This window comes from Caloenas nicobarica, chromosome 3 (assembly GCF_036013445.1).
Source record: "Caloenas nicobarica isolate bCalNic1 chromosome 3, bCalNic1.hap1, whole genome shotgun sequence".
Lineage (NCBI taxonomy): Eukaryota > Metazoa > Chordata > Aves > Columbiformes > Columbidae > Caloenas > Caloenas nicobarica.
The window spans coordinates 120429513-120551495 of record NC_088247.1 but is presented as its reverse complement, the minus strand read 5'-3'; the positions used below and the strand labels follow the sequence as shown (position 1 = coordinate 120551495).

Below are 121983 nucleotides of genomic sequence, written 5' to 3'. Positions count from 1 at the left end.
AGTAAGCACATAACCAACTTCTGTAGCAAGAGACAGCACCATTTTGTGTACACTTTTCCACTGGATGGCATCTCAGGGCTCTGCTTTCTCCTGAGCTTAAGTTTATATGCTACTTTATGCTCTAAGATTAAATTGAATTCATTATATAGATTTGACATTAAATTATATGCTTTTTTTTAAACTTTGTTCTCTAAGTAGCACTCATTACACAAACCTGGCTATATAAAAGCTACTTCTAGGGAACAACAAAGATAGCACTTACTTTAAAATTAAAAAAATATCATGACAATGATTTCTTTCCCCCACTTTTTGCTATTATTGCAGAAAAGGCCAATGCTGGTAAGAAATTGTGCCTGTTACTATTCCAGTGGAGTTTCCCAGTAGAGCTCCCGCCACATCACCACACCCAGGAAGAACATCTATGGAGAACAATTACAGAATGTGACAGACCAGCATTAAATAGCCCCAGGAGCCTGTTCATATGCCACACCTGAGCAAGTAACTATTCTTGAACTAGTAAACGTGTGTTAGCTCTCATTCTAACTTTCTAAAGAAGCATTAGGAGGCTACATTGAAATAGCATTATTTTAAAGCAAATTATGTTATCTTTTACTTCATTCTCTCCCCCCTATTCATGTCACTATTAGCTATATTTTAATTCCCTACCGTATCTCTTGTGATAGCTTTCAGATGCTGCACCATTTCCTTAGCTTGTATCAGCTGTAATGATTACTTGAGTAAATCTTCCTGTTTTTACCAGAAAACTCATTTGGATTAACTTAATAATCAAACCTTCTGTGGCAGGTGGATGTAATCTTTTATTTGAATGGGGCATTTCAGAGCAAAAGTAGGAAGGTGGGCTGATTGCATTAGACAAACTACCCAGCCACACCCATCTGACTCCTGTTTGGCATTAGCTTGGCATGGCACCTGCATGTCATCCTATTTTAGGGCAGCATCATTTCTCCTTCCTTTCTTTCCTGGGTACCTGGGGATTATGTGCTGCTCTGCTCCTTGAGCAGGAGGGAGCTGGGTGATTAGTGAATTTGTGTCTTCTTTTTAATGGAATGGAAGGTAGATACAAGCAGAGGGTGTTGTATCTAAATTTAAGTCTGTTGCTGGCTTATTGAGTTGGAGACATCTACAACCAAGTACTTCTCAGGTGAGTGCTTGAACCCACAAGAAACACTTGCAGTTGCAAATCTTCTTTTCCCAAACCAGTGCTGTGATTTCTGAAGTAAGTTTGGCATATTTCTTTTCACTGAGTCCTGAGTTCTCTATAAAGTGCAAGCAAGGCAGAGGATGGAATGATTGTCAGAAGAAATTTTTTAAAAATTTTTTCTTCAGGAAAGCTATTTAGTTGTGGGAGTAATCAAACTGTGTTTGTGTGTGTAGATATATATAGCCTATATGTTTGCATACAGTAGAGTCTACCATACTTACAGTATAATAAATATATACAGCCTATCATAATTTTTCTCTTGAGTAATGAGGTTCCAAGACATTTGAGTTATGACTTGTATTACTGTGAAATCTAAAATTAGTGAAATACTTCAGAAAAAACAGTTATTTTTTTCCAGTTGTGGTAGAAAACAAAACAGACAAAACAACTAAGAAAAAAAAAAGGGTCCTCGCTTGAACAAGTGGAGTGCAACTCCATGTTTGCCTGGGCTCTCTTTTGTCCTATGTATCTATTGTTTTAAGTTGAGAATAAAATGGTCTTATGTTCAGCAACTTATTTTCAACCAAGGCATGTATGGGATGTGATGTCTTCAACAAGACAGCTTGAAGTTATGCTTTACGCAACAAATACCTGGGTAACTGTGTCTTTTGTGGCCTTACTTACAGATGTAAATGTGTATATGTGTGTATTTACTTACTAAATACATAGGCCTGTTTGATGTAGCATTTGAGATTTTGCAAATATTTATTTTAAGTATTTGTATAGTGTCTTTGAAGTAAATGTCTTTTTTTGAAGTGGTAAATATGCTTTGGAGGTGGGTATTAAGCTGAAGTTTGTGCTGGGCAGCCGGAGGACATTCATGGGGTCAGACAGTGGAAAGGAATGAGTAGGTGGACCTGAAACACTTGTTCTTCATTTCTCGTGTTGTCACAAATGAGAAAACAAAAAAGAGGAATGCCATAAAATGAGGGGAAATTAAAAAATGTAACTTGTAAAAGCTGGGTGAGTACCAGTAGGTGTGAGTGTGGGAAAGCGGTTGCCTTGAGCTGAGGTGGTAGCTGGTGAGGTTGGAGAAACAACATTGCCCTGACCTTGCCATAGTGAAGACACTGAGAATACTCTGCCTACATTTGCAGCAAGCTACCTGGACAGAAAACCCTAAAATGAGTTATTTTGTGCACCTTTCTCTATTTCACCTTCTGCCATACGGTGGCACTGGTTAGCTGACCAAGGCATGTGCTGCTCCTGTTGCAGCCTAGGCTGGGTTCAGGCTGGTTTTTAGTGATGCCTGCAGACAGCACAACTCCACCTTGGCTTGCTTGGAAACTTCAGAAAATAGGCTGAGTATTTGTGGAATAATAAAAATCAACAGTTTGTTTTCCATTATATGTTACTTCATAGCTCTCTAATCCTTGAGATAAATCCCCAGTTTGGCTTCTCAGTGCAATCAGCTGAAATATGGGCAATTTTTTCTTTGCAGGGATGAATAAGTGGCACAGACTTTTTTTTTTAATTTGAAGTGAAGAGGCAAATCTACACAAATGGTAAATTTTACAAAATTTACAAGAAACAGTTGGCTGAAGAGCCACCAAGTCCATGGTTTAAAAAGCAGGCCCTAGATTCAGGCATTCACCTGATATCTGAGCATTCAATGCTGTATTCTTAACAAAACAGCCAGAGTTCAACAAAAATAAACACAAAAGCACTCCATAGGATAATTTTAGATACCTATTTTCAAAAGTGAATTAGCACCACTTCTAACACTCTAAATGGCTTTTGTGACCTGTACTTTTAGTTAGTTTATGAAGAAAAGTAAGCAACCATCACGTGAAATGCACAAAGCTTCCAGATGTGTGTGCTCGTTTACTGTCAATTCAGTTTTTGGGTGCCTGAGTTAAAATGATTTATAGTCTGGCAACCTTTCCTGAAAAATCCCATCTGAGGGCTGAGCGTTGCTGGGGCTGCTCTCTGTACCAGCCTACGAGGCCATGGAGACCTTGGTTAGCTGTGAAGAGCTAAAACTCTAATTTTAAATGGTTATGATAGGAATTATGGTAAATACCAAGGAATACAAATAGGTCTGAAATGACCCAAGGCCCTGAATTACTTGCCCAGGGCTGAAAACTGAGCAAATGGCAGTGGCAGACTGAGGGTGGACATGCCTTCGGGAAGGTGGTTTTTAAAACAAAGACCTTTGTTTGATGGGCAAGTAGCTGTCTGAGCCAGTGTGTAATGCATAGAAAATGAGTGCAAAGTAAGATAAATCTATTTTTCTATACATTTTAAAAATCAAAGCTAGTTATTGTCTGGGATTTTCCTGTGTGGTACCCCATAAGCTAGTGTTACCTAAAGTCTTTGACAAATTTTAAAGTAATTATAATGTTAAGGCCTGATATATTTCCTCTACTGCTTTCCTATTTCTGTTGGGCAGAAACATGAGCTGGTGGGGATTAGTGCAGCAAATGGGTGAGTAAGAAAGGTGGTAATTAAACAAGATGATGAGATGAAGGCAGCAATAAGGATTGATGACATGGCTCAAGTTGGCAGGGGAGCTTGGGGTGAAGATGAGTGATTTGAAGGTGAAATATTAGTGATTTGTTGCATCAGGTGATGGCATGAAAACAATCCAAAAGGTAAATTTGGAACTTTTCCAATCTTTTGTTGGAAAGCTAGTCATGATTATTTAGCTGTGGATGTGACATTTTGAAATAGCTATTTAATGATTACTTAGCGTGTTGGACATGCTTTCTTTTAACTTAGTGTTTTAATAAAAAAAAATTCAAGTAAGAGAAGAAAAAGACAAGGCAGTAATTAATAGGGCCTCTTTAACCAAGAGCAAAGCTCTTGAAGCTTCAAAATTGCTAGTGGTACCATCCAGAAAGGCCCCATAGTTTCTGAGAAGGCCAGGAGCATATAATGTAAAAATTGGAGGGGAAAAAAATATCACTTGCCTACAACTTGCCAATAATTAAAACCTCTTAGCCATTGAATGCTTTTTATTTTTGCTGTCTATAAAATTCAAACAAAAAGTCTTTGAGACTTTGTGAAAAGCTGGCCATTATCAAAACCTGACCTTGTGGCAGAGCCGAGGATGGTGGGCAGCACACTGGAAATAAAGCAGCAGCTCACAGTCCTACAGATGGTCTGTTCCTTCTCTTTCCCCCTTGGCATGATTATTTGCATTTTTCTCTTCAATTTCAAAGTAAAACTATAAATAGGAGTTGGAAGCTGTGTGGATGTGGTGATTGATGTGGGTTTTGTTTGCTGTTCTCACCCACTCGCCTTATAAAGGAGGTCTAAGCTTAAATTAAGAGCTAATGATCGAGCAGTTTGTCAGACGGGGCTGTGTCCTTGATTGTCTTCCAGCATGTTGGCTCCATCTTCTTGCTGTGACAAATGTCATTGATTTCAGCATGGTGAGGTCAAGCCCTTTGTATGGAGTTTTCAAATTTTAGCACAAACACAAATATGAAAGAGTCAAACTTTGCTTCAAAATGACTCTTTGGAGTCCTTAAATGTTTACTCTTTTTTTTAGGAGAGAAAAAAATTAAATCTGTGTTATCTTTTGGGGCATGTGGTAAGAGCTATACCTTAATATAGGTCTTCCTGATCTGAGGAGATAGTGCATATTCCTGTAAAATGAAGTATGAAAAAAGTAATAAAAAATTTCTAAGGCTGATAAAAATGGTTTATAGTCAGGATCCAGTTATAAATCCCATCAGCACTCACTATAGTTAACTTGAATGTTGCTGTGTTGTTGAAAGGTTAGTAAAGAAATTATGTGGTGCTTAATACATATGGTTACTTACACAAGTCGCAACTGGCTTGAAAAATGGCAGCATTGCTAGTAAAATGGTAAGAGTGATAAATGTTAATAGTCATAAAGGTATCTGCCATTTAAAATTCAGTGTAGTGAAACATGTTTTGGGATCTGAAATGTGTGAATAACATATAAAAATTTTAATAGGGTAATAGCAGCTGCAGAAGTCAAAGCAGCAGAGGAAGGCGAAATGCTTCAGCTTGTGGTGGAGGCGTTTGCTCCACAGCTGGTAACACTTCAGTGATTCAACCTCAAACTTGGATTCATCTCATTTAAGTGCACACTGCAAGTTTGGCCTTGAGCTTTGTTCAGGTGTTGCCCTGTCCTAAGAGCATCCCAAACATCCCAATTTAACCTCCAAATTTAATAACTTTATAAGTTATTCATAACTCTTTGTATACTGGGTGTAAAGAGCATCTGAAGGAAAACCAGAAGTTTCTCTGTGGTACGCTCTGATTTCTAACTGCATCACTGGACTGATCTTTATCAACAATTCTCAGCATATTATTCCCAGGATGGGTGATACTCTATTCTTCCACCTTTGGCTTCAGAGGTTACACTCCAGTTCTGAGAGAGAAATAAAAAAACCAACCCTATTATTAAATGATTTTGAATTGTTACTGCTGTTTTCAGGATACTTAAAGTGATTGTGGGTGTACAGGCATGTATAAACATACAAACTCAGGGCAGCAATATCCTGTGTATCATGTTAGCTATGTACTCTTGTTTACCTAATCTCTCAGTGATTTTTTTTTTCTCTGTTTAGAGTTGTGCCTATTTTTTCCAATTCCAAGCAGTTGTTGGGTAGTTTCTACTTGCAAAATCCTCAAACAGATGTAATTCTGCCCCTGCCATGACTGACAAACAAGCTGTTGTCTGGGAATCTCTGGTTTCTTCTTGAACCTGCTTTGGTCTAATACTTGTACTTGAGAAAGAGTAGTTGTAAAAGTGTGCTAATGAAAACTTTATTGTGCTATATCAGAAGCTCATGCCATGAAGACCCATCTCTTGGTTGTGCAGTCTGTGGCCTGGCTGTCACTGTAAACCCCTCGCGTCAACACACATATGAGTGTCCCTGCAGGGGTGACACTGGCAGCTTTGGCTTTTGTGGCCAAGTGTGCAAAAGGAAATGTTGAAAATCTAGGTTACCTCTGTAATCTTGCCTTTGTGGGTGTGTGGTGTGTCCTAGGCTTTAATTGCCCAGCTGCAAAAATGTTTCTCAAATGCACTATAATCAACACTCTCTAAAACCTTAGTCGCATGAGTTTTGTCTCTCTTTTTGGGCTATTTTGCTTTCTGCAGACTGTGCTGAGGCCATGATGCCTGCCTGACAGTGGCATGTGAGCAGCTGTACTTGCACAGCAGTTTCTACACTAACAGTGGTACAGTGCAAGATGCTGATGGGCACCAGCACAAACATAAATATGAAGGACTCAAAGGAGGCTGTGCAGAAAATAAACAATGCAAAGAAAAGCCTCTCTTCCCTCTGCTTTGTGCTTGGAAAAGGGGTTTGACTTGCCATGTAGTGGAACGTAGTGGAAGATTTGGCGAGCAGGTTAGTTAAATGTAAATACGCTCAAGTGACTTCTACCTGTCTGTAGAAAAAGCACATACATCACACTAGTTGTTTTACTGACCTTGTGTGCTTGATGAGTAGAACCTCTGTGTTAGATAACATAGGCCTGTGAGAAACTCCAGGCACCTTATCGCTATGTCTGAGATTCCTGCTTTGTTGTGAGAAAGAGCGGAAGGCTGTGCCTGCCTGAAGCCTTGAAATACAGGTGAGCTCAGCAGGCCCAGTGATCTTCCAGCAGGGCTGAACTCACCAGCGTCTGCGTCCCCGCTTGTGTCACCTCTGCCTGGGAGCTCAGGTGCAACTTCGGAGATCCCCCAGTAGAGAGGTAACTAAAATAAAACTTGGTCTTTGCAATGCGTTCGTGGCCTCTGGCTCTTCTTGCGACGTGCCTGCATATGTGTACGCACCATGCCACAAAATGTTGCGGCTGGGTCTGATTTTTTTTTTTTGATCCTGGGAAGGATTTAAAGCCTCTCTGAGGTTGTGAGCCTCTCACCCTGAGTGGCTGAGCTGGAATAAAACAGATTTTCTTGGCTGACTCTGCAAGGTTTGGGGATTGTTGGCCCTCACAGTGGGATCCCTGGCCAAGACTGGCCCTGAGCACTAGTGGTTCCTGTGCCTTGCTTTACATGCAGGAGGGAATATGCTTTTGGGAACTGTGGTGAAATACGGCAAAGGGGGCATCTGTGATACCCTGGGGGCTCTGTGCAACACCTGCCTTTACTGGGTAATACTTAATGCTTCCTTGAGGGGATTTCTGGTGATGGCACCAAACAGCCTGATTTTGTCCTGGCAGGACACTTGCTGCCATCCCCAAATGCTCAAGGGGACCAGGGGCTGGTAGAACCCTACCTGTGCGTCCCCTGCTTGTGTGGCTGATGGCAGAAGGGTGGAATGGGGCAGCCTGTGTGCCCGGTTGTGCTGGTTTTGGCTGGGATGGGGTTTTGTTTCAATGCTGAGCAAGTGTCAGGGCAAAGGCTTGCAGAGATTTATTCTTGTTCAGGGAAATGTGCAAATTGTGGTTACAAAATTAAGAGCACAAATGGTTGTGAGAGAAGGAAAATGAAGTATTGGTGTACATGCTTGTACCATAACTGTGCCTCCAAATTGAATTAATTGTGGATGCGCTTCCACAGCCCTCCTGTTCCCCCCCATGCTAAATGAAAACTTGCATCCCATTCCTGTTGTCTGAGTGAGATGGAGTGAAACCTGCCCTAAATTATACCGTGGAGGAAAGCTTCAGTTGCAATTTGTTATGATGAGCTTTCCCGTATAACATCAAACTCAGTTATTACAATTAAGTTTGCTTTAGATTTTTGTGCTTTTATTGGATATTTCATTCAGTTGATTTCCTTAAGTGGAGTTCCTGAATGTAGAGTTTTAGTGTTCCTGTATTTGCCAACTTGCTAAAAAAAACTTCAGGTGTCTTGATTTTCTGAGAGCTTCACAAATGCAAGGAAGAGCACTCTGTATTTCATGATAAAGACACTGGGGATGTTAGTAAGTAAACTAATGATCTGTATAATTATAGTGCAGGTTGACATGCCACCGTTTTGCAAACTATTCGTCAGCAGTTGCTGTAAAGCCAGTGCTTCCTGCCTCGCTGGTCCAGAGACTTCAGCACGGACTCTTTTCATGGAGGAATTGATTACAGTTGCAAAATTGTCTTGTAAATTTTTTTGCCTTGTAAGTATATATTCTTTCTACCAGTCCAATGCTGATTCAGTTAAATGCTTTTGTATTTAGAGGAAACTTTTCCCCTGTTAGAGCCTTTCTTGCAAATCTTAGATGTGGTCTGATACAGACTGACTGTATAGGCAAAATCCATGTAGAACTGTTGCCATCTCCATGATTTCTGGTCTCCAATCTTTCTCTGGATCATGGCAAACAGACAGTGTTCGGGTTTTATTTGAATATCTGACTACACTGGAAATTGGGCAAAATGAATTCAGCCATCACTAATAAGAACAGTGCCAAACCCTCAGGAAGTTTCTTTCCTCCCCTGCTTTTCCATAGTCTTGTTTATAACTTATTTTGTTACACAATTGGGGTTTTGTCTGAATCATTTAACCAGTGGCTTTGGAGATGCACCTGTGAAATTGTTTTGGTGTTTTCGTGAGCTGAATTACAATGATCACAGTTACTGTGCACACAAGTGTCCCTTTAGATCTGTCCATCTTGTTGGTGCAGACAGAAATGTACAGAAATTGGATTTAATGCAGAAACACACCTCCATAAAATAGAGTTGCTGTTCTGGCTAGGTAAATGCAGCACTTTAATTGAGTTTATAATTTAAGCCCAACCAGCTGTGTATTAGTAACCATTTTCCTCACAGCACTAACCAGCAACAGCCACAGACATTGAGCTTTATGTTTGATCTAACTTTTGGAAAAATTGTTTAGCAATTAGCGCTAATAGCTGGCTGATACTTGCATAGCATTCAAGTTCAACTGTGCATTTGCCTTTCCCAGAGCAGACATGCAAACAAGATCTGGCACCTGAACAGGTCTGCACTAGACTGAAATTATTCGTGTGTAGTTGGACAAATAAGGAATTTGGAGACTTTTTAGATTATTGAGGTGTTGGGTTTTTTTATTAGATATCTGCCTTTTTAACTTTGAGCCATCCAGCATGGTCTTGAAACTAAGCTTTTAGGCTTAAAAGCTCATTTATTTATTTCTAGGATATTTTATCGGTACTTGTAATAAACTTATGGGATTTAATAAACCCAGAATACCCTCAAAAAGGGGAAACTATTCTTTGGTGTGATGGATGTATGTAAGCAAACAGGTCCAATGTGCTTTGCTCTCAGGTTGATGCCCTTGCAGTGTTGAGCTGTGTGGCACTGGTGGCTCAGCCCCGCTCTTCAGTGAAACCTTATTTCCCTGAATCATCCCTTTGATGTTTTGAAGTCCCAGAAAAGGTGTGTGAGCACTTAAATGGGAACGAACATCTTTACAAGGGTGACACGAGGTGAACAGTGGAAGTGGCAGTACATGGGCTGTGATGATTCCTGAGCTGCCAAGCATAGAAAATGCTCAAAATATCAGATGTGTAAGTTGAAATTGCCTCAAGGCAGCTTAATCTTGTATGGGAGGAATTGGCATAGTGCATAAACCAGCAGAAATGGGCCTTGGCAGCGGCGGAGGAGCAGCAGCCTCTCCGGGACAAGTTGTTCTGAACAGTTTATCGCTCGTGTGAGCTTACGCTTGCTGCGCTGCTGACCTGAGGAACGCATCTCCCAGTTTGATCTCAGCCCGATATTGCCCTCGGCGGAGCAATCCTGTGCTTTATACAAAACCAAGCCAGCCTTTGAGGGAAATCCTCGACGGCTGCTTTGTGCCTGGGTTTTGCGGTGGCTGGGAGGGCTGTACCACTGACCCCGGGTTCTGCAGAAGCAGTGTTAGAGCTGGAAGGGGCAAAAACCCCAGTTTAATGAAAATAATCCATTCTCAAATGTACGTCATCTCCTGCTTTTTGTCTTTTTTTTTTTGCCCCTGATCAGGTTTTGTGGCGGTCTGTGCATCCCAATGTTCAAATCAACTTGGACGGTTTGGTGCCTCAGGGCTCACTTCTGCTTTGTGATTGCTTCGTGCTGGGACATTGCGGTGGGGTTATTTGGGAGAGAATTAAAAGCTTTTTTTGTTGTTCTTCTGGATGATTTTTGGCCCTGAGAAAACCTGTAGCTCTTGCAAAAACATTCAGCATCTCTGAGCTTAAACACTGTTGTAGCATCAGACCTCACTGGATTTTGGCTTGAGGCTTGCATCCGGAAGTATTAAAGTGCTTGTGTTAGACAGGAATGTTACCCTCGATATAAATTTCCATATAAAAACCTCTACTTGTCGTTTCTCCATATATTCCCCCTGTTTGTCTCGCTCTTATTTCTTTTTATTGCTCTTTCTGCTTGGCAAACACCACTGCAGTCCTAGCTGCGTGTCAGCCTTCAAAGGTGCTTCTGCAGGGCAGTGAGGTTTTAAAATAACAATAAAAATGTGTTTAGGCTTCCTATGGGCTCTGTGGGGCTTCTTGCCCCCTGGTCTCTGCCTGGTGAAGGAAATGTGTGAGCAGCGGGATGGGGCTTTGGGTTGGGGGTGACATGAAGGGCAGCCCCCCAGGCTTCTCCCAGGCCCTGGGTGGCCCCGACTGTGGTTTTTCCCTCTCCCATGGGACACCCTGTCCCTGCCTGGTGTCCCTGTGCTCTCCCAGTCCTGCTGTGGCAGGCGGAATGGCATTTACACCTTTAAAACCTCCTCGGCCCGGCCCTGGAGAAGGGCTGTGTGGTTGTTGGCTCCGGCCTCAGCGCTTCAGGGCATGATTTCAACCATGTCTATGGAGACCAATTTTCAACATCAAAACAAACCAGTGTAAGTGGAATTTATATTACCTTTTAAAAACGCAAGTCAACAGAGTTGAGGACTCTGCTTCGAGGAAGCCTCTTGGGTTTGTTCAGGGAATTACTACAAATATTTTACATCCCTTCGGAGACTTCAGGCAACCTCAGGAAGTGTCTGCTGAGGACAGCTGTTGAAATATGCCAGGTTGCATAGCTGATTAGGGGGGTTGTGGGGCCTGGGGTGTGAGAAAGCACCCCTCTGTCACCAAATATCGCACACAGCCTGAAAGCACCATCTAATTTTCACAGCCAAGCTGATCTTTCTAACCAACTAGATAGTATTTTCCCCCTCTGAAGCACAGTGTTTTCAGTTTGGGTGATGGTGGTCAAGAGCAATCAGAGCAAAAGCCTTGATCCTAAGTGCCTGAGTGTGTGTGAATTTGGGTAACCCTAAAGGCAAAGCACTATTGTACTGTCCAGAGATGGAAAATACCCCTGCGGCAATGTCACAGCAGTGTGAAGGGTTGGAGAGAAGAAGGCTGTGGTAGAGGATTTGTCCGGATGCTGCCCAAAGCCCATGGGAGAGGCAGGTTAAAGATTGACAGTGTGCTGGGGGTGCTCCAATGCCTCCAAAATGTGCCTTGAGCTCTCTGTGCTCAGACTGAATAACTTGGAAACTAATAGATTCTTAAAGCCAGAATCTGGAAATTTTACAAACGTGTTTTGTGTGGTTTTTGGATGGGTTGGTTGGTTTGTGTTGTGTGGTGTTTTGTTTTGTGTTTTTTTTTCCCCAAGCTGGTTAGAGCTTATGCCATCTCCCACACTATGGGGAAAAGAAAGACATACTAAACTACTGGACTTAACACTTGAAAATAGCCTGGTTTAGGGGTTTTGGCCAGGGTACAAGTGTCAAACTGTGTCAAGATGAATAGAACTTAACTGTTAACTTTAAATTAGAAGGTGGTGCCAACAAGCTGCTGGCTTAGAGATGTGTTTTAATGATCTTGGTACCTTGCAGGCAGGTGGGTTTGAGTGGGATGTTGGTACCAGCTGAATCCTTGCTTTCTTTATGTAGCAGCACTGCATGTATCTATCATACACAGGTAATGTGTGTGTGCATAATTTTTCAGGAGAGCTTTGTTTTCATTTTTGCCATGATGTGAATGCATTGCCCCTCTAGCTTTTCATTATGCTGGTGTACAAACAGCCGTTCTGCAAAGCACAAATTGAAGCTTCAGAAAAAACATCACTGCAGCTTCCTTTTAATTTTTGCCAGCTCTAGAAATGGAGGAAAAAAATCTTTAAACTGAGCAAAGAAACATATTCCTGAAAAATATTTGTGATGGAACTGGCAGCTTTCAAGCTAGTCTGATGGAAATTGTAACAGCCAGCAATGCCTTGGCTGTATAGCGGTGGGGGGGAAAGGGTTGTTGGAGAGGAGAGTACTTTATTGGAGATGTTCACTGTATAATTTAGGTCTTCCCTCTTCAGCATACCAGAGCAAAGGCAGAAATTTTCAGACCCCCATTACAGTTTCATGTTACTGTTTTGATCCTCGTGATTTGGTTTTTAGTGCAAAATCACTGGCCTCGCGGTGAGCACTTGGCATGTTGCTTCATGTCTTCCACTGTCTACCCACCTTTGCCAGTTTTTAAAGCTCCTGTGAAACAAACCAGCCCTACTAAATATTGGGGGGTAGTCTTCAGACCAGCCCGAGTTGCAAGACTACCTGGAACCTGGTTCATTACAGGAGGAGGAAGCTGCAAAAGCAAACTTTAGCCTCAGGCTTTGAATCACTTCAAGGGTTGATTCACCTTGCGATGTAGCATCAAAATGATCCATGCAGGCTTCCTCCTGTTTTCTTTTGGGTGTGATTTTCAGTTTTTAGGCATTTGACATCGTGACATACTGCTGATGGTGGAGCTTCTGGCCAGGGTAACAGCTTCAGAGCTGCTAATAGCCAGCTGCAAATGTTTTCCCCTGCGCCCATGGGTGCTGGGGAAGAGCTCCTGCTCAGGACAGCCACATATTTAATGGGTCTTGGGAGGCTTTGCTGTCAATTTGTGCAGTAATTTTTCAAATTGATCTGAGCTTTAATCCTGCCATGAGAAGGGGTAAGGGGGGGATGGGACCCAAACTGCATTATGTGTTTGAGATGCAGTGGATTTAAACAACTGTGTAGATGCTCAGCTTTGTTCCCTGCTCCATCTCCAATTATTCCCCATGCTGGATTTGCTTTCTGGAGCTGTGGTTCCCTATGAATGCGCTGTCATAACCACAACACCATCCTTCTGAGAGGTGGTGGTCAGTTCAAGGGCCTTCACTGTTCAAATAAATCTGGGATAACTTTTACCCCATGTGCATCACATTACATTTATCTCCTTTGGTTTTATTTGGCATTTTTCCTCACTATTTGGAGGCCTTCCCCAGAGGGAGAAAGGCTCTGTTGTCCAGGGGATACCCACTTTTACCTGAACAATTGGATATCATTACCAAGCTTTGCTGTTCCCCCTCTTCTATCCCCTTCTTGATTTGAGGCAGGTCCTTTGATATGGTGCCTGTAAGAACAGCTCTGGCACGGTGGTATTGCCAAATTCCTCCTCCAGGAACAGGATAGGAACTTTCACTTCATTTTGCTGCCATTGCATTATTTTATTTTCCTTGTTCCCCTCTTGTGTGGGTCACCCTGCGGCCCCATCAGCCTCCTGGGACTTTGCTTCTGCTGTGATTGCAAGAGGCCCGATTTGCTGGTCTGGACTTTTGCAAGTTGCTCCTTTGGCCTGCCTTGTTTGTTTTTGTGTGCGACCTTCCAGATCTCAGGAACATTTCTATTTTCCTCATTCGTATACAACTTCAGCTTCTCAGAGGATGACTTATTGATTTTAATAATGCCTTTTACCCTGCTGTTTTGGTATGTTGGCTTCCCCTCTGCAGCCCTTACTCTGAGCTTCCAAAATCTGTTTGTTTTCCTAGTTTCCATGCCGCCTGCAAGAATTTTGCTCTTTTGACTTCCCACTTGGGTGTTTGTTGTATATATTCTGTATAGGAAACATTCCTATATATTGCACATAGATACTCCAGAAACACTCAAACTGCAAGAAGAAAATGTGATCCTCAAGAGGAGGTGCTCACAGGTTCAGATGTTTCTGGAGTGGCATCTGCAGGATTTAGACCTCAAGGTGTCTGTGTAACTTTCATGATTGTGGTTTCAGAGTTTAACAGCATAAATATGTTACTTTTGTCAACCCAGCTGGCAGGCTGCTAAATTTGAAAGCCTTTCTGTGTGCTTGTTTGGGTGTATGGATGGGGATGGTGCATGCCTTTGCACAGGGAGTTTTAGTAGATTGTAACTGCAGAGGCTTTATGGGGTGTCTTCTGGGGGAGGGAGGAGAAAAAAAAAAATCAATGTTTTACTAAAGCTATGCAATAAAATGCACTAGAGTGTGTGTTTGTGGGGCAGGAGCTGCTGAAGTGCTCAGCTGAGAGCTGTAGCTTTTTTTTTTTTCCCCCCCGCCTCATTTTCAAAGGTCTGAGCTGAAGCAATTTAGTGGGAATGTTTCCCCCATTTGAGGACATATCTACTGTGTGATTATGTAGAAATTACGAAAATATTAAAATTAAATAGAAATTATCCCAACATATTTCTGGGGGGGAGCAGCAATGCAGGGTGCTGATGTCCCTTCTGGAACTGTTGGGATTGGGGATCAGAAAGTGAAATAATTTCTCTCAAGCGAGAGCAGAAGCAGAATGTGATAGACCTGGTGTGACTGTGTGTACAAAGCAAACCTGGAGCTCACCTTGGTCCAGAATTCTGATCTGCAGGAAGCATTGACATGGGGCTTGGCCACACAGCCCCTGGTCCAGCACCAAGGTGTTTTCTGATACACCAGAGAACAAATCTGGGGAAGCCTTTAATACTGCTTTGTAATATTGTTCTGACACAATGTTTGCAACTTCTTCTGCTGAGCAAATACACAAAATAAATGGGAGGCTTTTAAAAGAGCTAACAAAAAAAAAACCTGATTGAATGTCCATAATCTATATCAATATGAAATTGGACTATATTTTTTCCCATGCAAAAATGACAAAAGCTGTTGTACTGTCCTTCAAATTTGCTTTGGCAACTGTAAGCTAGCTCCATTTTATTAAACAGCTCTCTTTCCTCCTAATATATACAGAAATGTTTGCAGTATAAACATCTCAACTAGACATCTGCTTTTCTCCAGATACAAAACACAGTTAACTTTTTGCCCTGTTTCTGTTCACTGGGGCTGATAACTTTTTCTGCTGGCCAGATGAAATAAAATTGGTTTTTGTAGCAGATGCAGCGCAGTTCAGTTTTGCATTACGCAGGTGTTCCCCCAGCTGGGGAGTGTGGAAACGTGCCATTTCGCTGAGATGATGGTGAGGTTTAGAAATGTGAGGGCGTTAAAAATAATTCTTGGTGTTAACAGTGGGCTTTGTCCCTGGTGGGCTCCATATGCCGAACAGCTGACTGGGGCAGCAGCTGTTCTATATTTTAATAGGAGAGTTATAAAGTTAGAAACATGGATGATCATTCAAAACATAAGCAACGCTTTGCAGTCATGGAAACGAGATTCAACAATAAACTTGCATTTGTGAGCCTTCCAAACAAAATAATCCCACTGCACTGCATTCAGGTGGTCTCAGGGAAGTGAATGAACTTGTGTTTCTATTTCATCAAGTTCTGTTTACTCAAAGTCCAATTTTTTTATTTACTTGTTTCTGTTTTGTGTTTTTGAGAAGATATTAAATTTTGCATGTGATCCTGATTTAGATTCTCCTCCAACAGTGACAGAGATTTATATGAGAATCTTTCCTGGAGTGTGTTATTGATCGTGCTGGTAGAGTACAGCGAAGGCTGAGCAAACACTTTGTGCTCATATAATTTCTGGGGATTTCAGTGTCCTTTCTAACCCAGGTAGCTATTCAAACTCTTGTTGAACGTTTGCTGCAGCTCCGTATCCTTTGCAAGAAGCACACAAAGTTCTGCTTTCCTGGAGAAATGGATGAACCTGCAGGTTTTCCTTCTAACACCACACAGATTTTTCTGGCGTAGTGCGGAGTACAAAAGCTCTTCTTTTTCAGGCGCTGAACCATATTTTCATTTTGATTATGGGCTTCTTTGGGACACTCTCATGCTTGATCACGTACCGCACCCCTATCCAAAACACCAACCACCCCCTTCTAAATTCTATAGTGCCTGGCTCGCTCTGCTCGTATTTTGGTTTGGAGGGGCTGTTATTTCAGCTCCCCGCTTCCATTGAAGCGCTGTGATTCATGTCGTGTGTGGAGAGTGGTGCCCGTGACTGGATTTAGGTCTCAACCAACCTGTAGTAATATAAGGGCAAGTGTCTGGATCTGCACTCCTGAGCTGTGTGGTGAGCTCTGACTTGGCTGGTATGGGTCGTGTCTCACACAGACTGGAATATTGCAAACAGATGTGCAGCGGGGTGGGTGGCAGGATAGTTTGTGCGAAAATAAAATGGGTTAAGCCAGGTGTATGAGCACAATGTGATGTAGAGGGACGAGTGGGCTGAATATAGCTTGGGCACATGTGTGAGCTGCAACTGTCTCTGGTCACACCACTGCAGAAGTATAGAGATATTGTTTTTCTGTAGATATAGTGATCAATTTTGAGTCATTGTCAGACAAGCAGAGATTTAAAATGAAGATTTAAAGTGCTGGTGATGAACCTGGTGTACATATTGGCAGAATATGAATGTAGAGTGAATCCTCGGGGCAGAGCCTGGTGTCCTGTGGATGCTCAGGGCTGAGTTGTGGATTCCCAGCAGGGACCAGGCTGGTGCTTCGCAATCCCAGGACTGATGGAGGCAAAGCCACTTCAGCCCCATCTGGGCAGCTATCGAGAGAGAACTGCCCATTTTAAACCCAGAAACAACAACAAAATCGATTGTTTCTTGCAATGGACAGTGCTGAATTACAGGATTTGGGAAGTTAAAAGTTAGTGTAAGAGGATTTGTAATGATGATGAATGGGGAGGAATCCCTCTGGGGAGAGGACAGAGCTTCCTACAACCCCAACTCTGTATAATCAGAGGGTTTTCACCATGGAAAACACCAGTTAAATCCCTCTACAAAGCAACTGGGCTTGTACTGGTGAGCTCCTCTCTGCAGAGAGAGATGACGGCTGCATGGGGTCTCACCCCCAGCTCTGGGGCCCCAGGCGCAGAAAACGCAGCCCAAAGCCAGCGCTGTCTTCTGGACTGGGCCACAACCATGTGCTCTGACCCTCTTGGCAGCTGAACTATTTGTTTAAAGCCACAAATGACTGTCTGAAGGAACAATCATTGGGGAATGGGGTCCTGCTCTGCAATTTGCCTGAGCGTGGAGGATGTGTCACCCTAAAGCAGAGTGGTTGTGGCCTATTCTGAGTGATACTCTGGAGCGTGTTTTAGCTGTTCTGCCATGTGGGACCTCTGGATGCCAAGTTCTCCAGCCAGGCTTGTTGCTGCTTTGGGCACATCCCCTGAAAGCAAGCACTGAGGGTGATTGATATACTAAATAAATATGAATCCGTGGGTCTATGCCACAAGAGGATTTTTTTTTTGTCTATAATGTATGCACTAATTCACAAATTCTCTATAGGAAATGAATTTTAAGTAGAAAAGATGCTCCTTCCTGTAGACTGGCAACTAGCAATGTGTGTATTTTGGTTTTTTTTTTTTTAATGTCAGTAAAACAAAAACTCGGTAGTACGTTTGTCCCTCTACAAAGGAATCCTGTTTTCAGTTCTCCATGAGCTAATACTGTAGGGACTGAGATCTGGGTCATTCTGACTCTGCAGAACTTGGTGGGGCTTTGACTCTCACACTAGTGGATAATTCGGCCCTCAACGTGGCCAAGAAACTACCTCGAAAAAGAGTAAGGACACTATGGTAAGAGATCTTTATTAAAAATTTTGTACATCAAAGGATTAATGACTACATTTTAAACAAGAAATAAGATTTTACATATTACAAAAGATGTTATTAGTTCTTGAATTAGAAATAAATTTTATGAACACTGTACATGATACATCCGAGTTGTAAGAGCAGGAATAGGGACTGAGTGCCTCAAAACATGATATAACTTAATATGTAAATGCACTCAATTCTTAGTATAAAACATAATATTTCTGGAGAAAAAACATGTTAACGTCTGTCTGAAAATGCTGTAGCCTTCTAACCAGTAACTGCCAACAGTGTTCTCAGGAGTGAGCACGGACATGTGTGCCCAGCGTGGTGATTTTTCCATTCGGAGTTTCTTTCATTGTTGGAGAATTTTCTTCCTATGGTCTATTTTTCCTGGAGAGAGCAGAATGTTATTCCTTGGGATGGTTAACACAATCTGCATATAAAAACCCAATGCAAAACATTTCTCACAATGTAGCTTTACCTCCAACCCAGATTAGAAAAACCAACTGTGATAGCACATAAATGTCTACAGAAATAGATTTTTTTATTGACTGTTATCTTTTGTTACAAAGGAGTTAAAAAGAAGAAATATATTTTAGCTTATCACATAACCATTACTTTGTGTATCATTCATACTATATAATTTTTTTTCTTTTTGAGATTGTCAGTGTAGCTGCATTAGAATTTAAAATAAAACCAACACAGAATATCACCTTTTAGTTGCATGACCTATTTGGCTAGGAAGGGTGTGTGAGGTTTTACAGGATAGTATGAACATATAGTTCTCATACAAAAGCACGTAGTATGTATCTAATCCAAGAAAGGTAATAAAAAAGATTTAAATCTTTATACAGAAAGTGACAATGCCCATGTTATATTATGGAACACATCTACTAATTTTGAATTACAGGTGTAATGCGTGGATTAAAGATATCAACTTACTAAACAAATCTTAAAAAAAAAAAAGGAGCAAAATCTATAAATAAAATAGTAAGTGCTTTCTTTAAGATAATATTCTTTGGCTGCTTTAAGTGCCAGTGAAGGGTTATTGCAAACCACTAAAATGCGTAAGGTCCCACTATTATTGTTAATCTTAACACGGAGCTTGTACGATAATTCAAGCTGTTGACTGTGAGCATCTCCAGATCCACGATGTGTTCTCTTGGTCCCGATAGCGATTTCACCAGCACAAGCATCGCACTTACAGCGCTTGTTTGCTGAAAAAACAACAAAAGTGTTTAAGTCAGTCAAATTTTAAAACAATTCCCTAGCTGTGTCAAGAGAGTGCTTGTGTGTTACTATGCTGTAAAAACGCCCTGTCTCAGCAGACATACACAATGCAAGTATTATTTTAATGTTTTTACGTGGCCATGACTAATCTCACACCTGGCTTTGCCGTGGGGAAAACTTTACCTGACTGAGGCTCAGAGGAATAAACTGCGCTGCAAAATCTGTTCCTGGTTATGCTGACTCTCCTAAAGGATGTGAAAAGTGGTAATCTGTCCCAAGATGGCCTTTGTTTTTATCCCCATCTATCAGCTTCTAAAATATATGAAGAAAAAATAAACCAAGACAGACCTAATGTCTTTAACAGTGCTGTAGCTTGTTCAGCAGAGGGAAACTAAGTCTGTCTCATGGCTCATATGTCAGAAGAAGTCGTGCTCCCCTTGTAAACACTGGGAATTTTTGCAACTGGGGTGCCTGTTGCCATCCCCATCTCGCACTGCTCCGCTGCTGGTTTGTACAACAGCCTCCTCATCTACAGATAACAATAAAAGGGTCAACTGCACCTCTCCCTTCACCTACTACAAATAATTTCTCACCATGCAGATGAATCCAAGCCATCTGCTGTATCTGAGACCCAGCTCAGAGTTTCACTAAAACAACAGGAATAACTCCTGAGGAAGCCTCTGTTTACTGCTGTCCCTTAGCAGGAATAAACACGCGCTTCCTTATTTAAGGCCTGCAATTTCTTGGTGGTGGCAACAGAAGTTTGGAATTGTTAGTCTAAAAAAGGTCAGTCCGAAGGCCAGACTGGGGTCTGACCCAAACTAGAGCTGGAGTGATCTTGTTCTTTTTTTTAAGCAAATAACTGTTTGTACTTTGGGGGGGTCGGTGTGGGCTTTTGATGTGTAATAAATCCACGGAAAGGCACTGGATTATGGGTTATACCAGAACAAGTGAGATACAGATGAGCAGTTCCGTGTTCCCATCTTGGGGAAACATGGCGTAAACGGGCGATGGCACTTTTTGGTACACGTTTTGGATGTACTATCAAACCCCCTCATCTTCAGACTTGAAGAAAAATAAACCCGAAAACCTTCCAATTAATATTTCTGACTGAAGCTTTTTGTACTGATTCTGTTTTACTGCATGTAAAACCACAGACGAAGCAAAAAGGATTTCCCAGGAATTTGTAAATATAAGTGTCCAAGAAAATAAGATTTCTTAAATCTTAAGCAGATGTTATAGACACTTTCATTCCTATTTATCTACTTGAATGCATGATACCAACAGGAAATACTGCCATCCTAAGTCATTTGAGCTTTCATGGTTTGCTGGAATAGTTGCAGCACTATGGGAAAACGAAGGCTTACGTATGTGTCCACACAAAACCTTTAAGTTGGCCTGAACTGAGGGCTTTAGAAATCAGTGCCTGATCCCCAGCTATTATTGATTTTTTTTTTTTTACTTTTTTCCAAGAATTAGAAATTTGAAGTAATTGTACAAGAATCTTTCTATAATCCTCTCCTAAATATTAATACATTACATAGTGTTGGTACAGAGTGTGAAAAGCATAGAGGCATCTCATTTGAACTTGACATGGGTGTCACAGGATTGCTAAACATTCCTGATTGTTATTAGTGGTGCAGTCATTTAAAATAAACAGATGGATTCTCCGTGTAGAGTTTTCAGGCAGAAAAGTAAAAGGCTCTTCAAAATCTGGAAACCAAAGCACATTTAAGAAGGAAGCAGCAAAGCTGATAAACTTTGGGATGCCGTGATGAGCTCACAGGGACATTTGCTGGGTTTGTGGTGGCACCAGTGCTGCTTATGGCCCGCTCAGGGCCCAGCTCCCACCGATACTCACTCTCAGGTAAAACTCTCCGTTCTCGTTTCCAGACTTGATCCGGAATGTGTTGATGGTATTAGGGTAAATAGTGGTTGCCTGAATCTGGAAGATGTCGGAGGGCACCGTTCTGTCGGAGCGGATGCTCATGTACTTGTGTACCACAGAGTAAGGCAGCTCTCGGCAGATGGCATTGGACACGGGGCAGACGCAGCGGCTGGAAAACAAAAATGGATGAAACTGTCATGGTTGCAAACAAAAATGGTACTTGCTTTCTGTTGTGTTTGATCATTTTGCTGGTTGAGGATGATCCTAAAAAACAAAAACCAAACTAGCATTTCTTACTTCTCAGATGTAAGGACATAGGGCTCTTGACAAGGATTTCTTGGGTAACAACGAAATCCTCCGTGGTAATTCCAGCAAATTTCATCCTCTCTGCATTCATTAGTGGTCTCGCACTCATTTATATCTAGGAGGAAGCAACAGGGACTGTGTCAAAGCAGATGTTTGCTACGGACACAATGTCTTCAAAACAACAACCACAAAAAGCCACCTGTTTGTTGAAACCCAACAGGTTTCCTTGTTCTTCTGTCTGCTTCTTCTGGGGCCTGGCTATAAAGCATTTCTCGGTGCAGAAATGGAATAAACTTGTTTATCAAGTGGTAATTAAGTTTGAAGGCTTTTCTTAGTTGACTGAAGAAACACATTAATTATACTATACATAATACAACTGTAGCCATATGGTAAAGTTCCTAATTAGTAAAGAATGAATCTGTAGAAGAAGATATCTTGTAGACAGAGGAAAGACTTTTGAGGGAGAATTGTGATTTTTCTGCCCTTTGCAGGTTCTCATAGCCTAACTAAAAGGCTTAATTAACAGTGACACTTTAACTAAAATAGCTTCGAAAGAAATAATGAAAATTGGTTTATTTTTGTGTGAAGTAGAGCTTTCTTTTTTATTTTCTCTGGGGAAAATAACCATGGTGGGGACTGTCAGACTTGCGCTGTATTAATGCTCTACGATCCTGTCAGTGCCAGAACCCGACTACTGTCTACCTGTACAGTCTCCCAAAATAGTCACAGAAAGGGTTTATTCAAATATAATCGCTGGGAAGGCACAAACAGATCCTTAGCTGGTCAAACTGCCTACCCTGGAATGTTCAGAATCAGCTGCTATCCTTAAGGGAAGGCAATTTGAATTTTATAAAAATATTAATAAACAATTTATTTCCTTGTCCTTTTCTGCCAATAATTAATATGCCTATTTATTTCTAAAAATAATGACTGTTAAATTGGGTTCTGTATTACAGAAGCAATGGTTCTTGCTCTTAATATGATGTTCTGCAGTATTCTGTAAGAAGATGCAAAGAGACATTTAGCACCACTGAAGAGAAAAACACAAACTGTAAAACTCTGGCATTTGGTGGCACTTGACCAGAATATTTATTTTCTAAACACAAATTAAATAAGCTGCTCAAGTCTTGCATTTTTCTCCTGTTATCAGAAGAAACATATCTTTCATTTCTACTGTGCCTGGATTTAGGAACCTCCATAAATAAGATGCTATAAAGCCTTGCAGTGTCTGGAACAAATGGCCTGATTTTTTTTTTTTTTTCCAGAGATATTTCTCTCTGAAACCTACTCATTGCCCAGACACCCAAGACAAGTTGTTCTTGGTTGCAAAAACTGAAATTTTGTTCTAGGAATCTGAAGGATTTAGAGTTTGAGATGAAGGATTCAAATAAAAAGAACTAATAGGAGATATGCAATTAATCATCAAATCCTTTATCAACATATCTTTTGCTAACATAATGAAACATAATGTAATTAAAGATAAACATTTAGATAGCAAGCACTCTAAATGGTGTTATTAATGCTGGGATATTGAGATGAGGGCACTTACCTTGACACGTTCTGCCTCCTACAACCTGGTATCCTTCAGGGCACACACATGAGAACTTCCCTGGTTCGTTGACACACTGATACTGACATATATAGCTTGAAGTTCTGCATTCATCTGTGTCTGCAGAGAGCAAAAGAGCTTAAAGTTATTGTAGTTTAACATCTACCTCGGCACAGAACTAAATATAATAGTTAAATGTGGGTTCTGACAGGGGAAAAAATGAATTCTGTCTAAAGAGTAAGTTATCAGAAATCTGAAATGTATTGCTTAAGGCCTCAAAGTTGCAAACGGAAGGGCTGGTTCCACTTGTTTTTTTTTATCTTCCAAAAAGAGGATTTTTTTGGATTTGAGAAAGCAGAAGCTAAATTAGGTTTCAGAACAGGCTTGGGAAAATAACTCCCGAAAGAATTTATTCTTGTAGTATTCCAAAATGTGATTACTTTCACAAAACACACAGATGTGAGATTAGTTAGGAAGGCAAAAGTATTGCCTTTGTACTTGTGCCCTGCGCTAATGGAGCTGCTCTTTGGGAAGGAGGGGAAGGAAGGTCTCTGTTTGGTCTTCAAATAAGTGTATGCCATTCTCTTGTTTTTTTATTCTTGTGCAACCACCAGTTCCTTGCCAGAGAAGTGCGGTGTGAAACAGAATTTATCAGTACATGCCATTAGCTGGAAATTAAAGAAAACCTATCAAAGCGAAGGAATATTTTTGGAAAAGAGCAGAACTCCTTCCTGCTCCCTCTGAGGCCTGAGCCCCATTCTTGGTTTTGGTTCAGGGGTGTCCTTGGAGGCTGCAGATTTGCTGCTCCCTGTTCCGTTTGCTTGCGAGTAGGAGCAGCTTAAGGAACTTGGAGAGGGAGCGTCTGTAATAGCTCTGCTGGCTGGGTGAGGAGGGCAGTGGTGAACCAAAAGAGCTCTTTGGCTGCAAGGCTGGTAGGAAGGACATGGCTTTAGGGGTGAGATCATCGGGTGTCCAAAAGGAGATTAGAGGCCCCCCGTGGAGACTCTGGCAGGGGAAATAAAGTGGTGATTGTCTGATCATCAGGAGGCGAGCTGTTTGTGTACACAGCCCTGAGAGCACCTCAAAAGCACAATTGTCACTTCCTTAAAATCAATGTTGAGGTTTTACTTTCAGAGGAGCCCAACAACACACAAAATTGCACTTGTTTTTTGGTTTGCTTTCCTTTCCAATTCGTTTAATGGTCATCAGCGTTAGACCACACACAATTCGAGTGAGTTTGTGAAACAAGTATTCAGAAGCCTTATTCTTCCCAGCTGTGATCCGAACTGCAGTGATGTCTGCCCTGTTTTGCACTTACTGTTCAAGAGAGACACCCATATCTGCATGTACCTGAATGCAGCTGCACCTGCTAAGGTCTGCATTAGCAAACACATTTGCAACATGAAAAATAAATGTCTTAACGGTTTTGGTTACTAATTGCACCCACCGCATGGCTCCACTTGAATGATATCCCTTAGTTCACGTAAAGACTTCTGGTAAAATAATTTTTTAAAAAAACTTGCTCATCCAAGACAAAAAACTTTCTTACCTTCACAGTTGATTCTGTCACTGCTTAACTCAAATCCTGGATTGCACTGACAGATGAAAGAACCCAGGATATTGTAACACTGTTGCGCACATGGGTTATTGGCATCACATTCGTTTATGTCTGAAATCAAAAAATTACTGATCTTTATCTTGTGTAGCTGGTAATTAGACTGATTAAGTGGATTAGTCCTTAGTCTGGCTCTATTGCTTAGCAGAAGCTCAGTTGACTCTATCAATATAGATCTGCAGTCCTTGGAACAACATCAGATCTGTGCTTTACACTCCATGTAGAAAGAGTGTTTTTCCAGGAATGAGAGTTATTCTAATGTGTGATGAATTCTTCCAAAAATGTTTAGTGTGGCTATTAAACTCCACATTCCAGCATCTTTTTTCAGGTATGAAATGCCAAGTCTCTATAAATAATTGATATAAGGAACACATACTGATAAGACCTCTCAGCATGCAGCGGTTAAGATTTATTTGAGCTATTTATTACCATTAAAATTTGTTCTTTAAATTCCATTACAATTATAACATGAGCCTTTGAGGCCAGTGGAGTTTTGCGGTGCTCTAAGGCCTAGACCATATTGGGGGAAGGTATGTTTCCGTGCTAGATTTTTTCCATGATGTGCCCATCCTAAGAACATATGTGAGAACACTGTGGTATGAGAAGAGAAGCAATCTTTAATGGGAAGTTTATTTAATTGCAATCACCTCTGGAATCTGTAACACTTGTTTTTCATGGGCTGTTGACTGACTGCTGCTCACTCTGTAAATTTTAGCGTATTTTTCCTTGTTTTAATCCCCCGTATGTTGTACATTCGTATGTCTTTAACAGATAAAACCATTTGTACTGAGTTGCACTTGGGAAAAAATCTTGAGTTCATAGCTTTTGCAAATGCTTATAAGTGTCAGCAGCACTCAGACATTTACAGATACAGCTAAAAACTGACAAAGATGACTAAGATCAGGCATTCACAAAAAATAAACCCATGAGGAGGCTGTTAATTTTATACATGATGAACCTCATAGTCCTGAAAATGGATGGTAATAGGAGAAAACTGATTACAAAGTTTTTTTTCTTCCTCCTTTTAGCTGATTTCTGGCAAGAGTGCAAAGACTGTACATCATGACAATGCTACCAGAAGGAATAAATAAGCTAGCCAAAGCCATAATTCTCTTTGTTTGCTTTCCGAGAAGTATTGACCCACTTTCAATATATGCAAAAGTTGTAACACAAATGCAACCGGTACAGCTGTCAAGTAACACTTCTGCCAGATGAGTCCTGCAGATGTGAGAGTCTGTCTGGAGGCAGCGACCGTTCAGTTAGACATTGTCTTCTGAAGATTTCCGTCACCTTTCCTGGTGGGAGTGTGTCTGACCAGGCTAGGATGCCAGCAAGTCAGGGGAGGGTGAAGCCCCTGGCAAACTTGGAGCTGTCACACAGATTTGTGAGTATAACTGAAAGAATATACCTTGCATTTGAGCTCTGGAAAGGGTCAAATAAGCAACAACTCATCATGTGGTTATGTTGTGCCCATGTGCAATTTTTTTATCCTATCATTTGGTGGAAAACAGGAAATTCCTCCCCCACTTCAGTGTTGTGCAGCGTGCCAGGGTACGTGAGAAGATATGGCAATGTTTGGAAGTCGGGGGAGAAGCTGGAAAAGCCAGATTGATTTTTTTATATATTTAAAAATATGTATAAAATATAGATTATACATACGTTATATCCATAAAGTACTTTTGACCATCTCCATCATCAACCTTTTATGGCCATTCTCTTTGCACTTCAGCAGGCAGTTACCTTTTTATTATTAGTCTATCCAATTCCTCTAGAACAGAGCCTATGATCTCAAGCTTAACAGCAGCCTATAAGTTTTACTGCAAGGACTCCCTTAGTGTTTTACTTTTGAAGGGAGAATCACTTCTGAAGGGTCACTCTTCCTTAGTGGTCCTCGTTCTCATTTTTAACATTATTTTCTAGATATTAAAATGTGACACTTGTAGATACTTTCTTTCATCACTAAGTTTATCATGTGCTGAGGATAATTACACTGAACTGCAGAGGAATAGTCTTGCTTCTCCTGGTTTCCAGTTCCAGCCTTTGTGTTGCATGAACTGGGAATAATAGCATGAAAGCCAATGACAATGCAAAGCGATCCACCAGAATGGAAAGAATAATTAAATCTAAGACTAAAAAATGAATATAAAGCTGCCAAACTAGATGCTTCTCAGAAACCTGCTACACGAAGGCAATAACAGTTTTTCAATAAGGCTCCAATTTTTCCTCTAACCCTCCTGTACTTCAGATCACTTGCAGGAGAGCTGCTCAATGTAGCACCTGGTACAGCTTCTTAGCTGGTATTTATTCCCTTTAGGTTGGGATGAAGATGCTGAAATTTCAGCTGTGGCAAGTCATGAGTCTCTACACGGGGTGCGCTCGTGTGCGAGTCCCTGCAGAGGTTCTTACCTACACAGGTGTGGTTGTTGGATGCCAGCTGGAACCCCGCGTTGCACTGGCAGTAGTAAGAGCCGGGCGTGTTGACGCAGCGGTGGTGGCAGTACGGAGGCAGCGTGCATTCGTCCACGTCTGAGTTGGCAAAAAACACAAATTAGTTCAGATGGAGTCATGGCAGCTCACTGTTGCTGTTTTGCGTCCAAAGAAACTGTGAAGTTAATTGCACTTGATTAAATGCAGGGGGGAAAAAAGGTGATGTGAGCTAGGTACTGCTTCTATGGATATTAATGGGAATACTATTTTACTTTAACTTCTGTAAAAATCTGTTTCATACTGATTGTCTTCCAGCCTCTGAGATCACTAGACATTCGAAATTTATTTTTTTATTCAGTTCCACAGTACTGCTTAGCTGTGTTTATTTTGCACAGGTAAAACCAAGAATGTTTTGTCGTGCTTTTCAACCAAGATTACTCATGATGCAGACATAATGCCGACTGATCCAGTGAATGGAGCTTGTAGCTCATTTTTCCCAAAAATTAGCATGCGGCACACTTAGCATACACTGTATCTTTTCAGCTCCGTTAGGAAGAGTCCAAATTTTCTGTGTGAGTACAGTGAGGACAGATGATTAATGGGCGTGCAAAGGCAGCAGGTGGCTGTGCTTCTGCAGGGACCCCCCCGAAAGCGGCTGGGGGTCCTGAGGGCTGCTGTCGCTGCCCTGCTCTCCTGCAGCCCTTGCCACGCAGCAGCACTGGCACCTCCTGCCCTGCTCGGCCTGGCTGAAGCTGGTGCTGTTCTGGGCAGGATTAACTCTGCACAGGCTCTCGGTGCAGCCTGGCTCCCGTTTGCAAGTGGAGCAGGCTGTGCCTTTCTAAGTTTCGGCATTCCTCCTGTGCATCAGAGCAAGCTTTGCACCTGCGAACCATACAAAATATGCCTCAGCCCCTTCTTTTACCTCCCTGCGTTTTAAAAGGTCTTCTTGCATTCTGGAGGAGATACTGCCTCTGCCTGAAAAACATTTTTTTTTTAAATTATGCCACAGTACTGGTTGTGCATGTGTGTGCAGCAAGTGTCTTTAGCTGTGGTCTGCTGCAGGAGAAATCCGTGCCGTGTTCTGTATGCGTACACAAAGTGAGATTTCAAAGGCTCAACGTTCACACAAATGAGACCAGTTTTCGCTGGAACAAAGAAAGGCACTTCCCATATCCATGCCAGATCTTGAGTTTCCTACCTCCAGCTGTTTCCACCATAGATGTGTTTAAAAAGAGGCCAAGGCTTTTTTTTTTTTTTAATAATGGGGAAAAGTGTTTGTTTTAATATCAAGTGAAAAAATAATCTTGAAGTTAACCCTTTCTTTGTCAAATTTGCAGTCACTGTTTGGGTCTAAACTTAAAAGTGGAGTGTTTTGGACGGTTCTGAATGAAAAGGCTTATGCTGGAAAATTCCTGGCTATCCGTACGGTAGCGATTGCTGCTGGAACTCTTTTTTTTTTTTTTTTTCAGAGAGAAATTCAGAAGTAGAAACAGAATAAATTAGGAGACACAGTAGATCTTTTCCAGCCTTGACTTTTACAGGACTAAGCTCTTACAAACTGCTGTTTAAAGACCTGATTATACAATATAGACATAGCTTTGTGTAGGCACTGCATTTATGCACAGAAATGCTTCCAGGATCTGACTCTAATTCAGTGGGAGTTTTCCTTGTGGAATTAGGCACATCAGCTCCATGCAAATCTCAGGGCTGAGCATCATCTAAATAATTCGGCCAAATCTTCTGTTTGAAGTGTTGCTGGAAAACCATTCGTTTTATCTGTGGTCTCTTTTGTTAAGAAAAGACTAATTTTGCAATATGTGAACAAGCAAATTTAAAAAAAATCTCAAAAAAAGACAGAAACGATTAGTGAATTTAGATTTAAATCAATCAATTGTTAGAAATGAGTCCTTTTCTCCCTCTACCTTAAAGCCAAAATAGTCTGGAAAAATTTCTTTCAAATTTGCGAAACATTTCCGCCCATATGGAGAACCTCTATCAAGATCTGGCCCCAAGAACATTTTCTGGCTAAGTTGTTACAAAATCCCCAAAGACGGGCTTTATTCTGAAATGCTGACAGTACGAAGCGTAGGGATGTACTTATAATTTAGGTCAGTGTGTAATATGTAACACAGGTGTTATTCTTGGTTTTGACCTAAATAGGAGAGGGGAAACTTCACTTTCCAGACATGTTCACGTAGAGATTTAGGGGCTTAAATGTATTTGCATGTAGATATAAGGTTGTTTCCTTCCGCTGCTTTTCTTTTGAGTGCTGTAAATGTGTCCTGCGAGACTTTCAGGTAGTACCATAGGTCTTGACATTGAGTGCTATTGCACAGCAGTAATATACTTTGCCTTCTCTAAAACCAAATCTAGATTTAAAAAAAAAAAAAAATCAATGACCTGTCAAAACTATTCTTCTACCTACATTCCAAACGACTTATCCTACTCTTGCACAGAGAACTGAGAAACATCAAATACATTTGTGTTTATATTCATTTGTCAGTGCAGGGCCTGATCAACACCTCTTGAGAAAGAGGTAAGAAATTTGGGTTGATTTCCACAGCCTTGACTCAGAACCCCGAAGAGCGAGCCATGCCCAGAAATGTAAGTTAGTCTAGATACGTACCCAAATTGCCCCAGTTTCCCTCCTGCAGCTCTCGGTAGGCGCTGACTACCGATAGCCTTTGCAAGGCTTTTGAAAGAGATGAAAAATGACAAAAATTCTTAAACAGATCCCTAATACCAAATGCTTTTATCCCAGGCTGCATAAAACCCATCATGTGTCTTATTCAAGACCACCCCTTATACCAGCTCACGATGTGTATATTTGATTCTCTTGTTTCGTAGTAGTTTTTATTATCTCGGACAAAGCTAAGGCTTACGGCTGGAGTGCCTATAAAAGCAATTCATCCGTTGAAATCCTGATTGACGAGGTGTTAAATAAAGGCAGGAGGAGGGCTGCAGGAACAGAGAAATGGCACTTCTGCGTAACGCCCACAGTGAGGATGGAGCAGGAAAGATGCAGCGTTTACGCTGCACTTGGATTTAATTTAATGCTGTACTTGTATAGGTCCCAAGGGTGCTGATAGTTTATCTTGGCACGAAGAAGAAAGCGTAGTGGTTCGTACGTTGCAAATCTCGTATACCTGCATTCAGAGTTTCCATCTCCCTCATTTGTGCTCGTAAAACTGAGAACTGAACCCGAGTGTGCAGGGGGGCTCTGCAGGGCCGGGCTGAGGGCTGCGTGAAGGCAGAGCTTTGTCCTGCAGCTCTGGGGTCGGCTCTCGCTGAGGTCAGTGGAAAGACACGCTGTAGTTTGCTGCTACAGTAGATGTATGACTGGATCTGGGACATCGGGCAACACCCCAACACAAACAATAAACACAATGGTAACTATTAGGAAAATCAATCTTGTGAAGTTCAACTCCAAGTGTTGATTATACATAAAACAGTTTCTAGTTCCACGGTTTAGTGATTAATTATTGTGATGAAGTGGTTATTCCTTTGCATTTCAAAGTGATACAGCTATTTTACAGTACACATACCTATAGACTTTATAATCAATACAAAGATTGCAACTGATAATGAACGAAAATAGTCTAGAGTGACACTTACCCACGCATTGGTCCCCCCGTTTCTGATAGCCTGGAGGACACTGGCAGCTGAAGGAGCCTCTTAAATTCACACATACTTGATCAGCTCTGCAATTATGGGCTCCAGTTGCACATTCATCTATATCTTTATTAAAAAAAAAAGCAAATGTAGTATTGGTCATAAAGTTTGCTTAAATATGTAGCCCATTGAAATGCTTTCCCCAAAGTCCATACTCCAAAGATGTCACCTCAATGCTTATTCCATTTGCAGGACATAAAATGTTATCAGATCTCTCATAGCTTTTAATTCTGATATACTGCATTTGGAAATATTTTCAGATATGGTTATGTTAAACAGATACTTTATTTGTTAAATACCATTACTGTTTTGTACTTATCACTAAATATTTCTGTAAACTTCTCAAAACTTTATAATATTTTTATAATATTTTAATAATTTGACTTTGTTTTTCTTCCACGCTGGTTGTTTGTTGCATGCTGAATTACTCTGGAAGATTTCAGCAAACATAGTTCAGCCCTCTCTGAAGAATGAGATGAGTTAGAAACATGTTTTGCTACCACTAAGAAGCCTCTGGTGATCTCTGCATGGTTCCTGTGCCGCATGCTCTGAACAGGGACCTGGAACTTGGTTGGTGGTGGCCTTCCCATCAGGAAGAGATCTGCCTCTTGTCATTTCCATGGAACTTCCCCTAATTCGATCAATCTGTTAAAGTCATGGCAACAGTTTCTGTATGCTTGGATTTGAACAGCACAGCTAAAAATGCAAATACTAGACCAATACTTTTCAGGGTAATTCAGGCAGCTTTTAGTTTGCACTAAATGCAAGTTTATACAAGTATAAACCCAACAATTTGATTTTTGCCTATTCATTATAACTGCTGGAGGTACTTTAATTATAATTAAACTGCATGTGCTGACAAATAGGTTGCTTAAAATGGAATTACAATTTGCTTTCTCATCTGAACATCCAAAATGCTGGAGAGCTTTTTATTGTAACCTGACACAGTACAGTGAAAGGACTTTTTAATTTTGGCATTGTACACAATTTGGAGACTCGAGGCTGAATAAACAAATTCCTTAAAACTTATGATCTCTAGTTTACAAATCTCAGCTGACCTCTCTATTTGTATAGGCACTGGGGACGTTAGAACATCACCAGTGGCAGATTCTGGGTGGTGCTTCGGAAAAAATGATGGATTCTTTCTCATAGCAAATGAAAACAATTTCGACCACAAGATTCAATAAAAAAATAAACCATCAACAGTTTGAATTAATTCTCAATGTTTGCCCTTTCCCCAAATGTCCAAATATTTTACATCTATCTTCTCTTTATCTGACAGGCAAAAAAAGCCCTTTGACGTGAGGCTGCTCTTTGCATTTCTGCACAGTGTCGGCCCCGAGGCTGCCGTGTCGGTGCAGGACGTGCTGACGGCGTTGCTCTGTCCTCACAGCTGAAAAGCACATTCTCAGGTGTAAAGGCTTTCAGGGACTGGAGCTGGCTGGCTCGTACCAACCTGACACATCGTTAACTGCTGGAGCCAGAGCACGGCCCAGCTCACAGCAAGTCTTTGCAGAGACTTTGCCTGGCTTCGCGTGTACTCCTGCTTTCTACAAAAGCTGAAAAGAAGATGGCTCTAGTTCTCATACAGCTCAAGTCCTTTTTCTTGCAGAGTAAACTGGAACAAAGGTTTTATTTGCTCTGTAGGAGCTTCATACATGAGTAACTTTAACATGAGTTACCTTTTAAGATGAATTAGTCAAAATGCCATTTGTATCCGTGGCTTGATTTCTGTTTAGCTTAATTTCTATGGAATAAGCAGCTACTCCAGCTAAAATGAAGCAGACTGGATTGACTTATGCACTCAGGGTCTTTGATTTTTCCCAATGGTAATTTCAGTTTGAAAAAAAAGAACAATTATTCAGAAGCAGTGTTTGATTGCTAGCTGCCTCCTCTCTTGGAAACTCTTGGAGGATTCGATGTTGTGGCCGCACAAGATCTATGTTTAGAAGAACAACTTTTCCTTGAGACTTGTTTCAAGGAGTCCTTTAGAGCTTCCCTAAGCTTACTGCAGTTGGGATCCCAACCTGGGTTGCGTATTAACTCTGACTGTATGTCCTGTCTGGCTGCTACGTGGCATGAAAATGCATCTTGGTATGTGGCGTACTGTGGGTGGACTTCAGGAGAGCTACGTCAGTGGTGTCGCTGCATTGTCATGGTGCTTTTCGCTATTTCAGCTGGTTTTCCTGGATGGCTTTTGTTGAGATGCAAGTCCCTAGGCAAGCTAGGGAAACAGTTTTATGGAATGAAGTGTTGATGGGAATTCTTTGAAAACTCCGATCTTTTTTTTTTTTCTTTAACTGAACTGCCTAAGGTGGGAAGTGAAGGTGGAGAGGAGAGCAGGCTCCGCTGGGGAATGGCAGTAGGTTGCTGTGCTTGCAGCAGTTCTGCTCGTATCCACGCAAAGAAATTGGTAACACTAGAGGAAGACTGATGGCCTGAAGATCATGTTTAAGTGCTTCAAGGAAAACTTTGTGGGAGGAGAACAGCAGGCGGCTAGAAAGGTTTCCGTGCTGCAACATTCAGTTCTGAAATCTCTAGTATTGCAATAATTACAGCTATGTCTACTGTTGTGACTGATACAAGGGTGATGAAGTGAGGGGAAGATTTCAGTGCGGAAAGTGGTGCCAAATATGAATTGTATTGGTGTGATACCAGAAGCAGCCCAGCCCTCATGGAGTGCGGAAAGAAGCACTGGTGGATTTTGCAATGTGATGTTGCTGCACAGATCTCTCTATCTGTGCCTTTGGTGAGTGAGGCCCAGACCGAAGTCTTCAGCTTCTTGGCACTCGATGTGACCTGAATCATCCTCCATTAGAGAAACACTATTTTTTCTAACTGTCCTGAGAGTTACTGGAGCACTAGAGGAGTGGAAGTTGTAGGAAGGAGCAACATCGATGCTGGAGGTCTCCTCGGGATGAGGCACATCAGCTCCACTTTTCTCTGGGGTGGCAGAGAGGTAGTTATCTACTAATACACACACGTACGTGCTTCTCTCATATAAACCAGTATAATCTTACACTGGGGGTGCCAGTGTTGATCTGGGACTCCCACTTAGGTGTTCACGGTTCTTGACTGGGTAGACTGTCTGCAATTGTTTGGGGTCTGACTGCAAAGCTTCCAGCTTGTTTTCTCAGTTATGTCCCTTCTGTATGGAAATCAGTAACTGCCAGGTCTTCATTCCCTTATTCTAAGAACTTCTTTTTCCCCACTTAAATCGAACTTTTGCAATCCATTATATCCCTAGCTTGTTTATTGTAACTCGCACGGTGCCCTCTGGTTCTGTGGCAGTGACGTGGAAGCTGCATCAATTCCTGCTGTTGGTCTGTTATCGGGTGCAGTAATATTAGGATGAGAGGATGGTTATGCAAAGCATGTGATTTTCTTTAAGTCCTGCCATCTCGTTCCATTTGATCTTTCTTGACAAAATCCCTAGACTTAAGTGGGACCGGTAAATTAGGATATTGGAAATCCAAACTTTTGGTTCCTGCTTATTGCAGCCACCCCTTCCCACAGGGATGTGGCATCTGTGGGGCTGGGCTGTGACAAAAACTCCTGCAGGAACATCACCCAGCGCACCAGCTCGAATCCTAAGAGCAAGATACGTTTGTCTGACCTTCCCTCTCTAGCACGAATGTTTAACAATGTGTGTTACGTGCATGTGTATTTATAATAATTAAAAAAATTAAAACAAGACACTCCACTGCACACACTTGTCTCTCTGGGGAGAGGGTGAGAGAACAAACATGTGACAGATGTTTGTCATGTTGCTTAATGCACTACTGGAAAGCGCTCAAGATACCACAGTGATGAGTGCAGTATAAGAAACAGATCTAGAAAGGAAATAATGGGCTTTTACAAGCTCATTCTTGAGCATCTTGCCTCTGCATCCTCTTTTCCAAATGTAGTGTCATCATGAGATAAAGTTTGTTTCCCTCAATGTTTCAGCAACTGATGCCATAACTGAAGCTTCTACCTTGAGCAAGTATCTTGTAAACTATACCCGAACACACTCTCAACTCATTCCTCATCAGCTTTGTTTAAACTTCATTTCTAGATGTTAAACATATATTTGTTCACCCAGGTAGCTAACTTAAATTAGTTTGGTAACCAGTAATGAAAATGATCTTTTAACATTACCCTTTCTTTTTTCTTTGTATTTTCTAATCTCAGCTAACACTTGAAAAGGATGTGCTGTTCACTATAGATAAACAGGAGCTGTAAGTTTGTATTAAGTTGTTGAAAAACCTGAATTGTATTTGATTATTGGTGCATGCAGCCTGTGAAATATAGGTTAATTCTTAAACTCACTGTATGTCTGAGTCTGATCTAAGATGTTGCTCAGATTTTTATTCCCAGACAGTTATTCTCTGGACAGTTACAGTCTATGTAGTTGGAAAATTTCCTTTGAAATAGCCTGGGTGTCTCCAACTATCCTTTTGCAGATCGATCTGAGTTGAAAATGGACCTGAGTTACCTTCAGTGCGTTCAGTGCATACCTTCAGAGCATTGTAACAACTGAACTCAGATGATAGTGTAGTCTTTCAATAGGCGACTCAAAAGCAAACTTACTATGGGATTTATTATTTGTACGTTAAATTATTACAGATTTTTTTTTTAAATGTGAAATATGATTGGATTGAGTAGTTCAATTTCAATATGTTGTTTATAGGTGTTATATCCAGAATACTGCACTGAAAGAATGTGACTGTGTCAAAGTCAAGTACTTGGGGGATCGCAAACCACAGAATTCAGGTTCTCTGAACGGTCTGAATTCAGATCCATTGAACATCGTGACCCAGTCTTGAATTATCTGAACCTCATATTCTGTTTTCTTCTGCAGGCTTGTGCTCAGTCAAGCCTCAGTACTCCCTAAATGGGTTAGGTGGTACGGTCCTCTGTCAAGTTACAGTAATGACTACTATAAAAACCTTCAATTGATGTAAAGAGTCAGGGTCAATAGAGAAGGGGGGAGGAACACTACAATTAAGGACATGGGTCTCTCCATTAAATTACATGTAAGCCACACTGTTCTTGCAGAAATGTTTCTGGAAGTCCTCGACCATGCTATGGTACATGTGGCCATCAGACCCTAGTGACTCATCCTAATATGATTGCGGCCTTTTGCAGTGACCTCCAGGGCTGCTCTGGAGGGGAACTGGGGAGCCTTTCCTATCACTCGCTACCTGCAGGTGAAGATAATGCTGCGATTCGCACAGGCTGCCGCGGGAGCTTTGCAGGGCGCTACAAAAACAATGGGAGAACCGTGGAGGGCAGCAGAACTTGCTCCTGTATTCTTTCAAAATATAAATCAACTTGCATTTCATAGTTCTAATTCCACAAGCCTCACTAATAGCTATACCCAGTGATTCCCTCATTTTCCAAAAATGTACCCGCACTCCCTCTTGAAGTGATTTACACAATTATGTCCTTCCATTGCTGACTTTGGCAGCCTGCTCTATATTTCAACCACTAGTTGTGTACAAAAATTTTGCCTGACCTGCTTTTTAGCTATAGCTTTCTCTAAATCTAGTGTACGGTACCTTGTTTTAGAGCTAGTTAGTTTTTCTACTTCCCTACTGCAAATCCATTCTGTCAGGCTCTTATCTACATCCATAAAATTCTTTCCTAGTCTTTCTTTCTGAGCTACAAACCTGGCTCTGTTCCCTTCATGCTGTGACTCATTTTTCCCAAACCCCCTGACTCATGCTCACTTATGCAACAGCTTAATCTCTGCAATTTTCTTTGTATCATTATGAGAACTATATAAATTCACAAGATGCATTTTGCCAGTGCTTCAGATTTTTGTAGAAGAAAATGCAACACACATCTATCCTTCATCTTATTTAAGCCACTTAAACCTTTCCTCCTCTAGCTCATACCTGCATGTTGTGCTCAGAGCTGGAGGACTGTGTTCTTAACTAACTTCAGTAAGTTTTACTCCTGGGACTAAAGTGCTCGGCTTCTTGCTGCTCACTGCATTCTGTGATTTACTACAGCATCTTTGTGCTCTCCTTTGCGTATACGTTCATCTGCTCAAACACCTCACAAAATGTTTGTAGGTTGCTCTCTATTCTGGTCTGTAGCAATCTTGTTAGCAGAATATTCCACCAGATCATAAAGAGAGCTCTTCAAATGACCTTGTGGGATTCAAATTCTTATTGCTGCCCCCACTGAGCAGCACCAATGGACCAGCTTCTGAATGGTTTTCACAAGTCTAAACCTGGAACGATTCCACTGATGTCAGGGTTGCACTTGTCACTGACTCCAGCCAAGCTGTTCTCCATTTGTTTTGAATGTAAACAATAAATATTTTAGTTAATCAGCTTAAATTTTTTGAGTTCTCAGTATGAGTGAGACCAGCAAATGACTTGGTGTATTTTTCTAGGAGATTCATCTGAACTGCAAACACTGCCTCCCACGTAAGCAGCGGCACCAGTGAGTCTGATACCAGACGTACCATCATCTGCACAGTACTGCAGGTATCGAACTTCAAGGTCCTGTAAAACCTCTCACTCTGTCCGCTTCATTAGCTTCCCTTCTGTCTAGAAGACACTTTTTTAGTAGTATTTTTCAGAAATAACCAGCTGAAGGTAAAATACTTGAAGAAATTAGAACGCTCTAGTTCTCCCATGAGCGTGGGCTTACTTTATTTTACCAAATTAACGATTCTGTCCCTTATTTATGTTTCTTATATTGTTCTTGCAACTGAAGCCAAGCGCACTGCTCTGTCGTTTCCTGGATCCTCCCTGATCCTTTCTTACACATAGGAACAACATTAGCAACCTCCAAATTCCCTGGTTCCCTCCCCAGCCTTCGCAAGCTATCAACAATTTCTGTCAAAGGCTTTTCTATTTCCCTTGCTACTTCCTTCAACATTTGGGATGTTATTCATCTGGGCTGGATGCCCAGACAACTTTTAACTCATTGGCGTTGGGAGGCTGCGCTTTGCGGTGGTAAATACCAGCAGAAAATCTGTTACATAACATCAGGTCAGTAGGTACCAACAGACCGAGTATTTGGAGAAACTTCTCACTTCTGGAGTGGCAAAACCTGTTAATATGGAGAGCTGCACTCCAACAGTGCAGTCACTATCCAGTAGCGTCATGAGGTAGCGTCTATAATTCTGTACAACTCCGTAGCAGCCCATAAACTCCCTCTTTATTGCTGGTTTTTCTCTTTCCCTTTTAAAATTTTCCTTTGGTCCTTTCATGCTAAGTACATTGGACTGATTGCCCTGGTAACAAGTATTCATAGTTGAGCGAAGGTAACCTGCACAAATACTTGTTTGCACAGGAAAAATATATGTAAGAGCCAAGACCTACATTTAAGCAAATATGTGAGGTAGAATGTTTAAATTAATGAGATTTTCATGAAAAACGGCACGACTTCTTTTGGTGTGCCGAAACATTTCCCCTCTCAAAGTCAGAGAGCACAGCAAAGCAAACTCCTTGTAGATTCATCTTTTAGTACTCCTGGACATCATGGCACAACAAAATAGAAGTAATGCAAAGTATAAATGTAGGAAATGTTAAAAAAAATACCTAAAATTTAGTGTTCCTTGTGCAATTTCTGTATTTGGGTTCCAAAAGTGTTAGCAACTACCACGAATTTGGGCAAGTTCCCTGATTACAGTGACTTAATGAATCTGAAGGTCCAGGAAAAGCATCCTTCCTCGATTTACTCAACAGAGTTAACAAGGGACCAAGCTGTAATAATCAGGTCTGGACTGCAGTACTTTGTCACAATTATCTATTATCTTTGGTATGTCCAAACTGAATTAACTTATCACACAGAATAGCTAAATAAAGGAGTGAGCCATAGCTTTCAGCACCAGAACATCTCCCACATGTTTGTTTGGGAGTGGCAGGCAGCTGAAAAGGGGGGAAAAAAATGAATGAATCTCTGAATTGCTGCATTACTCCTTTCTCCTCCACTTTGCCTCCATCTGTGATGCCACCTTCCTTCTCCAGTGTATGCCACGCAGCCTAGAATTACACTGCAAAGGGAAAGAGCTTTTAATTCTGTGACTTTTTTCTTTTCTTGACTTTGAAGACTGAGATGCCACCTGCGACTGAACACGCTTTTTCTATCCTGTATCTTAACATAAGACAATAGTTGGACTCGTCCCGTTTGGAACAGCGTTTCAGTGGCCACAGGGCCATGGCGCTCAACCGGGATCGGTGCCCAAACACGGATTCTGCTCCTGTCCATGCTGGGGATGGGCTGGCGAGTTACAAAGCCTTGTGCTCTATTCCAGCTCTCTCTTGGTGCTTTTCCAGGCCCCTACCAGCACAAGCCATGGTTCAACACAGCTTGTAGGAATGCACTCTGATAAAAAGATACACTTCGTTAGCGATTCGCAGCCAGGGGGAGTGAAATTAATGTGACCCATGAAACACTGTTCAAGTAATACAGTAATTAAAATGATTATTACAAATAAGAGTGGTATGGCTAATATGACAACAGTGTTAGTCTGATATAAAGCCACAAAATGACTCCCAAAAGACATCTAACAATAGTATTTTTATCCAATGTTACTTCAATGTGTATTCTTAAAACAAGAACACTGGTATTAATATGAACATCTTTGTGTTTCAAATTTCTCAAAGGGAAGAGAACTCTGTCCCCCAACAGAAGACCACAAGGTTAACTATTAGTCTTCCTGCTCATCAAAAAGAAACGTATGCCATGTTTGTGATTGATCTATATTAATTTAAAATTTGTATTTTTGGCTTTATTTCTGCTGGGGCCACAAATGGAACCATAGTGGCTTTCAAGTTACATTGCAGTGAATTATTGGAATGTATATGCAAGTCTCGGAGTGCTTCAAAATGTGAGTTGTCATGATGGTAAATTTCTGATTTACATTGCAATAGCTTATTTTTCCTTCCAGTAGAGTATTTCCTGCTGTTGCTTTCTTGTGACTTTATGCTAGAGGTCTAACAACTTGTGCTTTTTGGTTCATGCCTGCCCAAGCAAGGATCACCCACCCATGATGACCAATACACTTGGACTATACTCAAAAACAACAAGGGTGGATTAAACTATTCCGTTATTGCAGATGAAAGCGTTCCCCCCGACATCTGGCATATCATCTTCAAAACTGATATGGAACATTTCCATAAATTCAGCTTAACGTTGTTTTTGTGAGTGTTCCAAAGCATTTTTACATGAAGAAATAGCATGCAAACTAATTTCCTATTTGAAAGTAAATGTCTTGTTCTTATTTCTAATTCACCAAGTTATTAAAAAAGAAGAGGGGAAAAAAAGAAAAAGAGATGTTCACTTAACTTGAAGCATACTGTTTTGTTTATTTAAGTTAATGGAAAAGCTAGTCAGTGTTTGATGTAAAGCTGCCCCCTTGCTTGAAAGAAAACCAAACAACTGGTTATGAATTATGAATATCTCCTAATAGTTTCCAGAATTATCTGAAGGATGTATTTTTTTTTTCTTAATTACATACACTTAAAAGTTCCAAGTTCCCTATTCATTTCCATTTTGTTTATTTCTCTCCTTGGAAACCTCATAAGCATTTTCCTTTAGCTAGGCTTGACTGAACAAAATATTACTGCTACAACCTGTAATACTGGGGAAATAAAGGCCTGAAAGCTCATTGTGGTTTTTAATTAGGAAGTTGAAGAATCGCTCATTAAATCTTTGCAAGCCTTTTCACAGCGCTTAAACCGGCAGCTGCTGGGTCCCTGCGAAGGAAAACACGAACTGCTACCTAAAAATCCTGCTGCAGAGCACACTTTAAGGACCAGCTTTTATTCTGAGGCAACTCAGAAAACAGCTCCTACAAGAAAAGTGAGGTGGTTTTTTTTTTTTTTTTTTTTTTTTTTTTGCATGTTGGCACATCTTCAGCTGGTTTAGGTGTCCTGCAGGCAGAGGTTCTGCGTGAGGGATGCGGCTGCTGGAACCTGCCCTGGCGGCACCACCGTCTGCATCCTGCAGGTAGTTATCTGCCCAACAAACGCTAATTAACACAGCAAGCAAACCCATGCATGGAGGGTAAACGATGTCATATCCAACCCTAGTCTGAAAGGCAAGAGGCAAATTTTTATTTTTTGGGGTGGTGAATGCACAGCGCAGCAGTGTGCACTTCGCTAGCTTGAGAAACAATAACTTGGAGACGTAAGGGACTTCAGGTATAAGCAAGAGACTTTAAATATTTGATATAGGCACCCATTTTATCAATCAAATCTTATTCTCCTTCAGTCTTTGCGGCTGTTTCAGGAGTTCTAACTGTGGTTCCCAAGCCGAGAGCATTTAAGTTCAAGTTGAGTTCAATAGCAGCTATCAGAAGGAGCAGGCTTATCTAAATGATGATATTGTTTTTAGCACTAATCATCCTATCTGTTGGCAGTACCAACATGCTGCAATCTCCCCAGCTCCCTACGTAAACAAGCAGATTCCTGATGCCGTTCCAATTCCAGAAATGCCTTTGAAGGCACTAGTTAGTTATGAATTTTTCTTACATGGCTATGTGATACTTCCAGCCTGTTGCTGTATGTACCCACACATGCCTTGTTTTGAAGAAATGTATCTGAAACTTATTTACTTGCAAAGTGTCATTGGCAGGCACTCTTCTGTGTTTTACCACCTTGTGAGATAAAAAATGGTTAAAAGAAATTCACTTGCATGCCTTCTACAACTGTTGAATGATAGAACAATAAAAGCAAATTATGGAAATAGTACTTAAAAAAAGACACATCAGTTGATTTGGTCCAAAATATACTCCAGGGATGGGAGGGGATTGGAAGAGCTGGGATAGAAAAACACAATGTTCAGGTTGCACAGTTCAAGTGAAGTGAAATGGATGTGCAAAACTAAAGATTCCTGTGGCAATATCGATTTATCTCTGCTACAAACAAGCAGTGTTATGTGGTACAAACAAAACCATCAGGAACAATATCTGGTAAATTCTTCTTTGTCTGTCTTGCCTTAGGAATTCACATTAGCCGGCCCTCCAATGGAACTTAAGTGGAAAATCCAATTTTCCATGTAATTCTTAACATGAAGAGGGCTTAAAAGGAAGTTTTAAACATTCTTTGTTTGAAAGAGAATAGATACAAGAGGTGAAGCCAGGCAGGATCGAAAGAGGCAGAGGCACCAGGAAAAAAAAAATATCTGTTCTTTGAAGGTAAAAGGAAAAAAAAAGGCAGTTTGAATATTTCTGAAGGAAGAAAAATGCACATCAAAGTTAAAGATGTTTCATGATAGAGGTGACTAAGTGGAGGCTAAAGAAAAGAATGGGCAAAAAAGCAAAGGACATGCATAAGATCCCTACTAACAGAGCTGCTCTTCACTTATAGAAATCATGTTTCTGGAACACTTTATGATAATTCCAGACTAGCGGTGTGATCTGAGCGGATCACCAAGGTGTCTCCAGTGCTCGCGGGTTGCCCAGAGAGCTGGTGAGTACCTGCCAACGGCTGGATTTTGTTGCCGATTTTCGGATGTCAAGTGTAACCGCGTGGCTGGAGGTGGCGAGGGCAGAACGTGAGCCCGGGGGAGGGACGGACAAGAACCGGGACCGAGATGAGCTGAGGGTGTGCAGTCCACCCAACATTGGAAGCTGGAGTGCTGCTTGGGTAGTATTTGTCGTTCTTTCAAAAACCTGACAAAAAAAAATCTTAAAACTGAAAATTATTATTATTATTTTTGGCCCCAAACTAAGATTTTTCTGGGGTTTAGCCGCATTTTTTTTTCTTTCTGTGTTTGGGAACAAAAAAGCAAAAAGACACCAAAAAATACTTTGTTCTTTCAATGAGCCAGTAATAAATAAAAACTAACATTTTAAAAACCAGAAGTTTCCTTGGGAAGAGAGCACTATTTTTCCTTCCAAAACTACTTTGCCTTAAAATTGTGATGGACTCTGCTCTCTGAGTAAGGATCCTGCCTTCCCAGCTGCCCTGCAGCAATCAAGTGGAGTAGCAATTGGGACAGCTTTGCTATTTTTTTTTTCCCTGGCCTTTGGCTGGGAAGTGACATGGGTTTGCCTCGGAAAAGATGCTGCGCTACCATAATCCTGGCGCTTTTTCACTGAAAATGAGATTTCGGCAGCGTTTCCTTGAGCAAGCGGCGTGTTCTGCAGCCTGCTTTTGCTGCCGGGATGCTGAAATGCAGCAACCTGCTTTTGTTTGCCTGAGCATGTGATTTTATTTTATTTCTTTTTTTTTTTTTTTTATACCTGGTGATCTTCACAGGCATTTGGCGAAGCTTAAAAGGTTAGTTTGAGAAGGGAGTGGCTAGCATTTGTTTAGAAAATAAACAGAAAAAAGTAGGCCAAATACCAGTAAAGTTCCAGTTTTAAAGTATTAAAGTAAGAGGCAGCGTTGCTGCCCTGGAAAGGTCACCCGAAGTGGGAGAAAGGATGTATTTAGTGTGATTGCCAGGCAGGACGTGGGATCTCTCACTGACTTGGCAGCAGATACTTCAGCTCTATTTGCCATTAGTGCCGTTTCTAATGCTCCCTATTTGCTCAGTTCTTAAGTTTGACAAGATCCATGCTTTATTTCCCAGTATTTACATGGTATTAAGCAAGCGTGTAAATCCATTCAGTGAGCAACCGAGGCCTTCCCCGCCCCCTTTTTTTCTGCTCTGGCTTTGGTTGGTGGGCAGGATGCTCGGAAACCTGGGAAAATGCAAGTTTTGAGGGCTTTTCCTTTGGGGTGTGCTATCAGATAACAAGGTTATTTGTAACATGTTTCAACTTGCTAAATACGGTGGAATTAGGGTCCTTCACTTCCAAATTTGTCAGTGAGAGTGAAGAAAGAAACAACTACTTAAACTACAATAAAGCTGTTACCATTTCTTCGGAAGAAATGAGATGATTTAACGAAAATGTAAGCATCCCTTTCTATAATTGGACTTTAGGGTACTTGGCTAGCATAAAGCAGAAGACCTAAGGCAGCAGATAAATAATTGCTGCCACATCATCTAAGCACATCATTATCGCTGCTGGATGAGATGAAAGGTATTTACAAACGCGAGGCTGCCAGGAGAACACAGTCATCCTCAGCTTGATCTAGCTCCAGCTGTAATCAATAGGAGCCTTCAACTAAACTACAGCTTGAAGCACACAATAACTTATCTTGGAAATGTATTACACTTTGAATTTTGCAAAATTAAAGCTGGAGCTGATCAGAAGTGAGGTGCAGAGGGATTCGGTGCCTAACAAAGCCCCTTGTTTTACTCCACGCATTGCTTGGTGCTCTTCAAAATTATACTTTCCACTCACAATTCAAGCCCACATTTTTCTTCCCCCTCCGCGTAAATCTCCCACTTTTACTTTCCTTCTGTTTTTCTTTCCCTGTTCCTCTGGGTTCTGCCCTTCCGATTTTTCAAGGCACAGAATGCGCCTTTATTTGTGAAGAGCAAAGCGAGTTTATGGCACCATATTCATTATATTTATGAGTCATATCTAACCGAATTTTTCCCATAGCCCAAAGGTAGCTGTTTGTCCAAAGGCACTGCTCTCAGTGCCTGTATTTTCTATTTATAAGGTGTATTTTAGTTTACATCAGAAGCTGAGGGAAAGACTTCTGCTTGATATCACTTCTGCCAAGTGAAACCCACAGAGAAGCTGCGGCCGAAGGAATTCTGTACAAAAGTTGTCTGGGCCCTGTAATTTTGTTCACGTGGGTTGCATGGTAGTATACGTTAGTTGCCAAGAAAAACAATCTAAAATAGATATGGCCCTGTGCAAGTCTCGAGATGATCTTAAAACGTACAGAACACAGGTAAGTGAGCCCCGGGAGAGAACATGGTCAGAATACAGTTTGCTGAGAAAATCAACTTTTGCAAGATGGTTGTGAAAGGGCAAGAAGCTCCTCTGACAAACCCTTTTACTCTGTGCAGGCTGACGAAATCCCTGGAAGAGTAGTTTACAACTGAACTAAAGAAAATGGTTGTTTTTGAAACTCTTTGTGGTTGTGACAAAGTGTGGGCACTCCCCGGAACATGTTGCTGTTCAGTAGGCAGCAGAGCCAAGGACATTGAGGAATTAACCATTTCGGTCCCCAAAGGGGAACGCTCCGAGCAGCAATTGCTCCATCCAGACAAGTCTTTGGCTCTGGGTCTCTGGTGGGCGTTGAAAAGCCGCAGCAGAACGGAGCCCAGCACGCGTGTAGGAGGAGATCTACTGGGACAACTGGTACTAGAGATGCCCAGCCAAGCCAGGCTTGTTGGGTCCAGAGAGCCGCAGGAATAAAGAGGAATTGCCTCCCTGTTTCGCTGTGGGGAAGGGAAGGAAAGGAACAGGCCCTGGTGGATTCACTGGACAAGGGTTTTTTTAATGCTTTGTGGCTTCCTCTCGCTCCTGGTTCCAGGAAGAGAGATGCGTGGGAAGCTTTAGCCGTCCTTCCTGAAAAGGCAGCGGGAGGCCTTTCCTTCTTTTTCAGAAGGTATTTTGCCTGGTTTGCAGTGTATTCCATCCCCTCCTTAAAAGGCGCGAGGTCCCAGGTTTTGATTTTCTTGCAAACTGAGTGGATGAGCTAATTCCAAGGATGTGCAGCCTGTCTGCATCTCAACATTTCTGAGGGATGCCCACAACTTCATCAGTGCAGCGCTCAGCATGGCTTGTTCATTGTCTCTAGTAGACAGCTATAAATGTTTGATTAAAATCTAATTTAGCCTTTCTGTGACCATTGCAGAGGTTAACTAATGAGCACAAGCCTACGGGGAACATAAGGGCCTCATATGCTGTTGAACGCAGGCCAGTATTGGTTGGTCAAAATACATTTGGCTCATAAATTCTTGCAAGATGGGGGAAGAGATTTCTCAATTTAGACTTCCATCAAAGCTATTGGAAAAAGCTGTCAATCACACTCAAGGCTTTCGGAGATGTCCTGCTGCCTCAAATGCCTTCCAGATGGATTTAATTCCAGTACGACTGCTTGTCCACTGGGCTTTGCAGCTGTGCACTTCAGGGGGAAAGTCCAGGCTGTGCTCAGGCAGCTGCTGGATGGCCAAAAAAATGACCAGTGGCTCTTTCTTCATGGAAGTGCCATCTTCCAAGAACTGATGACGCAAGAGATGAACTGACAAAAGTGAATCTAGAGGAGCCTAATTAATGCCAAGAGCAAAAAATAAAAGGTAAAGCAAGGAGATACATACCTAAGTATTAGAAAGATGGTCTATTTATAGCAGAGGAAAAATAAACAAGCACGTTAATTTCTTACCAACAGCATAAGGGGGAGAATTGTTTAAAATTCTGAAGCTAAAGTGTTTTAAAGTAAGTTTTTTGATAATTTTACCAATCCTATTATTATTTAATCTACTATGCTTTTTCTTAGCTTGAATAACCCGAACCCTGGTTTGCAACATTCAGCCTTCTCCAAGGCTAATCAAATCCCTTGTGTAAGCTCAAGAGATCTAACACGACACTTGTTCTTCCCTGTGCTGTTAGACGCAGAAGCCCTCGTCGTGGAGAAGGATTCCGCCGTTCTGCTCATTTGCGAACCCTGAACCAAGAGACAGCGACACTTTCAAGCAACCCACAGTCTCAGAGAGCAGAGAGCGGAGGATTTCAAAGGATAGCAAGAACCAGTCGGGTAGGTGATGTTATTCGTGGCCTGTATTTTTTTAAAAGCTTTTGCAAAATACAAGATTTCCAGATAGAGACTACTGAAGAGGAGGGCACGTTTTTTCATAGACTGTAAACATGTAGGCTTAAGTACCTGGAAAACTTTTGTATATATCACCTAAATGACTCCATTGATTTAGGAGCTGGTTTTAATTAATCAGGTGCTACCAATAAATAACGCAAAACACTGGTGGGAGACGAATGACAAGATGGGTTTCTAGCAGTTAGTTGAATGTCCTCTGTTGGTAGATCTGTAGCTAAACTTATTTAGGATCTCACAGACGACTCGTATGCTTTGGAGATTGCACGGACAGGCAAGCAGATCAATATGAGAGAAAAGAAATACACTGCCTCAGATAATAACAAGAAAGGATCTTCCGTACTGATTTCAAAGTTTCAAAAACACCTCAGAGAAATGAAAACTAAGTCATGAAAGCTCTTGTACTCTGTTATTTTCAAAAGGACTGGGAAGTGTTCAGTGTGTTTTAGGATCAAGTCCAAATGATTTTTAAGGAGTTAGGTCTCATTTTCAATGAAAGGAAAATAAAAAGGAAGGAAAGCATAATAGATAAGTAATGACTGAGTACATATTAAAAACATAATTCTTTTCAAAGCAAAGAACAATGATCTCTTATCTACAGAACATTCAGTAAATAGGTTAATTCTGCAGTGTACTAAAACTCTTGGGCTTGATTTATTATTAGTCTTATTTGTGCAGTAATTTTTATTTACCCCATAAGGCTTCATACGTATTACATGCTTGCCTGAAGGGTCCAGTGGTAAGACAGCAAAGCCTCTTGAGGCAGAAAATGACTCTGAGAAGTTAATGGAAAGAACTTTTCACGAACATACAGCTACGTGTCATTCTGTCCCGAACCAGCCATGTCCGCTGCAGCATTCTGCTCCTCATCATGAAGAAAATGCATCTGATTTTCAGACCATAACCATTTTGCAATTCAGTTTCTAAAAGGGATAAGATCTTGCAGAGAGGATACTGAGGAGATGATTATTTTAGTCAAGCCAGGCATCACTTCTTTCAGAAGCGGCACGAAGTATCTTGCTAGTACAAGTGACAATATTTTTTCAGCTGGCACTGTAAACTGTTCACAATCCTATTTAGAGTCACCATAAATCACTAACTGTAAAGTATCTAGTTTCCTAAAGGAGCAGCTTTATTTCATTAACATTTTGAAACTCACATTGCGATGTTGCTAATTGTATAGTAATTTATCCAGGATCACAGCGTGAATTGCTGTTTTCAGTCAGTTTTTGGCACTCACTGCCCGTTTAAGTAAAGAGGAAGAGAGAATAAAGAATTAAATACACACAAAAACGATATGAAGAGTCTCTAAAAGGGACAGCACTGCTAGATGGGAGACAAGCTGGGGTTCTCAGCAGAATTATCTGAAAACTGTGTCCCAGCAACGTAAGTGGAGGCTGAGTAAACAGCACGGTTCCTTCAGAGCAAGGCTACTCCCTCCTTTACTCTCAGGCATTTCCTACCCACCCGTCAATAGGATTGGGCCGCACTTGGTATTGCAGGCTTGCTCTGGCAAGTTTTTTCATGAGGGTTTTAAAAATAAAAGTTCCTAGCAACAAGGTGAAGGACTAATTCAGGACAGCATTCCTATTCAGGACAGCATTAAGTAATTGTGTAAATTTAGGCATGTGCAAAGATGTCAGTGAAATTGCTGGGATCCAAGCATGTGCTTTAAATGCTGGAACGCAACTAAATGTGTCTTAAGGTGACACCTCAAAGTATAAACCGTGGTTCTGTTTATTAAAATCAGTCAATATACTTTCAGTACCTTAAGAAGTTAGGTGGGCACTAGCTATAAATAAATCTTTGCGTTTATTCAGAGCTTTGCAAGTTAAGTAATATAAACACTGATCAGTGAAACTTTACTTTGTTTTCCTGGTTTGTGGATACTCATTGATTATTTCTATTTTTTTTTTCCCCCAAACTGAAAAAGCTGCAGAGATGCAGTTGTAGGAGGAGTTGGGTCGTGGGAGGCTGGGAATGCCCTTCATGTTCTCACCAGCTCGCCTGCTTCCCATGAACATGTTTTCATCCAGACTCAGGGCTGCCCCAGAACTGTGTTACTTTCCCTTATGGAAAGCACTTCCTCACCTCCACCTTTTGTGAAACCCAAGAAGGTGTATTTTTTTAATCTCGTTGAAGAAAATAGAGTATAGAAGGAATGCAAGCCAAATGTTTAAAGTGTGAAGACAGGTTTTCTCAGGACTTTGGACTAGAGACCTCCCAAGGTTCCTTCTCACCTGAATTATTCTCTGCTGTAAATCTACTCTCAGCTGTTACCCAGAACGGAGAACTGTGCAACCTTTCTTTCCTCTGACTTTTCACAGATAGTGTTCTTCAGGCAGTACTTAAGTGAGCTTTCTGATTAAAATGTTCATGGAGGCTGAGTCACACAACCTTGTTTTTTTTAATGCAACCTAAGCACCAAACTAAATAAATTCAGGACAGCTGTGAACAGAGAGAAAAAAAACCTGTAAGGAAGCCATGTGGTCCTCACTGGGCTAAACTGTGAAATTAGCACTAAGAATAGTTAACGATGGGACATAAGCATTTAATTTTCAAATTAAGGACAAATGATAGGAATGGAAAAACCTGCATATTATCATTCCAGTTTTTAAGGGCTGTTGTCTACCCAGCCCATCCCAATTGCCTCCCAACGGGACAGTAATGCTGTCTTGAACGTGAATTTGTGTGACAGAGATGGTTCTGCAACTTTCTGCCATAAAGCTGGAGTGCGTGTTAGCTGGTGCGTTGCGTGAGCTTCTGCGGAGTTCTGCAAAGACGGGCTTGAGCTGATCCAGGCAGATCCCACGGCCGTCCCGCTTGGAACGGTACGGCCAAATTAAAAGAACATTTTCCTGTTGCCTTTTTGCTATTTTTTTTGGTATTTTTAGACACTTAGGATCGTTCTTTCTGGCTGAACCCACCGAGCGGCCATTCAGTCTGTGCAAATCCCACCTGGTCCCTTTGGTCTCTTTAATATTTTGCTTTCGGGCTCTTTTTGCGCTCCCCGGAGGGCGACGGGAGCTGTGGGAGGAGTGTGACTCCACCCTGAGGACAAGGCTCTGCGCAATGGCTTTGGTCACAGATGAGGCATGTGTACGGAGCCCCCGGGGCTCCCGCAGCCGCCACGAGCCAGCATTTGCTGAGGCCAGTTTTTGGCTAGGCTGGACGTGACAGATACTAAAGCAAGGAACCAAATGCAGAGGAGGATTTTGAGCTGCCGCTGCTTTTCTCCCAAATACAACGCTAAACACAGCAATGGTGATGCGTAAAGCGTGTGCTTGTTAAGGTGTGCAAGTGCGTGCATCGCTCAGCTGCTCGGAGCAGGACAGATTTCCTTCTCCGTGCATATGTTGTCCGGAGGAACGGAGCCTAAGTGAGGCCCTGGAAGCTGTGGCAGCACAAAACGACGTCACTGAATTTCACTATTGCATGCTCTTCCCCACCGTGACAAGCTATGATTCCTGTCATGAAAATGTTCTGATATTAATACCTGATTTCCTTTTGATACAAAAAAAGTTTTAAATGGTATTTGACTGCTAACAATCAGATCAGATTACTTATACATCACTTTGTCAGAATTGCAGAAACTTTTGTCTCCATTTCCTCACGGTTTTAATTTTCAACAAAACTATCCTGGTTTGTGCTCTCTCAACCTTTTGCAGCTTGTAGGGCAGGGAAAGGTTCCATTATGATACTGTTTATCTGATGTCCACCAGGCCGATTAATCAAAGCTTTGGGGAAAAAGCTTTACGCTCAACCCATGGGTAGCAGTCACTAAACGCAGAAAAAAGGAAAATTTAACGCACTACGCTTTCTCAAGTTGGGCAGCACGAGATGCCTCAGAAGGGTACAGAAATTGCCAATCTACTTTCCACCAATTAACCTCATCCTGACGTTCTTAATAATTAAAGATTGCCTTAAACATATAAACTATGTTTGTTAGCCCTTTCAAAAGTGGTTCTTTTTTAACTTCTGGTGTCACAGTATGAAATATGCAGACCTCTGTTTAATGAGGTTCTCAAACTGTTGGCTTCACTCACAGCCTACAGCAGGGAGTTCAGGAAGAGTTGCCTTTGCTGGGCTCCTCTGTCACCTTTCAGCATCATAAAGGAATTTTTGAATTGTTGTGTTTCAAAGTGGGAAACAGCAGTTGTAAGTCTGCTCTCTCCGACCCCTTTGTTATTTTTGTACGGACGCTTTTTCTCAGTTGCTAAAATCTCTCCTCATCCCCTAACCGTTGCTTTCTCCTGCTGTGAGCTGCTCCTATTTTGCAATATTCCCCTTGCAATGGGCTGAGCAGTGTTGCAAACGAGCTGTTTGAAAGGTACAGAAACGGAGCGAGCAAAGCGTTTCTGCGTTGGGAACGGCCCTGCGCGGAGCTGCGGCTCCTCTGCCAGCTGGGGAATCCCCCAGGAAGCTTTCGCCGGGGTGGAGAACGCCGAGCCAAGCTCAGGACTAGTGCTCTAAAGCTGCGCTTAGGGGAAGAGGGTGTTCGAGGGTGTTGCTGGGTGGATCTCCTTGGCTAGTGTCTGGGTTTGGCTTTATTACATGGCTGTGCTTTCAATTTATTTCAAAGGTGCCTGGAGCCTTATAAATCTGCATACATAGTAAGGAAGAGATTCTCTTAGCGGTGAATGCTGAAATTTGAGTGCAATCATAATGGAGAGAGCATTTGGATTTAAATACATAACGAAGCCACCTTTTCATAAAGACATCTTCTAGAAATGGAAAGTTTTCCCTTTTAGAAGCATATAGAGCCTTCTGATAGAGGAATACTTTATCTTGGAACACACACACACACAAAAGCAGCCACCTCCCCAAAATAATCATTTGCCACATGCTGAATAACAGTTTCAAAACTATGAATGCATTTTCTGAATTGTTTAAATAATGGCCAAATGGTGTTTATGATGGGAAAAATGTGTGGTTTTCTCCTGCACCCAAGTGTTGCAGTGCACAAACCGGACCAGGCGGATGGTTGGAACTCTCTTCCACCTCAGGCTCATCTGAGCTGTAACGCTCTCCTGCTTCTGCAAACCCCAGCAGCCCAAGAGGTGCTCGACCCAGACAATGTCCTTGACTTGTGCCTATCATTTTAATCTGCTTGTACACTGCTTTCTGCACTGGGTAAAAAAATACTGAGCCTAGAAGTGCTGGCAGTATCTTAAGGTCTTGCAACCATCCTGAACTTCTTTTCTACTCAACATACAAGGAGCGAGCTGGAAAGAAAATCTGTCAAGCCAGATAAGACTGAGGAAGATCTAGATGCAAAGTAAATACAAGCGGGACGACTTCTGATAAAGTGTTTTTTCTTTACCCCTGGGAAATGGGAATGGCTTTTGGATTCTGCACACTTTCCTGATGTGGTTTCCAACAACTTCTGGGAGGAATAAGGTGAGGAATCTTCCCTGGCCCCCGGGGCAGGTCCATGGGTGCTCCAAAGCAGTGCTGATTTCTGACAAGACTCTGCACTAACTGCAATGCCACCTATTGCAATATTACTGCTTTTAACGAGCCCTCAGTGTGACAGGCAACACGTTGTTTTATCGGGCTCACCTTTAGCATCTAAAAGTTATGCGGAGAACTTGTTCCTGATAAGAAAGTCCCTTAAGTACAAATCAATCCACTAAGAAAGTGCTTTAAATACTACAAGGTATAAGATCTGGTAAAGCAGGTGCGAAACAAAATGGTTTCAAAAGTGACATAGAACTCACTAATTATTTTTTTAAGGCACTTGACAAAGGAATCTATGTCTTGAAATGATGCTATCTTTATCAATTATGATGAACCTTCTCCAAATACTAAGCTGTATTTGTTGCTTCTAAATGTGTATTTGATTCCGCCTCTTTTCTAATGCAGCCAGGATACCCAAGATTCTTCACGGAATAAGTCTGGTCAAGAAAGGCATTGCTTTTTCCATCTTTCTGATCAGGATAGTTTTATAAGTGAGGTCCAGTTAGCTAAAACCACACTTAAGTTTCTGCTCACTTTGCCATGTTTTATTCCTTTCCTCTGTCTGTTATTAAATGTTAGCTTACTGGCAACCTCTTGAAATCCATACAGAAAATTTTTACCTGTGAAAAGTCCTTGCATTTTTCCCATTCTAACTACTTCTGTTAGATCAGGCAGCTGTTCCAGTATTGATAAGGATTTCTTTTTAAATTGTTAATACTAAGAGATTGTCCATATTACTGTTTTTCTGGCATCATGGTATTTTTTTCATCCCATAAGATATCTTCCTTCCCCCTGCCTGGATTTCTTTAACTTCTGTGCATTTTAATTATTGAAAAACAAACTTCCAAATCTTTGTATAAACGGCAGATTTCCACAGCAATCTGACTTATCTGAGTTTTTCTTTTGGTGTAAGTCACAGCCGGTCTGGAATTTAGGTGTCCAAGCAGAAGAGATGATTTACCGGGAGGCCAGCAGAAGGCCCGTTCTCATCACAAAGACCATCTTTTTGAAAGGGAAGATTCATAGGTAGACAGTGACCAATTATTTTGAAAACTTGAGCTGAAGATTTTACTGATGTTGATGGCCAAAAAAAACATTCCCGGAGCCCTCTGGGCTTGAAACTTTAAAATCCCCGTACTCTCCGTTGCCTTCACTGTCTGAGGTTTGACTGCACACATTATGCCCTGTTACCTGTTAACAGAAATCCCACCCATGCAGGCATTTACATATAAAAACCCTTGAAATCAAGTTCTCAGGCATGGACTAAACACGCTCCAGTGCAACCGCAGATTTGCCTAATTCATATCATAGTGGGTCATGCATTAGACTAGAAGTTACTTCAGATTAAATTCAGCTCATAAAAGAAACCTCAGCTGTGTCTTCTCCTTTTTAGAACTGATTTAAATAGGCTTAAATGATGCCTAGATATGTCCACGCAAAGGCATGAATTTTTTTTATCAGGTGTTAATAAAGACAGATTCAGAGCTTCCCAAAGTCAACATGTGTTCCCAGGAGATGCACCTTTGTACACGGAATCTGCAATCATCCTACTTAAGATTGTACTTATTAGCCCTCTGTGGTCATCACCACCAGCCTTGGCCAAACAAGTGCCATTTGTATTCTCACCTCCACAAAATTAGTGTGTTGACAGTAAGAAATGAAAATATGAAAGCCATGTAAAAAACAAACAAGGAAAAAACAACAAAACCCCTCAAAACCACAACCAGCCATCAAAACCCAACCAACAAGAACCAAACCAAACCAACAAGAACCTGAAACAACAAAACGCCCCAGTTACGTGAAGTTACTTATTCTGGTGTTCAGTAACAGATAAAGATCCACTGAATATCTAGTTCTAAAAATGCCTAATTAAGAGATTGGGATACATTGTGCCAGGAAAGGTGTAATTCATTTCTGGGCCTCAAGAGCTTTTCCTTAGCACTGTAGCTCACGAAAGCATGCGTGACACATGTTTTCTTAGGAACTTTTTTCAGCTTCAAAGCTACAGGTTTTACCACATAATTATACATAACAAAGACTAGACATTTCTCCACTATACTTAAAACAGAACCAACTTTTAACCTGATTTCAGATCAACAAATAAAAGACAAATGTGAATGAGCATAAAAGGTATTTGATGATAACTACGTATATGCTAAACTACTTCATAGCTCTGTAATTTGCAAATCCCTCCTGCATGTTTAGTAAAGCTAAAATGTAAAAGAAAGGAGGTACAAGCAGGATTCTTGTGCATTTAGTATGTTCTTTCAGGTTAAATTTTGCTCTATATTGAATGAGGGCAAATAGCTTTCTCTCCAAAACTATTGCTTTCTGGCTGCTATGAAAACAAAACTAAGCAAATTAAAGATGAAAACAGATACAATATTTGTGACATTTCATGCTTGTTATCTATGAACTTTATATGGGTGATTGCTTATTCCATATATTCTCATCACATACAGAGAGAAGAGATCTTACCAGTCAAGTTCCCATCTTTCAGCTGTGTGGATGGAAGCAATTCAACTTTCTGACAGGTATGTGGCAAACTTCCCTTTGATAAGAACCCTTCAGCTGAAAGGATGCCTTAATCTTGAGTGAATTATTACAGAACGTGCATAAATGAAGATAGTCCAGAAAAAATAGCTTAAAAAGCATCGCAGAGGGAAAACGGGGCTAGGCTAGAGTGCAGCAGAAATTCTTCCGTAGGAAGGGACGTGCAAAGGCATCGCCAGGTGGTGTGGAGAAGAATCAAAGCGACCACTTCTGTCTTTGTGGGAAGCTTTGTTCCTCCTGTAGGACTATTTTGGCACACACAGAAAGGCAAACACAAAACCTAGCTATCATCTTTCTTTGCCAGCATGAAAAACAAACGAAGAAAATAATTTGGAAAGAGAATAAAATAAGGAAAAGAAGAGTTTCAAACTTCAGCTCTTGAGCTAGTTTTCCAGCTTGCTAAATTAGCATCCCATCATTGGAGATGCTCAAGAAATGTCTTGGACCTTTAAAAGCTGTGTGTCTGGGATGCTGAGGTCCTTTAGAAATGTTCTAGGGCTAGAAAAGGTGACACGGTAACCCAAACTTCAAAAATAAAAATAAAACACAGATAAGAGCATTTCCATTATTTATTAAGTAATCTGAAGCAGGAATTGCTTTTGAAAACAGAAAAAAGTGTTGGGAGAAAACTACCCTAAGCAAATAACTGGAGCAAGGAAGAACACATCTTTTCTCGGCAGGCGAAACAACTAGAATGTTGTAGTCTGGGATGAAATGACTGCAGACCTGCTTAAAGCAAACACATTGAAAACATCGCTGTAATTCTTTCACGGAAGCATGGGAGAAAGAATCTATCCCCAAAGTGGCAATGGGATCACTATAAAATGAGCCAGGCCGGGTGCTAAAAGCAGCTGGCGGGATGCTCTCACGCTGCTGCTGGGGAAACTTTCTGTATCGCTGCACAACACGATTCAGGTCTTGGAACGGGGAACAAAAGGCAGCCCGTGCTCTCACAAACCGCATTTGATGCTGTTGGATGCAACAGCTGACAGCTTGTAGGGCTTACTGACTTTTAGGATGCTTGTGTCTGAGTATTTGCAGCAGATACAGGGAGTCCCTTGAAGAGATAAAGAAATACTTTGTGCCTTTTAATGGGGCACCAAGTGTACTGGGCTGCCCAGTCAGGATCAGGCATGAGCGCATTCTTCCCCTTTGCGATTCCCAGTCACGTTATGGGACAGACCTCCGGCTTCGAGAGTGCAATTCTGAAGGAGGACAGATGGCTGGAGGTTCAGACTCCTTCAGGCCATGTGCCTTCGCAATACATTTGCTATGTTTTGCCTGTCAAAACATCAGCCTCCTCAGAGCTACTAAGCAAACAGGCTTTACAATCAACAAATCAAACCCGAAAGCACGACGGTCGATGCGACTACTGTACAACCCCATTTTTCTTGAATAAGGAACCATGAGAACTGCTAATGAGTTTACTCAAAGTCTAGCGCTTGCCTGCGCAATCACAATTCAAGAAGCTAAGGTAAATACAGCTTTCGGAAGCTTGCCTGACTCTAGGCCGCTTAGCGTGATTAGCACATGGGACGAATCTTTAGCTGCACCGTACTGAGTGTATTCCTGCAGGGCTGAGGAGAATGGAAAAGCAGTAAGTAACTAAAGGAAGTGAAGCAGCTGTGAGTATTTATGCTTGTGATGGATGTTCACAGTAAAATGGTCAGACAGAACAGAGAAAATCCATCCAAGGTCTTGACATGACACTCGCAGCTGTGCAAACAGCACAGATGGGAAGATGATTCAGAGTGGCCATATTTTGAAAATGTCCCAAAATAGGCCCTCAGGCCCTCAAAACAAGAGTGTTGGGGTTTTTTTTTTTCTTTTTTTTTTGGTGACCTCCCCTCTGGTCCCTCAAGGCTATTAAAGAGATGCTCCAGAAAGGGCTCTTTGCAGCAAAATGCCGTGGTTTCACAGATTAACGGCTTGAACAATTGGTTTGGGATGGGCCAATGAAAGATGATCCCTGCATGATGTACCCAAATGTACAAGAAATTAATTGGCCTCTGCGAACACTCCATACGAAGAGCTGTGAAAACGTCAGCTTGTATCCTTCTGTGGATTCTCTTAGACCTGCAAAATTCCTACGGTTTCTCCAAGCGATTAGCATTCAAATGGCATGTGGAACCAGGTCGGTCTCTTAGGGTGGCTACTGCTGGCAACGAGCAGTCTGCAGCAAACGTACGTGCATACGAACTGTGCCTGAGTAAGCACTTCCATTAATTAATGCCATTCTAAACCAGATAACTAGACCTTATTTTTCCTACCACAGCCTCTCTCCTCATGTGATCCTCAAACTAAACAGGTCTTGTGTTGAGAGGAACAACTCTGGAACTAAACTTGTCCCAACTCAGGCTCTTTTTCCAAGTAGTCCCAAAAGCACATTGTAAAGTACTCCTTAAATACAGGGAGTGGAAAAACGGGATGATGCGGTATTTTACAAAAAGCTGTCTAATATATTTCTGGGGCCAGCCTAAGAAACTGTTGTAGGTGTATTTTAGGTTATGTCTATATTAGCAAACAGTGCACCTGCACTTACCCTGTTTTTATGTCCTTTCTATGCTGGTTGTACATCCCTGATATAGACACACACATATATAAAACATACAGCAATTTCTGCATGGAACACATCATTAACTGTTCCCCATTGTCCCTCCCTTCTTAAAGAAGGTTTTAAAAAAAAAAGAGCAAATTAGACATGCAAAATTTAGGCTTATTTGACTGATTTACAGTAAGTTAACTTCTTGAAGTAAAAGCTTAAATTGAGTACCATAAATTACTTTGAAAAGTACCAGAAAACTTAACAAAATCCCCGCTAACCCCTACCACTAAAGGGTGCCCTAAAATGATTTGACAGGGGAAAAATAACCCCAGCACAGAAAAGTTCTTCTCTTTCCTCCCCCAGAGAACTACAAAAGCAACTGATGTCCACCAAAGTCAAGGCAGAACTATCTGCAAAAATGGGTCCTTCTCTTCCACCAATATCTTTTCTTACAATCTCTCTCTCCTCCTGTCTTTTACAGCCACAGGAGCACAAAGGGTTATAAAGAGACTGGAGAAATACAAGAAACTAATCTAGGTGAGAAGCAAAAAAGTTTGCTTACTTTATTGCTTGTATTGCTAGCATGATAGGAAGGCAAAAGAAAAGTTATTTTCCCTTCTCAAGTTTACAGGTTATTTGGTACCTTGGCTTGGTCTTTTTTTTCATTCAAGTGTCATTAACGTTCTAGGAAAAGTTTCTTGCAGACTAAATCTGACAAAATTGAATTAATTGGGTGATTTTGTTTTAACTTAATAGGAGCAGACTCAAATCACCAAGCACCTAACACCACAGTAGAAACACAATTCAGTCTTGCACGCAGACAGAGCGCAGCTATTTATGTCTTTTATCAGGCAAAAAAAGCATCTGTGAATAGTAGCTCAGTAATTTGCTTTAAAATATTTCTTGTTGTTGGCTTTTCCCAGTTGGAGTGATGCTCTCCCAGTGACAGGTCAGAACATCGTGTGGCAGGGGCCACGTACGGGACTCTACCATAGCGACCAACGCAGCCGCCCTTCCACTTAAAGGCAAATTTGGAAGTGCCAGCAAAGTGTGAACTGACAACACAGAGACGGGGAGCGGGGATTAGTTAAGGTCATAAACTCAGAATTTAAGATGCAGTTAAAGTGTTCTAGGCTGACGTGCAAAACTCAGTGCTCTGTACGTATTCTACATAAGCGATCGTCCTTCAGAATAACCTCTCCTCATCTTTTTCTCAGTTTTGTGGGTTCCTAGTTCTTTCTACTCGCATAAAGCATCTTCGGAATTTCCCAGGAAATTTTCGCTACCCACGCTTCTAATGTCAACACAATCATACGTGCTTCTGGTCACTAGTGGTTATAAAAACGATGTGTATCATAGGCAACTGCAGTCATTTCCGTGGCACTGTCTTCTGCAGGGCCGTGAGCTTTGCTACCAACTGGCCACCTGTGCCGTCCGTGGTCTCTGATAAATCACAGCCATGGACAGAAAACCCTCAACACCAATAAATATCAGAGTTGTCACTTGTTTTCTTCAGGTCAGAAGTTAAGAAGGTATTAGGTATCTTGTGTAACTCGAGCATCTGGCTGTGTTTTGGTAGATTAAGAATCACGCACCTCTGAACATTTCTCACTTGTCTCAACAGAAACAGGATCACGCTTTACCTAATGATGACACTCGTCACTGAAGCCTCAAAGTCCAACAGGACTAGTGTCATTTCTGCGTCTTTATTCCAAGCACAGACACCAACATGAGTGTGTTTGGCCTGTCGTACCCTGACTAGTCAATGCTTAAAAAGGGAGTGGACGCTTGTATTAAAACAGAAGGCCCCTCATGCTCGGGTATGATGTCAGTAATGCAGCTCCTCCGAGCATGTTATTGTTTTAAACAGAGGTCTCCACACTTTCACATTGGTTATAAAATACTTAGTGCTGCTGGACTGGAAGGAAAATGTCATACATCTGCAAACAATTAGAAGGAGCTGGACTTCATATTTGATTTACTAAACAATAAAACAAGTCTAAGTGTGACTATGTGTGTAAGTTACACTCCCTAGGAGCCTCAAGCAGTTATCATAGCAAACTCTTTTAACCATAATTAAATAAATCCACACTGGGACCATTGCTGATCGAGATTATCTTTTATAAGATATTTTCAGCAGTGAAAAGCATGAAGATCATGAAGTTGGATACATGCTTTAAGTGCTCCAAAAGTCTTTTATCCTTTCTTTCAAGCACAGTGTCCATTACCCTTTTTCCAGCTGGAATTCATTCAGTACAGCACATTTCAGCTTTTAAACACTAATATTTCCGTGCTTTCTGCGTTTAGATTTAAATTTTGGCATGAGGAAATTAGTAGCAAAACTCTGATTCAGGCAAGCCCAAGATTTCACCATAGTTTGTGTATCTACTAGTTAAAGAGTTCTGGTACTGTAACAACAGTTAGTTGTTGTTATAAATTAACCAAAGATTTGTTAATTGTCTATAAATATTTAGTTGCAAGTTTCAGGAAGCCAGAGCGTGGAGTAAAATAATAGTAATGGATCACCACCAATCTTCTCCTCAACAAAACAAAAACCTCAGCCAGTTGTCAGTCTCTAAGTCAACCCTAACTCTCAGCCTTTCTTTGGAATATAAGATATTGGTGCTACACGCTGTTAGACTTCCCTATGCTCTCCATGATTTATACACCTACAGCCATTTTAGCAAAAGTGATGTTCATGTTTGAAAGCTTTCCAGCATTACCTGCATTTTTAAAATCAAACATAAATGTTGCTACACGCTTGAGCTGAAGCAGTTGATGGAAAAATCAGCAGCAAAGATGAGTGTCAGCCACGGTACTGCAGCATCGCCGGGTCAAATGCAGGAGTCCGGAATTCTGGGCCTGCTGCTACTTTGCCAAGTTAAATGGAGGAAAACATCATTTGCCATCCCTGGCATTGATTTTCTCTCAATAACCCTAAGTGAGCGCTCAGCATTAAGGGGTCACGGTGCTGACCGCCTGCAGTAGGTTCTTTTCTTTACATCCCTGAATTAGAGTGACAGAAATGTTGAAGATTAGCAGAAAAGCCAGAAATGCAACCCTGAGGCTTTGTCTACAAAAATAACTTATCCAGCCTCCATGATGATTACTGTGCTTCAGAATGACAGGGAATTTACTTACTAGTGATAAATAATGTTCTGTATACATAAATGCCAGGGAGAAAGGAACTACCACTGTATATTACAGCTTGCCCTGATTATAGTCACTCAAGTACTATTTTATATGATTATACTGTTATGGGCCACAAAGTGGAAAAGATGAACCATGGGGTCAAGTTTTGCCCTCGGTTTGCACGGGTATCCTACTAATGTGCTTGAAAACCCAGCTGCTGAGCAAGGAGGAGAATATTTTTTTCATGAAAGAAAACAAAACAGTGGACGAAACATTTGTTACTTCAGCAAGTATAAGAGTAAACTATTTATATAAAATAATAAATGAAACAGTCTTAGTTTACAGTAGTGCTTGTGAGTCTGGTTCCTGAACGCATACAATTAGCATTGCTAATACCCCGAGAATTTTGGCGCTGCGTGTGGTGTACGTACAGGCAGATGAAAGCCCCTCATTGCCATAGTTTCAGAGACTGGCGGGACTATGACTGGAGTGTGCTGGCAGCACCGCTGCCACAGAGAGCAGAGGAGCACGAGCTGCTCAGCTGTGCGGTTCCTACTCCTTCAGAAATATTCCTCATACATAGTACAAACGCTGTGCTCTTCTGCATTACAATCTAGTCTAAGCAAGTGTTCATACAGTGGTTATTTCTTCTTCCACTCAGCATCCTCTTACTGAAACATACAGATAGTTTTGCAAATCTTTAGAAATCGTCTGTAATGTGACTTGCTACTTTGCCTACTTTTTTTTCAAAGTAGTGCCTCTCCTGGACACACTGAACACAAAAATGTTTGACTAAAGCTGCTCACTTGCATTAAGGTTTTCTGTGAGGATCTACAGACAACAGAAATTATTCTACTTGTTAGCCTGAAATAGATGGAATGGACCATAAGGAACAAGCTGCAAGTTCTGTTACCTTGACCAACAACAACATGCATGTATTTTATTTACGCATCTTAAGGAAGTGTGTACGTGTCCCATTTAACGGTTCAATGATATACGCTGTTAAATGCAAGAGTTACAGGCTTTCATTTCCCAGGCATCACATTTGTTCTCGCGTACGCTCCCGTCCTACCGAAAGCGAAGCACTTGGCAGCACTTACCTTGGCACACATTGTGGTCGCTTTGCTCATACCCAGCTGCACACTGGATTTGATGAGTGGGGTTTGGAGGGGCGCGCTGAGGATCAGCTGGAGTCCGTCGAATGACGTTGTTTCGACCACTAGTGGATTCAGCTGCTGCTTCGTCTCGCTCATTTACAATAATTTGCGCTGTTCTGGGTAGACAGAGGTATCCTCCATAGTGGTTAACACATTTCATCCCACCTTTACATGCATCTGGGACTATTTCACATTCATCAATATCTGTGGTTAGCAACAACACAAGTCATGCTTTTAACAGTCGAACCGTCTGCAACAGCCATTAATACAAATAACACAATGAGACATGCAGGCACAACCCCCTGTCCAAAACAGGGGTGTGGAGAGAAATACTCAAAGAATGCCAATGGCAAGTCTGTCTTTGAAAATTATTTACTGTACCTTTGCACCGTTGCCTAATGGGATCCCATTCATAGCCATCTGTGCATTGCTATAGAGCGGGAAAAAAAAAAAAAAAAAATTAGGCTACTCAGGATTCTTTATTTCGGAAAAGCATATTTCAATGAACTGAAAGTTTGACACTAAGGGAAATGCAATGTTTGCGTACCTTGGCAAGCTAGAAAAATGGCTATTGGTACAGCACTGCTGTGCAAGAACAAAACCAGGTACATACAGAGAGAGCCTCTATCTCAGAAGTTCCCAAGATATTGTTTGTTGTGAGTATGTAGGTTTTACTGGGGCTGAGGAACAAAGCGAGAGAAGCATCACTTTCTCCTTGCCTTGCTCCTATGAGCTGTTTTAAAGCATCTGTCATTGGCTGAATCCTGGAATAAATGACCCTCTGGACTGGCCCAACTGACCAGTATGAAAACCTTCTTATGAAAAAGCAGCAAGTTTTTCTGAATTTTGCTCTTGTTCGCTCCCTTCCAACAGGCGAACAACTTCCATTCCCAGGGCTGGTTTCTCAGCAGGACTGCCGGGCTCTACCCCCCTGCGCTCCATCCTCTCTCCCATCCGCGCTCGCGCGATGGGGAGGGATCTCCTGACAGCTGGAAATTCATTCACATGCTTTTGAATCACACGACTCCAGGAATTACAGTCTAGGAAGAACAATTTATATTGCGGGACATACAATAAACGCTTAGAGTTTATAACAGCAGGACTGCTTATGTAAATAAGACTTTGCAAAATTCAAACAAGACTGCAACTATTCATATCAACTCAGACTAGTAACTTCAGGAAGAATTGTAACTATTCTGCCCTGCGGTTAGGTAGGCATCTTCATTATTCCTCTGCCCAAGAGCACTAAATTGTCTACAGTGCAGTAATTTTAATTGCAGGTGACAGAGACCGATTAGTGAAGTATCACGATGCTACATTTAAAATATCAATGACCCAACTGAGCTGCACTATGTGGGTGCATGTGTGTCCTGTGCTGCTTAGGATATTACTTTAATGGCCCTATAGAAAAAAAGAATTGAGTCGGCTAACGTAATTAGTCACGGCCAAGCAAGCCAAACCTTGTTGCGACTCCTCTGCTGCAGAGGAACTCTACGAGTCACAAACTCGACCTTCTGATGCCAAGATCCGCTTGTTCAATGTACTGTCCTCAAGTTACTTTGAGGAACTTGTTACTAACAGACACTGACTCAGCAATAGGACTGAAAATATTTTTTTCCTTTGCAGGTGACACCAGCGACCTGGCAAACCTGGCTGCGAGTTGTAACTTTGGAGGCTTTTTCTTCCAGAGGGGTAAGTGGAGAGCAACTTGTATTACAATTCTCAATCTCTGAAGGAATGACTCCATGCTGAGTTGACAACACCGAAGTTACTGTAGCTATGAAAACGCAAACCCAAAGGGAAACAGCTAATTCATGCATGTACTGAATCACCCGGTTCCTGTTAACGCACAACAGAAATACTGTCTATCTAACTGGAAGGAGCCAAGTCCATCTACTACTGCAGCTGAAGGGACTTTATTGTGGATTTGGCCCTAAATTAATACAATGTACGCATGAGGACAGTAGCATCCTAAGAGTAAAATTTCCAAAAGCAAAGATTTTTGTTAAGTAGTTTTACATCATTAGAGTCTAATGATCGCTGGAGCACCCAAGTGCTCAGACCTCTTTGAAAATGGAGCATAAAGACCCAAGTTCTATATGCACGGAGGAACCCAAGTTCTATATGCATACTAGAAATTTGCCATTGGTATAAACAGAACTATGTAGGCTTGTCAGGAAATGCTACTTCATTTCTTTAAAAACAACGTGTAATTAATGCAGAAAAGAAAGGGGGTGAGATCCCTGTATTAGTGTAGATTTTCAAAAGGTACTTAGATCTTCAGTTTCCCCTTATATAGAGGGACTTGGGAAAAAAAAAAGAAAAAAAAAAAAAAATCGGAGAAGCCTCTAAATAGAAGTACTCTCAACCTCCAAAAAAAGTCTAATCCTTCTAAAGACCGATGCTAAAGTACTTTAAGACTGACTTCCTCTTGTTCACTTGAGGCTTCTTTGAGCCTCATCTTCTACAATAATGTCCAACTCTGCACTATTTACTCGCTCGAGCCATCCCACTGACTTCAGTGGGATTACTTGTATAAGTCACAATCTGAGTCCTTGGCTGTGGTTCTCTAACTTTTTGCATGTGTGCAGAATTTTCTGCTTGTGTGGCATTGCGCTGATGTCTGTACACATTTGCGGAGGTCCACCCATATGAAGCAAGTTGCAGGGATTACAACTGTAATCAGATGTGAAAACGCGGGTTTTTCCCCAGCCCAAGCCGATGTAATTGCCACTCCTTCTATGACATGCATTATGCAAGCCAAAGACTGAACACAAGCAGATTATTAAAAAAAAAAAGCCTTACAAAAAGGCCTTTAAATCTCTTACCCTGTCACTTGGTTACAAGCAGAACCTACTTCCCGTATTCTTGTACAGTTTTATCGAGCCATGCAAAACCACTGCTCAAAACCAGCGCAGAAACTCACAGCCCTATGAGCACCGCACGACTTAGGTGCTTCACTAAGAGCACTGAATTTTGAAGTACTTACATTTCGTTAAAAACAGCTTGAAATACCCAAAAGAAAACACAAGAGAATGTTTGACATAATTATCTGTCAAATTCCATATATTTCAAATGAAGGTCCTAAGGACCCTGTCTTCATGAGAGTGGATTAAAAGAATATTAAAACCTCATAATTTTGCTCAGTTCATCAAACTCAGCCCGTAGACAAGCTCCTCAGAACAGGCAGTTGCAGCCTATTCTGCTCAATCTTGTCGGCTTCAGCTGTAAAACAGTTCCAGCGCAGGAACAGCTTATTTTATGGTTAACATTCGAACTCAAAAGAACTTTGCATTGCATGCTATACATCGGCAAGAGATTTGGTTTTTCTTAAGGGTCACTTAGAAAAGAATCCCTGCAGAGCAGTAATTACCTCGAACTCTATTAAACCTTACCGTGTACGTTATGGTTTCCTCAGTTTCCTGCGAGTGTACTGTAATAAGAATGAGAGCAGCCAAGAACATAGCTGTCAACATCGTGAACCTTGAAAGAAAGAAAAACAAATCAAAGGGGGATATTTTCAGCCAGCGCCCCCAGTCCCGGTCCGTACCTGGGGGGAGCGGCCCCGGTGCCCCGGCCCGGGGAGGGTGAGCGGGGCTGCGCTTGCAGCCCCCGCTGCTGGATCCAGCCCGGGGAGCGGGGGGGAATAAAAATAAGAAAACGGAGTTCAAAAGATCACAGCGCTTAATGGCGAGCGGTGCGCTCCGCAGCGGCGCCGGGCAGGGAGCCGGCGCTGTGACCGCCCGGCCAGCGCACGGTTTGGGGCGGCTAAGCGATTTCTTTTTTTTTTTTCGGGTAAAAACTCGCCGGGACGGACGCGCCGCGGCGCCCAGCTCCCTCCCCGCGGGGAGAAGGTGCCGAGCTGCGCCGGGCACCTGCCCTGCCCTGCCCCGGGGAGCCGGGGGGCAGCGGGACGCGCAGCCCCGCGCTGCCCGCTCCTACCTGCGGCGGGGCCGGCGGCGCTGCTCCCGGCGGCGCTGCTCCCGGCGGCGCTGCTCCCGGCGGCGCTGCTCCCGGCGGCGCTGCTCCCGGCGCGGCTCGGGCCCGTCCGTGCGCTGGCTCCGCTGCGCTGCCGGCGCCCGCTCGCTCTCCTTTTCCCCGCGCCGCGGGCCTTGGGCTAAATAGAAACGGTCCCGGCTCCTAGCGGAGCCCCCGGACGCCCCCTACCGATCCCGCGGCGGCCGGAGCCCTGCGGCGGGGCGGGGCGCGGCCCTTCGCCGCTCCCCGCGGTGCCCTGAGGCGGGGCAGGTGCGGGGCCCGGCCCGGCCGCCATGTTGCGGCGGTGAGGGGAAGGGCTCGGCGGGCCCCGGGGGCGAAGGCGCCGCACGTCCCGCCAGCCCTGCCCGGGGAGGCGGCGAGGGGAGGCAGCCGAGCCCCGGAGGAGCCGCTCCATCCCCGGCCGGGGGCTGTGGGAGGCGGCCGTGCCCGGTTGGGCGTCCCGGCGGTGGCGGCCGGCGCTGTGGCAGGTGGTGTCGCCAGGAGCGCGCGGGGCAGCCATCTTCCCTCAGGCGGTGCTTCGAGGCTCGGCGGCTAACGAAGGAGCCGCACAAGGCAGAGGTGGGAAGGAGGGGAGCAACGCGCCGCTCATTTATTTTCTATAGGTTATGGTAGGCCTCTCGTGACCCTGCTGTATATGGTGTAGGGGATGGTTTGCCCCGCGGCACGAAGCGGGGCTGGCACCCCAGGAGCAGCGACCTGCCTCGCTCTGTCACAAAGCCGCTGGTGTTACCCGAGCTCTTGGTGAACCAGCTCGCGCCAGGCATGCTCCTCGTTGAACACTGATGAACACCTCTCTATAAACACAAGGTTCTTAAAAGTTTAAGCTGAGCCGCGACTTCGCAAGCGTTAGTAGTGTTTGTCCACCTAGGCGAGCTATTTGAAATCTAACATGGCAAGAGTGATGTGTTTTCCTGCCCGTTCTGAATTCGGTGAATAAAAAAAGCAAGGAGTGCTTCATAGAGGAATGCCCGTTCCTTCCTACGCCCCGTCAGTTAAGCAGTATTATTTTTTTAGGACTGTTTCTGTATACGAAATGCTGTTATTTCCCTACCCAGCGGGAGGGTGGCCGGACTGCAGGGAGGATGAGCAGGCGTTGCAGAGACTTAAAAGCTCCCATAGGTGTGATGGTTACGATGGGGACCAGCGTGCCAGGGAGCTCTTTCTGCAGGGGGGTAAGCTGGATCGTTATTTAGGTCCCCAGTTTTGCTTCTGGGCCACTATGCCATAGTAGTGCAGCTGTATTCTGTTCCTCTAGTTGAACACAAGGTCTTTAATTAAAAAAAAAGAAGTTTTTATCTCCTTAATGTTGACTGTGAAGAGCCTGGAGAGCTTGAGATCTCCCGAAAAAAAGCCATACTAGGTGGCAGACCTCTGCCACTGTTGCCCTAGAGAGCAGCTTTCCTATATAATCCTTGAAATTCTTAACATTAAGTTACATTTGATCTTGTGAAAAACATAAATTCTTTTTTTGCAAGGCCATACATTGCACATTAATTTTGTCTCTGAACTAAATTGCTTCTTACCTGTTTTAGAAAGAGCCAAGTTGGGTAGTTGCAAAATACCTCTAGCTCTAACAGTATGTTGCCTGTCTTTTTTACTTTTTTTTAGGTGGTTACAAGAGAAGACAGGATTTTGCCTCTCTCAGTGCAGTTTCTGTGCTTACAGGTAAGTGGAACTCCTAAAACTGTAGGACTTACAGTCCATACACCTCATTGGTAATAATGTACAGAAGCGACAACGTAGTGTAATAGAGAAAATTTAGATTGAATAAATTTTTAGGAGATTTTGCATGTATTTTCGTATGCAGACACATTTAACGAGCGATCTTTCGACACCCACTCTCCCACTCCAAAAAAGATTCCCTTAAAGCCTGTATGACATTTTTTAGAAATTCAGCGTTTTGTTTTGGCTCTAAGTTATTGACTCCTGTTAGTGTAAACTGGATTCATACTTGTGACGTGCCCCCTAATATATTTTGAAATTTTACTGTTTCATGCTTACAGAAAACAGTACAGACGTTTCTAATAATCTAATCAATGCAAAATGGTACCATCCATTCCTTTTATCTCCTGGCAACAACACTTAGTGAATTTTGAATGCATTGTCTTATCTGCCATGCAAGGAGAACAGAATTCAACTTCTTTGATTCTGGATTAAGTCAAAATTGAAAAACGTTTGTCTTAATCTGCCCCCTAGGGAAACATTACCTGTTTCACGGAACAGCAATTGGTTGTTTTCACTCTACAAAAGTGAAGCAGAGAACAGGAGAAACATAATTTTGGGGGATGTGTGAATGCCAGCAGAGCATAGATCCTATACTTGGCTTCAGACAGTGTTATCCATTTGCTGAAATACCGTATTCTGCCAAGGATGGTTCTCGATCCTTTAAATGGAGGTAGTAGACTCGGTTCATGGTTTTGTAGTTCAGATATTTCCTACTGAGGCAACTGGAAATTTGCCTGACGTAGGACAGCAGGATTTAGACCCTTGGAAATGTTGAGGAGTGTGTGAGGTATGTGACTGAGCTGCTCAGCAGCAGAACAACTTATTTACATCTCTGAAATGTCTGAAGGCGTCGTGTCATGAGCAGTGACACCATCTCCTCTCGCTTGCTGCCTGTAGGACGTGGCATTGCTGGGGCCATCCCCTCACGGCCGCCGCTGACAGCGCTTCCTTTCGAATCAGCCCCGCGAGGCTGGCCCCTAATTATTAATATTTGCTTTTGGCTCCTTCAGGAAATGGTGCATTCAGTTCCCTGCCGCTTTAGTGAACTCTTTTTCACATCTCAGTTCTTTGCTTGCTTTAAACCCCACAGTTTTCATGCATTCTTTAACTCAAACGTGTTTATGACTTAAACGTTCACGTCTTTTCTTCCTGGCGGGACTTGTTGCCGCCCCCCGTTGTCCTCAAAAAGCCAAGGATAGGTAGGTTGAAGGAAGACTGTGTGTGGTCAAAATGCCACTGCACTTGCAGCTAATTCTGGCTGCTACAATTGTCCCTGGGGGCAAGAGACAGCTGGACATAATTTAGAGCAGGCTGAGATTGATACTAGAGGCTAGCCCGAAAACGAGGAAAACAAAATTGCAGTTTAATCTCTTCTCCTCCCAGATCTGACCCCCTTTTCCTGTTTCAAACATAGCTCGCTAGAACAGAAAATTAAGCACACAGCAAATTTAAGCAACTTGTATTTGTCGGCTCAGGGGACTATCAGTGTCAATTTGAGATGATTTGTTTCCCGAGCGTGTCATATCAAGTAACACTGGAGTTGTCTAAACTAAGAGCTGGAATGGCGAAGATGTTGTTTTCGTGTTGGACTCACAGGAATTTTAGACCATAAATTATTTTGATAAGGTGGCAGGCTGCCTTTCTGCCACACTGCTTGCAAATGTCAAAATTTTTTCCATGTTTCAACTTGGAAATGACATAGTGTTGGTGAAGGATAAATTGTGAAGAATCATATGTCTGACTTTATTGCTGATTAAATATGACAAATGTTGAACTTTTATTTGAGGTAAGATTTTACAAGTTTATTTATCTTCTAGGGAGGTATCATGAACATATTGCATGTGGCGTGAGGTGTTACTCTAAACTTAATTTGAAAGGAGAACTGTGCTAGCAAATTACTCTCACTTTTCATAGAAAGTTAACAGTGAGAGGTAAAAATGTGTCGTATCAGTTTCTGGTCATAGATGTTGAAATTACAAAAAGTTAATAAAGACCAAAATGTTGGTAGCAAAGGACAGAGGACAGATTCTCTCCTTTTTCTTAAGCCTCTCATTAAAAGTAAGCATATATGTATTGTTATGACTTGTTTGCTGATTTGTGTTGCAGTAGAGCACGTAGGTGACGAATGATATAAACATATAATTAGAGAAAAGTCCTGCCTGTAATTCTTGCAACTTAGCGAGCAAAAAAGCATGAGAGTTGGATTGGAAAATCTAGTAGCCTACAATTTCAGCCTTTATTATGCTAAAATTGTCTCCTGTATGAGAGATCTTGCAAGAGTTTTGTTGTGCTGAGGCCTTTGGCTAACTTAGACTAAGCTGTGATTTCATCTCTAAATGTCTAAAAATGCTCTGAGGATATTAAAGTATAACATTGTTGCTGTTTTTTAATTTTAACTTCTACTAAAGATCAAGCATGTGGTTTGCATGCGTTTTATCAAGCATGTAATCTGAGGGGTTTTTTCTGCAATTTATAGGGATGTTATCTTCTATTTTGTATGTTTCTGTAAATTCTGGCAGAAATTTGAATGCCCAGAGAATGTGATAATTGTATTCTCACCAGAATCCTTTGACAGTAAAAGAAGATTTGCTGTGAAGATTTTATTTTGCTAAGCAATTTTATCTGGAATTTGATCAGTCTTCCCGTCTTTTGCTTGTATGGGTATTTCTAACTCGTGCAATCATTTTATTCTTTCTAGCAACTCTTTTCCATTGCTCTCTCTACCAGTGGTTTTCCATCTTTTTCTCATGCCAGGTAGGAGAACCAGCAGAGTAGGAGACATGCACGGGTGTTGATCCATGGCTTTTGTCATTGCTCCTTTCCCTTCTCTGGAAAAGCAGCGTTGCTGCACACAGGGGTTTAAGCCTGATGCTGTACCAGGTTTCAACCAGTTTAGTTAAAATGAGAACTGTCTAGAACCTTCTCAGAGGTGGGACTTGCCATTGACCCAACGCGAAGTGCAATCGGGCAGAACTTCGTTCACTGCAACGTTCATGTTTCAGAGAGAAAAATGAGGGTGGATGAGTAAAAACTCTGTGTCCTCTTTGTCTCCCCTCCCTTTTCCCCTTCCTCTGAGCAGCAGGTGTCTCTCGGTCCTCTGGGCTTTTTCGTTTCTGAGGAAGGTAGATGCGAGCTGGCGGGACTGAAATCTGTGTGACTTGCATGGATCACTAACTGGCAGGTCAGCTACAGCAGACTGTCCAAGCTGTTAATATGCCCCATTTTTAGTTTTTGCAGTTTTCCAGTATTGTATTTAGCTCCGGATTTCTTTGCATTATTTTGAATAATTCAGCGTTTTCGTCCTCAGTCAAGAGGACATAGAGTATTCCTGATTTTCAGAAAGTGCTAAACACCGTCAGTGCAGACACCTGTATTTGAATACCTTCAGCTAATGCTTTCTGCTGAACCCCATGGACCTACATTGGAGCGTGACAGTGTTGTGGTCTTTCAACAAAACAAACTTGAGACATTTCAGAAATGCTGCGGTGGAAGAGGACCTTGGAAGAACAGATTTGTGGGGCAGAGCTCTTGCTAATGACTGTTCGGCTTTTTAGAATTCATAAACATCAGGATCAGTAGCTACGTTAAACAAGAATTTGGTTTCATAAGCATCTTTTGAATTTTCTGGGTTTGCTTTTCTTTCCCTTTTGAGAAAAAGCTGTTAATACCGGAAAAGCAGCAGCATTTTGTATTTATATTGCGTGGGGGTGAACTTGGCAAACAACCTGCCCAGTTAACCTGTTAATTATAGTCTGGAGACACAACTTTTTTGCTGCCCATCTGCATGTTAATACTGAAGGACAAATGTCAGAGCATTTGAATTCCCTGGAATATTGAACCTCCATAGTGCTAGTCTGTATGCTGCCATACAGAAAGCAAAAGAAAAATAACAGTGGGGATTTTCCTTGTGGTGAGATTAAAGGGGTTATCCTCTCACCCCTCTTTGCAGTTACATGCCGTTGAAAGGCATCAAAGTTCTGGAAAAGGTGGGAAGATGCTGCAACTGAAAGCTGGCACAGAAAATCCATATCCCTGCATGCTCCCCCGATACGCTCCGTAGGAGTTTGAGCACGTCAGGGAAGAACTCGGTGCTGGGAGCGAGACAGAGGGAGCACCGCTGCTCTCAGTCTTGGAGGGATCGCTTGCAAGTGGCTGTGGAACAATACCCAACATTTTGTAATAAACTAGCACATAACTTACAATATACGCCCATTTAAAATTATGTGTAACAGGGGAATTCTTTTTTTATTAATCAGTTCAAGTTCTCGTTCCTTGGAAGCCTGAGGCCCTGAGGAATGAATTCCTGCTCGTTCACACCTTACCGTGCTTCAAAGGCTGTTAGAATTTAGAAGACCGCTAACGCCAAAAGTGATAAAGACCCCAAATAAACTGATCAATACGAAGAAAAACAAATACCCCTCTCCACCCCCACCCCAAGCAGCTTCCTGTAGTTGGGTTAACTTGCTCATGTCGCTCAAGAAACCTCCGAGCTCTGTTTTGCCAACAAAAGGCTCTGTGTGTGGACCTGGGGGCCTCTTTGGCACCACAGCTGCAGGTTGTAAATACAGTTCTGGAGATTAAGATGTTAAAGTGTCCCCTATTTGGAGAACAACGCCTGCCGTATCGTCCGTGCCTGCGGGGCAGCCTGGGAGCTCCGGGGGCTGCCAGGTGACTGGAGGGAGCACACGCCGAGCTTCCCACACGGGGATTAATTCTTCTCAGAAATGACATTTCTGCCATTTCCTTGGTTAGCCGGGGAGTGTTGTGTACACTGGGCTTCCTTTGCCGGCCGAATGCCCCTTCAAGCTGGTTAAAGTGGTTTGCAGGACGTGAATTCGGTGTGCGTAAGATAAAGGGTAGGTGCGTGCTTCAAAAAAAGCGCTGGCTGCTTCGTGCACACGAAGTTGTGCTGGGAGCACCAGTCTCTCCTCCTGTCTTTCCATGTATTTATAAAACAGTAACAAAAAGAGAAGAGGGCATGAGGAACTTTGCATCGTTGCAAAGGAGGGGAATATATTTACCTGATCCTACTCAGTGTCTCGCTAGTACTGACTTCCAGACTCCTTTATTAGCTTTTATTGCATTTTATGGAGAAAAATTTTTTGCTTTCCAGCTCCCTTAGTCTTGAAAAAATGTGCCTTTCTCACTGTAATGTTTGACAGCACTTTAAACAGTGAATCATGGTTGCAGAAATTTTCACTTCCAGAAGCAATAATTAGAACGTGTCAGAATTTCAGGCCTTGGTCATTTATGCTGATGTTCATCAATCATTTTTCAAATTAGTATCTCTGAGAGAGAACAGATTTTTATACTATAAATTCAGCCTCTGCAAGAAAACACAAGAGCAGGAAAAGCATAATGGATTGAGCTTTTCTCAAAGCAAAGGAGAGCTCTTGGTTCAACATTTGTCAGCAAATTGCGGCTGAGTTATTAATTATCTGTCTCAGTTATTAAGTACCTGGAATGTCTAAATCTTTCAGGAAGGCGTTTAATATACAAATCTCTGACTCTTAGTGGAGCTCCTGGCTGGTATCTCAAAGTAAGCTGTGGACACTAGAAACCATGTCGTCTTGAAGAGGAATTAATTAAGCCTGTCGAAGTAGATTGTTTGATTGCATGACTGTAAAATAGCTTTTTTTGGCACTTGTTGCTTTAGGACCAGCGGTCAGATTCTTTGTCTCCCTTGTGCTGGAGATGTCTTGGAACTCGTGTGGTCCGGCTGCAGTGGGTTTGGAGCCTCTTGCAGTTCTGTGGGTAACTGTGCGTAGTGGCTTTTGGGGACGGGTCTTGTTGGTGCTGTTACCTGGGTTCAAATTCCTTGCTGCTTTTAAGGGAAGGGCACAAAAATGACGGAGGTGACTTGGGCCTTAAGACTGTGGCACTGCAGTTATTAGGAAAGAGCTTTCCTTATTTTTCCCATGCCTTTTTTTCAGTCCCCTTTGTTATGCTCATTCAAAAGATTAGCTAAAAGCAAAAATAGAAAAAACCCCTGACTACTAGACCACGATGTCGTTCAGTGGACTCATTGCTTAACGCTGTTTTCAGCATTTTCACTGGGCTTGAGATAGCCACGCAAGTTAACATTCACACACACTAGCTACATTCTGTTTCCACACAGAGTGAGCCGATTCTGAATTAATGCTAATTTCAGTAATTATTACAGTTTCCTGAAAACAGGCAATATACTCTGAAGCCTGAAAGTCCTGGTCTGAGTCCTGAGGACGGCTCTGCCACCGCGTCCCACCTCAGCTACAGGGACACGTCATCCTATCGAGAAGGGAGTTCCTGGTGCTTAATACAGCCTGGTCACTTGGAAAGCCCGCAGAGACAAGATTGAATTCTGTCGGCTTTAATGGTGGTTTTGTGATGACAGCACCGAAGTTGTATGAGTAGAGCTATATGAAAGTGAGAAGTTTTCTCAAAAAAATATAATCCTGCGAATGGGTGAAATTTTTCTAATGACAGTTCTAAGGAAAAGATTAGAAAACAGTCTTATGAGCTATTCTTGCTGTAGCTTCCTGCCTTCCATCAAAGATTTTCCTTTCCTCTTTAATTAGCAGGAAGTTTTGGAAGAGGATGTTTAATTCTGTTTCTCTGAAGGTAGAGGGTTGAGTGGTTTCACAACATTCCTTTAGAGCTAATAATGATTCAAAGCAGCATTTCCATTCATTTCAGAATAAACATGTATAAAACTGCTTCTCTGTAGAAAATCACAGCTTACGGCTGTGGCACAAGGCATTACTTTGGATGGAATTACTCCAGATTCTTGACACACTTCATCCAATTAACTTCAGTTTTCATCTCCAACATGACTGCTATTATGTAGTAAAAGCCTTCTATAACGCAGGAAATGCAGCTCTAGGGTGGGCCTGAAGTGTAGCAAGTTGGGATGGTTAAAAGTCAGCCCTTGTGGGCTGGGTTTAAATGGCTAAAACACACTTTGTTGTGTAATTCATATTTAGAATAGTTAGGTGAAGTGGTAAGGGTGGTATCTTCTCTAGAGCAGAACAAATATTTACTTGGCATGGATTAACAGTTTCTCAGGTTTAGGAGATTTTTTTTTTTTTTTAAGTGTGCATTTTGGGAAGATAAATAGGAGCTATTACAATACTTCGTTTGGGGTCAGAAGATCTTTTTTCGCTGCACCGCTGCCTTTTCAGAATTATTCTCCAGTGTCATGCAAAGAATATCATGGAGGCATGGAAGAAAGTGGAATGGATTTCTTTGCAGCTGTCTTTATTAGAGAAAAGCTCTGGACTTCGCCTCCTTCATTTTCCAGGAGGAAATGAAGATCAAACATACATTTCCTTCACAAAGGAGCAAGTTTGGTTTTTGTCCACCTTGAGATGTGGATGAAGTCTTTATTCCCAGTTGGCAGTGTCACACAGCATACCTTTGTGACAGGCTGTGGGAGGGATTGATCACCTTGTGAATTTGTTAACAGCAGTAAGAAATTATTTCGCAACTATTAGGGGTCCTCAGTATTTTTACTAATTTGTATTGAAAAGTTTGTGAGCAGCATAAGTGAATTACGAGATAATACTAAACAGAAATGTTTGCTCCCAATTTAACTTGTAGTTCTCAAGCTGTCAGTTGTTTACTGGTCTGGACCAATGACGTGCTAAAAGCTAAATACTGTGAAATGTTAAACTTTGATGAAAGATATGAGGAAAGAAACTGTTTCTTTTGCCAACACTGTGGTCAAGAGCAGTGCCCTGACCTGATTACTTAAGCTGATGTTTTTCCTAAATCTGTCATGAATCAGTAATTATCAAGTTTTGCAATACTCAATGATCCTCTTGTGAATAGCAAAAAGATTTGTTATTGTAGGTTGGTATTTTCTAAAAAGAAGTGTTCAACTCTTGCATCTGCAAGCTCTTTACAGTATGTTTTGCGTTTTTGCCTGGAGAGCTGTGGAATGCCACAACAAATCTCCCGAAGAGTTTCACAAAATGTGAGGAAAATTCAATCTGGCCTAATCTGGAAGTGACCCCTCCGGTGTCTTTTAAAATAAACTTCAGAGTCAGTGTGTTTTTCCATTCTTGGTTGGCAGATAGCCAGTGCAAGTGTTCGGTTGTAGGGCTTCTAATAGGAAAAGGAACTTGTATAACATATTATTAGTATTAGTGGGGTGTTCTCAGAGTAATTTAATATGGCGGTCTCAGAAAAATTTCCCTTTTCTGTTGCACCGTCCCTGAATGATGCTGGAAATGCAATCCATGCTTCCCTTGATTATGGCGGCATAATAGTAATCCTTACAGCTCCTGGCCGAGTTTTCTGAGAAATCAGGGATCAAAATTACGGGAATTTTGCAAGTAAAGGGAATGAGAGATGTGGTAACATGAGGCATGGGCTGTTTAGTCATTTAAAAAGAAAAGGATGGGATGGCAAAACCTCTGTGGGGCTTATTTGAAGGATGCTTTTGGTTTTTGTCCGTGCAGGTCTGTGGCCAGAGCCCCGTGGCAATTTGAATTCGCCTCAAGCTGCATGTGAAGGTGCCGTGGGGGCTGCCACCGCCCCCCGAAACTCGGGTAAGGAACGCGGCCGAGCACGGGGTGAGTGGGATCGAGGCAATTTGTTGTGAGCCTCAAAGGGGAGAACGTACAAACAAGCGAAGCTAAATCCCAATGTTGATCTGAGGGCATGGTCTAACATTGGTGGCGATTTATCCAGATGATAGGGTACTTGATAGCACAAAAAAAAAAAAAAAAAAAAAAAAAGGAAAAAAATGAGGAAACTTGAACCAGCCAGTTCTTTTCTGGTGAAAATTACTTAACACAGATTTGTGGTTTTACGTAAATGTGCATATTAAAAGAATGCTGATGTTTAAAAACATGGTTTTCGATAAATTGCTATTGTTGCTGTTTAAAGCATATGGATTTAAAGCAGCAGAAAATGCCATAAGCGTGTGAGATCAGGAGTGCACTGTGGAAACAACAGCACCCTGGCAAAGTAAAGAGATGTTTCCTCAATGGTTCTCTCCATTAAAGAGTCAGCTCAGCATAGTTCCTCCTGAAATCTGCACACAGGATACTGCGTACCTCTCAAAGATAAACGCACGGTAAAACGGTGAATTAAATGGTAACCGCTGTGTTTTACTTTGAAACAAAGAAGGCTTTTGTAAGATTCTCGAGCCGAAGTTATATGGTGTGGATTCTTCGTTAAGGAATGCAATGAAATTAATCCGTCCCTGAGATAATGAAGATCTCAAAACGTAGAGGTGCTCTCTCGTGGCCCACTGGCAATATGAGGGATTGAAAAGCAAAGTGGAAGGCAAACAAAAATGTGCAGATATTTTCAAAGGGATGCTATAGTTATGGTTCAAGTGTCAGAGCAGCAGTGAAGATGGGATGTTAGGCGTGGAGCACAGGCATGGTACCCTCTGGGCTGGCCGTCATTCACAGTTTTCATACCCTGTGATGTACAGAAGAGCTGCGCAGACTTTGTATCCAGAGGTTGTTCCTAAAATTCTCAGAGTATTAAAGAGATTTAGATTTGGACATTTGCTTCAGGTCATTTTGGGAAGAGAGATAATCAGTGAAACTGGGATGTAGCTTCATAGCTGAACTTGCCCTAGTCTTGAGCTGTTGAAATTGGTGGCTTTGCCCAAGCTTATTCTCTGCTAGATGAAAGAACTCTTTCCTGAATCTACGTTAATGCTCTCCACTTCTAGTTTGCATAGTCTGCTGCTCTGGTTCATGAAGAAAGGAACCTTCATGGATGAAACGAGCCAAAATTACGAATCCTCTGAACAGACCCACCTTAAAAAGGAAGATAATGTCTTTATGGAGAGTGCCAGCATATTCTAACATAATATATGCAATTAAACTAATTTTCCTCTTGTTTAAACTGTGGTAATAACTACCTCCCATCCCCCTTAAGTCAATTTACTTCTTTAAAATTGCACGAAAGAGAAAAGAATCAGAGTAAGTTATATGTGATGTTGCAAGCGGTTACATACAAACACTATGTCCTTTGTGAGGCTTCATTTGTTGCTTTGTGAAAGCAAGTAACTTGCCCTCTGTGGTACAGTTGTTTGGAAAAACGTGAGTTTCTGTCCTGGCTACAAAGGTGTCGTTAGGAAGAGCTGGACTGGTCAGCGAGGGTTGGACTTTTCTGTCCTGGCATGGTATTTTCTGGAGCGACATGGGATGGAAACTTCCAGGGATAACAAAGTCCAGTTAAACTCTGTGGTAATGGCCAGAGAGCAGAATATCTGTTAATTCATATGCACTATACTGGTATATATGTAATTTTCTTATAATAACAGCCTGAGACTTTAAAACTTACCAGACTTCTGTGCTTAGAAGGTTAGGCGCAAGCACAGGACAGCTGAAACTAGTACATATGCTTCATTTGAAGCAACAATGGAATAATAATTTGATTACATTTTGTTACGTCTGTGTCTTCATGTGATATATGCATCTTGCAGTGCAACATATCCAGGAGTAGGTGTTGTTTTCCTTGTTTTTCCCGTCTGTCCCACCAGCCATACCCACCTACCCCGCCAGGGATCTGTGTTCCCCCTCTGTTATTGCAGTTCAGTGCTTCTCAGCCATGGTAGTTAAGAACATGGTTTGGGATATCTCAAACAGAATAAACCAGTCTCCAGCGGAGCAAACAACTGCTTTGTGGTTAGGAACCTCTTCACTTTTCATCAAGCCTTCCAGAACTGCTCTGAGGCTGGAAACTGAGGTAGTTGCTGACTCCTCTGGTGCCTTTTATTTTGTGTGAGGTACTTGAAACAGATTATATCTTCACCAGACTACCTGTTAATTTGCATGAGAACAACATTTACAGTATCCTTCAGGCACACGGTAGAAGCTGCAGCCATTGAATCTCTAGGGAAGTTCGTGTCCTGTAGATACACAGCCAAGAATATACCTTGGGTTCCCAGCAAAGACACATTCTGGTTCAGGCATTCAGTGGGGAGCGAAACCTCTGCAGCAGACCTGTTTGTTAGTTCCAGCAGTGCAAAAACTCCTCCGCGTCATGAGCTGTGATTAGTTTTCCGAAAAGTCTTGGCAAAGTTCCACAAACACTAGGTATCTGTCTAACTGAATTTGTGAGTTCCTCCAGCTGCCCCGGGGAGCTTGTGAGTTCCTTGAAGCTCATTCCTGCGCGCGTGGAAGTTACAAGACATGAGTGCTTTGCCAGGAGGGCTGCTAAATTCCAAGAACCCCACATACTGGATTCACAGAAATTACAGCCCTGCTGGCCACACCGGTCAACTGGAAATGGTTTGGAGTTTCACGAGCCTTAGCTGTTTCTCCATGTGATGTACAAGTTCCAGTCGTGCATCTACGTAAAGGACTTTGGCACAAACAGCTGGAGCTTTTGGTGGTTACAGGCTCAGCCAGCACAGCGCACAAGCAGGGCTTGCAGAAATCGTAGTGCTGATGGTTTCCCAGCAGAGCTGGTCAGCCTGGGGGGCTCTGGGCAGGATGGTTTGGAGATTGTCCCTCCTGTTGATTTAGCAGAGGAGACGCTGCTCTCATGATCCTCAGACTTCAGGGGTGGGATATAATCTATCACATTGTTTAAAAACCCTGTACTTTTATTTGAGCTGAAAATTAACGATCGTGGAGATGATAAATTCTGCCTCTAACTGGCAAGTTTGGAAACCTCTATAATGTCTTGATGTGAAGGGAGGTTGGAAATACAGAAGTCAAGTTATCGATGAATATGAATTCTGTGAGTTTTCTACAGAAGGATTTAGATGACAAAATTTTCTAGATTTTTTCAGAAATTTTTCCTCTGTTGCGATACTAGGCATGCTGTATTCAGATGACAAAGAGGAGGATTTTTAGTTTTATAAAATTAGGATAAATTGAGTAAAACCAGGTCACACCCTCGTGGTTTGTCTCACAGGATGCAGAAGGTCCCTAGCAATGGTAGTACTGCATTTAGAAGGGAGTAACACTCCAGTTGTCTTCTCATATCTGACTTTTGAAGAATCTCTAGCAAAAGAAATATAAAGATGCTGAACTTTTCATACATTGCGTTACAACGACTGTTTGGATCAAAGGATCCTACATAACCTTGATGTCTTTTCCCTTCATATTCTGTAGACACCATTAAGGGGTAGAAACAACTTTTTAAAAATGTCTACAAATGTGCAAGTTGAATCTTGCCACTTCATGACATTTGGAGTCTGGACTTTGCAGCTTTAATATTCTTTCAACATTATTTTAACGTCTGTAATATTTACGTAAGTGTTCATATATAATATAAATTGATGTGAACCAGTAGAATGTGTTAACTACATAGGAATAATAGATTGGAAAAGGGCAGGAGAAAAAAAGAAGTTTAAAGACCGAGTAAGAAAACTTGATCAAAATGGGATATTATTGATATTTGAAAAAAAACCTTCTAGAGGCCAAGGCTTTTGAGCTAGTAACTATCTCTTTTGTGACAGGGAATAACATTCCCGAACCTGCTATTTAAAACAAAAGACTGCTGCGTCGTGTGTCTCTCTCCATGTGTCAGCACCTGCTGTGCCCAAGAAAAATTTGTGTCCTATGTTATACAAATTTATTTCCTTTGTCTTTCTAAATATTGTAGAGAAATGTAGTCCTGTTTCCTAATATGTGCTTACTGGGCAAATGATGCTCTCTGAATATAGGTATGTGCCCGAGAAAAGGCAGTTGCAGAGCTGGAGTCTAAATGTACAGTTTTATAGTTATTGTTGACTACATGAAGCGTGCGTATCCCACAACGTGTTTACCCTTCTCATTGCCAGCTGTGCACAGGGGCTATCGGAGTTCCATGCTTCCACATAACACACATTTTTCTACCTACATTATTACCTAAAACTGTGCCTGTGTCACCAGGCAAACAGCGGGAAAGGGAGAAAAGGAGATTGCTAATTGGATCTGGATTTCCAGTGTCTTCCCCCGTGTGCTGAGCTGTGTGCCACTGTCACCTGCGGCATCTTCCACCTTCTGATGGAACTCCTGCTGCCAAGCGTGCTGGGCAGTCACCTCCTGGGGGGCTGCTCTGCACACGTTTTTTTCCATTATATCAGTAGTAAAGTGAGCTGGCAGTTGTGAATCTGCACCCCCCGCGCCCCCCACTTTGATTGGCAACTCTTCCCCTCTTTCATAATTAGTGATGGAAGAGAATTTGCTGGAAGGAGCGAGAGGGCAGATCTCCAGTGATTTGAAAATTGGACTTGATGTGCATGACACTAGAGTTAATTTTGTCAAAGTTATTGATGAATAAAACTTTCCTTATGTTTTCCTTTTTTGATTAAAGTTAACTCCTACTTTACAAGCTTATTGTTCAGCTTGTATGTATCTCAAGTATAATGGTTGCAACTGTTAAGAGAGTAATTAAACTTCAAAGCTATGTTATTAAAGACTCAGCAAGAACACCCAAAAGCAGAAGAATTTGCAGTTAAGACTGTACAAATCTGTCCTTAACTAGTCCGCGGTGAGTAGGGATTACAGAGCACAGTAACAGCATCTGCTGCACAGAGGATCTCTGCAAAATCTCGACATAATGGACCGCACGGAGTCCAGTAAACAGCTCGGTGTTCCAGGGTTATGGTTCTGGGATTTGCTTGATTTCTTTTAATAGACATGGCTTTGCCTTAAAGGGTGTAGCTGAAAATCACTGTAGATAAGCAGGACTCTTCCGTCCAGGATTTTGCCTTGACAGTCATCTGTAAAAAATGTTAGCCGATGTTTCATTCCAAAATAACGAACAAAAGGCTCGATTCTGCTGTTAGATCTGGGCTTGTGAATCATCAAAAAGCGCATTAAGCGATGTGGGTGGGTGGCTGCAGCGTGTGCCCCGAGCTCTCGCTCATCAGGGCTGGGGAGTCACCCCGAGGCGGGGACAGCTTGGGGCACCCGCCCCGGCTGGGCTGAGGTCCGGCCAAGTGGGAGGGAGATTAACCAAAACCAGGGAGGCCGCGGACCTCCGTGCGAGCTGCTCAGACCCTACTGTCTGAAATGGGCATCTCTGGAGCACATTTCTTGGGTGTAACGTATTTCATGAGCCTGATGGAATAAATATGGCATCCAAACATCTCTAAGTATGCAGTCAGGAGAGAGGGGGGTCTGTCATTTAAAACAGCTTTCTACTTGCTGAGATACTTGGGCAGAAATTCAAATTATGTGTAAACTTCTCTGGAAGGCTTCTTTGTGTCCTTAACCAAGGAATTACAGATTTTTTTTTTTTTTTGATGCAGTGACCTGTTTCACCATAGTCACCTCATTGCTTAGGTTCTTTTTCCCCCTCCCTTTTTGTTTCTTGTTTCTTTGTTTTTTCTCCCATTTACAGCAGGAGTTGTGGAAAAATGTGGTAAAATTTACCCAGGGTTTTAGGAACAACTACTGTTTTTCAAACGCATACTCAGCTGCCAGATTTTCAAACAAGGCAAAGCTCGAAGGAAGCTCTGCTGAGCAGAGGTACAAAAAGAAGTGATTCTTCGTTACTATGTGTAATTAAACTGTGGAGCTCCTTGCCTCAAGTATTACGGATACTGCAGCTTATGTGAGTTTGAGGGGATACAAGGACAGGTTCATGAAAAATAATTTGTTAGGAATACTAAATGTGTGGGGACGTATGTCTCAGGGAGTTCTTGAGCCACAAATAGTTGGAGCCTGGCAGAGCATGTGGGAAGTACCAGCGTATTTACCTTGTTCCTGCACCTTGTTTTAGTTACTGGCAGGTGAATGAGTTGGATCTTTGGTCTGACACCATTATGATTGTTTTTATTACAGGGAACGGCTCCCTCAGATCAGTTTTGGTGTGTATAGAGATTCCTGGGAAATACCAGTCTGGATTTTGTTGCCTTCAAAAGCAGTGAGAGCAGAGTGGGCGATTCAACACGTTGATATTTAATTACTGCCTGATCAAATGCTTCCTCCTTCTCTCTTTGTTCTTCTCCCCGGTCCCACCTGTCACAAATGAATGCGGTGCTCTGTGATTAACAAACCTGGGCGAGCATCTCACGTGCACACTGTCATGTGGCAGAGGCTGAACCGGGGAGCGGGGGCAAGTGATGGAAAGGTCGCTTTCCCTCGGAGATGACAAGGGTTTCCCAGGGCAAGAATTACTGGATATTCTCTTGGCAATGAGAAAAAGGTGAGGAGAAATACAGTTAATGCCATTTTTTTGTGACTGTTGCTGCAAGCTAATGAGACTGTGTCTGAACTGAGATAGAACTGTGAAAGGGGAAGGAAAAAAATTGTGGCGGAAGAGAAAATGGTCCCTTTTTGCCTCCTTACCTGTTTCCAGCGAGGGAGCTCAGAGCTGGCCATGGGCATTCAGCATGGAGGAGGGAGGCAAAGAAGTTACGAAAAAGCAAAACGAGAGGAACCCATCGCTGCCGGCTGGTGAGGACGTGGAGCAAGACCTTCTTGAGCCCTCTGCCCTGTGTTTGCACTGGGAAATGTCACGTTCAAGTGATGTTTCCAACTACGCCTCTTTCTGTTGGAGTACGTTTGTTCCTGTCTTTCTGCAAATCCTCTCTGGAGAGCGTGCAGACATTGTTGGGGTTCTGGGAAGCTCAGTGGTTTGTTTCCACTGAAAAGCTGCTCCCCTCCCTCCCTGAATGAGCCGAATTCCCAGGGGGGAGGACCTTCCTTCCTCAGAGGAGCTGATGTCCGTAGGCTGGGGATGCTCTGAGCCTGATGCCATGAGCTGCAGCAGCAGCCGTGGCTTTTCGCCGCCGCAGCCTCCCCTGAGGGATCACCAGCAGGGTGGAGGCTTTTTGCTTTCCTACAAACAGGAAGAGAAGAAGAGGATGAGACATGGGAGGCCTGAACAACCTCGAGTTAGGCTGTGGCGTGAGCTGGGTGACATCAGCTCCCTTCAGTCTTCCCACCCAGTTGCTCTCTCACGGCATTTGTGTGTGGGCTGCCGGGGATCTGACGACATCTCTAATGCCATGGCAATTCCTCTGGGCTTTGTTGGGTCCAAAGGAAAAACCCACATCCGCCCGTCTGGAAAGTCTATAGGTAACTGCACCTTGCACTGCACAGGGAACTTGATGTCACTAACAGGCCCAAAAGCACTGAGTTTCAGGGCGCTTCAGAACTACTGTCAAGGGATGTCGTCACCTTGAAGTCCAGGAAATGAAAATAAAACCTAAACGGAGTAATAAGTTTTGCAGCTTCTGTTGTTGAGAGCTCTCTCTTTCTCTGTCCTCCTTATTCCCTTCTTTGTGGCCATATGGCTGCAAAGTTATTAAGCTCATGGAGTGCATTCTTCTCTTCTTCTTCTCAACTATTAAATCTTACTAATAATTATTTCATCCTTTTATTGCTAGCTCTTTTCTACAGCAGTTATTCCTCAAATTTTGAGTATGCTTGGCCTGTGGAACTACGCCGTTCACTCATGCGTGATGCACTGGCTAAATTTTTGGCACTAGAAAAGGTCAAAACAAAGTAATAAATAAAAATGTTTGGTGTATTCAAGATACAAGTGCTTTTAAAAAGATAGGAAAAACATAAGTGAGAGGCCGGTGTTTCTAAGTCTTGGTAGGCTTGAATTATTTTACCAGGAAAGGGAAAAAAAGGAGCTAAGAAACTTCTATGGTTTCACGGTTGCGAAACCGGCACTTACCTTTCCGACCTTGCAGCCAACATCTGCTTACTCAGGCTTCTTGTCTTACTCCTGAGTTACTCTTGCCGTGTTTCCTGCCTTTCCGACGTGCTCCGTGTTTCTGCATGCTGCTTTTGTGCTGTGCAAATTCCCTTCTCGGTGGAATGGTTCGCTCGGAGGATTTCACCTGCGTGCCTGCGCCAGTGCCTCTCATCTCCAAATACATGGGACTGGATTGAGGATCTGAACACGGATCTTGTTTCCTGCCAGTGTAATGTCGTGAAACACGCCTTTGGTTAAAAAAATGCCTATAATTTGTGGGATGGAGATGTGTTCCAAATCCCCGTTCTTACTCAAAGTTTGTGGCCAGACCAATCTCTATGTAGAAGAAATGGGTAAAACTCATGAGGAGATAGCCAGGAGGTTGTCTTTAAAGTTTTTGAGCCTCATGTCTTAATAAGAATTACGAATAAAACAATGTCAGTTGACTCTGTAATATCATAATGAAGTTCTTAGCCATCGCCTTTCCCCTGGTGAGCATGGAGGTGATATTCGTTCTGTCAGAGTGCAGATCACATTTGCCAGGTTATCCTTCTGAGCCATTAATACAAGTAAGTTCCCTGATAGTTTTGCTGGCCTGCCGTACACCTTCCTGCTTCAGTTTATCCAGATTGCTGCTGGAGATTGGCGACCACAAATTCACGTGGGATGAGAGATGCTCAGAATAGAGATATATCCAACATACCCACGGACAGACTGGAGGGTCAGAGGCTTTGCTTTGAGCAATACTCAGCTGAGAATTTGTGCTCTTAATAGAAATTGTGTTGGTGAGGGCTGTGTTCTTCAGGTGAGCTCTGAATCAAGGCTGAAATAACTGTTGAAGATGCAAGAACCTGAAGAGATGCAAAGATCTGTCAAATTAATATTTTATAAGTGGCTTTTTACTTACCTAGGTGTCATACGCTATTAAAATTGGATATATTTCCCTCAGTTCCTGAGCTGTGCATCAGTGCTATATGCTGTTCTTTGCTGCGTTCCAGTCCAGTGTGGCTTCTGTTACATCAGCAAAGGAAAGATTTGCTTCCTTTGCTCTCATAGATACGTACATAGGAATCAGTATGCATACTTTTGTGCACATGTTATAATACTACTAAACAGATTGTAAATAATTTTGCAATACTTTGCAGTAAGGCAGAATATAAGTGACGACTGTCACCAGCAGTGTCTTTTTATTTTAGGCATGTCTTGCAAATCTTTTATAAGGAGAAATAGGTTGTCCTCTTTTCCTTCCATTTGTTCTCCCCGTGCAGCTCTAATCGCACTGCTCTAATCTGGGAGGTGTTCCCAGACCAGCACTAATACCGTTAGATTTCTCTCTAAAGTAGTTCTGTGTTTTTGTGAGAGATCTGTCAAGTTTTCGGTGGGTAGACACTTAACAGATATGGAAACATTACAATATTGCAGCTATTCACGTTAGAAACTCATAGATGCTTGTTTAGATGCTGAAGGCAATGCATTAGGAACTGATGGTGACTGATTATTATCCAATCAGTTCCTGATGCAGTATCTGCGACATCAAAAACTCTGCAGTGGCTCCGGTTACATCCTGATTTTTTCAGTTGCAGTGTCTCGATTTAATATTTTAGAAAAAAACCAAAAAACCTTCAACTATTGAGGCTTGACAAGGCCAGTGTACTAGGGAGAAAAGAAAACCGCTTAATTGTACCACTCAGTCTTTTAGGAAATGTACCCCTTTCTTTTATCTGAGAATAAATAAATTACTAAGAATAAATATTACCAAGAATGACTGTAGGTAGCATTGCTAGAGGGTATTATGCATCCTATACGAGTTTTACTTTATCCAAAACTGCTGTTTGTTGGGTGAATAGTTTAACACACGTTAGTCAGCAGCTGTTGCGCTTCTGGAACCTGCAGGGAATGGTGTGGGCTCGCAGTGGGGCCAGCCTGCAAGTTCTGGAAGTGTTCGAGCTGTGAAATCCATGAGAAACCGGCACCCCGTGCCAGCGCGTGGGCTTTCTGTACGCAGCTTTTTGGCAACGATAGACCTAATGTTGTTATTCTGTTTCTCACATGTTTTCTGCATCTAGAAAAAACCACTACATTTGAAAGGAATAATCTGGTTTCAGCCCCAAGTCTTGATAGCAAGCCTCTGTATTTCCACTGGATGTGTGTGTGCCAGGTCCGTTTGCTGGAGATCTTTACTGAGAGCAAATAACACCCGACAGAAGCAGAAGATGGTCATCAGAGCCCTCAGACATCCAGGCTTGTGCTTTCACCCGCTGCTGTTCCCACTCCGACAGTTCGGGGTGCGCCTGATGCTCAGTCACACCAGAGACCAGTTCTAGGTGGTTTTATTTTTTTAAATTAAAATCAGCGTCTCCTGAGTTTCAAGGGTGAAAATCAGGCCTCATTGAACAGTATTCAAACATTTCACCAAAACCTGTGTTTAACCAGTGAATGTTTTGTTATTTTTTTCTAATACCTCCAAATACATTATTTGTAAGAATCAGCAAAATTGAACCTGAAATGAATCTTTGGATTACAATCTGGTCACGTCAGCTGTCAAGAGGGTCGGTCCATAGGCGCAGGTGTATGACCGGAGCACACGCTGATCTTTAGGAATTCTGCAACGTGTTTTGCAAGCCGTACATAAGCGGGTAACTCATTTTATTATTGCTTCAGTGTCACAAAAGCCATGCAGTCTGACTAGGTCTCTCTGTTAAAATGTTCTGCGATCTGTGTCCCACTGTCATCTAGATATTTTCGTTAACTTGAACTTTGGGTGTACAAGAAAAATGCTTACAGTGAATAGAGGAATTAAAGAACATTTTCCAGGGGAAAACAGACCATGCCAGGTGACATGTGGGGACTAAGGAGAGTGATAATTAAGTTTTGCTGCACTTTCACATCAGAGGTAATTTTCTTAGCAGTTACTGAGGTAGAAGTAGCATCACTTCACCAGGGCTGTTCCAGAGAGTGCACTTTTATCTCAAAACGATTGTCTTCTAAAATGTTGCAAGGCTGAAGAGAACTTGTGTCATACTGTGTTGTTTGTTTGTTTTCTGAGCACCGACTTCTGTCCATCAGAGCGAGTCATCTTTTATCAGGTTCCTTTGGTCCTTAGTGTGACATGAATAGTTTTTTTGGCAGATGCTCCCTGGAACCTCACAAGTGAATAAAACTTGGGGAGATATCTCTGAGGATTGGCCATCTGGAGCTTTCAGCCATAAAACTGTGGCGAAACGAATATAAGTATTTAATGTGCGCGGGCTGTATATAATCCTCCTTTTTGCTGGGTATCCACAGGCTGATCTAAAGCCATCAGATGTTAATGGGAATCTTGCCTTGATTTCTGCATCTTTGGATGGGGCTGTGAGTGACAAAGTTGCAAGCACTGCAAATGTCAATAACAATATTGTAACTGTGGCTAAGGGGCTGGCATATTTGTTTGAGAGTTTAGGAAAATGATATGTGAGTGACATTTGATAGCGAGGAGGGTCTTTGCTTTCCACAATACTGAACATACGCTTCAGCATATATTCAGTATTTGCGTTTGATGACTTGGAGCTGGCTAATGGTTTTTAATATCCAACCAGAGTCACTGGTGACTTTCTTGTGAAACTGTGATGAGTTCTTAAATTAATGTGGTTGTGTTAGAGACAGAAGATACTGTTTTAATTTGCTTATGCATAATGGTGTCTCTAACCTATATTTTAAAGGTAAATAAGAGCTAAATGAGAACTACATGAAGGTAGATTGTACACTTCATTTTCCAAACATTGCGCTGATGCTTGGTACCATAAAGGGGCACATAGATACGGTAGCTATGTGTCTCGCAATGCTCTGTAATCGTTTGTTCCTCTTCAGCATGTGAACTTCAGCTTTTAAAAAGTTACAAGAATCCTGACTGGTCTGCGCTGGGACGTTACCAAGGTCATAAATGCTTGAAAAAGTGATTGCAATTGTTTTGGGTGACGGAAAACTCAGCGTAGCTGGTGGTTATGGTAGAACACTGATCTTGGAACTTGTGACGAGACAGGGATGAAGTGAAAGGTCTGGGCATAGAACTTTGTTTATCTTAAAAAACTCAGATGTGACGGATTAAACACAGAACCCCCACCATCTGCCCTACAGTTGTGTGCTAGACCAAGGTTTCCAGGAGGTATTTTTACAAGTGACGTTTTCAGTGGGCTTGAAATGAGATGTGATGTCAGAACAAAATGTGAACCCAGGTAACGCAGAGATGATTCTTTTGCTCCCCAGGTTAATCTTGTGCCAGTGGGGTGCTGGGGTGTTGTGTAGCACAGCAGGATCTCTCGGTTCTGTAATTCAGGTGCCGGGCAGGTCTGCTAATCCCGCAGAGCACAGAAATCGCTGTGTTTAGCATAATCCCAGGTACCACTGTGAGAGAGTTATTAGCGGCTCACAGTTGCCAGCTGAGATTAAGCCAATTCACAGCCGTCCAGGTCAGGCCTGCAAGTGGATTCATGTCAGCTACGTTTCTGCCCTGAATGTCCTACACAGGAAAAAATGGCATCATTCCACAGACAGCACCTGGTACCGCAAAGATCTGTCATTAAAGCATTCAGGCTCTCCGTGCGTCTCCTCTGAGAGAAGTGTTATTAAGCAACTCCATTTGTTGAACTGAGACCTCGGTTATTCCGTGATCTTCGGCGTGCCCCAATCTGCAGGTAAGCTGATAAAGCAAACTTGTTCCTTCTGGCTCAGCCTCTGCTTAGTTGGCTTCTCTTGTTTAATAGGGAACACAATAACATAGAAATTCGAGGGAACTCTCTGACTGCGGAACAAAAACCATTTATGTGAAGCATCTAAAAATGATGTGCGTGTTTCTTCCACTCCTCACACTTACCTCCTTTTCTGCTCTGTACTGATCAGAGCAGAGAACCATAACCAAATCCCGCTTTTGTGTTTCGTCATTATGGAGCTCTGTCAGTAAGTCTTGTGTGTTTAGAAATAAAATGCACACAGAACTGCACACGAGAACATCCAAGAATCAAAGAAGTTGGGTTGGACTAGATGGTCTCCAGAGGCACCTTCCAACCCCAACCATTCTGTGACTCTGTGAAGAAGTTGGGTGTAATGGAGATATTTGAAGAAGAAAAGTAGATATTGAGAAATAATTCTGAAAAAAAGCTGTAAGAAAGTTTTATGAAGGGTGCAATAAAAGTTAAGCTTGTTTCATAGAGCTGATTACCTATAGAAGATGGTAAGCAAGATCATTCAGTTTACATTTCATCGTAATTTGCTGTAACAGCAGAACATGGTCGCAAGGAGAGCCAGCTGCTCTTTGCCCTGCAGGTTCTGTGGGCAATGTTCTGCTCACAGTATCTTAAAGAAAAACTAGCGTTACCAGCTGGTTTCCTGGTGACATCTTGACCCTGCGCAACCCCTTGAGTGTGTGTTGGGATCAGACATTCTTGCAAGGCTGGGCTGCTTTCCTTACCCCGCATATTAAAACCATGAGGGCCACAGAATACAGCCCGTCCCATCACTGCTGTGAAGCTGTTGGTTTTTCTCTGGTGCAGCCTTGGAGGAGACTGGCAGGGGAGCCGCTCAGGAAATCCTCGGAAAATCCAGTGTTCTACTGGAACAAACCAGAGGCAGACTTGGCAGGTGGGCTGATTTCGTTTGCTCAGCCAGTCCCACAGTATTTGCTGGACTAAAGAAGGCATCAGGTGATACAGAAATTCCCAAAGAAAGCTCCAGACGAATATGGACACGACCAGACTTTCTCATCTGTTGCATATCTGTAGAACTTCTGTGGAAGGAGCCGCTCCAAAGGAGCAGGAGGAGGCCATTTCTAGGTAGGAGTTGAGGCAGGTATTACTACGACATGGTGTATATTGATATAGATGAATATTACGCACAGAAGGCACCCGTGTAGGTTAGATGTATTCCGTTGGGTAAGCACGCATTTCCTATTTTCTCCCTCCTAGCTTCTCTCTGGGTGAGAAGATATTCCAGCTTTCTGAAAGATTTGGACTACCTTTCACTTTTTTAATGGTACATAAAAACCCTCCCGGTAAAAGAACGTTAATCTTGCTCTAACACATGTGATCCTGTAATTTAAAATCTATTTCACGCTGCAAAGGCACAGGGGGGACAGAAGAGTCCCACACAGGCAACCTGTGTTCCCGCCCTTCCTAATTTTTCATTGCTTGACTCATCAACCTTTGTCATCTTGTGATATATTTTTTAACGTGGATGTAATAAGATTATTAGATGACTGTAAGACTGATTAAAAGAAGAGTTCAGAACTTCCAGCTAAAAAATCAAACAATCAAGCCTCAATATTTTTCACACTGTAATTTGTAGTGACAATGTCTGCTGGGAAGTTCAAACATAATGAAGGTTTTGCTTACGTCGTGCATTGGATAAATGGTGGTGCTTCGGTTCTACATGTTGCAAAAAGTAAAGAATCAAACTTAAAAAAAATAGATAACTAATAGTCTTATGTCAGTGCTATAGGAACAGAAAGCTGTGGTGGTTGGTGCTCAGTGCAGCTGCAGAAGTTGTGTTCCCAGTTTGGGTGGTACCCTCACCTGTAGCAAATGTTTAAGAACTTTCTTCCTTTTTTTGCAAAAAGGGATTTTTCTATTATGTGCTATTTAATTTTCCACTCTTCCAGTACGGTGGATTCAAACTAACTCCCAAGCTTTAGTGTTGGCGACAATTTTTTTTGTCTTCTTAAAAAATGCTTGCTAATGAATGGGTTGGTGGAAATAGGTCCTTAGAGTATGGACTAAGGCTACTGGAGGAATGCCACAGAGAATAATACAAAAGCTTGTATTGATTTCACTGGGGCCCAGATTTTATCAAAAAAATAATAAGCGCATGTTGTTGGCATTGGCGTAGTTACTCCAGGTTTATGATAAGATCTTGAAACTTGCAGAAAAAAATTGTGTTTCTCTTTCACGCGCGGCATTTTAGTTCATACAATGGCGGCATTCTGAAGATACGGGTATGAAAGCTTAGGTAATTCTGGCACTACGACAAGATAAGAAATATTTAGAATGATGTCAGCAACTTAAAACGTACAAGATGAACTGAAAGAGCCTCCTAATCAGAAGAAAGAACTTCATATAAAAATAATCCAGGGAGTAAAATTTTAGATTAGCCCAGCGTGATTCTAGCATCGATCTGAGTCGGTTCTCGGAATGAGGCTTGGATTTCTTTCCCAGGGCTGGATTTGCCAGCATAGCTTCTCTTTGATGCATTTCTTTATGAATCTAAATGGATGGGCAGGTTGCGTATTCTTCATCAACAGCATTTTTGGAAATGTTTGACACCGTATTGATATCTTTGCAGGGCTTGGGCTGACTGAGTAATTGAAGGTGGATTTAAAATATTAGAGGGGAATAGTCAGATAAATTTTTAAAAAATCGTACAAGGTAACCGATGTTTTTATTGCACAGCACATTTTATGGCTGATTAAAACAGTCTCTGGGAAGACACAGGAGACAAGAACATGTTGGTTTTAATAAAAGTCAGGGTAATTTATTAGGGTCTAATTGGGGAAAATGTGTTGGTTCCAACTGCAGTTCTGCCTCCAGTCCCAGAAGTAATATTTAAGGCTTGTGTTGAAACAATCATGATATTGAAATGGATGGGGCTTTGCCATTGTTTTGAGTTGTTGCAGGATATCACCACTGTTTATTTGCAGATGCTGACATGCCGATTGTACCTGCATGCACAGTTATCAGCCAGAATCTTGGTAGTTGTACATGCTTGCCCTCATCATTTGTCAGTTAACACTTGTTTGAGAATAACAGATTAAACTCATACCTTTATTTCAGTCTGTATGTAAATTCAAATCTAGAATAAAGGTGGAGACTGCTGGAGGAATCGTGGTTTGCTGGGAACTGGAGGGTCACACAGCAAGGCAGTTGTGCAGGCTGAGTTTATGTCTCTTGTAAACAGGGAGAACCAAGGAGACGTAAAACGAGGAAGTAATAGAAAAAGTGTGGGCATCGCTTTGGAATGACGAACCATCCCGCTGGTCCTTCTCAGTCAGGGATGGAGCACAGCTGCTGGCTCTGGGGGAGCTTTGCAACAAGACCTCGACCCATTCCTTTGCTCTGCCTCCATGGTGTGCTCTTGCCTCTTCTCCTACCTAAGCAGTATTAATATTTGCCTTTTGTGCCCTCCTTCTGGAGTAGTGACCCTGTGCTTGGTGTGTTCTCCTGCCCCAGGAGCTGAGGTGAAAGCGAAGGGACCTCCCGACAGCCCAGCCACATGGTGACTTCTCAGCAGGATTGCAAGTGGATGTGATGGGTCCTCAAAGTGACAAACGTAATGATGGGTCTTGGAAGTGACAAGTGTTGTGTAAGAGTCCTCTAGCAGAGCATTAACTGAGCAGATCAGTCTTTATCTGACTCGCAACCCAGATAAACGTTGTGATCCTGCTTGCCTCTGTCTTCTCGCATGAGCAGCTCAGCATCACCGTTGATGTCCTTTCATGCCACATTGTCCTCCTATACGGCTTCTCTGTAAGTTGTGTTCAGGTGAATTTTCCAGAGGTCAGTCTTCTGGGGTACATAGGCAGGAATTTGGGGACACGGTCAGTTTCTGAGGGGGATCGATGCCTCAGTGTTTCAAGAACATTCAAGACTTTCTGCCTTCCTATGCCCTAATAAATATTTCTCCAACTAGAATCTGTTGAATGTCATTCAAGTTAAATGAGCTAGAACTTCCCTAATATCAGATAAATCTAGGAATATTTTAAGTGAGAAAAAAGTTACTTTTTCCCATTCATGAAGGCCTGCATTGCTAGATATATTCTTATCTGAAAAAGACGTTTCTTTCAAAGTGATATACTCTTGCTGCTGTGTCCAAAACTTGGTCAACCAAATAGCTCTTCACAGCATCCTCATGTAAAAACGAGCTGAACTCATCCCTCGCGGTGTGGAAACCCAGTTGTGATTCAGGTTCAGTTAACAGTAGGTGTAGCCTATTAATGGAGCCCTCATAGTTGAGATATAACCTAGAATAACTTTATCCCTTAGTATACAGACATCAGCAGTAGTTTTCCAGTGTCCAGTAGGTTAATTTGTGTAGTTTTTATGCTTTTATTTTCAACTTTTGGCTCGTGAAAATTATTAAGGAGGAAAGCTTGCCATCAGCTCCGTGCTACTCAGGCAATTTGGACGGAATTCAGCCCAGCTCAGCAGAGGTGCAGAAGATGAAGAACTGGATACTTTATAATTACTGTGTCTGAAGATGCCAGATTGTAGAATCTCTACAGGTAATTGTGAGATTGCTATAAAGACATCACATTTGCCTGCAGAGATTTCCCAGTCTGCGACTTTTATCCAGGTTGAAGAAGAGAGAGAAATATTTTCTTGCTGCCAGCCCATATAATATTTTAAACTGAATTTCCAATAAGGTGTTGAAGAAGGTTCTGTTGTTCAAAGACCAAATGTAGCTCCTTAGGAGTTTTCACGAGGACTAGATAACGATATTGATAATGATTAAACTGACCTTCTCTCCCCTTCAGTCGCTGTAATTCTCGCCTCATTTATGACTCTCCCACTTGTTACGTCTTGTTGTGCATTTTTACATTTAAATAGTGCATTCTTTGAGGCACAGATTATGAATAGGCTTATACCGTGTGGGCGTTTAAAAAAAAGAAAAAGGAAAAACACCAGCGGAGATTAATCGTGGACTGTATAGTTTCTATGATTCTGTGCTAATTCCAAACAGTAAGCACAAGAAATAAAAAAGAAAAAAACCCAGCCCTACTTTAACCTACTTTAATACTCTTTTTGTGAGCAGTAAAGGAGGCTGTAAAAACCTCAGATTAATTTACTCAGTTCTGGTGCAGAGCTTTCATTTTCAGAGATTTGTTTTTGCCAATGCTCAGTGATCCAAAGAAAGTGAAGGATGAGGAACAGATCTTTGGTGTCTTTTGCTGTGAAAAATCTTTAATGTGCTTTAAAAGGAGACTAAAGACCACTATATATTTCCCTTTGTCTCTTGGAAGTGAAAGGATGTTTTGTACCTAATTCTTGAAAAATCCATGGCAAAAATGTCTCCCTAAGGTGCGAGTCCCAGGGACTGCTTTTCCAGTATAAACAAGTGGAAAACAGCTTGTGTCCTTGCTAAGCAGATTAGCAGGAGAGGTTGAAAAGGTTCTTTCTAGAGAACAACTCATTCTCCTAATTGTTTGCAATGCCCGTGGAGCCCCAGGAAAGTGGAAACGAGCACAGAGAGCCGCATTTCCCCCCTGCACCCTGCAGGATCAGAGGAATCGGCTTGTATTTGTAAAAAGACATGGAGGTTCTGGGCCGTCTGGGTTTCCCTGCCGCTTTTCTGTGTTTATTCTTGGCGTCCAGCCTCTTGGGTTCGCCTGTCCTGCCCGTTCTGACCCCGGGGGCTTTTGCACCCTTGGGCTTTGCACAATTCATGCAGGTGTGTGCTACCTGCTCCGGGCTTCCTTTCGGCACAGCAGCGTCTCGCCGCCACTTCGAATGGAACCAGCAAGCAGTTTTGTAAAGGGAGGGAATGAATAAATGGAGAAGAGGGGAAAACTCTCCTAAATACCAGAATGAAACGTGGCTTCTGTCGCCATCGCTGAGAGCTCCGCACTGACTGCCCGGGCTCTAGGATGTGACTCTGCTTAAAACGGGCAGACAAAACCCACTTGAGAAAACCTGCAAAACACCCCGTTAAGTTGTTCAGTCTCTTCTACAAAGTAAGGAGTACAGTCAGCCAAATTCCTTTTTAAGGGGAAATGAAAATTTGGATACAGAACTGCGATGCCGTGCTTCAAGACAATGAAATTAACTGTTGTGCATCCCAGAAAAAAATTATAATGAGCCGGGAGACCAATCTGTTGCTGCCTCCCTTTGATGTGAGAGAAAAAAATGGGCTTTGTTTGCTGCTTTGCTTGTAAGCACAAAGAATAACTTCATCCTCGGGCTCTGAAACTTTCTGATGTTGCAGTTAATTAATAATGTTAGTATTTGCCACCTAGTGACTTGAGGCTATTGCACGAGAAAAATCATCGGCCTAAAAGTGCAAAAGGCGATAGACTTGTGTGCATTTAATGATGAGTTGCTATGGATGGGTTGTTTTTAGCATCTTCGCTGTTATTATGTTTCGGTTTATGTTGTAAAATGCCTGTTCTTCTGTCATTTTACCCAGGTGTAGCTCTGGTGGCGAGGGAAACAGCCCCTTCCCTTGGGCTTGGCTGGCGCACGGGCTGTTGTTTCCCCGCGATCTCCAACAACGGTGGTTGGGGAACAGCTGGGCCGTGGCTGTGCAGACAAAGCACCGCGGGGCCGGACCCTCCCGCTGCTCAAGCATAACTGTTGTCCTGGTAACGCTTAACTAGCACGTGTTTTATTGTCTCAAACTGCCTTCCTGGGGTATTTGCAGGTGGTAGAAGATGCTTTCTTAAAGAGGGGTCATAACCTCGTGAACTTTCAGATGTCGCAACAAATTGGGGGACAAAAACATTTTTTTTTTGCGTTCAAATGGATTAAGTAAATCTTATTATATAGCCTTTACAAGACAGATGTAACTCACAGTTTGATTTTTAGCATTGCATCCAGATGCTGACACAAGCATTTCTGCTGTCAAAATTTTGTTTTCGGAATGTGAATTAAGACCATATTCCAATACGAAGATTTCAAATAAACACAGTGAGAGCATGCAGATATTAACATTACCGTGACTTTCTTTTGTCCGTGGTTTGTTTACGTGTAAGTATTTCTTTTGAATTTGATATTTCAGTGATTTATCTTAAAAATGCACTTGGATTTACCAGAATTCCTAGGCTGGTCTGACAGATGTCAGGATAAATACAAAATTATCTGTGAACACCTAAAGGATGGTGACAATGGAAAAATCACTTGCTTGGTATTTTAAGTTGGAAAGTAACTTCTGATGCACACATGCGTGCAGAGGGTGCGTTTGTATGTGTGTCAGTAAGTAGGGAAGCAGAATTGTGTAAATAAGAATTACATCCCCATTTTTTCCTATACCAAAATTCAAAGCGCCTTTATAATGTACTTATCGCGTATATCAAATTTTTTTTCTGCGGTATGCAGGGATTTTTTTGCGTTAGAGTTGTTTGTTAAGAGGAGACAGTCCCAGGACAAAAGAATGACAAGAAGTAACATGTGACTTAGAGTAAAAATGTGGTTATGTTTTAATAGGTTCAGCAAAATCCATTCATAACCTAGTGGGATGAAGAGAGAGCTCCCTCTCCTGTTGGTTTGAGAACATTTGTAGAAGGCGTTTGCATGTTTACTTTTATGAAGGTATAAATAAGAATAATGTTTAAATGACGTTCTGGGAAGCTTGTAATAAAAGGCTTGTATTCATCTCTTTGAAAAGAGTGAGTGGTGGTTGAATCGTTTTTTTGAGACATTCTGAATGTATTGTGTAGCGTTGGCAGTGTGAAGTCGGTTTTGCTACAGGTGCATTTTGTGAGACCGATAGTGTTTGCTGCTCTTTATTAAAACACCGATTTTTCAGTTTGTAAAGGATTTTTTCAGAGAAATTTGGGCATTCATGTTTAGATAAAGTAGCCAATGCTACTTGGTTGCTAGCTCTTGTTTTATTTGTGGACTTAACCCAGTTTCCCTCCTGCATCTGTCCATGGAAGTGTCTTCACTTGCCTGCTCTGGGGTGCCAGAAGGAGAATTGCGTTCCCCGCAACGGCCGGGTAGGGACACCCCGGCTGCGCCCTGAACCCAGGCCTGAGAACACTGCCCAGATTTTTACACCTCTTCCACAAACACATTGCTCAATTATTGCCTTCACTCGGGCTCCTGACTGAACTGCACGAAAACGAAACCAAAGTGAATTTTTGGACAGATACGTTTCCTGTTGCGATCTCTATACAGTGTGTTAGCAGACGTTTGAGGTGGGGAATGGAATCTGAGGTGAGATACTGTAGGGAGAAAAGCAACAGGTTGGACACTCAGCCTATTCCTCCCTCCCTTTTTTGGGAGTGGGGGCACTTAAATAAATTAGCACCTAAATAAATTAGCTACATTTCGGGCCAGAATTTTTGCTTTACGGTGAAGACTGAAAGAAGAATTGTCTTCATTGTTCGGTGTTTAATATACAAACCAGGTGAAAACATTCTGAAACACAGGCTGCCTCGTACAAAATTCCCTGAGCTCTATTCTTCAGGAGCATCACTTTGGTTATGGCTTAACCTTAAGATCAACGTGATATTAATTAATAGGTAATTATAATGAGAGAAGTTTTTGACCACACGCTTGTTCTGCTGCAGGTTATCTGGCACCCAGGGTCGATTCCTCCCCCTTCCCCATTTAGTACCAAACTGGGTTTAAGTCTTTTGTAAAACATCTTTGAATGCAGACATAGCAATGGATCCACATTGAATTAATTATATTCTGTAAACTCCAAAACTCAGTTAGTTAGTTTCATTTTTCATAGTTCTGAATAAAAAGCAAACAAGGCAATGACAGAAGGCTGAGTGTTGGCAATAAAAAGCTTGTATTTTGCTGTATAATTACTCTCTCGTTAATTCTGACTGTTGAAGAGCAGCTGCTGACTGTTGGTACCAGTTTACGACTAAAACAACGTTCTTGTGTGACGAATGAATTGACATGATTTTGGGGAAGAAAGCACGAAGAATATTTCCAGTGCTAGAGCAATGATTAATAGCAGTGCCTGCCACATATTCACAGCAACGCTCCGTTTCCCAGCGAGCTCCCCCCGCCCCCGAATTTCAAAGTCCAGACTTACCAGTAAACGTGGCTACAAGCTCTTCACCTCTTATTTCTGTTTCTCCAGACTTCAATATTGCTTTCAGGTCTGCTCGCTAACATTTGTAGTCACTTTAGAGACTTCTGTACTGGGATGGAGATGCTGAGCGGTGCGAGCTTGGAAACGGCTTGAAAAGAGGAGCCTGGTAAATGCCGCTTTATGCTCAGACCTTCCTGCCTTTGCTCACAGTTTACTGCCGTTCCTTTGCTAAAGCGATCCTCAGAGAAGGGGAATTTTTCACAGACTGCCAAAGAAGAGTTCTCTCCTTGCTCTCGAACCCCCTGCGAGCTCCTCAAACTGACAGCAGCACGGGGGCACGATTCCTGAAGTCAGGCCTACGGTGCCGCTGGCTGCTCGTGGGACGTCGCCTTCCAAGTTGTTCCTTCAACAGAAAAGCACGCATCTGCTCCTCCAAAGTTTCGGAAGCGCCAGAAAGATAGCCGAGAATTACAAGTAAAAGACAAGTTTTCTATAGGAAACAGCCTGGCAGTCCGCACTTTGTTATTCACTTGATAAGCAGAGTCTTTTTGACAGTCCTAACCTTCTAAACTATAGGTCCTGCTGAGCCCAGCATGAGTCAAACGCTGGGTACCATCTGTCAGAGCTTTAGTGTGGGGGTTTTTTTCCCTCTCTCCTCTTTTACTACAATATGCTAAGAGGGGTGCGAAATAGAAGTTGGTTTTCTATCCTTAAATGAGAAAGTAGGGAAATTCAATAAGAAGCATTAAAGAAATCCTGCTGTTCCCAAAAAACTCAGTAGGCACCGGGCAGGAGAACAGATTGTTCTGTGTTCCTAAAGATTTTAAAAGCAAGTATGTAACATGTCTCAGGAAGTGGGGGGAACAAAAATCTGAAAGCAAAACTGAAAAGATGATTTTGAAAAACTAAGTTATAAGAACCGTGGTATTCGCAAGAGTTTTGAAGTGATGCACATTTCAGAGTTTTCAGCCGTTTTTCCAAAGAAACGCTCTGAAAGGATATTCCAAATTTCGTATTGATGGACATTTAATAAGAGGAGCTGGCAGAGAAGAGTTGCCCCCCTGCTGCATTGTGAAAGAATTACCAACGGGGCATTTTTATGTCTCATTAGTTTATATTCAGCCCTAAATTGGCACCTGTCCTGAACTTGGCCAAAATTCACTGGAACTTTAGAGACACAAATGAATATTTCTCTTTAACACGTTACTAGCAATTTATCAAAACAGAGGAGTTTGTGGACTATTACAGACGTACACGCACACATGGAAAGAAGAATATAACAAGAAATATCGTGATTTTCCGGTGCCGAGGGCCGTGTGAGAAGGTGCATCTGCAGTTCCCCGTGTGCCGTGGTCGCCACGTCTGCGAGCGCAGCCGGGTATCGCACCTCCCACCTGCACAAACCGCCCTTTAGAGTCAAACTCCTGCAAACCACAGCACTTGCTGATACTTAAGAGAAAGGAATGGAAAACTGTTCCTGGCAGTTGATTTTTGAACTGGTTCTCTACCAGCCTGTGCCTTTCAGAGTCGCCGTGGGACTAAGGTAGTTTTGTATTAGGCGCAGTGTCAGCTGTATCAGCTCCACAGCAGAAACGCAGCCCCGTATGTCACAGCCACTCCTAATGGGGACATTTGGTGGCTTTCTTGTCTTTTCTCCCGCCCCCGCATGAACCGCAGGAGATGTTTTGCCTCCGCAACGCTGGCGCGCTGACTCCAGCTGGACATTTGTGTCGACGGCGCTCGGTTTTCACATGAAACAATTGTAATCGACAGTACAAAGTGGGTGTATAATTGTGCACGAGTTTTTGTTCAAGGTCTGAATTTTAGAAGGCAGAAACATTTAAATATCTTAAACAACATGCCTGGGTCTCCTTTTACTGTATTATGTTGTTCTGCCTCTGCTGCCTGGCATCACATTATTTCAATTTGTGTGTATTTAGCGGAAGAGATCTGTGGCTGTGAGCAGAGATTGAAAAAGTTCTAGTGCAATTTTATTGTCCTCTTACAGTTCCTTCAGTCACAGCGATTCTAAATTGCCATTTTAAAAGGTCAGCAGTGCGATTTTAACGAGCGTTTAATTCTAGTCTCATTGCAATTTTATACTCATGCGATTTTGCTTAATACACTGGCAAGTGCCCGGGCCGGCACGGGGAGCGGGGAGGTGATCAGCACCGTTCAGAACTCCGACATTCACTTTGTCTCTTCTTGTGATAAGGGCCGTTAAAACATCCTTAGAACGTCCCCTTTGGGCACCAGCAGGTGTTCTACAAACCATTGCTATGGCGTGTCGGGCAGTTTACATGAAGAGCTGACTTTATGGGCGTATGTCTGGGCAGTTGTACCTATAGATGTTGTTGTCTTTGGACGCCAGCTCTTACATAGGGTTTGAACAACATCTCCTGGTGGTGTCATGACTTGCCTAATATTAGGAAGCTATCGCAATTGCGTGTAAAGTATGTATTTTTACAGATTCCTTCCCACAATTATTATCATCCTCCTTGCGTATGTTCGGTGTGGTCACACGCAGGGATGAACCAGAGCTGAACCCCTGGCAGGGGACAGGGAAAGCAGAAAGAAAATGAAGGAGAGAGGAGACGATACAGTGAGCAGGGTGGTACCAAAAACGTCCGGTGAAAGCTGATGTTGTTACTAATCACCATGAGTCGGTATTGTTTGCGGAGCACCTGGGCTTTGCGTTCTCCTGCTGGGTTCTGCCCTTGGATCTGCGGCCGGGGGGGCCCAGGGGACACCCAGGAGCTTTTAATGGAACCAGGAGAGCTGGGAGCGCGTAGGACGTGCACTTGCGCAGCGCTCATCTCTCTCTTCTTAAAATGACCACACTGATGAGGTCAGATCGCATTCCTTTGATGCAATTAATAAAACTGCATGAGAATTAGTTACACTTTAGCATGCCAGGCTGCATTTGTGAGACAGGAGAGCTTTTCTGGTTCGGTTACTGTGCTTTGTGAGTACCATGTTATTCAATTTGTATAAATTTGCGTTAGCATTTTGAGGCATTTAAACCGGTGTAGCAGTCACTCTGGGATATCTAGTATTTTGTGGATATTTAGTAAGTGGCATTTTCTTTAATAAGCTAACATTTCTATTCCATCAGGATTACCAGAGGGTGCGTATGAAGTACTGTTCATTTTCCTCTCTTGGCAGACCAACGAGACTTTAATTGAAAATAGTGATTTAAAACAGTGGCTTGGGTTGGTAAAAAGGATGACATGCAAAACACAGAATACTTTTATTCCACGTTGTATCTTGGGTGATACAAATACTATAACACCTAATGTTCTGTCTGAACTAACTAAAAATTGGTGAATAGATATGATTTTAAAACCAGTTTTTTCTCTCCTTTGTTACACGAGGAAAATTCCTATACTGCTGTTGCTGCATAACATCTGTCAAACTTGTCAGCTCAGATGATTAGTTCAACTCAGTCACTTTTGGTTTAATATAGAGCGAGTCAGTGTACAAATGTAAGATCAAAACACATGATTTCTACTCAAAGTCTGGACTCTGAAAACTCTAAGTTCATAGCAAAACAAAGCAAGCATCTGCATCAAAACGGTTGCACTTTGTGCAGATGTCGGGATGTTTAAGGGAGAGAAGCACCCCACTTATATGTTTCCAGTGTCATAAAATGTAATCAAGTGATCGAAATGAGGAGACAGATGAAACAGAACCCTTAACAAACAGTTGGGTATTGTAACTGGGGTATGAAAGTAGCTCCACGGACTGTCACCCTCACGGACTCTTTCTTCACCAGTTCTCGCCTGTTCTTACCTTGCCCTGCCATTTAAAGCAACCTAAAGAAATCTTTCTTTCCTTGTAGGCCTGTCAACATGTGACCTTCATGCTGGCCAGAAATCCACGGACCGTAACATGGGTGTATCTACAACAACAACAACAGGAGAGCAAAGGTAGTTTGGGACTTTAGGTTTTCTCCTGTACCCTGGGGCGGTGACATGTGCCTGTAATTTTGGGGTGGATGGGGGCGTTCCTGGGAAGCTCTCGTATCCTGCGAACCCCTAGGCTGCTGAATGAATCATTTCCTAGGGGTTGTGGACTGGGGAAAGTCCCCACAAAAGTCACTGTTTGTGTCGTCAGTTTTCCTTGAAGGACAGTGGAGTTTGCAGCACGGATTCCAGTAGGTGCCAGTGTATTGTTTGCCATCAGTCTTTTTTTCCCCACCTTCATAAAAAAGGACAGCAAAGGAGATGATGGTAATGGAAAAATTATGAATCAGGGCAGGTTCTTGGTACCTGAGCTGCAGAAGAACAGGGCTGGAAAGCACCAGGATTTCTTATAAAACCCTGAGGAGCTGCTGAGGGATAGGATGTCACATTGTTAGTATTTATTACTATTCTATTAGAATTGTGGAGGTCTCTTAGGCTTCTCTTTAAATTTTAAATACTCTAGGAAAACCTAACTAAGTCCTGATCTGATAGCCGTTAATTTTAGTGCCATAACTGCCCTCAATGGATTGAGCCTTGAGGCCTCATGCTATAGATATCAAGTGGTGTTTTTAGAAGACACAAAGTGAAAATATCTTTTCTGGAAAAATACACTAATATGTCTTTCTCTTTTTAAAGCTAAAATCACACCTCAAAGTTGATTTAGAAACTGGTCGAGTCAATTTTTGTTTAAATATTAAAATGAATTTTAAAAATCCTTTTAGATTGCAGTCTGCATAAATCCCAACAAATATTTCTGAAGTTCACTAGAAAAGGAGAGTTCATCTCCATTTGTAAAATCTTTTAATGAGGAGTTAACAGGACATTAAAATTTGCTGTCAGGGTAAATCATGTTTTCATGGCATTTATAAAGCACATAAGATAGATGTTTGTCATGCAGTATCTTCTGTTGTGTGTATCCCTTAGCCCGGCGTCCTTTATGGGATTGTGCTCTCCGTTTTTCCTGCCAGATGCCGTAAGGTTGCTGGTAGAGGTATGGGGTGATTACATTTACATACGACAGGGGGAATTTACACTGGTATTTGACTCCCAGTCTCATGCAAATTACTGGCATCCAATTTGGCAGAAGTAAAATTACTGACTTTTCAAATGTTCATTTGCCTACAAGAGTCCAGGGGGATCGATATAGAGATCGCTGTCTGGATTTTATACCCCTGCACGGTGCTTTGGAGTCGTCGGAGTTCCTCAGTTCCTTCCCATGGATACTGGCACATATAATTTGCTGCATGTGAGGAGTTACTTACTTCTGATAGACTTTTACATTTTTTCGTGCTTTGTCTTCCATAAGTTGCTTATTCCCTTTTAGGAAGACTCTCTCTTTTACTCAAAAATGTCCTTAATTAAATAATGGTGAGATAATTTACTTTGCATTTAACTTTAAATCTTGCAATCTTCTCTGGAAGGGTCTGAAAAAATCGGAATAGTTTTGAGAAGAGACTTCTTCAGGTGGCCTCTTTCCACCAGCCTGAAATTCTCCTTAATATTTTTCTTTTTAGAAAAAACTGAAAATAGGAGCCTGTTCTACTTCACCGGTAAATCAGAGGTAGATTCAAGACCACAACCGTTCAATATAGAGTCAGTGACATACTTGGCACTTACATGCTGCCTATTGGAATTTTGTGAATAAGATGGAAAAGAAGTTTTAACAATTTGAAAAAAATATTAGTTGTCTCATCTCAGGTAGTCATAAAATTGAATGAGTGTAGTTTTCATAACAAAGTATGGTTCACATGACGTTTAGTGCAGCCCTACTAATATCGTATTGAATGGGATGGGCTGGAGATAATAGTGTCTTCTAAATGATTCCCTAAGTCCTTCTTCCATATCCACTGTTCTGACCCGATGAACTTTTAATTCAAATTTAGTCAATCTTGACTGCCAATTGTACATTTTCAATTCCAAACTTGCATTTTATTGCGTTGAGTGGTCAGTATGTGACAGCAAGGCATGATTTTCCCAGGAAAAGGAGGACTAACTTCTAAAGTAGCCGTAGTTATTAAATGCTGTTTTCAGCAGACAGAAATGCTGAACATAATGGTCATACCGTTATTTACTTCAAAAAGAGAAGAAAAGGGATCTCCCTTCTGTAAAACACCCGTCTGGGAAGGATGCTCGTTTCTATATCTGACCTTCCACAACCACCGAGACAAACTGCCCCAGTTCCGTCACAGCAGTTTTGGCAGAACACACCAGCTGAATATCTGCTTCAACATGCTTAGTTTTCATGTAATGCACCAATTTCTTACAATTCTTAACTCAAACAAGGCTGTTTGGTTTTGACAGTTACTGTTTAATAAAAGCCCAGGCATTAAGAACAAGGTTGAAAAGAAAAAACCTGCAGAGAGCGAGAGGAAGAGTGTGCCCTGTCCAGCAACTACGTTCAATTAGAAATAGTAAACCTGTCTTTTATGACATTTTATATGTTTTTCCTTGTGTTAGCAGAGCTAAATCCTTTCAAAACTTTTTGTTTCAATAATCTCTCATGCTCAGTTTTACTTCTGTGAATCTGTGGGTGTTAATTTGCTATTAAGAGCAATGTTCCCTGATAGAACACACAATGTGCCCGAGCAAAATAATAGGGGCAAGTTATTAACACTTCAAGGGTGACCCGCCCTTTGTCCCAGAATTCGTTCCGTGTGTCTTCTTATTGATCTGGCTCATGCAGCTTTTTGTCACCTGGGAATTAACAATTCAATGTTTTATTTGACCATTTATCTCTTTAGCAAAATTGTTGCGATCTCTTTGACCTTTTAAAATGTTTATGACAAAGTGTTTGCAGTTAATTGTGCTCATAAACGAGTAAAGCCCAGATCAGGTCTAATATATGCAAGGAGCCAACCAAGACTTCCTTACAAAAACATTCTAAGATATAATGTGAGAATTTCATTTATTTGCACTATAAATAAAAGAAATAAAAGCTTCCCTTGCCAGGAAGGCTGATACTAGGGACAGCAACTTGTCCTAAGACACAAAATTCACACCGCTGTATTCTCACTTCCTACCTCTTTTGTGGGTGGAAGCATCAAGCGAGGGTAGATATTATCTAAAAATAGAATTGTGTATTAAAACTGCAGTTTGTAAGTAGGTGCATATATGTTTCTTGTCGTTTGCTATTGATGCCTGCTGGGGCAACACCCATGTTTGCATTACCTGAGCAGTAATTTTGCTGTTGCTGTGTGCTGTTGAGGTCTGTATGATGGGGAGAGCGCAGTATATTGGGCCGAGATGGACGGGTCAAGCCTGTCAAGGTTGTGGCTTCTGGCAAAGTCACTGTCAAAAGGTGTCTAACCCTCTGTCCAGCTGCTCTGTCCTGCACCACCAACCCGTGTCCTTAGCCACCACACATCTCCAACACCTTCTCTTTACCACCAACCCTTGTCATGAGCCATCACACATCTCCAACACCTTCTCTGTACCACCAACCCTTGTCATGAGCCATCACACATCTCCAACACTTTCTCTGTACCACCAACCCATGTCCTTAGCCACCATACATCTCCAACACCTTCTCTGTACCACCAACCCTTGTTGTGAGCTATCACACATCTCCAACACCTTCCCTGTACCACCAACCCATGTCCTCAGCTGTCACACATCTCCAACACCTTCTCTGTACCACCAACCCTTGCCATGAGCCATCACACGTCTCCAACACCTTCTCTGTACCACCAACCCATGTCCTCAGCCACCACACATCTCCAACACCTTCTCTGTACCACCAACCCTTGTCGTGAGCCATCACACATCTCCAACACCTTCTCTGTACCACCAACCCATGTCCTCAGCTGTCACACATCTCCAGCACCTTCTCTGTACCACCAACCCTTGTTGTGAGCCATCACACATCTCCAACACCTTCCCTGTACCACCAACCCATGTGCTCAGCCGTCACACATGTGGCAATCTGGAAGTAACTGCGCTCTCAAAGAATTAGAGTTATGTAGTAAGAGACTGAAAAAAGAGAGTTCAGTGGCACAGCTGGGTGAAATTTATGAAACAAGATAAACCGCTAATCCTGACACTGGGAAAGCAAACCCAGGCACTCAAGAACTGCCGAGTTATTTTTTTAACTAGTAAAACATTTTTATGTCGCGTCCCCAAGTGAGTGACTCTGAGTCTATTTTTGCCGTGCGTGTCCCGCCGCTCCCCGCTGTGGGAGGAAAAGGCGTTTTTGCGGCCGCTCCAGCTGTGCGTTTCCCACAGCTCACCGAGCACATGTTCAGGGGACTCCCCTCTCATTTTCAAGGCCTGACTTTAAACGATAAGGCCTGAGGTGCTTGGCTTATTCACATCTGCTGCTTTCCTGGAGGTCAATCAAACAGTTCTTCATTCAAGAAGTAATGGGGTCTTACAAAGGAAAACAATTATTTCGCTTGAAATCTATTGATCTGGTTTCTGTGGTTCATGTGGTGTTTTGGGTGCAGAACAGTTGCTTGAAACAATTTGAGATCAATTCGAGTGTAACCGAATCAATAGATAACCATAACTGAAATGCACTACTCTTGTTTTTTTTGTAAGAATATATTTTTTGCTACCAATAGTAATATGAGAACGCTAAGAGGGATCAAAACGAGGTCGAAATGAGAAGCTCTTCTGCATTAGTGAGAAATGCTACTTCTGGCATCACATTTCAGTCTAAGGAAAACTGAGACGTGAATAGCGTTATGAAATGTGGTTTGTTATTTTAAAAAGCATTTTTATAAGAGCCATCCAAAGAGCTGGGCTAATTTCTTTTCCGTTCTGAGTATTGAGTCACCCAAAGCTAAATTTGCCAGATTTATGATGTTGTACAGAATGTTGCTATCTTTAAATAATTTTGCTGCGAGAGGGCAAAATTTGCATTTTTAACTTGTGTTAGTTTCACAATAAATGCTGGTGCTAGAAACTTGAGATTTTACAACTTCTTCTATATTACCAACACAGTTTGTTTTTATTTTACTCATTTTTCTGTTTGCTCCAGTTCTTTTTTTTCTGTTGAGAGTTTATTCAGGCAGAAAATTTCTGACCATTCAAAAGAAGTTTGAAAACAATGGATGAGGAAAAGCAGCCGAGGTACCAGAAGATGTATTTTGACATTAACTCTTTGTCTGCTGCCAGAGTACCAGGTGGCAACAAAACCAACGGAGCAGGGGAAGCTTTTGTTAAAACCGTTATTAAACATTCTACACAATGATTTAGTCCTGCACTTAGAAAAATATTGTTTGGAAAATCTTTCCTGTAAAATGCTGAATGCTGATAGAAGTCTGGTAGACACTAAAACAGGCAAGTTTGTTTTCAGCTCTGTAGAATGTTTCTGCATTATTTATTCTGAAGGGATAAGGCCTCTTTGGGATCTAGAGGATGAAGATCTCGCCTAATTTTCTGAATCTTCTATTTCTGTGGACAAGTAGAGCAATCGTAGGAAAGCGATGCAGAGTTAGTTATGAATAAAGTCTTTTTATCCTTCTCTGAAATTCATTTTGGTTGAGAAAAAGTAGTGCTTTTGCATCTTGCTTGTTTGCTTTCCTAAAATAATTGTTTGACAAGTGATTGGTAGTGGATATGGGGAGAAATCTGCTCCATTACAAATATAAACTACAATAGATTTTCCCCAAAGATCATTAAAATGTTAGTCTGCTTAAGCAAGCTTTTGAATGCATAATTGCACCTGCAAAGAGCACTTTTGGTCGTGATACTGAACTGTTCAGATAATCTGCTCGTTTTGTATGCAGAAATGCCTTTTGGATACAGAAATACAGAGACCTACAGGCATAAAATCTTGCGTGCAGAGATGGGGTTGATTTTGTCCTGCGAATCCTGGTGGTGTGAGCTGCCTGAACCAAATTCAGATACTGGTATGAACTTAACTACTCACTAGGTCTTGCCTAAACCGACTGACTTCAGCTAAATATTCTAATGACAATAAGAAAATATAATGTAGTACTTATTTTAGTGCCTGTTGGGTCGTCAGTATGGACTGGAGAATTGTAGATTTTTTAAGGCGTATTTTCTGCTCAGATTTATTCTTGGACCTGGGTTGCCTGAGCCAACTCAGGTGTTGCAGCAGTGGCTGAGAGATGAGCAGCAAGTGGCAATTTTGTTTGCTGATCTTCAAATTGGAAATCTAAAAAGAAGCACAGTGATTCTGCTGCACTGGATGGAGATGGAGGTAAAAAATATTTATGACTTGTTGCTCAAATTATTGTTGCTAAAGAAAATCACCCTGAACAAGTTGCTAGTGCTCTCTTTTCCAGAAAGATCTGTGGTTTATCAATTACTTACTGACCAGCTCCAGAGGTGATCTGATTGATGTTAGAATTTATGCTGAACGACTATTGTGATATTGAACAGCTGCGGACCTGGTGGGTTCGCAACTTCCAGAAACCTGCATTACTCTGAAGAAATAACACATTGATCCACCTCCTCCTGCAGTGGACACCATCCCTTGTCATCCTACACTTCATGATTGCATTTCCCTCTGGATGCAAGTTGCTCTAAATTTAGGGATAATCTTCGTTCCTCTCTTACCTCTCGGTGTGTTCTTCCCGAGTGACTCCCCAGCGGCTGCGGCGCAGAATTGGGTGCGGAATTGTCCTCGTCGCCTCTGCCAGGTGAGCAAGGACCGTGCCCAAGCCCGCGGGCACTGGGTTTGTGCCCGTCTCCTGTACAGACCTTCAGCGCTAGCTGGGGGTGCAACCTTCTAACAGAGCTTCCCAACCAAGGCTCCTAATCTGAGCAATCACTTTGGAACAGAAAACTGGAGTTAATATTCAACCTGGTTTTGTTTCTTTTCACCTTTCTTCATTTGAATGACTCCCAGTTTAATTGCAAAGTTAAAACGTGCTGTCCGTAGAAGAAAATTTCTTTACCACGAGGTAAATAATGCCAAGAAGAAATGGTGATGTTGTTTTTTTTTCATTTACCGTACCAAGTGGAATATCACAATTCATTTAGGTAATAGACTGCCACAAAGACTAACTAGAAGCTGTGAAAGTCAGGAATCATAAGGAGTAGTGAATCTTCTAATTAGCTGGGATTTACAAGCTGACAGAAAATCAAGATGCTGAGGGTCAGAGTGTGGAAGGAAGTGCCTGTCAGGGGCCAACAGGTAGATGCTGTGCCAGGGTGGGCGGTTTTCCTGCCTGTTTTTCCTGGTGACGTTCCAATAATCACACAGATCCCACTTGCTCTGCCTTCAGGGCATCAGGGCTTAAGCCTTTGTATGACTAATACAACAGTACTTTTTATATAGAATATATTTAATAATTTAGGAGAAGTGTATTGCTGTTGAGTGCATGTTATGGAATTTTTTTTTTTTTTTTTTTTGCATCAGCATTGTGGGAAATATTTTTGAACTTTTGCAAAAGCCTTTTTAGCTTCAGAGATCTCTGCTGCCTGAAGACTTGAAGAGCTTTAAACTGAAGGCGTCCCACCCTGGGAAATATTTGCCCTCAGAGGCTGAGAGCAGGATCTATAGGAAAAGTGGGGGAAATGAATAAAACATCAGGAAACAGCTTCAACATTCTGGGGTTTCCAACTGCTCTTTTCACCTAAACCTGATATAATTTTGGAGCTACACGAGCACAAAAGTAGAGTGACCAAGGCAAGCTGTACTTTGGAGAGAAATGCCTCTTTTTGAAGACCAGGTGGTTTTCAGAGATGCTGTTTTTCAGTCTCATTATAAATCACCAATAGAAACCCAAGACGAAGATTTCAAAGGACAAAAATGTCTGCCCAGTCAGTCTTTTCCAAGTCTGTGCCATTTTCAGTCATTGTAGGTGCAAAAGTGTATCCAAATAACCATTTATAAATCACTAATGATTGTGGTACCCTACTGTAGATTTACCAAAGGAAAAGGCAGCTGAAATTTACGTTTTAGTCCTGGGTTTTGCCATTTCTGTCTTTTAAATCTATAAAAATGCTCCTAGGTATATCAAGTCACTGTGGCTTTTGATAATTCAATACCAAGTATGAAAGCCTGCATTTGGCCACAAGAATGTTTAGTGAATAAAATTGGATACAGTATATTTTAAATTAAGGATGAAAAAATAGTGAATAAATGTTCCTTGGCTCCCTGGCCAGCGTCAGCACTTTGCGGCCCTGGTTGTTGTTTCTGAGTCCTGAGGAAGCAGGTTAATCCGAGACAGCTGGCTGAGTTTATTTAGGACTTCCCTGGATGCTTTAATCCAGCCCTGGATATTTACGTGTTCTCCTGAAAAGCCCAGTTTTTCCAAGCAGGTGGGACAGAAGGGCTTGCAGTACTAGAGCCGTTTGCAGAGAAGTGCGCTCAGCTCCTGTGTCCGCCCTGCTCTCTATGGGCAGGGTCAAGGGAAAGGATCGCGAACACTCGCCTTAACTCCAGCGAGGGTGAAAATTGGGGAAATTCAGAATGCACAGATCATTAACCGTTGGAAATTCCTAATTTCCTCACAGAGGAAAGCTCCGCTGCGCCTCCCCGGCCTGCAGAACACACGGGGTGGCCACGGGCGTCTGTGCCTCTGCTGCCTGAGACCCACACGCTCCTCCTGTCACCAGCAGGAAAAGAGAAATGGGAATTCCCTTTCCGACAAATTCAGCATCTTAATTAATTTAGTGAAGTATAAGATTGCAAACAGACTTCAGAACAAATCGTAACTATGTGGTCACTCTATGGGGTCATTTCATAATGGAATTAAGATTGAGTGCCTTTAAGAAACAGCTTTTCATAACATAGTGTGTTTGCGTCTCTTATATCTTACAGACGCAAGTTATATATGAGATTTTAACTCTTAGCTTCCTGTGTTTGAAGCTCTTTCTTGGTGGATAGTCCCTGTAACGTGTTCATCCTTAATTTAACGGTATTGTCTGTAATCCTGTTTAACATGATTTCTACTTGGGAATTAACACCTGACCGTTTGAAGGCAGCAGGTGCTGTACCCAGGAAAATGTAACTTGTGAGCAGAGAGCTCTGGAGAGGAGGTTTCCGAGGTCCCCTGGCTCCCCACCAGCCCGTGTGCCGCGCAGATGGTCAAACAGTGCGCCAAGGCTAAAGCCTGATAATTCTGCTTTATGATCGGCTGTTCGTCTACCACCTCTTTGATGTGAAAGTGGTATAGCAAGTATTCAATAATTTACATACTGCACGATATAGCCAAATATAAATGATGCATTATTCTTCCATTTAGCCCCATTTGAGTTGATTGATTACCAAATCTTCCATTTATCGTTTATCAGCATTGCGATTATTTATAACTTTTGCTGAGTTTACAAAGCAGCGCATCAATCAAGAAGCTGATTTGTAATGGATATTTTAATCATCAGTGCCTGATCCTTTTATCGTTTATTTATTTAATTTAGTCAACACTGAGTTTGAAAAGAGTAGCCAGAAGATACGAGGCTAAAGCTAAGGCTGAGAAAGGTGACACCCCCCCCTTTTTTTTCTCTTGCTTTGCATTATTGACTTTTATCATTGTAATATTTATGTGAGAGTGTACCACAAAAAGTAAACCCAATGCTGTTAATTTTAATAATGAGCTCAGTGGTGCCCGGGAATGTTCTGTTTCCAGCAGAGCCGGTGGCCCAGGTGGGGACCTGCCAAACCCCCCTGAGACCCAGCCCGTGCGCCGCCGGTCCTGGCGCCAGGGGATCCGAATCACTAAGGGAGATCCACTGGCTGAGGTATCACCTGCTCTTAGACATTGTGATTTTTTGACGGACTGGATGTCTGCTGTAAGCTGCTGTACAATGGCTTTCTCTGGGCTCAGGTCGGGCTTTGTCTCCCCGTCCCCACCGCGCTCCTGATCCGGTGGTTTTTCCACGGGAGGCTCGAGGAAGGAGCCAGCCCTGAGCCACTGAGCACTGAAGTCTTCCCTAGTTAAACCTGCAATCCCAACTCAGTCTTTTGAGGGAAGCAAGTCCCATTAGTGATGAACTCGAGGCTACTGAAACAGAGAATCTGGGGATACCGGCTCTCCTCAAATATTTAAGTTGGAATATTGCTCATATCCATTGAATAGAGAAATCACAGAATACGTCCTTCTTGGCCATCGATAGCTTTTGTGTTCAGTCCCTGTGCAACCTTCTGTGGTCTGGGCTCACCGCCTTGCTTTGCTCTGCGAAACGGCACTAACAGTCAGTAGCACAACCGAAAAGTGTGGGGCTGCGTGTGGGGTGCAGCTCGCTGGGCTTTTCCCCCTCTCTGTTCTCCCTACTAACATTTGCTCTGCCACAGGAAAAAAAGCTTGGACGTAAAAACCTGCAGGTCGTCCACACAGTTGTCTCAATAGCAATCTGTGCGACTTTAACCCTGGTGAGGAAAAGTAATTAACCCTTTGGCTCCTGCTGCCCTCAGCTGACCTTTGGGGAAGGAGCAGAGCAAATGAAGGCTGCCCAGGAGCCAACCCGCCCCGGGAACCCCCAACGAGCCACGATCGCACGGGAAAATGTTGCCATGGAAATATCATTGGGAGAAGAAACAAAAATCTATTACTATTAATAGTGGTTTCTTAGGTGACTCCTGGAGAACTGTTTCATCCACGGGCGTTGCTCTATCTTAAGATCTGGGGTCAGAAAATTTCAGGAGGGATAAAAGAGGGAGGGAGATGGCACCTCTTTAAAAATTCAGGAGCTGTTGACAGAGCTGGGATGGTTTGCATGAGATAAAAGAATCAGTGGGATGTTGCGCACTGTAAGTATGGGAAATGATAGCAAAAAACAAATGCAATTACAGTAATTGCAGGTAGTGACTGCCAGCTATCCAGTGGGTTAGGAAGTGTATTGATACACCAATATTTTGGGTTTCTTATATGGCAAATAACAAGGGCCATTTCTGTTTTCACGTTTTTCTCCCAACACGAAGGCCTTGCTTAGAGAACACCAGGTTCTTTGCAGCGCATGTGCTGCTTTTGTGGAGCTGCCATTTTCCAAATCGAGTCCTATAGGGCTTTTTTCTTTTTTTTTCCTCCTATTTACTGTATTTGACACCTTGCGATACACATTACAGTTCTGTTAAATTCACTGGTCTGCTTTGGTTTGTTTTAGGCTGAATCTCGTGGTGTTCCTGACCCCGGTAACTGGTGTTTTCAGCTGGAGCTGAGGGTGCTGCACATTTCCAGAAGTAGTTTAGCGGTTTCTAACAAATATTGAGGGTTCTTTGGCCACACAAGGAGAAAAAATCGGGAAGACATCAAAAATCTGCATGTTGCTGATCTACAGTGTTCTCATTTCTAGAGCATTTCAATGAAGTAAATTCTGCAACATTTCCTTATTATTTGACAAATCACAATACCCGAGTTAATGCAGGAGAAAGTTTTAGGTGTATGTTTCTACATGTGCGTACCTGAACAATTTTACCTTATCAAATTGCTTTTAAGAGAAATGAGAAATGTTAGCATGTTCATTTCAAGACATATTAATACACAGTTGTTATGCATCTCTTTTCTGGTATTGAAAAGGAATCCAAAATAACACATTTGTTACAACACATCTTTCAAGAATGCTGCACAAAGTCATACACCAGCTTCCTTTGTTTTGGTCTTGTTCCCAAAGCACAAGTATTTAAAATGCTAAGAAGATGTCAACTGAAATACTTGCATTAGTATTAGTGATAATCTCACCGTTAGCGTAAATGGGAGCAGGTCTGTGCCCTAACTCTCCTATTCTTCTAACAAAAGCTGAAAGCATGCTAAGGAAAGGAGTTGCAGCAACATCCTATAAAAATCTTTTCCTTCGTTTAAAATGGTGAATAGGAGACTTTTTCTCCAGCATTTTTATGCGTCAGCTTTTATTAATACAGCTGTGGCTTTTCACCATCAGAATACTCTTCAACTGAAGTATGTTTTCAAATCATAATCTGAAAACAGGGCGTAGTATGCTGTATAGAAACAAACATTTATACATGAAAAAGACTTTCATGTCAAACATGAAAATAATTTTCTGTATTGCAAATATGATGATTTTCATAATCTTTTCCTAATTGTAACAATATTATTCAGCTTTCAAAGTTTGTTTGCCATTTGAAATAGTGGAGCAGAGAGTGCACTGTGTGGAGCTGCAGAATTCCAGCTGCGATAGTGCACCTGCCTTTTGTTTATTTAGAGAACAGAATTTGGCTGTTACTTTAAGATGAGCTGTCTGCTGCTGGATCCATTTACACCTGGGTGACACTCAAAGGGCTTTGGTCAGATGCCTTTAACTCCACAAGCTTGTATTTCGGATTCTCAACCCAGTGGAGCTCCAGGATCAAGGCAACGTGCTTTCATTCATTTGCATCAACAATTTCCACGTCACTGGCTCCAAATCATTGTTTGCTCGTATAACTCACCTGGTCGTGATGCTGCGGAGACCTGTTACCTGGTTTGGTGTCATTTTCACTTTTTCCCTTGGGCTGGTGCCAAGATTTTCATGTTATTCCCTCTCCATTTGCAGACCCTGTCAGTTCAGGCGTTCTGGCTGAAGCTCGGAACAAAAGTCAGGAGAGTCCATCACCGTCCGTGGAGTTTCTGCTGCTCTGTCTGTTGAAGAGAGAGAGAGAAAGCAGGAGGTGAAGAATTAAAACGTGTTATTCCGAGGTAAGCATGTTGCTAACCTGCTCTGTTCTCAGTACTTTGAGGAGTTGGAGAAATCCGCTTAAATGACGCCCATCGTATTATTTCTACATTAGAAGTTGTTGTTAAGGTGTCTTCACTCGTGGATTGTGTTCTGTCGTGCTTTCATTGGTACACAGGCTACAGCTTTTTCTCTTTTAGCCTAACAGAATGTTAAGGCCTGAGAAATGTTTTAATTCATCAAGATTTTAACTTGTGGGATTAGTAAAGCTGGAGGGCTGAGGGCTGTAGGAACTGGTAGTTGTTACTGGTGTGGAGTGTTTGCCACAAGAAGAATTTTCTGACTGAATTGTTAATGAGCTGTATATACTTATTCTGCTTTATAACGTGTTTCATACTTTCATTCTCTGAAATATACTGTTGTCTGCCTTGTCAACTGAATGGGAAATTAAATACAAACTCTATTTATATGGTATTATTTTACTGCAGCACTGTTATTTCGATATGTCCATACAGGTGAACATTATGTTATGCTAAGCATATTATAACTTATATAAAAGAACTAGGTAGGCAATACCAAAGCAAAATAGTCAAGAATGTTTTTAATTCAGGTGCAAAGTCTGGTAAAATGCAATCACATTCTTTAGAAAACGAAAACCTATTTATACTTAAATTTTCTTCATATAGTCATTGATATTTTCACCATAAACCAGACAAATGTAGTTTGGTAGCTAATGATTAATCTCGCTAGCATATTATCACACATGTGTTGTGGAAAGTCGGAAATGAAATTATTTCTGTGTTATTCTGACCCGATAAATTCACAGACATCTATAAAATGTGAGGCTTTTAAACAGACCGCAATTCTCAAAGCTTTAATTGATCTAACGTTGCAAAGCCGGTGTGTTTAACTAGTGGCCTCCTATTGTTCTGTAGAATTCTCTAAAAATATTATGCCTTTCAAGAGAAAGACTGACAATACCACGGTTTAAATGTTGTATAAACATTATAGGGAGAAAAGAGAATTGATTCAGTCATCAGTGGTATTTGTGGCAGAAATATTAATTGTAACAAGATTACTTCATGACAAACTACAATATTGAAAGTACTGAATGAACATCTGATTCTCAAAAATGTAAATACAGTCTGAATGTCTAAAGCATTGCAGAAGGGTTTACGATTATTTTAGCAATTTGCACAAACTACAGAGGAGGTATTTTTAATAAAATAGGATGACATTTCTGTAGCAAATTACTGTCACGTTAAAGTCGTCTACTAGATATTCATTAGTAGTACAGCAACAAAGCATCGCATGTAGTTTGGATAAGTGTTTATTGGTAGCCTACATCACACAAACAGATAAGTAAATTTTATCTTGATGCTTTTGTTCTTAAATCAACAGCAGTATTAGACATCCTAAAAGTTACCACAGTCATTAAATACCTGATAGTGCTGTATCCCTGGTCATCCAATTTACAAAACTATATTCTCAGCAGAAACTCCTGGGGTTTCAGTAGTTCTCTTCGGGAAGCCCTTCCTGCTTTTCTTGCCATGAAGCAGTGATGGTCCCTTTTGATCCTGTTGATAATTTGACCCTCTTTAAACTATTTCTTGTTGACCCACTGGACTGGTGTTTCTGAGGGTGGAGGCGGCTGGAGGACTGCGGGGCTGCAGACCGTACATCATTCTTCCTTTTTTACCGTACCTCTATATTCAACAGAGCACCATTATTCTGAGGCAAAAAGAGAAAAGCTGGTCGTCCCATATTCCGCACATGGCTGGTCTCTCCTCTCTGTCCTGCAGTGCTACACAGGGTGATTATTGCTGCAGAAAAAAAAAAATCTGGCCATAGTGGAGGAATAATCGCTGCAGTCCGGCTCACCCCCACACCTTCCTTCTCTCTCTCCTTCTCTCTCGCTCCCTCTGTTTGAGGCCCCAGCTGATTCAGTCTGCATCCATCCATACATAAATCATTGCCCTTATTCTATTGGTTACATGGTACATGGCAAGTATTGATTTTTTCCGTTGCCTCATTGCTGGAGAACCCATGGTTTTTTTGTGAGGCTGAAAATGCAAAATTTTTTGCTGGAGATCTCGTCAATGTACAAAAATGACAGGCGAGGAGGGTGCTGTTTTAAGGTTTGCTTGACTTAAAAATCTTCACCTTCTCTGTTTTCCTCTACATTTGCCTGTGTCCCAAGAAGTGGCGGCGTGTTTAATCGCTCCTGCTTTAGGTACTAAGGCTCGCTGGCCGAGCAGCGGGAGAATCAACAAACAGAAACAGGGCCTGGCCGTGCTGAGGAAGGCTTTGCTTAATTATTAAAAGTTTAATTATCTTCTGAAACATTAAAAAGATAGAGAATAATATGAAGATTGTGCTGCTTTAAGGGAAGAAATGAATCCTAGGCACAGGATGATAATATGCTGTAGAAAAATGCACATTTGTTTCCCTTCTGCATGACACAGGTATAATATTGTGCTTATTAATTCTTGAGGTAGGTCTTCGTAGCATTTTGAAACGTATTTACTAACCCTTTATCAGTGTGGTTGCTGTGTCGAGTTAATTTTTCTCAGCATTCAAAGCTGCCTGAAAATGTCTCACAAAAGATGGCACCTCGTTTCCTGACACGAGTGTTTCTGAGGAATGGGAAGGCTGGGTTACGAGGTGGATTAGGAGACGTTCTCCTTCAGGAATAGAGAATTCCTGGCTATAAGACTCTCTGTTACTACGAGCCTGATCCAAAACATCCTGGAGTCAATGGGAACGTTTTCATTGACTCCGTAGGTGCTGGATCGGCTTTGGATTACACAGAAGCCAATATTTTCCCTTTTTTTTGGATACCATCAGAAGAGGTGAAATGGGTTGGGATGGATGGTTTATAGATGGGTGTAGAATATTATTATATTTAATCTGATCGTCTTTTACTAGTTTTATGTGAGATGTATTGAAATGCGTGTGTATTTTCTTTAAAGCCTGTAATGCCAAATCTGGCCCCTGCCTACCCCGTGCCATCCCCAATTACTGTGTTTTCCTTCTGTGCTTTTTTTTGCATTTGAAAGCCACCACCCATTCTTCTTTTTACCTGCACTAACTTTAGTCTCCAGATTTGACAGGAGCAATTGCTTCCTTACTAATGCACTTTTTTTTTTTTCCTCCAAATGTAAGCTGCAACTTAAAAAACCAATAAGACTGGGGGAAACGTGAATTTTGGTCAAAATAATTAATGTTATGGTATGCCTGGAGAACAGGAGGCTGAGGGGAGACCTTCTCACTCTCTACAACTACCTGAAAAGAGGTTGTAGCAGGGAGGGTGTTGGTCTCTGCTCCCAAGGAACAAGCGCCAGGACCAGAGGAAACGGCCTCAAGTTGCGCCAGGGGAGGTTGAGGTTGGATCTGGGGAACAATTTCTTCCCCAAAGGGCTGTCGGGCACTGGAACAGGCTGCCCAGGGCAGTGCTGGAGTCACCATCCCTGAAGGGGTTGGACAGACGAGAGATGAGGTTCTCAGGGACATGGGGCGGTGCCAGGGCTGGGGAACGGTTAGGCTCTATGATCTTGAGGATCTCTTCCAACCAAAACGATTCTATGACTCTATATAATTTTTGTTTAGAAAGCAGAGGAGGGCATTTCCATTAGTGAATGAGCTTCTCGCTTCCCAGAACTGCAGTGTCACTGAAAAATGTGCCTTTTGTCTCACTGTAAACCATAACTTTTCTACTCACTTGTTACTGCTCAAGTGAATACGGCAAGTCTGAACACGCTTGAGTTGACGACAAGATTTGGTCTTATTCACTGGGCTTTGGAGCAGAACTGGCTGCCCAAATCATTCCTGAAAGTTCCTGTGCCTGATGCCAGATTGATATCTCCTGGAAGCTTCATGTTCCCATGCCCTAGGTTATTGTATGAGAGTCCGGACAAGGGAACACTTTAGATTTCTTGCTCTTGAAAGGAACATAAGCGACCAGAGCGCCCTATGACAGCCCTTCCAGTGTGTCTGGGAAGTCATCTCAACATTGCTGGTTGTTTCCAGAAAGAACGTGGAATATTGACAGCGTGTTCCCAGAGCATGGACCAACACGTCATCCTTCAGATCCGATGGGAGAGGCCGTGCCCACTGCCCTGCAAGAAGCTGGGATGCGATGGGATTTTCTTCATGCTGGTCAGAGACCCCTAGAAAGGGGAGCCAGGTGCTCCCCGGGTGCTACCACCACCTTTGGTGGCTGCTTGTGCTTGTGACGGACACGTGTAGGTGGCTGCATTGATCCTGGGAACAACGCGAAGCCCGTGCTGAGCCTTTATCGTGCGCCCAGCAGCCAAACCCCAGTCAGAACCTTTCTCTGTCCTCTTTGTCCTAGCAGGATGGGGTCAGTGCAGCCCGTTCAGCCAGCTTCTTTTCGCAGATCTCCTTTGGAGGAAAGAAGTGGTGGTTGTTGACACGAATACCACATCTGGAGGTAGAAGGAGCTGCTGACAGCTGGGGCCAAGCGAACCCATCGCCAGGGACTTGCCATCCCCGCTGTGCACAGCTGGATCTCTGCTAATGAAACATGAGAAAATTACGAGTCTGTTGGGCAAGAGCAGACTTTCGTCCTCCAAGGCCTTCATAAATAAGGTTGCAATGTGGAAAAATAAGTCTTGCCAGTATCTCCATTTCATAGGTGAAGAAATGAAGGAACACCGAGAGCTGGCGCTGAAGCCGAGGGGATGTTTGAGTGCTCCTTCTTGTGACACATGTGGGAAGAATTGCTACAGAACCACACGTACATGTGGAAGTTTGACCCCTATAATGCTGCCAAGGGCAGCGAGGTCTATGGTGGTTTGCTTAGCAAGCGTTAGTCACAAAAGCATCTGGCTCAGCTCAAACCTATTTTCTTAAAAATAATGATAATAATAAAAAATCCCAAACTGAGAAAGGGAAGGAAATAGGAACACAAAGTCCTTTTTGCAGGGCACCCTGCCTCTTTTTCTGTTTTCCTCAGCCTGTTATTGTGTAAATCACTCTTTTATACCCAGCAAATTAACTACACGCACCGCAACATGCTGTAGGAAGTCTGTTTTGAATTTATCCATTTAAATAGGAGCTGAATATAGTGCCACTTCATTTAACCCATGCTGAATGCTGAATAAGATCCCAGAAAAGTTATTCAGCAATAATTTTAAATCCCATCCCTGGGAAGAGGTAAAAAAAAAAAAAAGCTTTAGACTATACAGTTGGAGCCTGTAGTTGCAATAAAAGCCAGGAAAAGGTTATTTTACCTGAATTTATCGCTTAGCAACCAAGAATCTACCTCCTGAGATTGCCTTTCGTGGGTTACCAAGTAACTGGCTGTGACAATTACCAAACAGCTGTCCCAGGAATCTACATAGCCTTTAACCTCCGTCAGCTGAGAGATGGGCTGATGACAGCTAACAAACAATAGAAACACACCCTAATATTTTATTTAAGAGCTGAGGGAAGCCACAGCTGTATGGATCGTTCAGCCAGCTGGATTTCACCGCTTCAAACTGCGCGTCCTCTCCTCAAGAAACTGCTCTGTAGCTGCGCCGGGTGTTTAAAGATGCATTCGGGTCTTTATCTTCCAAACTTGGTGTTAAATAATCGAATCCAAGCTATCGGGGTAGGTTTTGCTATTGTGCAGGAGCGGTAAGCGGCTGATTGTCAAGTGGAGTTTTTATTTATGCAGGGAGCAATTTACAAAATTTTCGCATTAATTAATTGTGTTCATCTTGGGTTTTTCTGAATGTAACTGTTTCACCAACGATCAGGGAGAGGGAGAACATTAAATACCAAAGTAATAAAGGAGCAATTTAGAATGAAGGCAAAAGCATAATTAAGGCTGGTAAGATAAAATTAAGGAAAAAAGAGCGCTGAGCTTGGATATTGAGAAGAGCTTCTTGATAACGAGGTGGGTTATGTCCGGGGGTGGTTTCACAAAGGAATGAGGGAAACTACCATTGGCAATGTTGGAAGTAAGCTGGGAACAGTGTAAACCAGTGGAAGTGTTAATTACGCTAATGCAGGTGTCAGCCCTGAGCAGTAGAAATTGCCTTTTTTCCCCCTTCCCTCTCCATTTTTACTTTCCATGATTTTATGATGTTACACAGAGCAGTCAGCAAACTTGCAACGCATCTTATTCTGGTGCTTTAGGTGCCCTGAGCCTGCAGAGATTTACAGCCATGCCTCCTTCTACAAGTTCTGAGTGGCTCCTTGTAGTTTAAAATAGAAACAGGAAAAAGGTTTTTGGCCGTTAAGGGCCCGGTTCACATTTCCAGTGCCCAGGCGAGCAAGCCAGGTTTGTCCCTGCAGGTATCGCTGGGAGGGTTTGGAAATGGGCCATGTCTTGGTGCTGCTGGGCTTCCTGTAACATCTTCTGAGACGCTATAAACTGCTCTGCTATGCTCTTCCTCTTTTCTGTTTTTCTCTTTTTCTTTCTTTTCTTTTTCCCCTGGCACGTTCCGTACGCCACAATAGCAAGAACTGGCTCCGAATATTCTTCACCAGATTTCCACTGGCAGCGGGTTCACAAAGGGAATTTTCCCCTGGCCGTTTGTGGCCAGAAGCCTCCTCCTTGGCACTGAAGGATTTATGAACTGGCTGGTCAAATTAGACTAGATTTAATTTGGCTTCCGCTTTTTCTTTTTTTACATAATTTTTAAAGCATGGCTGCAAAATTGATAACATTTACCCTTTCACAGCACACACCTGTAATAAGTTCTCAGGTGTTCAGGCTGAAGAGGAATTTTTGTTTCCTCGAATAGGTTAAAAATGCCTGTAGGTGCATCAGTATCATCTCTCCTGGTGCAGTAACATCTCTCGTGGCCTGAGAGGGTCCCACTGCACATGCAGCTTTGCCGAGTCCGCCCTGTCCTGGCAGAAGATGTTGGGGACGGGGACACCGCTGCAGGTACCAGCAGACACCTGCTTCTGGTGAGCAGGATGTGCAGTGAGCTGTCAGCAGCGACGCTTCTTCCCTCAGAACTTCAACTCCGCCTTCTTATTATCACCTGGTTGAAACTGAGTGACAATAAATATGGGAATGCTTAGAAAATGAGCAAAGACCTTGGTAATATTTATTAAAGAGAAAAAAAAAGCTTGAAGCACAGTCTCTTTTGGTATTAATGGCTTGTCTTTGCCATCGTTACGTTGGCTGTTCGTGTGTGCTGTGGACACCTGGGTGGGTGTGGAAGCTCTGTGGAAATGGCACGGTGGTGACAGGGAATCTCTGGGGAGAGCAGCGCGGGGCCAGAACGTGGTTCCTTGGCTGCTTCCCTGTGTCCTTTGAGCCCAGCACCAAAGGGACCTTCGCCCCTGAGGTGATTATTGGCTTCTTTGGGTATGAAGGGAAGGGTAGGAGATCACAGCCGCTGTTTTGCTTGCACCCTGTCCTGCTTGTCGTTTGTCTCCGGAGTGGAATTTGTTGTAGGAAGGCTTTGCTGGGACGTTCTTTCTGTCTCTTGATGACAGATGATGGTTGTCGTGTTTGCTGGCTGGTAGTCGGTTGGTTACGTTGACAGATGTTGCAATGATTCTTTTGGCAATATTCTATCGTGCTGACTGTTCAAACAGGAAATCCATCTTTTAGTATTTGCACATGTTAAATGTTTGTTTTAGTAGGAATGGGCTCTGACGGCAGGCTGCTCAAACCGTGTGTTTGTGGAGCAGCAAACTCTGGAATTCTCAGGTCCTCATTGTCCCATCTCCGCAATGCCGCAGGACTGACTCTGGAGGAGAGGAGACGGGAGCTTTTGAGCTCCAGGTTGCTGCCGTTTCACCCTCTTGGTGACGGGTCCCTGTCTGTGCTTGATGGCACTTGCTTCAAATCATCCCGTGGTACGGCACAAAGTTTATAAGATGTCAGAAATGACAATATTTACTTGTGTGAATGCGGTGTCTGTGCTGAAGAGAAGCACGTTACGAGAAGTAGCTCCATCAAGCCTTCAGGTGCGTACGGTGGAGGAAGGGTCTCATCTGGTCAGGACCTCTGCAGACCCTTCACCGTCACCCCGTAGGGGAGAAGCAAGTCGCATGTGAAAGCGGCTTTGTGTCCTGCCAGCCCTCTGGAAAAACTTCCGAGCTGCAGCTATTTTGAGGAATGGAGCTTGGAAGCGGAAAAAGGCTTTGTGGCAAGGCTAGCGTATGCGTTTCTGAGAAACACATTCGGTTCCTAGGTGGTTATTTTCGTATAATTTGACAGGAAAAAAACTAATGTTGAAGAGAACGTGCTCAGGTGAGTCAGGTTACAGCAACAATTACGTGCAGTGAGCATATTCGCACACAAAAGTTATATAGTTGCGTGAATAACTGCGTGCATATGTAACAAAAACGTTTTCTGATTTCTGATTACAACCCTTTGGGTACAAAATACATGCCACTCATGGATTTTTAGGCAAAACAGAAAAGTTAGCTCGGGAATCTTTGAAAATGTCA

The 121983-nt window shown here is 42.3% G+C and overlaps 1 protein-coding gene across 1 annotated transcript; it reads right to left on the bottom strand.

The window, feature by feature from the left end:
- Positions 1-17830: 17830 nt before the first annotated feature.
- EFEMP1 (EGF containing fibulin extracellular matrix protein 1) lies at positions 17831-65122 on the bottom strand. Its single transcript, XM_065631271.1, has 11 exons — positions 64961-65122; positions 64414-64501; positions 61400-61448; positions 60962-61222; positions 30483-30605; positions 26847-26966; positions 24375-24494; positions 22826-22945; positions 21268-21391; positions 20944-21139; positions 17831-19069 (listed from the first exon to the last, which is right to left on the bottom strand). The coding sequence occupies exons 2-11, from the start codon at positions 64492-64494 to the stop codon at positions 18911-18913; spliced, it is 1353 nt and encodes a 450-aa protein (XP_065487343.1). The 5' UTR covers positions 64495-64501; positions 64961-65122; the 3' UTR covers positions 17831-18910.
- Between the last annotated feature and the right edge of the window lie 56861 nt (positions 65123-121983).

Coding starts and splice junctions, on each gene's coding strand:
- EFEMP1 (XM_065631271.1), bottom strand. CDS start 64,494: ATGTTGACAGCTATGTTCTTGGCTGCTCTCATTCTTATTACAGTACAC. Junction 24,495..26,846: donor CAACAACCACACCTGTGTAG/GTAAGAACCTCT, acceptor TTTTGATTTCAG/ACATAAACGAATGTGATGCC. Junction 21,140..21,267: donor TATGTCCTTACATCTGAGAA/GTAAGAAATGCT, acceptor TTTGTTTTCCAG/CCGCTGCGTCTGCCCCGTGT.